At 51.1% G+C, this 105,093-nt stretch overlaps 10 protein-coding genes across 47 annotated transcripts; 3 read left to right on the forward strand and 7 right to left on the reverse strand.

Annotated features, from left to right (window-relative positions):
* Positions 1-4,686: 4,686 nt before the first annotated feature.
* Positions 4,687-10,514, reverse strand: IRF9 (interferon regulatory factor 9). 3 transcript variants are annotated; one of them, XM_033188449.1, is made up of 10 exons: positions 9,895-10,514; positions 8,911-9,091; positions 8,089-8,272; positions 7,727-7,857; positions 7,279-7,357; positions 7,104-7,175; positions 6,283-6,652; positions 6,055-6,181; positions 5,280-5,395; positions 4,687-5,121 (listed from the first exon to the last, which is right to left on the reverse strand). In XM_033188449.1, the coding sequence occupies exons 2-10, from the start codon at positions 8,997-8,999 to the stop codon at positions 4,988-4,990; spliced, it is 1,302 nt and encodes a 433-aa protein (XP_033044340.1). In that variant the 5' UTR covers positions 9,000-9,091; positions 9,895-10,514; the 3' UTR covers positions 4,687-4,987. The 3 variants fall into 3 exon arrangements, with proteins under 3 accessions (XP_033044340.1, XP_033044339.1, XP_033044341.1); XM_033188448.1 differs by having other exon boundaries at positions 6,283-6,624; positions 9,895-10,502; XM_033188450.1 differs by lacking the exon at positions 6,055-6,181 and having other exon boundaries at positions 6,283-6,624; positions 9,895-10,496.
* A 63-nt stretch (positions 10,515-10,577) lies between these two features.
* On the reverse strand, positions 10,578-24,081 carry RNF31 (ring finger protein 31). 3 transcript variants are annotated; one of them, XM_033188415.1, is made up of 21 exons: positions 23,689-24,081; positions 23,457-23,603; positions 23,154-23,309; positions 22,866-22,925; positions 22,691-22,766; positions 21,956-22,133; positions 21,091-21,478; positions 20,640-20,930; positions 20,139-20,387; positions 19,848-20,033; positions 19,526-19,732; positions 16,151-16,324; positions 15,969-16,067; positions 15,789-15,878; positions 14,095-14,209; positions 13,861-13,979; positions 13,488-13,601; positions 13,301-13,358; positions 11,277-11,373; positions 10,828-10,996; positions 10,579-10,718 (listed from the first exon to the last, which is right to left on the reverse strand). In XM_033188415.1, exons 1-21 carry the CDS (start codon positions 23,878-23,880, stop codon positions 10,665-10,667), a joined length of 3,219 nt encoding a protein of 1,072 aa, XP_033044306.1. In that variant the 5' UTR covers positions 23,881-24,081; the 3' UTR covers positions 10,579-10,664. The 3 variants fall into 3 exon arrangements, with proteins under 3 accessions (XP_033044307.1, XP_033044306.1, XP_033044305.1); XM_033188414.1 differs by having other exon boundaries at positions 13,488-13,667; positions 23,689-24,070; XM_033188416.1 differs by lacking the exon at positions 23,689-24,081 and having other exon boundaries at positions 10,578-10,718; positions 23,090-23,309.
* A 651-nt stretch (positions 24,082-24,732) lies between these two features.
* Positions 24,733-28,211, forward strand: PSME2 (proteasome activator subunit 2). 3 transcript variants are annotated; one of them, XM_033188477.1, is made up of 11 exons: positions 24,733-25,047; positions 25,342-25,374; positions 25,806-25,868; positions 26,113-26,199; positions 26,305-26,335; positions 26,423-26,520; positions 27,108-27,176; positions 27,317-27,384; positions 27,547-27,601; positions 27,905-27,991; positions 28,087-28,211. In XM_033188477.1, the coding sequence occupies exons 1-11, from the start codon at positions 25,000-25,002 to the stop codon at positions 28,165-28,167; spliced, it is 720 nt and encodes a 239-aa protein (XP_033044368.1). In that variant the 5' UTR covers positions 24,733-24,999; the 3' UTR covers positions 28,168-28,211. The 3 variants fall into 3 exon arrangements, with proteins under 3 accessions (XP_033044368.1, XP_033044369.1, XP_033044370.1); XM_033188478.1 differs by lacking the exon at positions 25,342-25,374 and having other exon boundaries at positions 24,896-25,047; XM_033188479.1 differs by lacking the exons at positions 26,305-26,335; positions 26,423-26,520 and having other exon boundaries at positions 24,896-25,047.
* A 2,091-nt stretch (positions 28,212-30,302) lies between these two features.
* On the forward strand, positions 30,303-32,983 carry EMC9 (ER membrane protein complex subunit 9). Of its 7 annotated transcripts, none has more exons than XM_033188471.1 (6): positions 30,303-30,515; positions 30,637-30,846; positions 30,988-31,064; positions 32,126-32,397; positions 32,488-32,582; positions 32,746-32,983. In XM_033188471.1, exons 2-6 carry the CDS (start codon positions 30,698-30,700, stop codon positions 32,930-32,932), a joined length of 780 nt encoding a protein of 259 aa, XP_033044362.1. In that variant the 5' UTR covers positions 30,303-30,515; positions 30,637-30,697; the 3' UTR covers positions 32,933-32,983. The 7 variants fall into 7 exon arrangements, with proteins under 7 accessions (XP_033044362.1, XP_033044365.1, XP_033044361.1 ...); XM_033188474.1 differs by having other exon boundaries at positions 32,153-32,397; XM_033188476.1 differs by having other exon boundaries at positions 30,305-30,515; positions 32,328-32,397.
* On the reverse strand, positions 31,509-35,823 carry PSME1 (proteasome activator subunit 1). Of its 4 annotated transcripts, XR_004431721.1 has the most exons (12): positions 35,630-35,823; positions 34,915-34,947; positions 34,730-34,792; positions 34,506-34,616; positions 34,374-34,419; positions 34,142-34,239; positions 33,822-33,890; positions 33,676-33,743; positions 33,535-33,589; positions 33,374-33,460; positions 32,466-32,566; positions 31,509-32,212 (listed from the first exon to the last, which is right to left on the reverse strand). XR_004431721.1 is itself a non-coding variant. In XM_033188468.1 (11 exons), exons 1-11 carry the CDS (start codon positions 35,666-35,668, stop codon positions 33,126-33,128), a joined length of 750 nt encoding a protein of 249 aa, XP_033044359.1. In that variant the 5' UTR covers positions 35,669-35,823; the 3' UTR covers positions 32,980-33,125. The 4 variants fall into 4 exon arrangements, 3 of the variants coding, with proteins under 3 accessions (XP_033044359.1, XP_033044360.1, XP_033044358.1); XM_033188468.1 differs by lacking the exons at positions 31,509-32,212; positions 32,466-32,566 and adding an exon at positions 32,980-33,206; XM_033188469.1 differs by lacking the exons at positions 31,509-32,212; positions 32,466-32,566; positions 33,822-33,890 and adding an exon at positions 32,980-33,206.
* A 3,779-nt stretch (positions 35,824-39,602) lies between these two features.
* On the reverse strand, positions 39,603-42,126 carry FITM1 (fat storage inducing transmembrane protein 1). The gene is made up of 2 exons (XM_033188466.1): positions 40,623-42,126; positions 39,603-40,241 (listed from the first exon to the last, which is right to left on the reverse strand). The coding sequence occupies exons 1-2, from the start codon at positions 40,886-40,888 to the stop codon at positions 39,629-39,631; spliced, it is 879 nt and encodes a 292-aa protein (XP_033044357.1). The 5' UTR covers positions 40,889-42,126; the 3' UTR covers positions 39,603-39,628.
* A 5,983-nt stretch (positions 42,127-48,109) lies between these two features.
* On the reverse strand, positions 48,110-57,470 carry DCAF11 (DDB1 and CUL4 associated factor 11). 10 transcript variants are annotated; one of them, XM_033188443.1, is made up of 15 exons: positions 57,179-57,470; positions 56,379-56,562; positions 55,038-55,165; positions 54,689-54,816; positions 54,350-54,414; positions 53,927-54,027; positions 53,553-53,699; positions 53,280-53,334; positions 52,869-52,937; positions 52,467-52,524; positions 52,187-52,372; positions 51,112-51,265; positions 50,586-50,738; positions 49,064-49,170; positions 48,110-48,965 (listed from the first exon to the last, which is right to left on the reverse strand). In XM_033188443.1, the coding sequence occupies exons 2-15, from the start codon at positions 56,399-56,401 to the stop codon at positions 48,831-48,833; spliced, it is 1,509 nt and encodes a 502-aa protein (XP_033044334.1). In that variant the 5' UTR covers positions 56,402-56,562; positions 57,179-57,470; the 3' UTR covers positions 48,110-48,830. The 10 variants fall into 10 exon arrangements, with proteins under 10 accessions (XP_033044334.1, XP_033044330.1, XP_033044331.1 ...); XM_033188439.1 differs by having other exon boundaries at positions 56,356-56,562; XM_033188440.1 differs by having other exon boundaries at positions 55,038-55,110; positions 56,379-56,723; positions 56,812-57,377.
* Positions 57,155-94,925, forward strand: NRL (neural retina leucine zipper). Of its 12 annotated transcripts, none has more exons than XM_033188481.1 (5): positions 79,691-80,751; positions 82,274-82,598; positions 91,040-91,265; positions 92,905-93,312; positions 94,196-94,925. In XM_033188481.1, exons 4-5 carry the CDS (start codon positions 92,932-92,934, stop codon positions 94,526-94,528), a joined length of 714 nt encoding a protein of 237 aa, XP_033044372.1. In that variant the 5' UTR covers positions 79,691-80,751; positions 82,274-82,598; positions 91,040-91,265; positions 92,905-92,931; the 3' UTR covers positions 94,529-94,925. The 12 variants fall into 12 exon arrangements, 11 of the variants coding, with proteins under 11 accessions (XP_033044378.1, XP_033044380.1, XP_033044381.1 ...); XM_033188480.1 differs by lacking the exon at positions 79,691-80,751 and adding an exon at positions 81,019-81,322; XM_033188483.1 differs by lacking the exon at positions 79,691-80,751 and adding an exon at positions 81,019-81,322 and having other exon boundaries at positions 82,274-82,459.
* PCK2 (phosphoenolpyruvate carboxykinase 2, mitochondrial) lies at positions 71,676-81,647 on the reverse strand. Of its 3 annotated transcripts, none has more exons than XM_033188435.1 (10): positions 81,356-81,647; positions 78,654-78,899; positions 77,409-77,593; positions 77,118-77,321; positions 76,560-76,747; positions 76,079-76,241; positions 75,597-75,815; positions 72,925-73,062; positions 72,550-72,645; positions 71,676-72,293 (listed from the first exon to the last, which is right to left on the reverse strand). In XM_033188435.1, the coding sequence occupies exons 1-10, from the start codon at positions 81,382-81,384 to the stop codon at positions 71,839-71,841; spliced, it is 1,923 nt and encodes a 640-aa protein (XP_033044326.1). In that variant the 5' UTR covers positions 81,385-81,647; the 3' UTR covers positions 71,676-71,838. The 3 variants fall into 3 exon arrangements, with proteins under 3 accessions (XP_033044326.1, XP_033044328.1, XP_033044327.1); XM_033188437.1 differs by having other exon boundaries at positions 81,537-81,607; XM_033188436.1 differs by lacking the exon at positions 81,356-81,647 and adding an exon at positions 80,945-81,024 and having other exon boundaries at positions 71,678-72,293.
* A 2,726-nt stretch (positions 94,926-97,651) lies between the features above and the next one.
* Positions 97,652-104,411, reverse strand: CPNE6 (copine 6). Its single transcript, XM_033188495.1, has 17 exons — positions 104,119-104,411; positions 102,638-102,809; positions 102,063-102,242; positions 101,616-101,690; positions 101,376-101,450; positions 101,127-101,210; positions 100,946-101,035; positions 100,481-100,585; positions 100,172-100,258; positions 99,864-99,923; positions 99,469-99,602; positions 99,337-99,391; positions 99,194-99,245; positions 98,739-98,872; positions 98,361-98,597; positions 97,984-98,158; positions 97,652-97,863 (listed from the first exon to the last, which is right to left on the reverse strand). The coding sequence occupies exons 2-16, from the start codon at positions 102,803-102,805 to the stop codon at positions 98,021-98,023; spliced, it is 1,674 nt and encodes a 557-aa protein (XP_033044386.1). The 5' UTR covers positions 102,806-102,809; positions 104,119-104,411; the 3' UTR covers positions 97,652-97,863; positions 97,984-98,020.
* Between the last annotated feature and the right edge of the window lie 682 nt (positions 104,412-105,093).

Here is a 105,093-nt window from a genome sequence, read left to right on the forward strand (position 1 = left end):
GGAGTTTCACTCTGTCACCCAGGCTGGAGTGCAATGGTGCGGTCTCAGCTCACTGCAACCTCTGCCTCCCCAGTGCAAGGGATTCTCCTGCCTCAGCCTCCCGAGTAGCTGGGATTACAGGCACCCACCACCACACCCAGCCAGATTTTGTATTTTTTAGTAGAGACAGGGGTTTCACCATATTGGTCAGGCTGGTCTCGAACTCCTGACCTCAGGTGATCCGCCCGCCTTGGCCTCCCAAAGTGTTGGGATTGCAGGTGTGAGCCACCGCCCCCAGCTGAAGAAGTCAATCTTACACGAAACTCCAAAAGGACTTACTGGGGTCACTTTCTAAATCTGAACAACTTAGGTTATGGGCACACCACGTGGTCCTTTCCCAGCTGCCAGTGTTCTCCCGGCTGAAATAGACTTTAGCTTTGTTGGATGCAGCACATACTTCCCAGCCTGGAAAAGCCATATTCTTAAACAATTATTTGTGTAAATTTAAGAGGTATGTTTGTAATAACTAATAACCCTTGTCCCTATGCCTCCTACCTTTGCACAGCCATTTCTTTGGCCTAGAATGCCCTTCTCTGCCTTGACTCCAGGGCATACTTCTTCCTAAGACTTATCTCTTACTGCAGCTGAGCTGACCTTATCTTCTTACAGTTCCCTTCAATTTGGGAGCTTTTTTTTTTTTTTCTGAGATGGAGTTTTGCTCTTGTCGCCCAGGCTGGAGTACAATGGACCACCTCAGCTCACTGCAATCTCTGCCTCCTGGGTTCAAGCAATTCTCCTACCTAAGCCTCCTGGGTAGCTGGGACTACAGGCGTGTGCCACTACGCCCAGCTAATTTTTTTGTATTTTTAGTAGAGATGGAGTTTCACCATGTTGGCCAGGCTGGTCTCGAACTCCTGACCTCAGGTGACACCCACCTCAGCCTCTCAAATTACATGCCTATACTCACAGCTACTTAGAAGGCTGAGATAGGAGGATCGATTGAGCTGAAGGTCAAGGCTGCAGTGAGCCATGATTGCACTACTGTGCGCTCCAGCATGGGTGATTATCTTAAAAAAAAAAAAAAGAAAGAAAGAAAGAAAGAAAAAAAGAAATACACGAGGTGGCCATAAGTGCTATGAAGAAAATGAGGCAGCATAGGAGGATAGAATAATGACGACTGCTATTTAGGGAGGGTATTTCAGGGAAGCCATGCCCCCTCTCTTAAGAGATACAATTTGAAGAAAGTGGGTAAGTCACATGCTTACTTGAAGGAAGAATAATTTAGACAAAAGAACCGGCAACTGCAAAGATCCTGAGGTAGAAATGTATTTGGTGGGTTCAAGGAGCCTGAAGCAAAGCGACAGGGGAAGAATGGCAAGGGGCGAGAGAAAGGCGGGGCAGGGTCACATCACAGGACCTCAGAGGTCGTTGTGGGGATTTGGGCTTTTACCCTGGGTGATTTGGGACCCAATGGAAGGTTCTGAGCCGAAAAGTGACATGATCAGAATTATGTGTGAAAAGGATCTCTACTGTGTTGAGAATAGCTTAAGGTAGACACGAGTGGAAACAGATGTGAAGGAAGTAGAGGAGAAGATATGAGAGATGGTGGTAATTTGTTCCAAAGTGTTGCTGATGGAAACAGAGAGAAGTGGTCAGACCCTGGATACATATTGAAGGAATAGCGACAGGATTTGCTGATGAATTGGATGTGGGGTATGATAGAAAATGGAAGGAGGCCAGGTATGGTAGCTCACACCTGTAATCCCAGCAGTTTGGGAGGTTGAGTGACTGGGAGTATAGGCGCACACCACCACACCTAGCTTTTTTTTTTTTCACTGTTTTTTTTTAGATGGAGTTTCGTTCTTGTTGCCCAGGCTTGGAATGCAATGGCACGATCTTGGCTCACTGCAACCTCTGCCTCCTGGGTTCAAGCGATTCTCCTACCTCAGCCTCCCAAGTAGCTGGGATTACAGGCATGTGCCACCATGCACAGCTAATTTTTAAAATATTTTTAGTAGAGACGGGGTTTCACCATGTTGGTCAGGCTGGTCTCGAACTTCTGACCCCAAGTGATCCACCCAACTCGGCCTTCCAAAGTGCAATGATTACAGGTGTGAGCCACCGTGCTTGGCCTCACCTGACTAATTTTTAAGAATTTTGGGGAGCCAGGCACAGTGGCTCACACCTGTAATCCCAACACTTTGGGAAGCTGAGGTGGGCAGATCACCTGAAGTCAGGAGTTCAAGACGAGCCTGGCCAACATGGTGAAACTCTGCCACTAAACATACAAAAAGTAGCCTGGCATCATGGCATGCACCTGTAATCCCAGATACTCGGGAGGCTGAGGCAGGAGAATCACTTGAACCCAGGAGGTAGAGGTTGCAGTGAGCCAAGATTGCACTACTGTACTCCAGCCCAGGCAACAGAGTGAGACTCTGTCTCAAAAAAAAAAAAAAAAAAAGAAAAAAAGAATTTTTTTGTAGAGGTAGGTTTCACTATGTCACCCAGGCTAGTCTCAAACTCCTGGGCTAAGGCAGTCTTCTCATTTCGATCTCCCAAAGTGCCAGGATTACAGGCGTAAACCACCGCGCCCAGCTGGAAAAGAATTTTTTTTTTCTTTGAGACGGAGTTTTGCTCTTGTTGCCCAGGCTCAAGTGCAGTGGTGCGATCTCAGCTCACTGCAACCTCCACCTCCTGGGTTTAAGCAATTCTCCTGCCTCAGGTTCCCAAGTAGCTGGGATTACAGGTGTCCACCACCACGCCTGGCTAATTTTTTGTATTTTTAGTAGAGACAGGGTTTCACCATGTTGGCCATCCTGGTCTCAAACTCCTGACCTCAGGTGATCCACCCACCTTGGCCTCTCAAATTACTGGGATTACAGGCGTGAGCCTCAATGGCCAATTTTTTTTTATTTAAAAGAATTAAAATAAAATGGAAGTCAAGGAGATAATTTAGACCTTGTACAAAGAAGGTCCAGGAGGGATTTCATCACATTGCATCACATTGAGGGCACAACAGGGATTGTACAACTCTGCACTCAGTACCTCATTTCTTCACTGCTAGTGCAGAGGCTGTCTAGGCACTTGGCTTCCCAGGGGGATGATGGACAAGACTGAAGGGAAGAAGGGAGGTCCATGGAGGCAGGGAGGCTCAAAGGCAGCACTGAAGCTTGCCAGATGAGGCAGCAAGAAGGTCCTAGGAGGACTTAGGCATCCAGATTTGATCATGTGTAGGAGCCATTGAGGGCTGAAGAGTGAAATGACAGGAGGAAGTCTGGAAAGCTAAGCTGGTGTCATATGCAGGAAGAAGGAAGCTGAAGGCTGTGGCCTGGGTTGGAACTAGTTTGCTGGAAGTGAGTGTACAAAAAAGTAGGTAGGTGACAAGTGGCCTTGTGGTAAAGGAAAAACTTCCAGTTTGGTAGTAAAATGAACAGGGGGGAAAGGGAAAGGAGTGTCAGCCAATTTGGAGCCCTCAAGTCTCATGAACAGCATGTTTGTGACATGGCAGTCTAGGCCGGAGTGCCTTTTTTTTATTGTTTTTTTCTTGAGACACAGTCTTGCTCATTGCCAAGGCTGGAGTACAATAGCACAATCTTGGCTCACTGCAACCTCTGCCTCCCAGGTTCAAGCGATTCTCCTGCCTCAGCCTCCCAAGTAGCTGAGATTACAGGTGCCCGCCACCATGCCTGGCTAATTTTTGTATTTTTAGAAGATGGGGTTTCACCATGTTGGCCAGGCTGGTCTCGAACTCCTGATCTCAAGTGATCCACCCACCTTGGCCTCCCAAAGTGCTGGGATTATAGGTGTGAGCCACCGCACCCAGCCAGCCAGAGTGTCTTTTATGGGGCTTAGATAGAGCAAGGAATCCAGTTTGGGAGTACCCTGCTGGGGTGACAGTGAAATTTGTGCTGGAGGAAGAGGTGCCAGTAACAACAGGTAAGGTTTAGCAACTCTTCTCTCTGACTCCTCTGTTCTCAGGCCTCAGGGCCTCTAGACCATAGTTTCAGGTCACCTTCAAGTGTCTCCTCTTCATTTAGACCTCCAGTCTAACCTCAGGCCCGATGTTGAGGCCTTCTAGCAAGAACTATGAAGCCCAGACTTTACCATGTGAAGTTGGTGGCTATAGTGCCTGGCTGAAGGCTTGGTGCCCCTTTCGATGGCCTATCCCAACCCACTCCCTAATCTTGTCTGCCCAGAGGGTACCTCTGTAGAGTGCCAGGCCCAGGACCCACAGGGCCCAGAGAGCATATTAGCCAGAACCTATGGGCAGAGGAGAGGAAAGAGGCTGGAGATGTCAGCAGGAAGAGAACCCCAATGCCCCACTCTTAAGTTTACATCTCTGTGACCACTGCTACCTTCTTCTCCCAGAAAATCAGATACTGATTCCTCTTTCAATAAAATTTTATTTTAAATCCTTTTTTTTTTTTGAGGCGGAGTCTCACTCTGTCGCCCGGACTGGAGTGCAGTGGCCTGATCTCAGCTCACTGCAAGCTCCGCCTCCCGGGTTTACGCCATTCTCCTGCCTCAGCCTCCCGAGTAGCTGGGACTACAGGCGCCTGCCACCTCGCCCGGCTAGTTTTTGTATTTTTAGTAGAGACGGGGTTTCACCGTGTTAGCCAGGATGGTCTTGATCTCCTGACCTCGTGATCCGCCCGTCTCGGCCTCCCAAAGTGCTGGGATTACAGGCTTGAGCCACCGCGCCCGGCCTTTAAATCCTTAGTGAATATCTAAGAGGAAAATATAAAGTGCTTGTCTTTAGAGTTGGGAAGTCAGGGAAGAAGGAGAGGGAGATGCCCCCTGGGTTCACACCATTTGGAATTTCCCAGTCCCTTACAGATGAAAGAGGGTGTATATGTCAAAATTTAAAAAAAAAAAAAAAAAAAGGATAAAAAATTAGCCTTGAGTGCTCCACCAGCCAGTGTGTGCGAGGATTTTCAGGATACAATTATCACAGACAACTGTTGAGAATTATCACAAAGAGGACAGGTCAATCGTGTGAAGAATGAGTCTATTTCAAAGGAGACAGGAAGAACAAAGAGGTGAGGTGGAAGATGGGTACCCCACGCTCTACAGCAGGGACAGAATGGCTGCCTGCTGCTCTGGAGTCTCCTCCAGCAAGTATCGGGCAAAGGCCTGCTCCATCTGTATTGGAAGAGATGGAGAAGAGTGTCTCAGTGAGTGCATCAGGGACAGACACCACCCCCAGGAGCTCCTTCCCCACTAGGAAACCCCCTTTGCCTCCTGGAGTACCACTGCCCCGCTCTCATTAGATGGGTACTCTGCCCCTGCTCTGAGCTCACCTTCACTGTGATAAGATTCTGTGGAGTATGGCTGGGGCCACGGCTCTCTTCCCAGAAATTCAGTGTTACCTGGAACTTCGGTGGGGGGCCTAGGCCCTGGAAGTACCTGGCCAAGTCTGAAAGAGAAAGGGTCAAGAATTGGAAGAACAAAAAGAAGAGAGGGCCCCAGGCAGGGGGGCAATAGTGAGAAACCCATGATGGAGAGAGGTAGGAGGGGGTCCTGCCACAGCAGGAGCTGCAAGGTCAGAAGTACTTGAAACTAAATGCTACTCACCCATGTGCAAATAGGGAAAGGGTGCCCCTGCCTTAAATAAGTGCTTAGAAGCAGATCACTGCACAACTGAAAAAGCTCTCTGCTGGGAGAGTTTAGAGTCCTCCCCGACAGCAGCCCTGGCTGCTAACACAGATGTGCCCAGAACTTCGCTGCTTGCTCACACCCTTCCAGTGCTAGGGTACCCATGGCGCTGGGAACACCCACACTCTGCACCCCGTGTACACCTGGTCCCACTCTTAAGGTCAGGTTTAGAATTGAGTAGGAGCTGGAATTGGATGGGAGAGAAGTGCAACCCTAAGGCATGCCTGGACTGTAGTAGAGACAGTGCAGCCAGGGCCAGAGTGTGTGCTGTGTGCCAGCTCTCCCAAATCTGTGTATGTAGGAGAAGGCCACGAAGCTCAAAATCTCTGTGCCAATTCTTCTGTGCACCTTCACATAGTGACTGCATGCTTCACTGTGATGGTATTCTTCAAGATACGACACTCTTGTGCTGGGCTCTACCTGAACCACCTCTTCCATTGTCTTGGCTGGAGGAGAGCTGCCAGGTAGCTGCCAGGCTGGGCATATGGCCACACAGGATGTGCACCACACAAGTGCAGAAGAGCCATGCATAGGCTACATGGAGGATCTGCTGGCAGATAGGGAGGTGGCAGGACCCACCAAGTTGGGCCCAGGGGGTACTAAGAGGTAGGGGGTGGGAGCTCAGGTGCCCAGAGAGAGCAGCCTCACCTCTGCGGAAGTAGGCGGTTCTGAAGAGCTCCACGCACTCGTTGCTGGGCAGCAGATGCGGGCCTGGCCCAGGGGGAGCCTGGGGTGCATTCCAGGAGATGGGAATGGGGCAAAGGCGCTGCACGAAGAGGCCTCGGGGGTTGCTGGCCACCAAGATGCCCCTCTCAAGCTGGCTCAGCAGGCGCTGCGTGGGCTCCAGTGGGCCAGGCTTGGGGAACAGCACCTGCTCCATGCTGCTCTCAGAGCCTGAGGGCTCAGCCACAAGGCGGCAATCCAGGCTTTGCACCTGGGCCTCGCCCACCACACGTCCATTGTAGATGAAGGTGAGCAGCAGTGAGTAGTCTGGGGAATAGAACAGCCCTACCTGGTGCTGGAGGAGCATGCAGGCTGGCAGCAGCACCTCCCCAGGGGAATAGTTCCACCTTCCCTCCCTGCACCAGCCAGGGGACTTCCTCTCAGGTTTTCCTGTCACTCAGGCAAGTAGCTAGTATGTGACTGACCATGAGGCCTCAGGGTTTAATGACCAGGGGCTTGTAGTTTACTAGAAAGTCCCTTGAGATTGGGCCTCTGTTTGGCCCAGTGAAATCAATGTCTCAATGTAGATTTCCATGAGAGTGTATAGGGTGATATTTTTGGGAAGCAAGCTTTTTGGAGTCTGGCTAGGCATGTGAAATTCTCGCCACCTAGAAACCAGTGCCTTGGGCTATGTTAATATGGGCACAGTTTGCTGTAAGCCCTGACCAACTAGATAATGCATGCACAGTCAAAGGTGGAAGACCTTGGGGCACAGGGCACAGGAGAAAGTCAGAAATGCCATGTACCTGACTCTGGAGGAAGCAGAAACTCCAGGGACCTCTGATCCCCTTGAAAGGGGGCCTCAGTTGTGTCTGTACCTGGAAGGGAAGCAAAGGCACTGGTCATTCAGAGTGGGACTGGGGAGTCTCGGGCCAGAGGGTGTGGCATGGGGGACGACACAAGAGGCAGGGCAGGTGATACCTTCCTGTGGCTCAGGGCTGCTGCTGCTGCTGCTCCCGATGTCTGAATGGACTGCTCCCCCACTGGCCCCCTCCTCCTCCTGCAGACACAGTGTCTTTTTTTTTTTTTTTCTTTTTTTGAGACAGAGTTTTGCTCTTGTTGCCCAGGCTGGAGTGCAATGGGGCAATCTCGGCTCACTGCAACCTCTGCCTCCTGGGTTCAAGGGATTCTCCTGCCTCGGCCTCCTGAGTAGCTGGGATTACAGGCAGATGCCACAACACCCAGCTAATTTTTGTATTTTTAGTAGAGACGGGGTTTCACCATGTTGGTCAAGGCTGGTTTCAAACTCCTGACCTCAGGTGATCTGCCCGCCTCCGCCTCCCAAGACACAGTGTCTTTCATTGGCCCACCTCTCCCTCTAGTTACTGTCCTGCCCTCAGGCCCACCCAGTTCCCTTTCCATCTCTTACATTATTGAGGGAGTCCTGGAGCACAGAAGGACTGAGTGTGCAGTTCTGTATGGCACCCGCTTCCTCCTTCCTCTCAGAGGACACAGAACTGTGCTGTCGCTTTGATGGTGATTTCTGAGTCCCTGGCTGGCCTGTGGAATTGTTGAGGGAGACAGAAAGGTCAGGGTCTTGAGCAGGGACAGAGGGTAAGGGAGAGGTCTGAAGCAGTGAAGAATGGGCAGGCCTAGGAAGGGAAACCTGGGTAGCAGCCCCGCAAGGGCACGGACAAGGCAGAGCTATGAGAAGCCTGGGGGAAGGCTGCACATCTATCCTTCCTCCCCAGTCTGCTGAGTCTAGGAGTGGTTGGGCAAGGGGAAACCCACCAGAGAAGGGTCCTGGTGGCAGCAGCCGATACACCTTGTAGGGCTCAGCAACATCCATGCGGCCCCTCTTAGGAACCTCCTCAAATTCAGTACTCTTGTTGAGTGCACAGCGCAGGCGAGTCTTCCAGACAGCGGGGCCTCCTGTGTCCCCTTCCTTATACTTTCCCTTAAATATTGCCCAGGCCTAGGAAAGAAAGCAAGGGAAAAAGAGGCAGTGTGTTACAGGCTCCAGGTGCCCCTCCAACAGGACTGGCTTTATGGGCGTACAGCTCTAAGCTCAGAAGGGATCATGCAGGGTCTGTGCTCTGCGTTGCCATCTTGAAATCCCCAGAATTTTTTTTTTTTTTTTTGAGACAGAGTCTCACTCTGTTGCCAGGCCGGAGTGCAGTGGTACGATCTCGGCTCACTACAACCTCTGCCTCCCTGGTTCAAGCAATTGTCCTGCCTCAGCCTCCTGAGTAGCTGGGACTACAGGCATGCGCCGCCAGGCCCAGGTAATTTTTGTATTTTTATTAGAGACGGGGTTTCACCATGTTGGCCAGGATGGTCTTGATCTCTTGACCTCGTGATCCACCCACCTCGGCCTCCCAAAGTGCTGGCGTTACAGGTGTGAGCCACTGCGCCTGGCCAAAATCCCTAGAATATTTGAACAAGGCCTCCACATTTTCATTTTGTACTGGACTCTGCAAATGATGCAGCTAGTTTTCCTCTCCAGTCTCTCCCTTGTCTGAAACCCAGGCAGACGCAAGTGCTCGAGGGTGAGTGTACCAGTGTATATACCATCTCTCACACAGAGGAACAGTGGTTTCCAAGCCCTTTCACCTTGAAGAAGGCAGCATCCTGGTCCTCTCGGAAGTCCTGCTTGCCTGCATGCTTCCAGGGAATCCGGAACATGGTCTTAGCTGTATCATCCCAGCACACTCCGGGGAACTGCCCGCTCTCCACTTGCTCCACCACCCAGTTCCGGAGTTTTCGGGTACAGCGTGCCCTGCCTGATGCCATCCTGGGGGATAAGAGGAGCAGGAAGCATCAGAACTGACACTTTGGGAGGGAACATCTCCTGAGACCCTGGCCATTGAGACTAGATTCTGGCAACAGGTCCCAGAGATCCCATCCATCTTCTTTTAGCTCTAGACACATTTCAACACTCTATGAGACAGAATTGTTTCCTTTCTGCCATCACTAGCAATGACAAAAAACAAAAACAAAACAAAAACCCAAACATTGTTTTTAGCATTCTAAGCTGTGATACCTGGAAGGAAACCTTGGGCATTGGTCTTAATTTTAGGACTTTTCAGAAATGTATTGTTTAGGAAATAATTCCTTTGGTGATCGTTCCTGGTGAGAGGCCCTGTCTAGATTCCCGAGCATCAGCAGAGGCAGGCTCTGCTGAGATGCATCAGGCCCTTCACCCACTGCCCCACAGCCTACACAACCTAGCCTCTGACCCCCACCCCTCTGCCAGCCCCAGGAGTAGGTGGGGCAGGAAGCAGGGGTGGGGGTGGAGCTGCAGCACAAGTGGGCAGGGCCAGACGGCAAGGAAACAAATGGTCCACTGAGGCTGGGGCAATGAGCCTTCTTCCCTGAACAATCCAGCAGTAGGTCCTTCTGACCTTTGCCTACAAGGGTCTGGGGTGCTGGCCCTTGTCAGTCTCATTCTCAGGCTGAATCTCCCACTTCCTGACTTAGAGGTCTTCTGTCTATCCTGCAGTCTAACAGAGGGACCCTTAGGACCCCCTACCCCCAATCTGGCTGGACTTTCTAGCCCTAGATCCCAGGCTGACTCCCATCCTTGGCTGATCTTACCTGAGTTGCTGTCCAGGCTGTTGCAGGGCTCAGACGACCTCAGCTTAAGTCCTGGCTGGGCGGCTGATCTCTCCACCCCTTTCTACAGTCCCCACCCTAAGTTTCGGTTCTCCTCTAGGGAGGGCCTTTTCCCAGAAATCACGTGGTCTCAGAGTTGCAGGGAACTGGTGGCCACCAGGGGGCAGCAGCAGCTGAGCATCTCACTATCAGGATGCCACTGTCGCAGCAGGTGGGCCCTGCTCTACCGGCTCAGCTCCAGCCTGGCTCATTCCCCTTCCTCCCTCAGACGCTCTTGCTTGTATCTGACCTTCTCTGGGTGACACTGCGGCTTCCCCAGGGAGGCCAGTTTCCTGGAGTCAGGCCTGGGACCTCTGGATTGCTGTGTACACCTGTGCATCTGTGTTCCCCTACAGTGCACACCTGATACATACTGGGTGACTTCAAATACCAGTCAAATTTGATGAAAGGAAGAAAGGAGGCAGGGAGGGAGGGAGCCCAGGCCAGGTGGCTAGATGGGGAGGGCCTCCCTTGACCATCCAGGGTGTCAACTCCTTCCTGGTCCTGAGTCCAGGGAGGGTCAGGCACTAGGTTGCAGGGGGCCCTTTTCAGCAAAGCTCTGTTCACCCCACTCTTTCCCTGGTGCCCCTAGATGGTGGCACCAGGAAGAAGGACCACCAAGAAGCCTGGGTGGTAAGATGCCTCTTTATTGGTGCTGGAGCTGTTCCTGAGGGAGTAGGCCATGGGACCCTCATCAGGACCCTTGCTCTCAGCTACTTCCTCCTGCGGGGGATACTCTGTCCCAAGGGTACCTCTTCTGTCAGCTTCTGCAGGAGAGAGAAGGTAATGATATTAGGAGCCTGGAGCTCAAACACAGCCTGCACCAGGTGACTTCTGTAGGGTGGGGTCAGAGGTGAGGCTGGGTGGAGGCTATACCTGTAACAAGCGGGCCTGGTAGGCAGGGGGATCCTCTCCAGCCAAAGGCTGGGGGCGTACGTGTAGGTAGCGCTCAGTGGCCGTCTCCAGCTCTTCCACCTCATACAGGGTGGCTGGGTCCAGCGAGTGGGCATTGATGAGGCTCACAAGATACTCTTTGTAGTGTGCCCTGGGGAGAAAAGGGAGCAGAATATTTGTTCTGTTGGCTAATATTAACTGAGTGTGTCTAACATAGCTGGGCTCTGAGACACTTGGACAAACAAGATTAACAACCCCTGCCTGTGCCCACATTGCCTGCTACTATCTATCCATGCCCTTGCCCAGAAAGCCTCCTCCCTTCCACCCATTGCGAGACCTACTGCTCCCAGGGACCCATTTTACTGCCTGGACATGCCCTCACCACTTCTACCCACCACCCAACACCATGCCCCTGTCCTGCTGACACTCACTGGCACAGGCCAGCATAGCCAGCTGGAGTTTCCTTGCCACAAGCTTCATCCCTGAGCCCATTGGGAACTTCCTTCTGCTCCATTACTCGGCAGCCACCTGAAGGTGAGGGAAGAAGGGAGCCTCTGTTGGGAGGCCAATAACCACAAAGCTCCAGAACTGGGATACTCACAAGGTAGGGAAGGCAGCCTCCAAGGAAGGGACTGAGCACAGCAACTCCCGCTTTCCCAGTGGCGCTGGTGGGTACTCAGAGGTGCCGTCAGCGGCAGACCATCTGACACAGAGGCAGGAACTTGTCCCTACTTTTATCCAAGCAGGCTTTTGGCTCATAAACACATAACCTCTTGAGATAGCTTTTTTTTTTTTTTGGTTGTTACTTATCTCTTGACTAGTTAACTTACTTATTCTGTGAAGGTCTTACCTCTTTTTTTTTTTTAAATAGAGACAGGGTCTCACTATGTTGTTCATGCTGGTCTTAAACTCCTGGGCTCAAGTAATCCTCTGGCCTTAGCCTCCCAAAGTGCTGGGATTACGGGTGTGAGCCACTACTCCTGGCTACCTCTGTTTTTTTTTTTTTTGAGATGGAGTTTCACCCTTGTTGCCCAGGCTGGACTGGAGTGCAATGGCGCAATCTTGGCTCACTGCAATTTCCGCCTCCTCCTGGGTTCAAGCGATTCTCCTGCCTCAGCCACCCGGGTAGCTGGGATTACAGGTGCCTGCCACCACACCTGGCTAATTTTTTTTGTATTTTTAGTACACACAGGGTTTCACCTTGTTGGCCAGGCTGGTCTCAAACTCCTGACCTCAGGTGATCCACCTGCCTTGGCCTCCCAAAGTGCTGGGATTATAGGCGTGAGCCACTGCGCTTGGCCACTTCTTTTGTTTTTTTTTTTTTTGAGACGGAGTCTCGCTCTGTCGCCCGGGCGGGAGTGCAGTGGCCAGATCTCAGCACACTGCAAGCTCCGCTTCCCGGGTTTATGCCATTCTCCTGCCTCAGCCTCCCGAGTAGCTGGGACTACAGGCGCCTGCCACCTCGCCCGGCTAGATTTTTGTACTTTTTAGTAGAGACAGGGTTTCACCGTGTTAGCCAGGATGGTCTCGATCTCCTGACCTCGTGATCCGCCCGTCTCGGCCTCCCAAAGTGCTGGGATTACAGGCTTGAGCCACTGCGCCCGGCCTTTTTTTTTTTTTTTGAGACGGAGTCTCACTGTTGCCCAGGCTGGAGTGTAGTGGTGTGATCTTGGCTCACTGCAAGCTCCGCCTCCCAGGTTCATGCCATTCTCCTGCCTCAGCCTCCCGAGCAGCTGGGACTACAGGCGCCTGCCACCACGCCTGGCTAATTTTTCCTATTTTTTAGTAGAGATGGGGTTTCACCGTGTTAGCCACGATGGTCTCGATCTCCTGACCTCATGATCTGCCCGCCTTGGCTTCCCAAAGTGTTGGGATTACAGACGTGAGCCACTGCACCTGGCAGGCCACCTCTATTTTTTTTTTTTTTTTAATTTAAAGCCTACAGCACCTGGTATTCCCAGCCAATCTCTCATCCAAATACTAACTAGGCCCGAACCTGCTTAGCCTCCAAGATCAGAAAAGATCAGTCACATTTAGGGTGGTATGGACTGTAGACTTACCTCTGTCTACACTGTAAGAAGTGAAAGCGGTTAGAACCACATGTAACACCTTTCTGTTACCCTCATGGAATCTAAAACAGTGCCCTGCAACTAGCAGGTCTCATTAAACACTCATTGAGTTAATTAATGAATTATGATCATTTGGGAATGGGAGAAGAAAATTAGTATTAATGCCTTCTTGGGTACCAGGTTCTTTAAAGATGTCTGACATAAAATGGCTTAGCTGCAAGGTAGATACTATCCCTATTTTACAGCGGAAGAAACAAGGCCTGGAGTCTCAACTTGCCAAAGGGCGTGCAACAAGTGGCCCCTGACCCATGCCTCCCCTTTAGCCATCATACAGTGGGAGCCCAGCACACCATCTCTTCTTCTCAAAGGCTTGTCCTAACACTCACCTCCAGGGACTGCCCGGGCCCCAGCTGGAGGCTCTGTATTAAACATGACGTTATTGTCCTGAGGAGGAGAGAGAGATGGGTGTTAAATTCCCCTTGATGCCAGTCCCTGTTGCATTTCCTAGCATGAAGTCTTTTCCATTCTTGCCCACCCTGGGCCCTGTCTTCTTCTCTCCTGACCACCTCTGACCTGTAGCAGCTTCTGAAGCCGGGGAGCAGTCCAGTCCCGCAGGTAGAAGAGACAGTCTCGAGGGTGGTGGCCGTGCAGCGACTTTTTCACCCTGCAGTTAGGGTCTGGACATTTCTGGCAGAAACCCAGATGGGAGAGAGGAAGTTGGAGACTGTTGGGGTCCTGGCCTCTCAGGAACCCCTGCGTGAGGGGTGTATGGGTGAGGGGAGATGGAGACATTGGAGGAGCAAGCAAAGGGTAAGGGGATGGAGAGTTGTGCTTTACATCCCATTGACCTCTTCTCTTCCCCAGGGCCACCCCTCAATGGCCTCTGCCTCTCAAACCCAGTGGAGCCCCCCACCCTTCCATCCCTTCGCCAACTCTCTGGGCTCACATTCTTGGCGTAAAAGGCATTGTAGCAGCCGCTGCAGAACTGGTGGCGGCACTGGGTACAGTGAAAGTGCATGCAGCCTCCTCGGGCCAGGGCATACGAGAACTTGCATTTGGGGCAGTCTGCAAAGGACAAGAGATCAGGGCTGGAGCTGCCGCTGCAACTCAAGGCCATCAAGAAGAGAGCTGCTGGCAATGACAGGCTTCTGAGCAAACAGGCCAAGTGGGGCAGCCTTACCAATGCCGTTTTCCTGAAGATACATTGCTAGGCCCTGGGCCTGGTATTCTGGGTCGTTCATGCGTTTCCAGTTCTGGAAGTCCTCACAGCTCCGACCTCGGTGCTGCTCCTCCCACTGCCGGAGGGAAAGTAGGCTTCACGTGGGAGCTCTATCCCATCCCCTGGCCCTTCTTCCTAGCCCCTCCACTCACATCCAGTGGTCCCCAGCTAGGTTTATGTCACTGCCACCTACCATTTGCTCAGATCTAAAAATGAGAGGCTATCCTTGGTTCTTTCATTTTCTCCTACTGCCTCATACTCCTTTTGCCTTGTTTCTACCCCACAGACCATCTCAACCATATCCCCTTTTCCTTCATCCCTACTGCTAGCACTTTACTCCAGGCCACCATCAGCCCTTGCCTCAATTGCTTGCCTTGGTTACTAGTCTGTTTCCCATTCCTGCACCCCTAGGATCAATTCTCCCCATGGCTGTCAAAAAGACTTCAAAATTGTAAGTCAGGTAGCTTCCACAGTATTGGTGGTGTTTTTGGTTCTGTGGTAGTCTCAGGTGTTCACTTTGTTTCAGACATGATGCAGATTTTTTTTTTTTTTTTTTTTGAGACGGAGTCTCGCTCTGTCACCCAGGCTGGAGTGCAATGGCGTGATCTCGGCTCACTGCAGCCTCCACCTCCTGGGTTCAAGTGATTCTCCTGCTCCAGCCTCCAGAGTAGCTGGGATTACAGGCACATGCCACCACACCTGGCTAATTTTCGTATTTTTAGTAGAGACAGGGTTTCACCATATTGGGCAGGCTGGTCTTGAACTCCCGACCTCAAGTGATCCACCCACCATGGCCTCCCAAAGTGATGGGATTACAGGCAGAAGCCACCGTGCCTAGCCAAATATTACACTTCTTAAAAGATAAATGTGGCTGGGCATAGTGGCTCATGTCTGTAATCCCAGTACTTTGGAAGGCTGAGGTGAGGGATCACTTGAGACCAGAAGTTGGAGGCTATAGTGAGCTGTGACTGCACCAGAGGACCCCAGTCTGGGTGTGAGTGAGTCCTTGGCTCTAAAAATAAATAAATAAATAAACGAAAGATAAATGAGATAAATGAGAAAGATAAATAAGATCACCCTTGCTTTTTCTCAGAATGAAGGCAGATGGATGCCTGCCTCACTTTGGCCTCCAGGGCTCTCCAGACCTGGCAGCTGGCTTCTCTCTGACCACCTGCCACTCCCACCTTGCTTTCCAGGCTCCACCCACACAACACTTTTTTCTGACTCTGGCCCTTTCCATGTGTTGTTTTTTCTCTCCCAAATGCTCTCTGTGTGGCTGGCTTCTTTTTAATGTTTAGGCCTGAGCTTAAACCATTTTAGAGAAGACTTGTCTGACCTCTCTACCCTAAGTAGGTCCACTCTGTTACCCTGATCTCAGATTCCTGTTTGTTTTCTTCATAGAACTTACGCCTATGTATAATTGAGTTCCTCTGGCTTACTTCCTTCCTCCTCCCCTTTCCTTTCTCTCCCGATTTCCTCCCTCCCTCTGCTGTCTTCCCTTTCTCCTTGTGCCTAGTCTTTCTGACTAGTCTGTAAGCTCTTTTGACCTCAGAGCTCATATCTATTTTGCTCTCCAGGATACAAACTCCCCTGAGTCTAACACAGTACCTGGCAGTAGCTCAGCAAGTATTTCTGAAATGATGAATGTGCCTCACCTGGCGCTTGCAGCGCACACAGAAGGTCTGGTGACACTGGGGACAAGTCGCCTCCAGCTGCTCACGCTCATATATGAAGCCAAAGGAGCACTGTAAGTAAAAGAACATAAAGTTATCAAAGGCCTGACCTGGAACCATCCCCTGTCCCTCCACAGTAGCTCTCCTGGGCAGGCCACTTACCTGGGCACACCACAAGAACTTGGGGTCCCGCATCAGCACACCCTCGGTCAGCTTCTTATGGAACAACGCATAGGCATCTGGCTCTAGGCTCTCTCGAAGCTGGGGACAGGATGCAGAGGTGGTGGGTGGGAGGGTTGCTATTCAAAGCTCAGGGTACCTGAGTCCTAGGGGGGCTGCAGTACCTGGATGTCAAGGGTAGAGAAGTAGCTGAGCAACTGTGTGTCATCGGTGAGGTCAGGGCGGCCACAGGCAGGGCACACCATGTCTGTGATGTGCTTCTCCTTCAAGGCGATGGTGAAGTGCTGGCGGAAGCAGTCAGGACAGATGGTGCACTCACAGGAAGTCAGGGCCTGCATCTGGAGGGTGAGGGGTTGGAGGGGAGGGGGTCAGAAGCCACAGCTGCCAGCCTAGGGAAGAGGCAGTGGCCAGGTGTCCACTAAGAAATCAGGCTCTAATGAACAACTAGGCAGGGTTAACAACCTCAAGTGCCAGCAGGGGCCAGGCAGGCAACCTAAACATCTGAAGACAGTCAGGTGGAGGAAAATAGACAATGGTGACACCTAAGGTAAAGACAAAAGTGCCTATAAAAACATTCATATTCCATTAAATATACAAGTAACATGCTTGAAATGACAAAACTATAGAAGTGGAGAACAGATTCATGGTTGCTGGGTGACTAGAAGTGGTGGCAGAAGGGTATAACTAAAGAGGTACATGAGGGAGTTCCTTTGTGGTGATGAAACAATCTGTATCTTGATTATGGTGGTGGTTATATGCATCTATACACGGGACAGAACTGCACAGAACCACACATACACACAGCAGCACACCCATGTGAAAAATGAACAAGACCTATAGTAAAGCTAACGTTGTAGCAATGTCTATTTCTTGGTCTTGATATTGTACTATAATTATATAAGAAATCACCACTGGGGGTCGGGCATGCTGGCTCACACCTGTAATCCCAGTACTTTGGGAAACCAAGGTGGGTGGATCACTTGAGGCCAGGAGTTCGAGACCAGCCTGGCCAACATTGTGAAACCTTGTCTCTACTAAAAATACAAAAATTGGGCCAGGCACCATGGCTCATGCCTGTAATCCCAGCACTTTAGGAGGTTGAGGCAGGCGGATCATCTGAGGTCGGGAGTTCCACACCAGCATGACCAACATTGAGAAACCCTGTCTCTACTAAAAATACAAAATTAGGCAGGTGTGGTGGCGCATGTCTGTAATCCCAGCTACTCGGGAGGCTGAGGGAGGAGAATCGCTTGAACCTGGGAGGCAGAGGCTGCAGTGAGCCGAGATCGCACCATTGCACTCCAGCCTGGGCAACAAGAGAAAAACTCTGTCTCAAAAAAAAAAAAAAAAAAAATTAGCCGGGCGTGGTAGAAGATGCCTGTAATCACAGCTATTCGGGAGGCTGAGACAGGGGAATCACTTGAACAGGGAGGTGGGGATTGCAGTGAGCCATAATTGTGCCACTGCGCTCCAGTCAGGGTGACAGAGTGAGACTCCGTCTCAAAAAAATAAAGTCATCACTGGGTGAAGGTGAGTGAAAAGTACACAGGACTCTATGTACTATTTTTGAAACTTCCTGTAGATTCTACAATTATTTATTTATTTAATTGATTTTGAGACAGTCTTACTCTGTCGCTCAGACTGGAGTGCCGTGGCACAATTCTGGCTCACTGCAACCTCTGTCTCCCAGGTTCAAGAGATTTTCCTGCCTCAGCCTCCCAAGTAGCTGGGATTACAGGCACCCACTACCACGCCCAGCTAATTTTTGTATTTTTTGTAGAGACAGGGTTTCACCATGTTGGTCAGGCTGGTTTCAAACTTCTGATCTCAGGTGATCCACCCGCCTTTGCCTCCCAAAGTGCTAGGATTACAGGTGTGAGCCACTGTGCCTGGCCAACTTTATTTATTTATTTATTTATTTTTAATTTCTTTTTTTTTTTTTTTGAGATGGAATCTCTTTCTGTTGCCCAGGCTGGAGTGCAGTGGCACAATCTCGGCTCACTGCAACCTCCACCTCCCAGGTTCAAGCGATTCTCCTGCCTCAGCCTCCCGAGTAGCTGGGATAACAGGCACACGCCACCATGCCTGGCTAATTTTTGTATTTTTAGTAGAGACGGGGTTTCACCATGTTGACCAGGATGGTCTAAATCTCTTGACCTCATGATCAACCCACTTGGTCTCCCAAAGTGCAGGGATTACAGGCATAAGCCACCACGCCCAGCCCTTTATTTATTTTTTTAGAGATGGGAGTCTTATTATGTTGCCCATGCTGGTCTCTAACTCCTGGCTTCAAGGAATTCTCCCACCTCAGCCTCCCAAAGCGCTAAGATTACAGGCATGAGGCATCATGCTCAGCAAAATTCTTTTTGGAAACATATCCACAGTAGTCACACACACACACACAAATGAACAGTAATTTTTTTTTTTTGAGACAAAGTCTCACTCTGTTGCCCAGGCTGGAGTGCAGTGGTGCAATCTCTGCTCACTGCAAGCTCCGCTTCCTGGGTTCATGCCATTCTCCTGCCTCAGCCTCCCGAGTAGCTGGGACTACAGGCGCCCGCCACCACACTCGGCTAATTTTTTATATTTTTAGTAGAGACAGGGTTTCACCGTGTCAGCCAGGATGGTTTCACCGTGTCAGCCAGGATGGTTTCCATCTCCTGACCTCGTGATATACCTGCCTTGGCCTCCCAAAGTGCTGGCATTACAGGCGTGAGCCACCGCGCCCAGCCTAGTAATTCTTTAGTATCAGCAAATATCCAGTTTATAGGAATAAGCCCTTCTTAGCTCCTAAGCCTCCACGTACTCTAGGTCAGAGCAGTTAGACTGGCTCTGTATGTGTTTTGTTTTGGTTTTACTCTGTATTTTTAAAATAATCGTAGAGGTCAAGAGTTCGAGACCAGCCTGGCCAATATGGCAAAACCCTGTCTCTACTAAAAATACAAAAATTAGCCGAGTGTGGTGGCGGGCGCCTGTAACCCCAGCTACTCAGGAGGCTGAGGTAGGAGAATTGCTTGGAGGAGGTGGAGGTTACAGTGAGCTGAGATTGCGCCACTGTACTCCAGCCTGGGGTCAAGGCTGAAATTCCAGCTCAAAAAAAAATAAATAAGTAAATAAATAAAGTTTTACATTTTAGAGATATATACTGAAGCATTTATAAGCTATATTATGCCTGATATTTGATATTAAAATAACCGTCTGTGTATATATGTGAACTAAAGACTGATCATGTTTGTTGACAATTGCTGAAGCTTGATGATGAATACACTGGGAGTGAAGGGGTTGCAGGGGGATATGGGAATTGGTTATACAGTGTAGTACAACTTTTCTACTATTGCATATTTGAAAATTTCCATAATAGAATATTTTTTTTCAAGGGAGGAGATAAGCCTATTCCTGACCTCCCCCTCCCAGAAGTCTTTAGGGGTACATGGGCAACTGAAGAGCAGAAGACAGGATCAGAGATGGGGACTGGGATAGGGTGGGGGTCCGAAAGAATAGAGTAATTCTTGGACCAGGTACTGTGGGGAGGGACTTACCCGGTTGTGGGGCAGGGCCCAGCCACACACAGCACACTCCTGGGCAAGCAAGCGGCGCAGGAAGGCCCGGTCCTGGCTGTGCCTTACAGCTTCTACCACGTCCCCCAACTCATAGTTCCTGGGTGTCTCCTGCAGCAGTGACAGTGCCAGCTCTGCCCGGCCCCAGCTGGGGAGTGCGTAGACTGCCAAAAGCCGCCTGACCAGGCTCTGCAATGTGATTCAGGTGGAGGGGGGAGGTGCTGTCAGACTCCAGGGACCCTTCCCCTCAGCTCCCTCTTGCTCCTCTAGGTGGACCCTTGGGTTTCTTGCCTCCTCCCAGCACCTGCTTGTCTGGCCCATCCCAGGAAGGGGTGGGCTCAGGGCCACTGTCCCAGAGGCGCTGGTGGAAGGGCTCTAGGCGTTGGCGCTGTAGCTCAGTCAGGGCCCGTGACACATCACCTCCATGCTGGAACAATGCCTGGAGAGACCCCTCCTCAGGCCCAAAGCCTAGAGACTGGAGCTCCTGCACCTGCAAGATGGGAGGGGTAAGAGGGAGTGAAGTGGGAAGGCAAGCAAGGGAGAGTGTGAGAGATGCAGACTCTCAACCCTATCCCATACCCAGCACAGCTGATACCTTCCTTCGCCTGGTCCTCACACACTCCTGTACAGCTTCATCAAGGTTGCCATGACGATCCAGCCAGGCTTTCCGGGCCTCCTGACAGGAAAAGGCACCCAGCCCAGGGTCCTGCTGTCCAGCCAGCTCAGCCACCATCTCCAGCACATAGGGCAGTTCTGAGCGCAACCACTGCAGAGGCACCTCAGTGCCCGAGTACTGCAGAGCCGAGAAGATCTCCTCTGGACAGGCACCTGCGGCTTCCCCTTCCTAAGGCACAGTCCTGCCCATCAGGCCCATCAGGCAGGGTACACCCTTCACCCACCCTCAGCCTGATCTAAGATGGTGACAGTGGCTCAGCTCACACATATGGATCATATCATCAGTGCACAGCATGGTAACTGCCTCAGTAACAGGGAGCTGCTGCTAACAATGACAAGATTCATAGAAACTATTAACCACCTGCAGCATCTCCTTTCCCACACCAGCTCAGCCCTACCTCATCCCAGGCCCAGTCCTTACCCGGATCATGCTCACTAGCTGGAGGCCTTCCTCCCGCATCTTGTCTTGGCGCTGCTTCTCAGGGTCTCCACAGGAACTGGGCAGGGAGGCACTAAGGCGTTGTGGGGGCCCAAGCTTAGGGGGACCCTTTTCCAAAGAGCTGGCATAGGGCCGGGGGGGATGTTGTACTGGAATGGGGCTACTAGTCCGGTTGCACATTACACACACCCAGCCAGGGCTCGAGTTGCAGAAGGTACAGTGAATACAGTACCAGACATGACTCTGGGCAGAGGCCAGCAAAGTATCCCCCTGCTGGGAAGGCAGAGAGAATTATCCCTTTGACTGGCTGGCTGAGGTTCACAACAGAAATACAGGGAGTTGGGAGGAACTGAAGGAAAACATGGGATAGAAAAGAAGAGAATGACTTGAGGTAACACACAATAAAGAGCTGGGAAGGCCAGGAACAGGTTACCTGAAGGGGTTGTAGGCAAATGCCAGCATCTCGGGAATCCACCACCAAGCTGGGAGGCTGGGCCAGCCGAGGTCGCTCACATATGGAACACAGCACAGCTGCTGCCTCATTCTCAAAGGTACAGCTCTGGCAGGCCCACCGACCCCTTGCAAGATCAGGTTCTAGGCCTCCAGTTCCTTGGGGACCCTCAGTTCCCAACCCCAACCCCTTACAGCCTCGGGGCCGATCACAGGCCACACAGAGCACTGCCCAAGGCTCATTTAGCATGGCACAGGCAGCACAGTGCCAGGGCAAACGAGCACTTGCAGGATTAGGGGAAGAAAGAGAGCTGTCTCCTAGTGCCAGCAGGGAGGTCAACTGGGGCCGTGGTTGGGCTGAGGCAGGTAAACTGTAATGGAAAAGCAGACACGGCCTACTGAAGTGGCACCTGGTGCCTGGATCCCTCACCTCTAAGCATTCCCCATTTGCTGGGTAACAACACGTCTCTGGCCTTTGCACACATTGTCCCTGTCTCGAACACTCCTATACCCATAGCCTATGCAACATTTAAATGACAGTTTAAAGCTCACTTCTTCCTAGTAGACACTGCTAATACACGGCCTGACCTACACTAGGTGTTTAAAATATTGCCACCTGATTCAGCTGACCCTTCAGACTAGGTTGCAAACCACCTACTACCATAAAAACCTGGGTTACTATAATTGTTACTTGCTTGATGTATATGTCTATTATCTCCTTCAGGGTTCTGACTGGCTACTTCTCCTCTATTAAACAGTCTTTAGCACAGAAACTGGCAGGTAGTCCATAACCAAGTGATCTTAAGTTTTCTAAATTTCACTCTCACCCAGAAGAGAAACTCTCTCACCTGGGGCTCAGGTGGGCACCCTGGAGGACCCCAGGCAGGGTCTGGCGGAGGTGATGAGCACGGGATGGGTGTCCATGGAACAGGTGGTCACAGGCTGGACACAGGGCCTGTTTACAGGATGGGCAGTGCAGTGTGCCTGGGGCAGAACCACAGAGGAAGCAGGGACCAGGAGTGGAGCCTGGAGAGCAGGAGAGATAGAACATCTTTCCAAAAAAGACCAGGTTACATCTGAATCTGCTGTGGATGGGGGCAAATCACAAGACTACTTTTTAACACATCTGGCCCAAGGAAACAATTTTAATCTCTTTTAAAAAACAAAGAGGCCGGACACGGTGGTTCACGCCAGTAATCCCAACACTTTGGGAGGCTGAGGCGGGTGGATCACCTGAGGTCGGGAGTTCCAGACCAGCCTGACCAACATGGAGAAACCCCGTATCTACCAAAAATACAAAATTAGCCGAGTGTGGTGGTGCATGCCTGTAATCCCAGCTACCTGGGAGGCTGAGGCAGGAGAATCCCTTGAACCCGGGAGGTGGAGGTTGCAGTGAGCGGAGACTGCACCATTGCACTCAGCGGAGACTGCACCATTGCACTCCAGCCTGGGCAACAAGAGCAAAACTCTGTCTCAAAACAAACAAGCAAACACAAAGGAAGATAACCAAGAAGACAGAGGAGCATCCCAAATTTCCATCAATATAGCTTCCTACTTGGTCCCCAATTTAGGACCAATAATACCTGGGGCAGAGGGTGTGGTGAGGGGGCCAGGAGCAATCTCTCTCAATAGGGGGTCAAATTCTGAAAGCTGTAGCATCTGAAAAAGAAAGGGCAGGGAATGAACAAGGGTTTAGGGATACAGAGTCCCACAATTCCTGTTCCCTTTGTACACCAGCCCCTTTCCTGCCTTCCTTACATCATCTTCAACCTTGTCTTCCAACAGCTGCTCCAGTGCCTTCTGTCTTGGATGAGTATTCTGCAATAATACAGATAAAAACAGTTTCCACCTAGACCCCTAGAACAAAGCCCACCCTCTAAACCCTGGTCCCTTAACATTCACAGAGGGAAAATCAGTACCCAGAGCTCCCAGAATGCTGAACTATGCCCATAGTTCAGCAGCACAGGGGTCCTCAGACTTACTTGAGTTAGGCTGGGCTCCCCAGCCCTGGTGCATAAGTCCATCAAGACTAGAGGAGCATCTCACCTGCAATAGCAGGCTGAGCTCTGTCCGAAGCAGCAGTACTTCCAGTGTGACTGTAGCAACCTGGTGCTCATTTGGCTCCTCTTGCCCTTCGGGGAAGCTCAACCCATCTGGCTGCTCCTCTGTATAGCCATATAATCGCAGCACATCTCGGCCCCCCTGCCACACATTCACAACCAGTCACCACCCAGGAGGTTTCCTGCCTAGTAGGGCTGGACCCCTCCCCATTCAGCACAATCTCAGGCCTTTTCTAGCCAAACCCCAGCCCAGGCCCAGCCCCCTCTCCCATAAGGCCAGGGGATTCACCTGCACAGCATCCACCGTGCTGCGAAAGACAGGGTTATTAAACTTGACGCCGCGCCAGTACCGGGGCCGCTGAGGGCTGAGAAGGTTGCGGCCATATTTCTCCAGGATGTTCAGGGCCGTGGACAGGGTACTGAGGTAGTTTCGGGGCTGGGAGCAATGAGAGCAGAGAGTTGTAAGCGTAGCCCGGGCCTCAGGCCCTGGTGTCCCCCTTCCAAGCGGGGCCGGGCCTCACCTCCCCATGGGCGTTGCAGCGGACCAGGCGTGCGGCGTCAAGCTGCAGGTAACGGGCGGTTGGCGGCAGAGAGCTGGCTAGTAGCGGCCGGAGCTGCTCCAGGGAAAACGCCTGCCCGGAATCCCTCCTCAGGGCGCTCGCCAGCTCCTCGCGGGCCACCAGGAAGGCCCGCTCCTCTTCCTCCCCCGGCATCCTGAGGCAGGAGTCAGCCCCAGCCTTGCCGCCCGCCGGGACCCGGCGCGGGCAGCGCGCGGCCCAAGCGCCGCCCCTCCCGTCTGGTGCCCGGCTTTGAGGCCCACCCCGGCCCGCACAGCCGCCCCAGGTCACTCAGACCACGGTCACTCTCCAACCCCCGGCCCAGCGCCAGGGTTGGCCGAGAACAGGAAGTACTAGGAAAGAGGGCGGGACAGCGACCCAATTTCAGAGGAACGGGCGGGGCTTAAGGTTAAGGTGGGAGCGGGTGTCCCGAAACCAGGGGGCGTGGCCAAGTGGGAGGGCCAGGTCCCAAGCAATGAGAAGGCAAATGGCTCCTGGCTCCTCCCTCAGCGCGCCCCAGCATCTTCCCTCAGTCAAGCGCTCTTCCCCGCCTTCCTCCAGTCTGGTTCCACCCCTTCCGGATAGCCCCAGGCGCGGGGTTATCCTATTCAGCTCAAAACCTTCCTTTTTCTAGCTGGACCAGTCCGCTACGCTCCGGGCCTCACCGGGGAAGTCCCACCCTGCAGGGGAACCGACTCTGGCCGGCCCTAGCCCCTCTCGAGCGAGTCCCGCCCCATCTCCGGTCTGTCCTGAAGGCTGAGGGAAGACCCTCACCCAGCCCCTGCCCTCTCCCTTCTAAGGGCGGCTAGCCCTTCTCCACCCCAGGCGCTCCCTCTGGCTGCCCCTCCCACTCGCTCTCATCTCTCTCCGTCCGCTGTTTGCGGTCGAGCCTTCTTGGGGGAGCCCCGCCACTGGATACCCCCTTTGCCATACTCCCACCTCTCTTACCCCGACCCTGGACTTCCCGTTGGCCCTAGCTATAAGCCCCGCCCCTCTCCAAGGGACAGCCCCCGCTCCAGTCTCCGCTGTCCCACTCACCCCAGCCCCTCCCTCGGGCAGCTCCTGTGCTTGTGACCCAGCCAGCACCGCCTCTCCTAGTGGCAACTGGCTGGGAATGGCTGAGGGGCTACCTACTGCTAGTGGCCTGCCAGGGGGAGGAGAGGGGCGGAAAGAAGAAAGGGGGCGGGGTTGAGGGGGGCGGGCCTGGACCTGGGGAGTGAAAGCGAAAGCCCGGGCGACTAGCCGGGAGACCAGAGATCTAGCTACTGAAGCAGCATGGCCAAGCCGTGTGGGGTGCGCCTGAGCGGGGAAGCCCGCAAACAGGTAATGGTGAATCGGAGGCCAGGAAGGGGTCATAGAGCCCTCTTGGGGGGAGGCCAAGCTGGGTGGTTCAGGGGACCAAAGCAGTGCCAGATAACTCCCCCAATCTCGCTAGTGCCTTCACTTCTCGGGGATTCCCAGATTCCTGCCCTCTGACTGCAGTGAGCAGGAGCTTCTAGGGGAAACTGGCTTGTGGTGAGAAAGGCCTGAGCCACAGTTGGAGGGCACCCTGTTGTGAGTGGAAGCTTTTGACAACCCAGACCCTTAACCAACATCCGGGTACTGCTCTCTGTGTAGGTGGAGGTCTTCAGGCAGAATCTTTTCCAGGAGGTAAGTCTCTGGATTTGAGCGATTTGACCCAGAATCTTAGACCAATACTTGAGGATAACAACCTCTCCTAATGACCCCCCAAGTCACCCTAGACTTAACCCTACTTCCCTTACCAAGCCTTCACCCAAAGTAACCCCGGAATTATTGATAGCTACCTTTAATCTGACCTTTCTTATGACTCTCCCCACTTCTGGTACTTCTCTCTTTTGGTGTAGAGGAAAAAATTCATGGCTCCCAAAGCAGGAATATCACAGTCCTAACCTTAGTTCTGCCACTTACCAGCTTGGGCAAGTCCTTTCATTTTCAGGTCTTCAGTTTCCTCATTTGCAAGTCTTGGACCCAGTGATTTCCAAAGGCCCTTCCAGTTCCATTTGTCAGACATCTCATTGAGCATATTCTGTGATTCCCCTCCCTTGCAATGTAACCCACAGGCTGAGGAATTCCTCTACAGATTCTTGCCACAGAAAATCATATACCTGAATCAGCTCTTGCAAGTGAGTAGTGTGGGCCCCTCCTGCCCCTTCCCATGTCCTCTCTCCCCTTTGCCCACCCTCTCTAGCTAACAACTGGATTCAGCATGCAGAGAATAGTTTCAAGTAGTGGATTGGGAATATTAGGATGGCATGAGGCATGAGCCTAGGTTGGGAGGCAGAGGGCAAGTGGGATGTATGGAGGGAAGGTTGTGACCTAGGATGAAGGGAAGAGACTGGGCAGCCCCTGACAGTGAGCTCTGTGCAGGAGGACTCCCTCAATGTGGCTGACCTGACTTCCCTCCGGGCCCCACTGGACATCCCCATCCCAGACCCTCCACCCAAGGATGATGAGGTGAGGCATTCAAGGTGCAGGACTTGGACTATAAACCCAATGGAGATGATAGCCCTTCAACCTCTGTGACTTTTCCAAAGCTAGTTTCCCCCTTTTTTGTCTTAGATGGAAACAGATAAGCAGGAGAAGAAAGAAGGTAAGAGAGATAAGAGGTGACTAGGGAAGGGGAGATGGCACATTGGCTGCTGGATGAGAAAGGGCCTGAATCCCCTCTTTCTCACAGTCCCTAAGTGTGGATTTCTCCCTGGGAATGAGAAAGTCCTGTCCCTGCTTGCCCTGGTTAAGCCAGAAGTCTGGACTCTCAAAGAGAAATGCATTCTGGTAAGCCTGGGAAATGGGGGAGGTGGAAAGAGAAGACACACAAAGTGAGGCCCTGGACTCCTCCATAGATACAAGTCCTTCATACAGAGACCTAGTCCTGAAAAAGAAAAATTCCTTCTGTGCCTTGGGCTTAGATCTCCTTTGTTCTCCTCATTCTGTTAGACCTCTTATCACAACGGTACCTCCAAAATTAGAGACTATGCAGTATCCACTCTGTAACCTCAGAACCTACTGCTGTATCCGGTTCATAGTAGAGGTGGTATGATATAGTGAGTGAATTGTTTTAAAAGATTGGACCCTAGAGAGAGACTGCTTAGGTTCAAATCATGATTCTATCAGTTACCTAGCTGGTAACCTTAAGTAAGTCACTTAGACATTCTGTGACTCAGTTTTTTCATCTGTTAAATGGATACAATAAATGTGTCTCTGACGGTTGCTGTCATGATTAAATGAAATAAATACATGACACAGCGTCTGGTATGTAATAAGTACCCAATTAAATATAACTATTTTTTTAGGAAGTGACAGTAATAGGAAGAACTCAGTATGTTTGTTGAATGATTCTTACATGATACCTCTTAACACAGGTGATTACATGGATCCAGCACCTGATACCCAAGATTGAAGATGGAAATGATTTTGGGGTAGCAATCCAGGTAAGAAAAGGGTAACTGAAGACACTTAGAGTGGGGAGAGCCTCGGAGGGTGAGCTAGACATGAACCAAGAGGAGGAGGAAGATAGTGTATGAAATGGGGAGGACATGAAGTGTTGTCTTTGCCTCCCGTGTCACCACAGGAGAAGGTGCTGGAGAGGGTGAATGCCGTCAAGACCAAAGTGGAAGCTTTCCAGACAACCATTTCCAAGTGAGGGCAGCTGGAAGACCAGCATTGGGGGCAGTAGCAGCATTTATTTGGGACCCCCAAAGCTAGGCAGCCCCATCAGGATGATGGGAGACTTTGGGAAGAGTCTGATGGAGTACATCTCCCTGAACACTCATTCCTGTGGTATTCCCTTGCTTCTGGCAGGTACTTCTCAGAACGTGGGGATGCTGTGGCCAAGGCCTCCAAGGAGACTCATGTAGTGAGTGGATAGTCCACCAGCCTTTTAGCTGGGGGTGGGACGAGGAGGTGTGGAGGAAGAGGTCCTCCTTGTCTTGTTTGTGACTTTCCCAATGTGTAGAATATTTAGCTAAAAGCATTGCCTAGAAAAACCGATGAGGGCTTCAACAACTTTAACCCTTTTCTCTGCTCAGTCCCTTGGGATCCTATTTCTTGGTGCTAAGAAGGGGTTCATTCTCAAGTTAACTTGTTTCCTATAAAAGGAAACCAGACTCATGTCCCAGCCTCCCATGGGACTGACACAGCTTTGCCTCCCACACTGCAGATGGATTACCGGGCCTTGGTGCATGAGCGAGATGAGGCAGCCTATGGGGAGCTGAGGGCCATGGTGCTGGACCTGAGGGCCTTCTATGTGAGTCTGGAGTAAGGCCTTAGGGGAGGTGGATGAGTAGGGGCGGGCAGGGGATTGGCTAAGAACCTGACTCTTGCACTCTGGCCTTCTCCCAGGCCGAGCTTTATCATATCATCAGCAGCAACCTGGAGAAAATTGTCAACCCAAAGGGTGAAGAGAAGCCATCTATGTACTGAACCCAGGACTAGAAGGAAAATAAATGATCTATATGTTGTATGGATTCCCTTCCTGCGTGTGTCATTCATTCAAAAAGCATTTATTGAGGTGGCACCCATGTCCAGACTGAAGATGAATGTGGTGGGAAGGGGTGGGTGTCATGACTTAGATGCCCACTGTAATCTTTTTTTTTTTTTTTTTTGAGATGGAGTCTCGCTTTGTCGCCCAGGCTGGAGTGCAGTGGCACGATCTCGGCTCACTGCAAGCTCTGCCTCCTGGGTTCACGCCATTCTCCTGCCTAAGCCTCCCGAGTAGCTGGAATTACAGGCGCCCGCCACCACGCCCGGCTAGTTTTTTGTATTTTTAGTAGAGATGGGGTTTCACCGTATTAGCCAGGATGATCTCGATCTCCTGACCTTGTGATCCGCCGTCTCAGCCTCCCAAAGTGCTGGAATTACAGGCGTGAGCCACTGTGCCCAGCCAGCCCACTGTAATCTTAAGAGGTCCTCCAAAGGAACAGGGTGGGGATTGTTACATGCCATGACAGCCATGCAGATAACCTAAGTATTTTGGAATGTAACAGTATTATTTTCATCCAGAGGTCTCAGGAATTAGTGGAAGAGATGGCATTTGCACAGAGCTCTTATGGGAATAATCAGGCTTTGGATAGACAAGGGGAAAGTTCTGTGGCCAACATCAGGAATGAAGAAAGAAAGAATCCTCATCAGTTTAGGAAAAGCCTAGAAGGAGAATGAGGTTTCACTGGGAGAACTATGGAGAACTACGGATGAATGATTGGACTCCTTTTTTTTTTTTTTTTTGAGATGGAGTCTTGCTCTGTCGCCGAAGTTGGAGTACAATGGCATGATCTTGGCTTACTGCAACCTCTGTCTCCCGGGTTCAAGCAATTCTCCTGCCTCAGCCTCTCGAGTAGCTGGGAGTACAGGCGTGTGCCACCACACCTGACTAAGTTTTTGTATTTTTAGTAGAGACGGGGTTTCGCCATGTTGGCCAGGCTGGTCTCGAACCCTTGACCTCAGGTGATCCACCCACCTCGGCCTCACAAAGTGCTGGCATTGCAAGGCGTGAACCACTGCTCCTGGCCTGGACTTCTTCTTAAGGGCTGGGAGGGAAAAAAATAATGTTTCCAAGGGCATTGTGGTGAAGGAAATACACCGCAGGACATTATGGGAATGATTAATCTGTAAGTTTTTCTTCCTGTCCTCCCCTACAGCCCCTTCAGCAAATCACTGTCTTTCTCTCTGCTTTTCAAGATTCAGCCCTGGGCTGAAGACAAGGGTTCCTTTGCTGTGATCTTGCTATAAACTCCATGGGATTGTTCTTTAATTCAGGGCCTTATCCTGTCATAAAATAAGAGATAAGAACGTGCTGCGCCTGTAATCCCAGCACTTTGGGAGGCCGAGACGGGCGGATCACGAGGTCAGGAGTTCGAGACCATCCTGGCTAACACGGTGAAACCCTGTCTCTACTAAAAAATACAAAAAAAACTAGCCGGGCAAGGTGGCGGGCGCCTGTAGTCCCAGCTACTTGGGAGGCTGAGGCAGGAGAATGGCGTAAACCCGGGAGGCAGAGCTTTCAGTGAGCTGAGATCCGGCCACTGCACTCCAGCCCGGGCGACAGAGCGAGACTCCGTCTCAAAAAAAAAAAAAAAAGAAGAACGTGCTGCGAAGCACTGGACAGGGTGGAAGCCTGCCCCCATACATATCTCATTAAAACCTTAAAGGAACATGGGCAAAAGATAAACCAAGGGCAAGAAAACCTACAGTCGCGAAGGTAACACGGATCATTAGTGACAGAGCCGATCTAGAGTACAGATCCACTCTTCCTATAATAGGCACAAGGCGGTCTGCTTTGCCCGCAGCCCTTCGGAACACCCGGCTACGGGCTAGTGCTCCATCCCCGGGGCTCGGCGGAGCAGGTGGTGGTGGGCAACACAGGTTAACAGGCAAAGCCAACCAGCAACCAGAGCGGAAGTCGGGGAACCTAGCCAATAAGAGTGCGGGCAATTTTCTTTGCTTCACAATGGTGGGTTCTTTCCAGTCCGCTGGAGACAAAGGCGGGGCAAGCTTGGGGAGCGGCCGCTGATTGGACAATTTGAAAGCCTTTAGCCGTATCAAGGAGCACAACGTGGGCGGGACCCCAGGTGCCAGTTCTACAGGGAACTGCAGCTTGCCCTGTCTCCCAGGCAGGCGCTGAGTCGCAGCCGCCCGCTAGGGGCTCGGGAAAGCGGGGCTCGGATGCAGTCGGGACCTCCTCCTTGGCTGGGCCGCGGGCGGACTCCCAGACCCCGGGCACCGGGAGCCGGCGGGCTACCTGCGAGTCGAGTTAGCGTTGTCGCCGAACCGAAGTGAGAGGGCACCGGGAAGGGTCAAAGAGGGTGCCGAAGCGCTGGAGGGAGCTTCACGGACGCGAGCTAGGCACTGGCTCGCCTAATTCGGCACAAATCCGGCTTGCTGCTTCCCGGCCAGGCCCCGCTCGCCATGGGGGAGGTGGAGATCTCGGCCCTGGCCTACGTGAAGATGTGCCTGCATGCTGCCCGGTACCCACACGCCGCAGTCAACGGGCTGTTTCTGGCGCCAGCGCCGCGGTCCGGAGAATGCCTGTGCCTCACCGACTGTGTGCCCCTCTTCCACAGCCACCTGGCCCTGTCCGTCATGTTGGAGGTCGCCCTCAACCAGGTGCCTCCGTTGGATGCCCATCCCCCACCACGAACCCACCCAACACCCCAGCCCAAGTTAATCCCCGGTCCCTTGGCAGCAGTGCGCATCCACAAAGCCAGCGGCACAATTTAATTACTGATGGCCCCTTTCCCACGACAGGTGGATGTGTGGGGAGCACAGGCCGGTCTGGTGGTGGCTGGTTACTACCATGCCAATGCAGCTGTGGACGACCAGAGGTGAGTGGCGTAGCCAGAGGAAGAAGGAAAGGATTATGGGGGGTTGCGGGTTGGAGGAATAGAGGGCGAGGATGCATGGGGCGGTGGGTGGAGGGAGGCGCACAAGATGAACCAAGGTCATTCCTTCTATCTTTCCTTCATCAAACGCTTAGGAGCAGGGTTTTTACACCAGGCATTATGCTGGGTACTGGAGTGAGGAAATATAAAGATGAATAGGACAGAGCCCTGCCCTGGAGTGCTGTTGGAGTGGGGAGGACAACTGTGTATCAACAGACTGAATTTTTTTTTTTTTTTGAGACGGAGTCTCGCTCTGTCGCCCAGGCTGGAGTGCAGTGGCGCAATCTCGGCTCACTGCAACCTCCACCTCCTGGATTCAGGATTCTTCTGCCTCAGCCTCTCGAGTAGCTGGGATCACAGATGAGAGCCACCATGCCTGGCTTTTTTTTTATTATTATTTTTATTTCTTTGTTTTTAGTAGAGAGGGGGTTTCGCCATGTTGACCAGGCTGGTCTAGAACCTGACCTCAGGTGATCCACGAGCTTCAGCCTCCCAAAGTGCTGGGATTACAGGCATGAGCCACCACTCCTGGCCAACAGACTGATCTTGCTTTAACTGAGGTGTCCCCCAGGTGCTGAAAGAACAGAGAAATCCCAACCAGCAACTTCAAAAATAAGGCAGTTTCCTTATATATATAGGAAAAGACAATTATATATATATAAAAATCATATACATGAAGCAGATTAGAGAGACTGTTTTGTAATTTGCGTTTCTCCCTCACTTAATAAATACTTGACATCATCCCATTTCCACAACAAGATCTACCTTTCCCTAACAGCTTATAGTCTGAATATGGATATACTATAATTTATTTAATGCTTCAAACATTGAAGTTGTTTCCAATGTTTTATTACAGACACTGTCCTATTATTACCATAAATTCTTTATAAGTAGAATTTCTGGGTTAGCATATGTATATTATTTAGTATGTATACAGTTTCAATTTGGATGGTTATGCCAAATTACCTTCCAAAAAGACCACCTTTGGTTTCCACTCTCACCAGCAGTATCTGAGCACCTGTTTCCCACAGCACTCAAGCATCAAGCAGTCGTACATCAAGCATCCAGCAGGCCCGATCCCCGCAGGCCACCTACAGGGAAAGGCCACAGCTGCGCCCACATCTGTGAGACCTGGGAGGCCCAGCTCAAACGGATGGGTTTTGTCCACAGTTGGCTCCTCACTCCTCTGATCTTCCCTCTACACAGCCCTGGGCCTCTGGCCTTGAAAATTGCTGGGCGAATTGCAGAATTCTTCCCTGATGCAGTACTTATTATGGTGAGACTTGGGTTTCTGGGTGGGGAGGTGAAAAGAAAGTAGGGTTGGGGGACCCTTGAAACTCTCACTTGCCCTTCTTTGTCCACTCAGTTGGATAATCAGAAACTGGTGCCTCAGCCTCGTGTGCCCCCGGTCATCGTCCTGGAGAACCAAGGTCTCCGCTGGGTCCCTAAGGATAAGAACTTGTGAGTACCCCACTCCCTCTCTCTCTTCTTAGAAGCCCAAGATTCCTGGGTCTCCTCTGTCCTCGGCCCTGCCCCAAGGGTCTCTCTCTAGACCCAATCTCTGTCAAGTCTGTGTCTGGCCCCACTACTTGCTGTTTGACCTCCATGGGGGTTGCTATTTCAGAGTGATGTGGAGGGACTGGGAAGAGTCACGGCAGATGGTGGGAGCGCTACTGGAAGATCGGGCCCACCAGCACCTTGTGGACTTTGACTGCCACCTTGACGACATCCGGCAGGACTGGACCAACCAGCGGCTCAACACTCAAATCACCCAGTGGGTTTGTCCCACTAATGGAAATGGAAATGCCTGAGCCAGGGCCGGCAGGGTCCACATCCAATAAAGAGACTTGGGCTGATGGGCAGTGGTATAACTATATTTATTGTGCCTGGGAGGCAAGGTGAGGGAAAAATCTCAACAGAAGCAAGTTTGGGGAAAATCTGGAGTCCCCAGTAAAAAGCAGGAAGGTCTCTGCTGTACCCATCCCAGAATGGGAGAGAGGGCTCTCAATAGATCATTCCCTTTGTTTCTCCCCTGGGCTTCTTGAGCTTCTCGAAGTTCTTCAGGATGATGTCATATAACACAGCCTACAGGGAGGAGTGGAGGTCAGTCAGAGGCCTCCAGTGGCTCTGTGCCCCATTTCTAGCCTTGTGGAGAAGCTGAGCTTTGTCACCCTTAACCCCCAGCCTGCAGGGTCAGGGAGTGCGTGGCCTGGGAAAGCTGCCTCTGCCCACCCCTGCCCTCGCCTCCTCACATAAGCATTGCGGATCTCCATGACCATCAGCCGGATGTCCCGGTATTCTGCCTCATCCAGCTCGTGCACCAGCTGCCGATAATCACCCTGTGGGAAGCTCAGGTCAGGCCTGACCTTACATGAGTCCTTACCTCATACACCCTGACCTGGGCCTCACCTACCACATGGGGCTGCTTGGCTGCTTTAGTCACTGCATCACCACGCTCAGAGAAATACCTGTGGAAGGAGAAGTGTGTATGGAGTAGAAGAAGAAGGAGGTCTCTGTCCCAAAACAGACAGTGTGTACATGGGTGGTCACTCACTTAGAGATTTGAGTGTGGAAGCCTTCTAGCTTGGTGTGGAGGCTGGTCATCAGCTCAAACACCTTCTCCTAGGGAAAAAAAGCAAGGGGGAAAGTGGAAGGAAGCATGGACTAGGAAAGAGCAGGGAAGTGGGGCAGCGCTCTCACCTGGACAGCCACTCCAAAATTGTTACCATCCTCAATCCGAGGTATCTGCAGCTGCAACCAGGTGGTGACCTGGGAAGAGGGAATGGCATAATGCCACATCAGCCCTCTACCCAATTCCCAGTTTCATATTCTCACTTGCTTCCCTCCCCACACTGGGTGGAGGCATGCCAGGTCTCTCCTGAGCCTCAGAGCCTGGACTTCTGGTTTCACTTGCTGTGCCCTCTCTTGCTAAAACCTGGCATGTGCCAAGCCCTAAATGGCAGGGACTAAGAGGACAATGGTTTGACTTAAAGCCTGAGAGTTGAAGGGGGAGGGCCTACCAGGTTGAGCTGCTCAATGACATCCTTGATCTCAGGCTTCAAGCGCTGCAGAAGGACCAAGATCTTTTCATTGCAGTTCACTGGGCCACAGGGAGGACCTAGAGAGTGAGCAATGGGTCAGTCACATGATTGAGCCTGTGTGAGGGTTGAAGGGGAGAGTGGAAAGAAATCCTTAGGAGGAGCTCCTGTGGGTGGGACTCAAGTCTCTTCCCACAATTGTGGTTTCAAGTACCTTTGTCTTCATCCTCCCCCTTCTTCTTTTCATCCTTGTCTTCCTTCTGCAGAAAGAGGGGCTCATGAGAGTCAGGACTAAGGTTGATTACCCCCATGGTTGGATCCCTTCTCCCAGGTCTTCCCAGCTTGCCTCCTGCTGTTTCTTCCGTTCCTCTTTCTCTTTCTCCTTGACTGGATCAGGCACTGGGATGTCCAACGGGGCCTTCAGATTGCTCAAGTTGGCTTCATTGAGAGCTGGCTCCTGGTGTAGGGTGGGAGGAGGGCTGGAGGTGAGGGGGTTCCTCTCACCTCACTCTCACAACCCCGACCCTTCTCTTGGCCTTTACTCCCTAGCTCCCTGCCCAGCCGCGGTACCTTTAAAAATGCATCCAGCTCAGAAATCTTCTTGGGGAAATAGCTCCCGAGCAGGTTCTCTGTCTGTGTGTGAGGTGGGATGGAGGAGGATGGGAGTCAGCATCAAAGGCCCATCCTAGGTGGTGAGGCAGGGTTGAGCAGTAGGAGTTGGGCAGGGGTGGGGCCACTGATGGGGCATGTCTTACCTTGGTACAGAGGTCTTCACGAAACACATCCACCTGTGGGGTACATGCATCCCTTCAGAAACTTGGCTTTAAGGCCAGTTCATTTGAGGACAGTTCCCTTAGGGTTATGTAGGGCCTGACCTGGGGAAGGGTGGAGGGGATCCCTCTAAGGCCAGACCTCAAGAAAGCGAGATGGATGCCTGTAGGGTGGGCTGGGGTGGTGGAGGAGTGGAACTCTGCAGACCTGGATCTACGGAGAGTGAAATGGGTATCCCTAGGGCTGGATATGGGGGATGAGAACATTCCCGGCGGTGAAGGGCCAGTGGTTCACGTGAGAACAGATCCCTGGGGTCGCCTGGCAGGTGTGAGGAGGGGTGCTGAGAGCTCTCTGCGAGCAGGACAGGACGGGGTGGGCCCCGGGACCCTCCCTGAGGGAAAGGCCAGGAGGTAGCTGGGGCAGTCCCGCATCCAGTCTGTGTGTGGCCCCGGCTCCAGGCCAGCGGATTTTCCCTCCACGCCAGCCCTCCGCTTCACCTCACCCCACAGAACCACGGCCGCCTCGCCTGTTCCCGCAGGCAGCAGTCACCGCCCTCCCCGGGGCGCAGGTGCTCCGGGAGCGCCAGCTCGGCGGACTGCCCCTGACTTGTGTGGGAGTCTGGGGGGCGGGTCGGGGATGCCCCCGGCCGCTAGAGCCACGCCTCCCCAGTGGGCCCTTTCTAGACCCCGCGGCGCTCACCTTGGCTTGGGCCTCGGGCTGGACCCTGAGCGTGGCCATGACCGGGACTGGGGGCCTAGCGCCGCACGAGGAGCGGAGTGGGCACCGCGAAGGGAAAGCGAAAGCGGCGCTCGCACCACTCACGGCCTTCCTGGGTAGTGGGGCGGGGAGGGCTGGAGGAGGCGGGGTCAGCCCTGCCAGGGAGAAGGGCAGTGCCGCAGAGGAGGGCTGCGGGTGCGGCTCCCCCTAGCGCGCACAGCCTGCCTCGCGAGGGCCAGTTTCCAGCCTCCCCACCCCCGCCGACTGGGTCCCCGCCTCCCCGCCCTCCTCTCGTCCCCGCCTCCCGCCTCCCGCCTCCCGCCTCCCGCCTCCCGCCACCCGCCGCCCGCCATCTGAGGACGCCGGGTCCTCCCATCGCCTAGTCTAAGCCAGTCTCTCCGCGCCCCGCCCTCCACCTCCCGCCTCCCAACTGGCTCCCCACCTGCTCTCTTCTTCCCCTGCTCCGCCTGGGACAGATAAGCCTTACTTAGGGCTCTTCTGTCTTTCCTCAGAGATGGAATAGGACCTGGCCTCTCTTTCCTAGCCTTGCTAGCGTGGGCCTCTGGCTCTGCCGACATCCTCCGCACCTGTAGCAACACCTGCACCAGAGCCGACAGCATCCCTATCCAAGCCCGGACCAGCTCTCTCCTGGACCACCGCGGCATATGCCATTCTACAACCCACTCTCACGGAGCAGCGGGTTCATGCCTCTGTCTGGCTTAAAACCCTTTCTCAGCTGCCTGTTGACCTTAGAATGAAATCCAAAAGGCTGTTGGACCTGTCTTCCCTTTAAGTTCACTTTCTACTGCTTGCCTCTTCATTCATTACACTTGCAAATACTCGGGCTATTTGTTTTTTGTTTTTGTTTTTTGTTTTTTTGAGACGGAGTCTGGCTCTGTCGCCCGGGCTGGAGTGCGGTGGCCGGATCTCAGCTCACTGCAAGCTCCGCCTCCCGGGTTCACGCCATTCTCCTGCCTCAGCTTCCCGAGTAGCTGGGACTACAGGCGCCCGCCTCGTCGCCCGGCTAGTTTTTTGTATTCTTTAGTAGAGACAGGGTTTCACCGTATTAGCCAGGGTGGTCTCGATCTCCTGACCTTGTGATCCGCCCGTCTCGGCCTCCCAAAGTGCTGGGATTACAGGCTTGAGCCACCGCGCCCGGCCAACTCGGGCTATTTGTTTCCCAAATGTGTCATGTTCATTCCTGCCTCAGGGCCTTTGCCCTTGCTAATAATCCCTTTGTCTAAAACACCCTTACCCTGGGTGTTGTCATTCGGTTCTCAGTTTAGATGTCACCTCTTCAGAGACAACTATTTTCATCATCCTCTATAAGGAACCTCCCTCCAAATGCATTACAAATCAGCCTGTTTTAGTACATTCATAGCATTTATCTCTGATATTAGCCCGGTTTTTTTTTTTTTCCCCAGGATAATTCACTGATTTAAACCAGGTTTTGGCAAACTGCGTGTGTGTGTGTGTGTGTGTGTGTGTGTTGGGGGACAGAGTCTCACTCTCTCGCCCAGGGTGGAGTGCAGTGGCACGATCTCAGCTTACTGCAACCTCCGCCTGCTGGGTTCAAGCAATTCTCCTGGTTCAGCCTTTGCAGTAGCTGGGACTACAGGCGCGTCCCACCACGCTTGGCTATTTTTGTATTTTTAGTGGAGATGGGGTTTCACCGTGTTAGCCAGGATGGACTCGATATGCTGACCTCGTGATCCGCCTGCCTCGGCCTCCCAAAGTGCTGGGATTACAGGCATGAGCCACTGCGTCTGGCCAGCTTTTTCTATAAAGAGCCAGAGAGTAAATTGTAGGCTTTATGGGCCTTACAGTGTCTGTCTACTCAACTCTGCCATTGTAGCAGGAAAGCTGCCATATGTAAATGAATTAGTATGGTGAGATCAATAAAACTTTACAGACACTGGACTTTGAATTTCATGGAATTTTTTCCTGTAATAAAATATTCTTTTCCTTTTGCTTTTCCAACCATTAAAAAATGTAAAAACGGCCAGGCACAGTGGCTCATGCCTGTAATCCCAGCACTTTGGGAGGCCAAAGTGGGCAGAATCACTTGAGGTCAGGAGTTCGAGACCAGCCTGGCCAACATGGTGAAACCCTGTCCCTACTAAAAATACAAACACTAGACAGGTGTGGTGGTGGGGGCCTGTAATCCCAGCAACTCGGGAGGTTGAGGCAGGAGATCACTTGAACCTGGGAAGTGGAGGTTGCAGTGAGCCAAAATTGCACTCCAGCCTGGGCAACAGAGTGAGACTCTGTCTCAAAATAATAATAATAAAAATGTAAACAACGTTTTACCTTTTTCTTTTTAAAAAATTTTTGTAGAGACAGGGTCTCACCATCTTGCCCAGGCTATTCTCAAACTCCTGGGCTCAAGTGATCCTCTTGCCTCAGCCTCCCAAAGTGCTGGGATTACACTGCTATTACCGCCAGGTCTCTGCCTTAAAAAAAAAAAAAAAAAAAAAATATATATATATATATAAAATTATTATTATTATTATTATTATTATTATTTTTTTTTTTTTTGAGGCAGACTCTCGCTCTGTCGCCCAGGCTGGAGTGCAGTGGCGCGATCTCGGCTCACTGCAAGCTCCGCCTCCCGGGTTCCCGCCATTCTCCTGCCTCAGCCTCCTGAGTAGCTGGGACTACAGGCGCCCGCCACCGCGCCCGGCTAATTTTTTTTGTATTTTTAGTAGAGACGGGGTTTCACCATAGTCTCGATCTCCTGACCTTGTGATCCGCCCGCCTCGGCCTCCCAAAGTGCTGGGATTACAGGCGTGAGCCACCGCGCCCGGCCTATATAAAATTATTTGAATTAGCCAAAGTTTGCTAATTCCTGGTTTAGAGGATAGATGATATACTCATATTGCCTAGCTTTGTAATCATGGCTCCTCTGTTTATTAGTTGTGAACAAGTTACTTAACCTCTGTGTCTCAGTGTTTGCAACTGCACAATGGGAACATTACTATCTCAATTTTTTTTTTTTCCAATCAAGATTAGTACAACCTACCTCATACTTTTATTGTTGTGTGGACCAAATGTGTTAACTTTTTTTTTTTTTTTTTGAGACAAGAGTTTTGCTCTTGTTGCCCAGGAGGGAGTGCAGTGGCGCGACCTCCGCCTCCCAGGTTCAAGCGATTCTCCTGACTCAGCCTCCCAAGTAGCTGGGATTACAGGCGCCTGCCATCACGCCTAATTTTTTTTTTGTATTTTTAGTAGAGATGGAGTTTCACCATGTTGGTCAGGCTGGTTTTGAACTCCTGACCTCAAGTGATCTGCCCACCTCGGCCTTCCAAAGTGCTAGGATTATAGGCGTGAGCCACCGCACCCGGCCATATGTGTTAATTTTTATGAAGAACTTACAGACACTTAGAAAAGTGCCTGGCACAGAGTAAACGCAGTGCAAGTGTTTTGCTATTATTTGTGTGTCTATTACCTGCCTTCTCCAGTTAGCGCATATGCCTCCAAACAGCAAAAATCTTGTCTTATTTACATGGCATAGAACTATGCTCAGCTCAATAAACATTTGTTAAATAGATGAGCACATACAGACCCCCTACGGGGAAGACAGGGTAGGAAGAGTCCCTGAGAGGAGTGCCCAGATAGGTAGGCCCCTGAAGAGGGAGAGTGGAGATTCAGTGGAGAAGGCAGGAAAAACAATCAAACAGGCTGGAGATGGAGCAACTACTCAGCAAGAATGATGCCCACACCTGAGGGCACCATTACCTGCGTTAGAAGCACCATTCCTGGATATCTCAGTCCCCAGATAGCTTGAAGTTTGCAAAAACTAGGAGACTGAAAGGACAGCTGGAGAGATGGAGGTCAAGCATAAGGAAGGACATTCAAGGTTGATGAGAGCAAGGAATGGCTGGGAAACCCTAGTGACTACCAGACCCTCTTCCTACCCTTTCAAGGACCCAACCAAATGATGAGAGGAGCCAGAGCCAGGCCCGATGGCTTTTATTTCTTTCAGTTATGCTTGCGGCTGGAGTGGGGACGGGGGAAGAGCCCGTGGCCTGGACTCCCTGGAGACCACGGCTGATGATACCAGCTGCCATAGGTGAGGTACCAGGCGAAGGTGCCCACTGCGGCACCCACCACCTTGTGAGTGTACTGGTGGAAATAGATGACGGTACAGAGCAGCAAGAAGTTCCAGAGGCCCAGTAGCAGCACGTTCAGCAGGAAGACAAGGCGCAGGGGGGCGCCAGCAGGCAGCCCATGGGCCAGGTACTTGGCGAACACAGCTGCTTCCTCTGCCATAAGCAGGCAGCAGAAGGTGAGCAGGAAGGTGTGGGAGGAGACTGTGTAGCCCCGCCACTGGTGGCCGGCCGCCAGGCAGCTGCGGCGGTCAGGCAGCTCGTGGAGCAGCAGACCCTGGGGCAGTGGCTCGAAGCAGGAGCCAGTCAGGTCCTCGATGAGCAGGAAGGCTCGGCCGGCTCCCCGCCACACGGCTGCTCCCACCACCAGTCGGCTCAGGTGTCTGGCAGTTACTGCCACGCGCCGTGTAGCCAGGAACACCACCAGCAACACAAAGCCCCCTAGGAAGGTGCATGTCCAGCCCCAGGCTGAATTCACAAATTTTCTGTGGGCAAAGAGGGGAGACTATTGAGACCCCAAGCGCCATCTCCCACCCTGGTCTGTGCTCCCATCACTACACTCTCCCCAACCCTACACATCACCACTGGTTCTCTCCTTGCCGTACCCTTTACAGCCCCCAGTCATTTAAACTTTGCCATCTCCTTGGAGGACCATTGAGCATTCCAGGGTACATATTTCCTCTTTAGTCCTGTTCCCGAGTTCCCCTATACCCCAGGGTTCTGTTCCCTTCCCCCTCCCGTGACCTTCTCCTCAACCTCTTAGCCTATTTTTAGTGTTCAGACTGGCAGGAGGACAGAAGCCTGGAGAAGGGAGCTAGGATCCCAGAGTGCAGGGACCCAGCTCCCACAGCCTTGAGTGGACTCACATGTTGAAGAAGTTGCCGTGGCTGGCGAAGATAGTCCGAGGGTTGACATGGAACTGCAGAAGGGGCCCAAAGATGACCACTGCTGCCAGCCAGGCATGGTAGAGGCGCCGTAAGCAGGGGCTGCCCAGAAGGCGGGCGGCCTGTTCGCTTCCAAAGTACAGCAAGGCAGAGGCCACCCAGAGAAGCACCTTGACCAGGCAGCCCAGCAGTGCCCGGATTCGGGCCCCGGCCCCCAGCCCTGCCCCCACCACCGGCCCCCGCTCCATGTTCCCTCCCCTCCCCACTAGCTGCTTGCTCTGCTGGGCAGCTGAGGAGGGGCTGATGGGGCCCCCCCGGACAAGGATAGGCAGTGACAGGTGTGGCAGACACAACGCAGAGCCCTGTTGGCAGCTGGCAGGCGGGGGAGAGGGGCGGGGGGCAGTAAGGGGCCGGGGTGGAGGTCTGCCACGTCAGCAGGGTCCTGGCCTCGGGTGTGTGGTAGCATGTGTCCTAACAGCAGTCTGTGTCCTTTCCTGTTAGTCCTGTGTCCTCGGCTCCAACCATGTTCCAGTTCATGTCTCAGGGCCAGCTGTTCAGGGCTGTCCTTGTCCACAGTCTGCCAGGGTCTGCCAAAGTCCCTCTCCACCCACCCCTACTTTACCATTTGCTCCACAGGGAAATCAGAGGTCATGAAGATAAAACTAACCAAACCTTGAAAGTCGTTTTTTAAAAAAAGCTATCAGTCTTATCATCAGTATGATCTAGCCCTTTTTCTGGGGTTCTGAGCACAAGAGCCTACCAACAGCAGGATGCCACAGGTGGCTGTGCACAGCACTGTGGCCACCTTAGGCCTTGGGAGGCAGATCAGCAGGGATATCCACTTCAGCGCTCTGTGACCCCAGCAGCTTGGCTCTGCCCTAGTTCCTGTCTGGATTGAGGGTCTCTAAGGGACTAGTTTGGCCCAGGGCTGCTGTGTAAACTGGCGGTTTCATCTGTTGATTACGTTGACCCTCAGATCTCTAAAGATTAGGTTTACTCCCAGGTGACAGGGGTAGAGGAGACCCTAAAAGGGCAATTGCCAGACAGGAGTCAGTTGAAACCTTAAGTTCCATCCTCCAACCAACTAGCCTGGACTTCAGGGCTCTCCATGCAAGCCTGCCCTCCCAGTCTGACTGCTGAGGCGGCAGCAGCAGGGTAGAGAGCCACCTATCCACAGAGAGTGCCTGTTAGTCAGTAACTATTTCGAGATCACTTTTTCTTTCTTCCTCATTCCTCAAAACCAGTGGTGGGATTTCAGAGCACAGCGGAAGTAGTGAAAAGAATGAGCAAGCAAGGACACCCGAATTCTGGACCCAACTGTGTGACTTCAGGAAAATCAATGAACCCTCTTCAGTCCTCAGGAAATCAATTTCCTTTATAAATTGGTCAAGACAGATTGGATAATCAATTAGATTCTTTCCAGATCCTAAAGCCCATACCTTGGAATAGTGACCTTCAATTAACCCTACAAAAGAATTTTGAACTAGGCCGGGCGCGGTGGCTCACAGCATTTTGGGAGGCTGAGGCAGGTAGATCGCCTGAGGTCAGGAGTTCGAGATCAGCCTGGCCAACATAGTGAAACCCCATCTCTACTAAACATAAAAAAATTAACTGGGCGCGGTGGTGGGCGCCTGTAATCCCAGCTACTCTGGAGGCTGAGGCAGGAGAATCACTTGAACCCAGGAGGCGGAAGTTGCAGTGAGCCGAGATTGTACCATTGCACTCCAGCCTGGGCAACAAGAGTGAGACTCCGTCTTAAAAAAAAAAAAAATTCCCTCCCCTCATTTTTATTTATTAAAGTTTTATTATATATTTTTTTGAGACAGTGTCTCATTCTTGCCCAGGCTGGAATGCAGTGTGCTATCATGGCTCACTGCAGCCTCAAACTCCTGGGCTCAAGTGATCATCTGCTCTAGCCTCCTGAGTAGCTAGAACTACAGGAATGCATCACCATGCTTGGTTAATATATTTTTTATTTTTTGGCCAGGTGTGGTAGCTCATGCCTGTAATCCCAGCATTTTGGGACCAGCCTGAGGAGCCATAGGAGCTCGGGACCACACTGAGCTGGTCTCACATAGTGAGACGCCATCTCTACAAAAACAAAAAAAATTAGCTGGGCACAGTGGCACGTGCCTGTAATTCCAGCTATTTGGGAGGCTGAAAGGGGAGGAACACTTGGGCCCAGAAGGTTGACACTGCAGTGAGTCGTGATGAAACCATTGCACTCCAAGCCTAAGCAACAGAGTGAGACCTTGTTTCAATATTTATTTTGTAGAGACAAAGTCTCACTAAGTTGACCAGGCTGGTCTTGACCTCCTGGCCTCAGGTGATCTTCCTACATTGGCCTCCCAAAGTGGTGGGATTACAGGCATAAGCCACTATGCCTGGTCTCATTGTGGTTTTAAATAGTTGCAAAGGACATAATTTCTAGTGTATTATATACTGACATTTCAAAATAAAACCATTATATCACTGTTTCAAATGTATCCAATGAAATCTAAATACTACAGTGATTAGATACTTCACCATTATCCATTAAAAGACATGACAAGATTTTACATCAGAAATTATATTTCCATTCTACTCCTTCATAGAATTTATCCTAATATGTTTTTATGCTTGAAAGTCTTTTATTGACCATTTATCACATTGCTCTGCAAGAAAAATAACTCAGAACATTTAATTTTTTGTTTGAGATGGAGTCTCACTCTGTCGTCCTGGCTGAAGTGCAGTGGCACGATCTCGGCTCACTGCAACATCCGCCTCCCGGGTTCAAGCAATTCTCCTGCCTCAGCCTTCTGAGTAGCTGGGATTACAGGCTCCCACCATCACACCCAGCTTTTTTTTTTTTTTTTTTTGTATTTTTAGTAAAGATGGGGTTTCACCATGTTGGCCAGGCTGGTCTCGAACTCCTGACCTAGTGATTCACCTGCCTCGGCCTCCCAAAGTGCTGGGATTACAGGCATGAGCCACCGTGCCCGGTCAAAGAATTTAATTTTTTATAATTTTTGGGCCCAGTGTGGTGGCTCACACCTGCAATTCCAGTCCTTTGGGAGACCATGGCAGGAGGATCACTTAAGCCCAGGAGTTCTAGACCAGCCTGAGCAACATGGTGAAACTTTGTCTACACAAAAATATAGACAAATTAGCCAAGCATGGTGGCACCCACCCAGCTACTCAGGAGGCTGAGATGGGAAGATCACTTGAGCCCAGGAATTTGAGGTTGCAGTGAGCAACGATCACACCACTGCACTCCAGCCTGGTCAACAGAGCAAGACTCTCTCAAAAAATAAAAATAAATAAAATAGAAATTTCCTGTGACCATAAATCCCTAAGAGTTAATTTTTTCCCCTATGGATTCTATTTTCATTATAACTGTTAGTAGTCTAAAATATATTATTAGTACATGAATACCTTAGTTTTTGGGGTTTTTTTGAGACAGGGTCACTTTCTGTCAGGAAAGTGAAACAGTCTTATTACTGACATGGAGAAAGTTTTAGCGGTCTGGGTAGAAGATTAAAGCAGTCACAACATTCTCTTAAACCAAAGCCTAGTCCAGTGGCGTGATCGCAGCTCACTGCAGCCTTGACCTCCCCGGTTCAAGTGATCCTCCTCTCGTGGAGCTGGGACTACAGGTGCAGGCCACCAAGTTTGGCTAATTTTTAAATTTTTTTTAGAGACAGCGGTCTCACTATGTTGCCCAGGCTGGTCTTAAACTCCTGGACTCAAGTGATCCTCCTGTCTTTGCCTTAAGTGCTGGGATTACAGAAGTGAGCCGCTGCACCTGTCCAGGAAAAGTTGTTGGAGGAAATTAAAAGGTACTACACTTCAGTGAACACATGAATGACACAAAAGTGAAATAGCCTTATTGCTGACATCAAGAAAGTTTTAGTGGTCTGGATAGAAGATCAAAGCAGCCACAACATTCCCTTAAACCAAAGCCTAATCAGAGCAAGGCCCCAACTCTCTCTCTCTCTTTTTTTTAAAGAGATAGGGTCTTGCTTAGTTGCCCAGCCTGGAGTGCAGTGGCATGATCATGTCTTACTGAAGTCTCAAACTCCTGAGCTCAAGCAATCCTCCTGCTCTGCCTCCTAAACAGCTGGGACTACATGTGCATGACAACACTCACTATGTTGCCCACACTGGTCTCCAACCCTTGGCCTCAAGTGATCCTTCAATCTTGGCCTCCCAAAGTGCTGGGATTATAGGTGTGAGCTACTGAGCCCAGCCTATTCTCTTCAATACTATAAAGACTGAGAGTGGTGAGGAAGCTAGCAGAGGCTGGTTCATAATGCTCAAGGAAAGAAGCCACCTCCATAACATAAAAATGCAAGGTGAAGCAGTGAGGGCTGATATAGAAGCTGCAGCAAATTATCCAGAAGATCTAGCTAAGATCATTGATGAAGGTGGCTACACCAAACAACAGATTTTCAAAGCAAACAAAACAGTCTTCTATTGGAAGAAGATGCCATATAGGAGTTTCACAGCAAGAGAGAAGTCAAGGCTTGGCTACAGAGCCTCAAAGGACAGACTAACTCTTTTATTAGGAGATAATGCACCTGGTGATTTTAGGTGGAAACCAATTCTCATTTACCATTCTGAAAATCCTAGGGCCTTAGGAATTATGCTAAATGTATTCTGCTGTGCTCTATAAATAAAACAAAACCTGCATGACAGCACATATGTCTGCAGCATGGGTTACAGAATATTTTAAGCTCACTGTTAAGATCTACTCCTCAGAAATAAAGATTCCTTTCAAAATATTACTGCTCATTGACAATGCACCTGGTCACCTACAAACTCTGGAGATGTACAGGGAGATTAATGTTTTCATGCCTGCTAACACAACATCCATTCTGCAGCCCATGGATCAAGGAGTAATTTTAACTTGCAAGTCTTACTCTTTAAGAAATACATTTCGAACCCCAGCTCTACAAAAAATAACAAAAACGAGCCGGGTGTGGTGGTGTGTGCTGGTAGTCCCAGCTACTTGGAGGCTGAGGTGGGAAGATCGCTTGAGTCTAGAGGGAAGCAGAGGTTGCAGTAAGCTGAGATCGCACCACTGCACACCAGCCCGAGCGACACGGCAAGACCCTGTGTCAAGAAAAAAAAATTAGATTTCATAAAACTGCAGCTGCCATAGTGATTCCTCTGATAGCTGTAGACAAAGTCAATTGGAAACCTTCTGGAAAGGATTCACCATTCCAGATGCCATTAAGAACACTCATGGCCAGGCACAGTGGCTTATGCCTATAATCCCAGCACTTTGGGAGGCTGAAGTGGGAGGATCGCTTGAGCCCAGGAGTTTGAGAGCAGCACGTGCAATAGGACGAAACCCCACCTCTACAAAAAACATAAAAATTAGCCAGGTGTAGTGGTGGGCACCTGTAGTCCCAGCTACTCAGGAGGCTGAGGTGGGAGGATTGCTTGAGCCAGGAGAGGTCCAGGCTGCAGTGAGCTGAGATCATGCCTTTGCACTCCAGCTTGGGTAACAGAGTGAGACCCTGTCTCAAAAAACAAAACAAAACAAAACAAAACAAAAAAAAACAAATACAAAAAACTTTTTTTTTTCAGATGGCGTCTCACTCTGTTGCCCAGGCTGGAGTGCAGTGGCATGATCTCAGCTCACTGCAACCTCCGCCTCCCGGGTTCAAGCGATTCTCCTGCCTTAGCCTCTGAGTAGCTGGGACTACAGGTACCTGCCACCACACCTGGCTAATTTTTGTATTTGTAGTAGAGATGAGGTTTCACCATGTTGGCCAGGCTGGTCTTGAACTCCTGACCTCAGGTGATCCACCTGCGTTGGCCTCCCAGAGTGCTGGGATTACAAGCGTCAGCCACCATGCCCAGCCTAAAAACAATATAACCTATATGCACTGGGAAACCAACAAAATTGACTCGCCTTATGCAATATTCACTTTATTGCAGTGGTCTGGAAATGAACTCATGGTATCTCCTAGGTGCCTGTACAACAAACATTTTACATTATTTCGCTAACATAAAATTGTATTGTGAATGCATCTCTTACTGAGAATGGATGGTCTATGGGGCTTTGATCTAATGAAGCTGTAAGGATACTAACAATTTGAATTTCTCTCTTAATTTGGTGCCCTGGAACTAACACAGGTTCTGGGTGAGATGGATAGCACCTTGGGTAACTTTTATCACTTGGCAGACAGGGACTGAAAAGGTGGGTGGGAAAGATCTGGCACGGGAGTTTCACACTAGGTAGATCAATTTGAGGAATGAGAACACAGAAGCCAAGGATCTGGACAATTTATTTATTTATTATTTATTTTTGAGACAGGGTCTCACTCTGTCACCTAGGCTGGAGTACAGTGGCACAATCACCGCTCACTGCAGCCTCGACCTCCTGGGCTCAGGTGATCCTCCCACCTCTGCCTCCTGAGTAGCTGGGACTACAGGCATGCGCCACATCTGGCTCATTTTTTTATTTTTTTGAGATGGAGTTTTGTTCTTGTTGCCCAAGCTGGAGTGCAATGGCATGATCTCGGCTCACTGCACTCGGCTCACCTCTGCTCTCAGGTTCAAGTGATTCTCCTGCCTCAGCCTCCTGAGTAGCTGAGATTACAGGTACCCGCCACCACGCCCGGCTAGTTTTTTTGTATTTTTAGTAGATATGGGGTTTCACCATGTTGGCCAGGCTGGTCTCAAACACCTGACTTCAGGTGATCCACATACCTCAGCCTCCCAAAATGCTAGGATTACAGGCGTAAGCCACTATGCCCAGCCTACTTTTTGTGCTTTTTGGAGAGATGGGGTTTTGCCATGTTGCCCAGGCTGGTCTCAAACTCCTGGGCTCAAGCGATCCATCAGCTTTGGCTTCCCAAAGTGCTAGGATTACAGGTGTGAGCCACCACGCCTAGCCTGTTTATTCTTTTAAAACTGCCTATTTTGCCATGAAATAGGTACCCTTGCTGGGAAAGCCTGTGAACATCCCTGGATATGTGTACTGTCATTTAAAAACTGCCTTAGAGGGCATGAAATGTCAGGCAAGATCTATTCAGAGCTGGGTGTGAGCTCTAGCCCTCTCCCTGACTCTCGGTTTGCTCTGGGGTATGAGGTTGAGTGTGAGGCGCCCACTGGGGCCTGGCGTCAGGGCCGACTTGCTTCTCTCGGGCTCTGCGTTCATGGGCTACCTCTTCCAAAGACTGCACAGCTCCAGGCCCGGCCTCAGAGCAAAGGTGATGTGGTATTATCAGGCTCTAATGGAAAGTGTGCTCGCTCGATATCTACTTGCAGGGAAGCTTCTGAAATTGGTGAGGGAGCACCTGTTGCAAGGCTCAGTGAACAAATGGTTTTGGTATTTCCCTTTTTCATGGGGCATCAGAAGGGTATTTTCTCCCACACAGGATCGCATCTGAAGACTCTGTTGAAACTGTGTTTTCCCGACGTGAGATGAAAGATCTCAGGAAAGAGATAGTGAGAGAGAGAGACAGACACTGAGCCAGGTTCCCACGCAGTTTATTGAGGGAGCCAAAGCCAGTGAGAGGACAAAGGAGTCCTACTTCATCCTACTTCCTTAAAGCTATGTGCCTTCAGCATGAAGGGACCTTCTCAGAGGGCAGGGCCTGCCCTATGAGGGGCCACATGGAGCCCTGTAGAGACTCCTACCTCTCATACTACAGCCTGTCCTACCCCAAAGACCCAGACATGAGAGAAGACATAATCCCCACCCCAGGAGGGTGCTGAGGAAACACGCTTACCCATGCCCCTCCCCTAGAGACCTCAGGAAGAAAGGCCAGGACACCTGTCTTGTATTTGGCCAGTCGAATCCTCAACGTGAAGACCTGGGCAACAGGCCTGGCTGACAGGTCTGTTCAGATGTGGCCTCAGGCATCTACCCTAGAATCCAACCCCTAACATTCAAACATGATTAAAAACACCCAGGACACTTCTCTTGCTGGCAGAGGCCACAACCTAGATAATGGCAGTCCTGCCAAACTCTGGCCAGAGATAGGGACCCAGGCTGACTGGGTGTGAGCATGTAAGACCACTCTGCCCCATGGGGAGGATCTTCCAGGGCTCAGCTGAGGCTCAGAGCCCAGGCTTCTGTTTCTCCCCATCCAATGCCAGTGATTCCTCCAAACATTCCCCACAAGGGAGAAAGGGAGGAGGAGGCAGAGAGCTTATCAAGAGGTTCACCCTGTATGGGGCTGGAGGTCGGATCTACTGGGGTGAGGAAAAGGCTGTAGAGGAGTGGGGCACTGGGGCAGGGGCGCTGGCACATTCCTCGGATTCTGGCATGTCATCCTGGAAGTACTCAGCCTGGCGGTACTGCCACAGACGCAGGTTCCCGTCCCACTGCAGGGCAGAGGGTGGCAAATAGTCAGGAGGTGCTGCCCCCACCCCAAGTCCAAGCCCCAGACATGTGCCAGCACCCCCAACCCTTGCAACCTCACCGAACTGCTGACAATCTTCTCTTCAAAGGGGTGCCAACTGACATCACGCACACAGGCCTTGTGGTTCGTCAGCTTCTTCACAATGTGGCCACTGAGAAGGTCGTACACTGTCCAGGACAGGAAAGAGTGGAGAGGGACCACCACAAGACCTCTAAACTATCCCTCACCTCCCTGTGAGTAGCACCACTGACCTCTCAGGCAACTTCCCATGTTCCCATGGGAGCAAAGCCCACACGAGCAGACTGTGTTATTTCTGCTTCTATCCCTGTTCCTTTCCCTAATTTGGGGTGAGGGTATGGTTTGTGTGGGTGTGGGTATTTCTGGTCCTTAGCTAAATTTCATAGGGGCTACAGTTAAGAAAATGCAGTGGCTTTAAAGATTTTAGTAAGATATGAAAGGCACCACAAAAGTGAATACCGAGCTGTCTGGGGGAGTGTGCACCTGCTGCACCTTGTCTGGACAGGGTGCATCTTTCTTTTGTTATGGCTCTGTGAGTGTCTCTTTGGGGACAGCACTGCCTTAGACTCCTTATATCTGCAGCTGTGCTTGTGGTTTTTTTCTTTCCTTTTCTTTTTTTTTTGAGACGGAGTCTCGCTCTTATTGCCCAGGCTGGAGTGCAGTGGCACGATCTCAGCTCACTGCAACCTCTGCCTCCCAGGTTCAAGTGATTCTCCTGCCTCAGCCTCCCAAGTAGCTTGTGATTACCGGCGCCTGCCATCACCCCTGGCTAATTTTTGTATTTTTAATAGAGACAGGGCTTCACCATGTTGGCCAGGCCGATCTCAAACCCCTAAGCTCAGGTGATCCACCTGCCTCGGCCTCCCAAAGTGCTGGGATTATAGGTGTGAGTCACTGTGCCCGACCTTTTTTTTTTTGAGATAGTTTCTCACTCTGTCACCCAGGCTGAAGTGCGGTGGCACAATCATGACTCACTGCAGGCTCGACCTCCTGGGCTCAGGTGATTCTCCCACCCTTGCTTCCCAAGTAGCTGGGACTACATGCCTGTGCCACTACGTCCAGCCATTTTTTGTAAAGAGGTTTCTCCATGTTTCCCTGGCTGGTCTCAAACTCCTGGGCTCAAGCGATCTGCCCTCATTGGCTTCCCAAAGCACTGGGATTATAGGCATGAGCCACTGTGCCCACCTTCTTTCTTTTTGTGCTTTTCTGCTTCAGCGACTGCATGTCCCTTTACTACTTGCTACCATCTTCCTGTGTCATTTTGTCTCTGTTCCCTCCTACCTTTCATCTGCAACCTCTTTCCTTGTCTGGCTGAAAAACAGAACCAGCTATATTTTTGGCAATCTATTATATTTACTGTCTAGAATTCTATGTTCCTTTTCTTAATTTAAAACACTGAAAAATAGAATGGTTTCTATTTCTCTGTTTAAGCCTCCAAGCTAAGTTAGATTTTACCTGTAGCTATCACTGGGTTTTTTTAAGGTGGTCACTGGTCATTATAGGTGGAAGGGCAAGGAGTCATTCCTGCCCTTCCTGAGGCCCCCTGTTCTGACACAGTCCTTACCAACCACTTTGCCAGTGGAGCAGCCACTGTAGATGAACTGCTGGCCAGTGCTGTGAATGGGGGAGAACCGGCAGCGGATGAGGGTGTGCAGCACTCCGTGGCCCCGGTAGGTCATCAAGGAGCTGTCCCCTGGGAGCTTCAGCTTCCGCCAGGCTGGGTAGGGATGCAGAGTAAGCCCTAGGTTAGGGAATCTGCTCTGGGATTGTTTCGTACCAGCAGTCCTGAGCAAGGATCGATGCCCAGAGACAAATGTCTTTCCAACTTTCAAGTGGTGGCTCTTTCTCCACCTAATAGTCAGTGGACAGTCTCCAATATGGCCCTGCTGGTTAATCATTATACTTAAATACTTCAGTATTGGTGGATTCTGAGTGACCCCCACCCAGGCCCCAATCCTAGGAACCTCTGGCCATTCCATCTGTGATTTAGCAAATAAAGAGTTAATGCCTGGTAAAGAGGGCTGAGGGGGAGATCCTCCAGGGCGCCAAGGCTACAGACAAATCCACTGTGCATGTACCTCCATTCTCACCTTTTTTGGGCACTTGCTGCCAGCGATAGTCCCAGTTTTGCTGTGTGGCAGCCTGGCGTGAGGCTTCCATGCCTTCCCGGCTGGAAAAGCGCCGGATATCCCAGAGTTTGATGGTCTGGTCTTTAGAGTTGGAGATAAGATATCGAGCATCACCCTATGAATTCAAAGGTGGATAGTGAAGCATCAGAGCTTGCAAATGTCGGCGCCTGTCAGTCTAGTTCCTGTTCTCTAGTTGAGCAGAACTCTGGCCTCTGGTTTTGCTTGCCTCTCTTCATCCCGGCGAACTCATTTTCAGTATTCTGCCTCAGATCCTACCACCTGGATAGGTTTTTCTTTCCTTGCCCAGGGTACTGGTTGGCTTTTCTATTCTAGCCTGAATCAGACTGTCTTTCATTTTTCCTTTTTTAATTTTTTTTTAAGAGACAGAGTCTTGCTCTAGCGTAACCCAGGCTGGAGTGCAGTGGCGCGATCTCGGCTCACTGCAAGCTCCGCCTCCCGGGTTCATGCCATTCTCCTGCCTCAGTCTCTCAGGTAAATGGGACTATAGGCGCCCGCCACCATGCCCAGCTAATGTTTTTGTATTTTCAGTAGAGATGGGGTTTCATCGTGTTAGCCAGGATGGTCTCGATCTCCTGACCTTGTGATCCGCCCGCCTCAGCCTCCCAAAGTGCTGGGATTACAGGCGTGAGCCACAGCGCTCAGCCTTAACTTTTTTTTTTTTTTTTAAATAAATAGAGACGAGGTCTTGCTAGGTTTCGCAGGCTGGTCCGGAACTCCTGAGCTCAAGTGATCCTTCCACCTTGGCCTCGCAAAGTGCTAGGATTACAGGTGTGAGCCACCATACCTGGCCGGTCTTCAATTTTTCTTGTATGAAAAGCCCTGCCTTGCTCCTTGAGGACTGGTGAGTACAGATGGAATTCATGTTCCCTGGCTTGAGCCCCTTCCCTAAACTCCAACTCTTACAAACCTTGGTCAACAAGGAGCTTGTTAAATTCCCACACCAGTCCACTTTCATGCCCTCCTGGGCAACCAGAACCTTAGTTGCCTGGCTGTGCAGTCCTGCCTTCTGGCCCACCTTGCTGTCAATGAAGGTGATGCCATCCTGGTGTCCAGCCAGTGCACCCACAGGCTTGGGGTCATCCTCCCGCATGGTGCGTCGATCCCACACTTTGCAGATGGCATCGTCTCCCCCAGAGAACAGGATTTGGGAGCTTATATCAGCAAAGGCCACTGCATTCACATCATCCTCATGGGACTCAATCTAGGCGAAAAGGAGGCCAGTATATAAGATCTCTTTCTACGTCTTATAATAAGCCAAAGACCAGGAAGCAGAGGCTCTCTCTCAGGAGCCATACCTGAAGGGTGCGCCGGTTCTGTTCTCGGTCAAAGACATACAGGCAGCCATCATTGGCCCTGAAAGGGAAGCGATAAAGGAGGGTCCTGGAGCCATGATCGAGAGGACCAATATGGTATATGCTCTAGAGAGTTCCACTGAGAAATCCTGTTCTGGGTCAAGTCCTTTGCTCTTTTTATACAGGAAGTGGGGGAAAAGTTAGCTGTGTTTCAAGGAGGCTTGACACCTCCCATCTTGTGCTAGGAAAATGGAGAGCAAGGGGTGAAGCAACTTGTAAATCCTGACCTTGGAGAAGGTCTGGTTGTTCTCTGCAGCTGCCAGTGCCATCTGTGTAACAGCAGAGCTCATCTCTGGCAGAACCCCCATCTTGTCATTGAGGGAAACATACCCCATAAGCACTCACCCTCCTAGTACTTCTCGTCCATCTGAGGAGACGGCAATGGAGAAGACAGCAAAGCGACGCTCATCTGGCCTGAAAGCAAAGAAGGAGCTGGGTTAAGTGGACTTCCCTTCAGCTTTTGTTAATTTACATAGAATCTGACAACGGTTGTAAGGCACATCCCCAGGGGAAAAAAGAAGTCTGGCTAACATGTACTACAATGCAGATCCTCAGTAAGAACCCAGAAATCATCCTGCAAGCATCTATTTTACCCAGTCCTCTGGCTGACAAGATGGTGCTTCCCTCCCAGGAACGCACACAGACCCATCAGTATACTTTTTCCCCTAAGCAGAACTTCCAACTCAAGAGGTTTGCTCCTGAAGAGCTTCCCTTGAGAAGTTTCTGATGAGTCTGACCAGAAAGGGAAGCCAGTACCTGAGATCCAGGGCAGTGTGTGTATCTCCCTCACCATAGATACTGCAGATATGAACTAAGAGAAGCAAAAAAAAAAACAAGAATCTTTCAGGGATGGGGGAAGGAGAGTGGAAGTGAAGCTAGGGAAGAGATCAAACAGAGGACAAGGGTACTGGAGCACTTTGGGAGTGATATTCCCAGGATAAAGTGAGGGATCCCGGCTCAGAGGGGACAGGTGCATGGAAACCTCAGGTCCCAGGCTGGAGAGTCAGTGGAAGCCTGGTGCATACTCACTGTAATCAGACCAGCTGGAGTAGAGGAAGTGGTTCCCATCAGGGGTGAAGGCCACATCCAAGACGCTCCAGCCTACATCACGGGCCTTGATGCTCTTGAATTTACGGAAACGGCCATACCGGCAGTCATACAGTCGGATTGTCTGGTCTGTATAAGTAGAGATCAGGCAGAATTATGGAACACTTTCCTTGTAACTTTCCTAGATTAGATGTCCCCCACTCAGTGTACCTGTGGAGTCTTCCCTTTATCATGGGAAACATGCTCTGGCTAAGCATCCTTAAGTCAGGTCTGAGCTCCCCGTCTGTGGCTTTCTAGCCTCAGTCAGGGGGAATGTTCCATGTTCCAGGAAAAGACAGTTTTTCAGGGTCTGGTACCTTGGCAAGCAGACATGAATATTTGACCATCTTTGCTGTAGATGCCACAGAAAGCCTTCTGAGAGTAGCTATCAGTGAAGCCCAGATCATTGGGCAAGAAGCTAGGGAAGGAGAGAGAAAGTGAGGGTAAGGGGTGTTCAGGATAAGGAGTGTCCCAATTAGCAGAATCCTAACAAAGCTGGAATATCAGAACAGTCATTCTTCTCTTTTGGCTGTGAGTGCAATCCCGTCTTTCAATCATTCCACCATCCTCTAAATGTCTACAATTTTCTACACTTTTCCACTTTGCTTACTCTCAAAGTTTCAACCCCATTTAACCTAACCTTTAATATCTCTGAGGCTCCTTTAACACCTACCCCTTCAAAGTTTAGGAGATAAGACCTATCTGGCCCTTAGAGTCTCTTCACCGAGCCCCATACTCACTGAGATATCACTCGAGACTGTTCTCCAAGGGAGAAGCTTCCCCGGTGGCAGAGGCCCCGTTCTCTCTAAATGGAAGGGATTGGGAATATTGCTAGCAGAAATAGAGGGCCACTTCAGCCATATCAAACCCCCTCCTCCAACGACATTGCTCTTGTTATAGAAATGGACACAACACATCGTAGTCTGTCCCACAGAACTCCAATGGAGGCTGGTTAACTCTCCAGCCCCAGCCCTTGAGGCTTCTTCCTTAGAAAGTTGACTTCCTTTTTCTCTGGGGCTGGCAGAGATTCTGGCTGCTTTGGCAGGCCTGCTGCCAGGCTGGGAGGTGGAGAGGCCTACCTGGTGCAACATTCGAGGAAAGCTGTGCTCCTGGGCGGCCCGCCTAAGCCCCAGCTGCCCTGTGGCCAGTTCCACTTGTGTCTTGATCTCATTGCATTCCAGCTCCCGGGTGTCAGGGGTAGCATCCACTGTGAGTACCAAGTAGAAGTTTCATCCTAGGTCTTCCAGCCTCAGAGGACAGTTAGCAGAACTGTACCCAAGCCCACCCCTGTGGCTGAATATACTGGGGCTGTAAGGACTCCTTATTCCTTAAATTATCGTACCTTCTTTCAATGTAACCTATCATTCAAAATATCACTAAAAGGTTTTCCAGTAAAAGTCTTCCAACATTAGGGACTTTTCCTCTTACCAGGTGGGTTGTATCGATCCCCAAGACGACCATCCCAAGCTCTGTCATTCTCTTCCTCTGAGTCCAAGAGGGCCTGAATGAATTGTAAATTTGCTGCACCTCCTCCCTGCACCAACCTCACTTGGCCTCTGTGGAGAGACCCCCATTATAAAGGAGGGGACTTCTTCCCCCAAACCAACCAAATTCAGAGTAAATGGCTATCTAGCTCTTAGACCACTTGATACTCATTTTGAGGTTGGAGGCTGACTAGACCTTGGCTGTTATTTTTTGGTCTCCTATAAAACACAGTAGGAAAGTGAGTCTTACTCTTACAGCAAGAGTAAGACCAACATGCTGTGGACGTGACCTACTAAGTTGACCTCCCAGAGAGCTAAACATTCTAACTGCATTTCCTTAGAGCAAGAGCAAGACTAATACGCTGTGGACATGACCTACTAAGTTGACCTCTCAACGAGCTAAACATTCTCACAGCATTTCCTTCTGAGCCTCTGCCTGAGAAGTCCACCACAGAAGACAGTATTCTAAGCTGGGTGCGGTGGTGTGTGTAACTGTAGTCTTAGCTACCTGGGAGGCAAGGATTGCTTGAGCCCAGGAGTTGCAGGCTGTGGTGTGCACTGTGATCACACCTGTGAATAGACTGTTCTCCAGACTGGGGAACACAGTGAGCCCTGTCTATGTCTACTAAAAACAACACAAAACATAAACAAAAAAGAATACAATATTCAGATGGGACCCCCAAGCTCATCTTCTCCTCAAAGAGCCATAATCAAAGAAAGCAAGCCAGCTGCACTCTTTTCCAGTCAATTCCAGGTGGTCTCTCCCTTCAAGGCATTCTTTCCTCAAGAACAGGTTAGAGTCAGGGCAAATTAAACTTGTTTTTCAAGTAAATCGAAGTGACCTCATTGAAGTGGCCTCATATCACGTGTCAACTGACTTACCAAAAAGTTCAACACTCTGTTTCCATCTCTTCACCCCTTACATCACTTCTTTCCCACCAGGAACCTCCCTCCACCCTTTTTTTTTTTCCAAACTTACTTGGAAAATAGATTATATTCGTGTAGTCACAGAGAGAGGCTCCCCTGAATAGCCTCTCAAACACATGAGCAGGTCCTCTTGGTGACCCTCCCTAGGTAAGAACCACTCTTACTGGGTAGGAAGCTGAGTGCCATGGGTGCCCAGCAGGGAAAGGCTGTTCCGCTCAAACAGAACAGCTGTCCTGAGCGAATCCTATTTCCTAACCTCTGTAATTTTCCTGCCTGGAGATGGGATCAAGGCATTGTGGTAGCACCTGGTAGGGTCACACCAGAGGGTAAGTTACCTGCGGAGGAGATAGGCCAGTACCTGGGCCAGATCCACATCTTCATCCTCTTCTTCCTCTTCCTCACTCCGACGCAGGCCAGCCCCTCTTCGGGACAAGCCCTCGGAGGGGTCTCCGGACCCGGATCCTGCACTGCTGCTGTTCCGTGATCCCATCTTCTGGTCACAGCATCCTTAGGTACTGTGCGAGGTCTCCGCCTGTCACCTCCTTGGGTTTGGTGAAAGCAAAGCGTGCTCTAGAAATACCAGGGTCTCCTGAGACGGGGTAGTAGCTATCTCTAGGAGGGTGACCCTTCCTCGGGGCCGAGATCCCTTTTCTTTAGCCTATGCCAACTACCAAGGCGTCGGGAACACAAACCTTCCCCAATCCTGTGAAGCAAAGAAAGCAACAGTGAACCGTAGTGCGCTACCCTAGCTCACCAACTGAAGAAAGATTTGTTTTCTACACCAAACTCACCTATCGCAGTCCCTAGACAAGGGAGCGGGAGGGTGTTGGGTGGTGTAGGATTCCCAGGTAACCTCTCTGACAGACCAATCGAAATCCCTCGCGGAAGAAAGCACTTCAGTAGCTTATCTCATCTAACCAATTAGAAACCTTACGACTCAAAGACCCTCGGCAACCCCCCTTACCGACCAATCAGAGCGCCTCCTTACGAAAGCCGGCAGCAATAACAGCCAATGAAAATAGAATTTGGCCTAACACCCCTCCTTCCGTGCCTCACGCCCACGTGGTGCGCCGGAGGTGTGTACGCCGAGAGGGGGAGGAAGCCGAGAAGCACCTCCCACTGAAGCCGGCGGTTACCGCCCCACGAGAGACGACCCACCAGCCAGGAGCGGTCGCAGGACCCGCAGCGGCGCGAGGCCTTGTTACACCGACTGCAGCCACTGGGTTGGCCAACCGCTGCTCCGTCACGCGCCTGGCTCGTCACGCATCTCGCGGCTTACCGGCCGGCGGGCTGCAAACGTCACACGACGGCCCCGCCCCCTTGGCCCGCCAACTGGACAGCGGAGCACGATGATTGATAGGTAGGCGGGAGAATGCGCGAGGGGCCTGAGGGGAGGAGAAAGTGCTCACCCTAAGAGGGCTGTTAGCTCTTGTTGGGGAGGAGTAAGTGAGAACTGACAACTTCCTGGATCAGAGACAGCCGAACTAGACGTAACGGCTGAGAGGCGGGGCTTAAAAAAGAAACGATTGGTGGTTCGCTACCGAGAGGTATTTTAGCAAGGGATACAATTTACTGTCGGTCCCTAAAGATCATTTGGCCTCGCACTTTTCAGACAGTGCCCAGGAGCCTCCTCTTTAAGCCCACTGCTTCCCCCGTCGAGCTGGAGCCGTTCTCCTGTCGCTGGCTGCAGCTCCAGTAGATCCTGCCCTAAGGAGTGCCCGGCGTCCCAGTAGGCCTCCACACCGTCCTTCCGGGCTTAGCTTTTCGAAGCCTTGCTCTTGAGACGGCCCCCTTTTAGACCTCCTTTTATCCGCTCGGCAATTTTTAAAGACAATCCCTGGCCTTCTGCCGCGGTCTTTGCAGACGTTCCCTAATACACGCATCTTTCTCTCAAAGCTTTTCCGGTTCCGCTGTCCATTTAGACGCTCCCTTGGCCCTCCGGGATTTGCAGACCTTCCCTAGACCCTCTGTCCTCACAGTGCCTTTCCCTCCCCGGCCGCGGGTCCAGGGTGCATGCGCGCCGCCTCTTGCCCCCTCCTGCCCCCTCCTGCCCCCTCCTGCCCTCTCCTGCCCTCTCTTGCGGGTTTATGAGTAACAAGCATGAGTCCAAGGCCGGGACTTGCCATATCTCTGAACCTCGGCCCGGCTGGGTGGGGAAGTGTGTGGGGTTGAATGACCTTGCTGTCTCCGGCTCAGAGGTCCAGGGTCCGAGCTGAACTTCAGTCCCCGCAGCCTGCACTCCCTTGGGAAAGCTGCGAGCTTCCCTCCGCCCGCTCCTGAGGGCAGCGATGGGAGCGAGGGCTCGTGGCCCTCTTGGGCCCTCCTGGGGCCTCTCCCAGTGAGGGCGAGGGTTTGGCCAGCTTTCGGGCGACGTCTCCTAGTCTCCAGACCCGGAGGCCTGAGCTTGTCACCAGGACTAGCTTTGATGGGCTCCGCGCTTAGAAGGGTCCTGAATGCTTGGTTTAATGTTCTACTGTTAACAGTCTTGAAATTATCAATAATTTCAAAGCAAGTGCCTGGCATTTTCAACTTGCACTGGACTCCACTGATTATGTAGGCGGTCTGTAGGCGGTATGCTGGGCGCCCATCCTCTATTGCCAGATTACTTACTATCTGTGCTTTAACGTTTATTGAGACTTTAAGATTCCGTAGTTTCTGGGTTATCCAGCCTGGAAAATCGGGATCGTTATTTATTTATTTATTTATTTATGAGACGGAGTCTGGCTCTGTCGCCCAAGCTGGAGTGCAGTGGCCGGATCTCAGCGCACTGCAAGCTCCGCCTCCCGGGTTTACGCCATTCTCCTGCCTCAGCCTCCCGAGTAGCTGGGACTACAGGCGCCGGCCACCTCGCTCGGCTAGTGTTTGGCATTTTTTTAGTAGAGACGGGGTTTCACCGTGTTAGCCAGGATGGTCTCGATCTCCTGACCTCGTGATCTGCCCGTCTCGGCCTCCCAAAGTGCTGGGATTACAGGCTTGAGCGGATCGTTATTTATTGATTGATTCTTACCTGCATTCTCTCAGAATGTGACCGAATCATTTTTTAAAACATTGGCCGGGCGTGGTGGCTCACGCCTGTAATCCCAGCACTTTGAGAGGCTGAGGCGGGTGGATCCACTGAGGTCAGGAGTTCGAGACCAGCCTGGCCAACACGGTGAAACCCTGTCACTACTTAAAAAAAAAGCCAGATGTGGTGGTGTGCGCCCGTAATCCCAGCTACTCAAGAGGCTGAGGCAGGAGAATCGCTTGAACCCGGGAGGCGGAGGTTGCAGTGAGCCGAGATCACACCACTGCACTCCAGCCTGGGCTACAAAAGCGAAACTCAAACAACAAACAACAACAACAAGAAAAAACCAACTAAACAAACAAAAAAAACCTATGTCTCTTCTGCCAGTTGATCTGTTAAGAATCCTCTAACAGCGTTTCGTGCTTAAGAACCCACAAGTGAGCCGAGTGGGGTGGCTCACGACTATAATTCCAGCACCATGGGAGGCCAAGGAGGAGGATCATTAGTGGCCGGGAGTTCCAGGCCAGCCTGGGCAACATAGTGAGACCCAGTCTACAAAAGGAAAAAAAATAGCCGGCCATCGTGGCGCGCGCCGGTGGTCCCAACTTACTTGGGAAGGCTGAAGGAGGGAATCTTGAGCCCATGAGGTGGAGGCTGCAGTGAGCCATGATTGCTCCACTGTACTCCAGCCTGGGCACAGAGCTAAAGCCTGTCTCTAAAAAAAGAAAACCAACAAATGGCTCACTATTGTTCGTTGTTTCAAATACAAACTTCCAAACCTGGTTGTCTATATTTAGTAACCTCATTTTTTGATAATTCTGCCAAGCAAATATGCCAATAAAACCTTGTTTATTTTTACCTCTGCACCTTCCCAGGAAAATTTCTTATCAGAGGGAAGCTCTCTCTACCCAACTCCCTTCCTCAGTCTTGCACTTTGACTCAGTAATACTGCTTCCAGAAATCTAGCCCCGACCTACATAAAAATGTATGTTCTACATAGCAATTCCTGATAAAAGTAGAACACTGGAAACAAAGATCTAAATATCTTGCAATATGGAATTGGTTACATGAATTATAGTCCATGTGGTATAGACACAGAAATACCAGGTAGCTATTAAAATGGTGTTGTAGTCTTCATTTTTTTTTTTTTAAGGTACTTATTCCTGGTACAGGTTTGTTGTAGCCTTCCATTTTTATACCATGGGAAATTGTGCAAACTACACTGTCAAGTTAAAAAAAAAAAGATAATCATTTCTTCTGGTGACATGTAATAGATGCAAAAACAATGTGGTTTCAGTTTTTCATTAAAAAGTATAATAGACGTGGTAGCTCACACCTGTAATCCCAGTACTTTGGGAGGCTGAGGCAGGTAGATCACTTGACCCCAGGAGTTTGAGACCAGCCTGGGCAACATGATGAAACCCTGTCTCTACAAAAAATACAAAAAAAAAAAAAAAAAATTGAGCTGGGCCTGTAGTCTTGGCTACCCAGGATGCTGAGGTGGAAGGATCAACTGAGTCTGGTCAAGGCTGCAGTGAGCCGTGATGGTGCCACTGCACTTCATCCAGCCTGGGCGAGAATGAGACCCTGTCTCAAAGAAAAAAAAAAAAGGATAATAATACCTAGCTCATTACATCATTAAACAAAGTGGAGAAGGCTTGCATGAACTGGTGACAAAGGTGTAGCTTCTACAAAGGGTTATGATTAATACAGCTATAGCACCTGAGGTCCAGAAAAACGAACAAAAAACTTCTGTTAAATTTATCCCCTTAACAATTCATTTTTTGATTCTCTTTTCTCTTCTTCTTACAAATTAGTTCAAACCTGAATAAAATCTTTTAATTCAAGCTTTTGTAATATGGAACTTGTACATTACTGAATAAAACATTTAAAAGTCATGGTAAATGTTAAAATAGCTGAGGTTTTATGACCAAAATGAATCCTCTTTCACATCAAATGGGAAAGAATATAAGATTAATCACTGGATTCATTGATTAATTTTTTTGCGTAGAAAAGATTTTTTTTTTTTTTTGAGATGGAGTCTTGCTCTGTCGCCCAGGCTGGAGTGCAGTGGCTTGTTATCGGCTCACTGCAAGCTCTGCCTCCCGGGTTCATGCCATTCTCCTGCCTCAGCCTCCCAAGTAGCTGGGACTACAGGCATCCGCCACCACACCTGGCTAATTTTTGTATTTTTAGTAGAGACGGGGTTTCACCTTGTAGCCAGGATGGTCATGATCTCCTGACCTGGTCATCTGCCCGCCTTGGCCTCCCACAGTGCTGGGATTATAGGCGTGAGCCACCACGCCCGGCCACGTGCAAAAGATTTTTAAGCCTATGCAACTTGATTATTTCACTATGACCTGTAATGTTTTTCAAAATGTGTAAGAGCGTTATATCTTAGGGTATACAATGTGTCTATTGAAATAAATAAAATGGCATATCTTTAAAAATAATTATGGTGAAGTTGTTTTGATATACTCAACTTTGCCTGCCCTCTCTTGATTTTGAAATTTGGTACGTTGCTTGGTTACAGTTTGTGAAGCACTTTTCATTTGAGTAACCTCTACTCTCTCCAGTTGCACTTAAAGTCACTTAAAGCCACAGAGAGGTTTTTCTACCTTCGGCACCCATTTTAGGACAATTTCTGGTAATTGCTAAGTAAATGTCAGCTAGTTGACTTCCTGCATGACCTGTTTTGGCCTGTTTCCTGCTCGTTAGCATCTCCACTAGAGGGCAGGCTGAGCTGGTGAGGAGAGAAAGAAAGGAGCGTTTTCATTCTCTAGCTAATCCTGTCCTCTTCTCTACTGCAGCCCCCAGCCTGGTGACCACACAGAGCTCCTGGGACAGTTCCATTTTTGGAAGTGACTGATGCTCATACAGGTGTTTAAACATTGCCTTGTAGCATTCTCTGTGTTGATGGAAATGGAGAGTGTGCTAATTTACCTAGGGACTTAAAATGTGTTGACTAGAAAGCCACTAAGTAATTATGGGATGTTCTAATACTCTCATGTCTTGTGTCTGTAAGAATCAGACTTTTCTGTGTGTAGGGTAGGAGCTACAGATGTAATATAAGTAAATACCCTTTGGTGGCCCGGGGTAGTGGCTCACACCTGTAATCCCAGCACTTTGGGAGGCTGAGGCAGGTGGATTGCTTGAAACCAGGGGTTCAAGACCAGCCTAGCCAATATAGTGAGACCCTATCTCTAAAAATAAATAAATAAATAAAAATTAGCCAGGTGTGGTGGCTTGCTGCTGTAGATACTTGGGAGGCTGAGGCAAGAGGATCATTTGAGCCCAGGAATCCGAGGCTGCAGTGAGCTGTGACCACACTACTGCATTACAGCCTGGGCAACAAAGCAAGACCGTGTCTCAGGAAAACACCAGAAACCCCTATAGCCCTGATTTTGAATAGAACGTATCAGTATGGGCCGGGCGCGGTGGCTCAAGCCTGTAATCCCAGCACTTTGGGAGGCCGAGACGGGCGGATCACGAGGTCAGGAGATCGAGACCATCCTGGCTAATACGGTGAAACCCCGTCTCTACTAAAAATACAAAAAAAACTAGCCGGGCGAGGTGGCGGGCGCCTGTAGTCCCAGCTACTCGGGAGGCTGAGGCAGGAGAATGGCGGAAACCCGGGAGGCGGAGCTTGCAGTGAGCTGAGATCTGGCCACTGTACTCCAGTCTGGGCGACAGAGCGAGACTCCGCCTCAAAAAAAAAAAAAAAAAAAAAAAAAAAAAAAAAAAGAACGTATCAGTATGAATTCATGAGGTTTTATCTTCTGTCGCTACCCACCAAAAAGATCTAGAAACAATGACCAATCCAATATCAATGAACACTCCTAGCATCCAGATTGTGGTCTTAAAATGCCATTTCCTCCTGAAAGAAGCCAGACCTTCTTAGAGAAATGGCTGATTCCAGGTTTGGGGAAGGAAATGAACACGATGAGCATGGAGCAACTTACACCATATAGCCGGGAAGCAAGGAGTATGTATCATGTCAAAAGGACTCAGCTGTTTTTGGCCTAGCTTCCATAGCCAAATGTGGGACAATTTGAACATTTAATAAGGTCAATTTAATAAACACTAAGTATGTTTAAATCCATGAGTTCATAATGTTTGTGTGTAACTAACTGGTTACCTTTTCGAAGGATGATAGGAAATCAAATCATTATTTTGAAGATGGCAAATAAAGATAAAGAATTAAGCAGTTATCTTACTGTTCCTGTATAAATGATACCACAGGGTGATGAAATATAAATGTCTATTTTATAAAATTATTGCAACTGTTATGACAACTCAAATATGGCTGTTTTGCAATCCCTAGTGAGTTAATGCATTTAGACACTGAACATCTGGGTCTGGATTCGTTAATGGATTAATTGAAGGAAAAGAAAGGAATGGAGGGGGAATCTGGAATCCATAGACTGATAGAGACTTGAAAGACATGTGAAATTTTTTTTTAAATGGGAGCAAAGCTAAACTATAGTGTCTAAGGATCTACATTTAGGTGATCAAACTATAAAAAAATGCAAAAACGTATTTATTACTCACCATAGTATCCCCTATGGCAGGAAGGGGTGGCTATGATAGAGATGGGCAACAGGGTCGAGGCGGGGCAGGGTTGGTGTCTGGCAAAGTTCTGTTTCTTTCCCTTGATGTTCCAAAGGTGTTCACTTAATGATAGTTTATTCAGCCCTACCTTTGTTTTAGATGGTTTTCTTTATCTGTGTTTTATTTTAAAATAAAAAGATTATAATGTGTTAACTATATCAGTTATCTGGAGCTGAAGGGCATGCAGCCCAATTTTATTCTAATTAATAAAAATCATTTTTAAGGCTAACACTTTCTTGTCCCTGTGCATTTAGATGCCAGAAAGGTGCCTGGAACTCCAGTTCCCTGCCTCTTAGCTGAAGGGATTTATTTTTAAATCTTTTTTCTTTCTCTCCTAGATTTTATTTACATTGCTCATGTTCCTTTTAAACTGTAGAGTCAGCAATATGTAATATACGCTTACAGGCCTACTCTAATCATTATAAAGTAGAAAGGTGATTATAGCTAACATGTATTAAATGGCTATTCAGTGCCAGGAATAGTTCTGAGTGCTTTATTCCATGGACTCTTTTAATCTTCCCAACAAGATTGTAAGGCGTAGGCATTTCCATTTTACAGATGAAGCAACTGAGAGGCACCTCTGGCTGGAGTCTACTATATGTTTAATACCTGTGCTATGCTGCTTCTGATGATATTCAGTTATATGCTATTTATGAAGCTAAGAATTTGGCTGTCTTTTATTATTTTTTAATTTTATTTATTTTATTTTATTTTTTTTGAGACAGAGTCTCACTCTGTTGCCCAGGCTGGAGCGCAGTGGTGTGATCTCAGCTCACTGCAACCTCCGCCTCCTGGGTTCAAGTGATTCTCCCTCCTCAGCCTCCTGAGTAGCTGGAATTACAGGTATGTGCTACCATGCCCGGCTAATTTTTGTATTTTTAGTAGAGATGGGGTTTCACCATGTTGTTCTGGCTGGTCTCAAACTCCTGACCTTAGGTGATCTGCCCACCTCGGCCTCCCAAAGTGTGAACCACCGCGCCTGGCCGGCTGTGTTTTAAAGTACAGTATACTCCATTGTTAACTTTGTTCTAACCTCTGTTCCACTCTGACCTTTAGATTTTTACACATTCTGGCTGGTTACTGGCATTTCCTATGAGAACACTTGGTGTTTCCTCTTCTAGGTTTTTCCTTTGAGGGAGTTCCCAATAATTCCATTTTATTTGTTGAAGTTTGTTCCCTTTTTCTGGGTAAAGACTCCCATACTACCCACCTTAGTTTATAATTCCCTCAGCCTGATCCAGATTGCACAGAAATTATCCTAAACTGATGCCCCTGACTCATGTGAGATCATTGCACCCTTTTCCTGATTACTCTCCAAAGTTGATTTCAGATGAATTTAGGCTAAGACCTTGATACTGAAAACTGTAGTCCCCAGACTGGCAGCATCAGCATTACCCAGGAGCTTGTAAGGAAAACAAAATCTTCAGGCTACTACACACTTGCCGAGTGACAATCTGCATTTTAACAAGATCTCCAGGTGATTCAAAGGCACTTTTAAGTTTGAGAAACACGGAATAGGTGACTTTTTATTTTTTATTTTACTATTACTTTTTGAGACGGAGTCTCGCTCTGTCCCCCAGGCTGGAGTGCAATGGCACGATCTCGGCTTGCTGCAACCTCTGCCTCCTGAGTTCAAGTGATTCTCCTGAATAGCTGGGATAACAGGCGCTTGCCATCATGCCCGGCTAATTTTTGTATTTTTGTAGAGAAGGGGTTTCACCGTGTTGGCCAGGCTGGTCTTTTTTTTTTTGAGACGGAGTCTCGCTGTCACCCAGGTTGGAGTACAGTGGCCGGATCTCAGCTTACTGCAAGCTCCGCCTCCCGGGTTCACGCCATTCTCCTGCCTCAGCCTCCCGAGTAGCTGGGACTACAGGCACCTGCCACCACGCCAGGCTAGTTTTTTTTTTTGTATTTTTTAGTAGAGACGGGGTTTCACCGTGTTAGCCAGGCTGGTCTCGAGCTCCTGACCTCGTGATCCGCCCGTCTCGGCCTCCCAAAGTGCTGGGATTACAGGCTTGAGCCACCGCGCCCGGCTTGCCAGGCTGGTCTTGAACTCCTGACCTCAGGTGATCCTCCCTCCTCAGCCTCCCAAAGTGCTGGGATTACAGGCATGAGCCACTGCGCCCAGCGGAATAGGTGACTTCTAAGGTCCTTACAGTTCTAGATGTCTATACTACTATGAAAGACATGTCTGTGCAGTTTTATCACTTTAACCCTTAGCTCTATTGTTTACTAATGGTGAAGGTTTGGACAAATTACTTGACCTCTCTGTGCCTTTGTTACTTCATCTGTAAAATGGTAATTCCCCCAAAGGGTTGTTATGTATGTGCTTAGAACAGTGCCTTGTTGGGAATAGGCCCCCAAAATCTGGCCATAAACTGGCCCCAAAACTGGCCATAAGCAAAATCTCTGCAGCACTGTGACATGTTTGTGATGACCATGTCGCCCACACTGGAAGGTTGTGGGTTTACCAGAATGAGGGCAAGGAAACCTCGCCCACCCAGGGTGGAAAACTGCTTAAAGGGGTTCTTAAACTATAAACAATAGCATGAATGATCTGTGCCTTAAGGACATGCTCCTGCTGCAGATAACTAGCCAGAGCCCATCCCTTTATTTTGGCCCATCCCTTTGTTTCCCATAAGGAATACTTTTAGTTAATCTATAATCTATAAAAGCAATGCTTATCACTGACTTGCTGTCAATAAATACGTGGGTAAATCTCTGTTCGAGGCTCTCAGCTCTGAAGGCTGTGAGACCCCTGATTTCCCACTCCACACTTCTATATTTCTGTGTGTGTGCCTTTAATTCCTCTGGTGCCACTGGGTTAGGGTCTCCCTGACCGAGCTGGTCTTGGCAAGTGGTGCCCGTATGTGAGGGCTCAAATTCAGGTCAAAGGGTCACCAGAGCAACAGTTGGAGAATGTGGAACTAAGGTGGAGGACACTTGAGTACTCTTAAAGCAGTCCCCGTGGTGAGTAAGAAGGGGAGCTCGGAAGCAGCAGGGTAACAGTGGGACAAGTGTGGGCTCTGGTTCATTCCACCTTGGAACCTTTTCACACTGATGAGGAGGAATGAGAGTATAATGAAGTAACAGAAGAAGTAACAGAGCAGGTTTGTTTGCCAGCTAAAGCTAAAGCGGCAAAGTAGGGAGAGGTTCATCCCTACCCTTCTGCACCCATCATTATTATTTTGAAGAAAAAGAGTGGCCTGACCCTCCAGATCTTTCTTTTCTGGAGGATCACTGGGCAAAAAGTAGTTGCCTCAGTGACTGTTCGAGCAGGGCCTTGAGCGACTGCTCTCAGTTCTATTCAGGCAGGAGTTCAGCAAGTTAGATGAGAGGGTGGTTTGGAGGCTTGGCAGTTGCCTGTTAGAATACACCCCCCAGATCAACAGGGAAATATTATAGCTACATTTGACTCTTTTCCTTTTAAATTACTCAAAGAATTTAACCAAGCTGTTAATCAGTATGGACCAGGTTCTCCTTTTGTAATGGGACTGTTAAAGAATGTTGCTGTTTCCAGTCAGATGATTCCTGCTGACTGGGATGCTCTTACTCGAGCTTGTCTAACTCCTGCTCAGTTCTTACAATTTAAAACTTGGTGGGCAGATGAAACTTCCATTCAGGCTGCTCGCAATGCCCAGGCCCAACCTCAAATTAATATAACTGCAGACCAACTTTTGGGGGTCGGCGGCTGGGCTGGTTTAGATGCACAAGTGGTCATGCAGGATGATGCCATAGAACAGCTTAGAGGAGTGTGCATTAGAGCTTGGGAAAAAATCACTTCAGGTGGAGAACAATACCCTTTCTTTAGTGCTGTAAAGCAGGGACCAAAAGAACTGTATGCAGATTTTATAGCTTGGTTACAGGAGTCTCTTAAACAGGTGATTGCAGATTCGGCTGCTCAGGATACAGTGTTACAGTTATTAGCTTTTGACAATGCTAGGCCTGATTGCCAGGCTGCTCTGCGACCTATTAGAGGGAAAGCACATTTGGTTGATTATATCAAGACCTGTGATGGTATCGGAGGTAATCTGCATAAAGCTACTTTGTTGGCACAGGCAATGGCAGGACCAAGAGTGGATAAAGGAAATACTCCGTTTCCTGGAGCTTGTTTTAACTGTGGAAAGCATGGTCATACTAAAAAAGAATGTAGAAAAAATCAGCAAGTCAGGCCACCAGATAGGGGAAAAAAGAAAACTGCTGAACCTGAAATATGTCCAAAATGTAAAAAAGGAAAACATTGGACTAAACAGTGTCACTCTAAGTTTGATAAAGATGGGAACCCGATTTCGGGAAACGCTATGGGGCCCATCCTGGGCGCCATTCCAAACTGGGGCATTTCTGGCTCAGGCCATTCCCTCACCCCTGTACAATGTCTGTCCCCTGCCCCAGCCGGTAGTGCTGCAGTAGATTTATGCTGCACAAAAGCTGTGAGCCTTCTGCCTGGGGAACCCCCACAAAAGGTCCCAGCAGGAGTCTGTGGACCCTTGCCAGCGGGGACAATAGGATTACTTCTAGGAAGGTCTAGTTTAAGTTTAAAAAGGGTACAAATATAAACAGGAGTCATTGATTCAGATTACAATGGGGAAATTCAAATTATTATATCTACTTCTGTTCCCTGGAAGGCAGAGCCAGGAGAGCGTATAGCACAGCTCCTGATTGTGCCATATGCGGGAATGGGGGAAAAGTGAAATTAAATAAACAGGAGGATTTGGAAGCACAAAAAAAAAGGCAAAGCAGCATATTGGGTAAATCAAATTACTGATAAACCTCCTACCTGTGAAATAACTATTCAGTGAAAGGAATTTAAAGGTTTGGTAGATACAGGAGCGGACATTTCAGTCATTTCTCTGCAGCACTGGCCGCCCACTTGGCCAATTCAACCTGCTCAATTTAACATAGTTGGAGTTGGTAAAGCCCCTGAAGTATATCAAAGTAGTTATGTTTTGCACTGTGAAGGGCCCAATGGACAACCTGGGACTATTCAACCAGTTATAACTTCTGTACCTATAAATTTATGGGGAAGAGATTTATTGCAACAATGGGGAGCACAACTTCTAATTCCAGAACAATTATATAGCCCTCAAAGTCAACATATGATGCATGAAATGGGGTATGTCCCTGGTATGGAACTAGACAAAATTTGCAAGGTTTAAAAAAACCGCTTCAAGCAAAAGGACAACAGTTCCCACCAAGGTTTAGAATATCATTTTTGATGGCAGCCATTGTTAAGCCTCCAGAACCTATACCTTTAAAATGGTTAACAGATAATGTCCCAGGCTATACTAGCCAATCTCTAGCTACATTTTTCTCTGTATGGAATATTAAACACATTACTGGTATCCCATATAATTCTCAAGGACAAGCCACAGTGGAAAGAATGAATCTCTCCCTAAAACGGCAGTTGCAAAAGCAAAGGGAGGAAAACAGGGAATATGGAACACTGCAGATGCAACTGAATTTGGCATTATTAACTTTAAATTTTTTGAGCCTGCCCAAAGGCCAGATGGTATCAGCAGCTGAACAGCATCTACAGAAACCAACTGCAAAGACGGAAGCCGAACAACTGGTTTGGTGGAGAGATCTGATAACAAAAAGTTGGGAAATAGGTAAAATAATAAACTTGGGGTAGAGGTTATGTTTGTGTTTTTCCAGGCCAAAATCAACAGCCAATTTTGATACTATCAAGACACCTGAAAGCTTATCATGAGTGAGATGCTGAGAAAGAGATTCCAGGAGGATCCCGAGAACCCCCCGGTTGCAGCCATGTTGAGACTGATGCTGAGAGAGGAGGACCCCAACTGTCACGAGTAACACCCGTCGAACACAGCCACCCACCTGGAGACAGATCAAGAAGCAGTCACAGATGGCGGAAGAAAACCTGAGCAAAGTGGGACAACCAGTCACAATGAGTAATTTAATGGTAGCTATGATAGCGGTGATCACCATTGCCATGAGTATTTCTTCACCAAGGGCTAACACAGAGAACAATTATACTTATTGGGCATATTTATCAATCTTGTCTGGCAATAATGTCTGGATGTAATCACTCTATGATCAGTTACACATGCTTTCTGATCTCAGTATTTACCATAATAAATCTGCTCCTATAATTGAGGCATACTGCCCTCAAAAACCTATTTGTAAACAGGATTGCCTCAGTTAGAAAAAATGAACATACTTGTTTAGGACGATTGCATTGCAGAACAGGCAGAAGTGCTGCTCTATGATTCCCATGGAGTCATTATTAATTGGTCCTCTAAGGGGATCTTTAGCTTGAATTGCACCTCTCAGTCTGCATACCATGGTCACACTATGTTCAGCTGGTCTGAACAAAGTGGTCAGATGGTAGAAATGATAAGAAGTACGGCAAGAGTTCCTATTATCTGGAACTGTGGTGGTATAGTGACATCTCAACCTCAAATGATGTGGCCTGTTGTAGGAGCTAAACAAGGATTTGTGGAAACTATTATTAAAAGAACAAACATTTGAGGCATTCCAGGCACACCTGACCTTAATGCCAGGAACTGGAGTGCTTGAAGGAGCTGCAGACAGATTAGCAGCTAGTAACCCATTAAAATGGATAAAAACACTTGGAAGCTCTGTGATGTCAATGATGATTGTGCTTCTAATCTGTGTCATTTGTCTTTGTATAGTCCGCAGATGTGGATCCTGACTCCTGCAACTCCTGCGAGAAGTAGCTCAGCTTGACAAAGCTGCCTTTGTTTTTATCACTTTGCAAATCAAATAAGGGGGACATGTTGGGAATAGGCCCCCAAAATCTGGCCATAAACCGGACCCAAAACTGGCCATAAACAAAATCTCTGCAGCACTGCAACATGTTCGTGATGGCCATGACACCCACGCTAGAAGGTTGTGGGTTTACCGGAATGAGGGCAAGGAACACTTGGCCCACCCAGGGTGGAAAACTGCTTAAAGGGGTTCTTAAACCACAAACAATAGCATGAGCGATCTGTGCCTTAAGGACATGCTCCTGCTGCAGATAACTAGCCAGAGCCCATCCCTTTATTTTGGCCCATCCGTTTGTTTTCCATAAGGAATACTTTTAGTTAATCTATAATCTATAAAAACAATGCTTATCACTGACTTGCTGTCAATAAATATGTGGGTAAATCTCTGTTCGAGGCTGTCAGCTCTCAAGGCTGTGAGACCACTGATTTCCTATTCCACACCTCTATATTTCTCTGTGTGTGTCTTTAATTCCTCTAGCACCACTGGGTTAGGGTCTCCCCGACCGAGATGGCCTCGGCAGTGCCTGGCACATAGAAGGTGCTACAGAAGTGTTGTTAGCTGTCCTAATATTGAATATGCTTCCATGAATACTATGTAACTCCCAGTGCCAGGTCAGGCGGGGGAAGAACAAATTTGAGAACTGACAATGAAGCCACTTCACTGGAGAATGGGGTTGTAGAGGCTTCTGCAATCTAAGTGGGAGATCAGGAATTTTAGGCCTGGGGGCTGTACTGAGCAGCTTGCTCAGGCCCTCACCATTTTTTTTTTTTTTTTTGAGATGGAGTCTTTCTCTGTCGCCCAGGCTGGAGTGTGCAGTGGCACGATTTAGGCTCACTGCAAGCTCTGCCTCCTGGGTTCACACCATTCTCCTGCCTCAGCCTCCCAAGCAGCTAGGACTACAGGCACCCGCCACCACGCCTGGCTAATTTTTTTTTTTGGTATTTTTAGTAGCTACAGGGTTTCACCGTGTTAGCCAAGATGGTCTCAATCCCCTGACCTTGTGATCCGCCCGCCTCAGCCTCCCAAAGTGTGCTGGGATTACAGGCGTGAGCCACCGCACCCAGCCTCACCTTTTTTTTTTTTTTTTTTTTTAAACTCGGGACATAGAGTGGATAGTGCCTTCTCCCAGCAATTCCTATGTCTGTGACCCAGTGCTAGAGCTGCCTGTAAAACAGATCTTTGATTGTGCTGGGCTGTGCTTCTTCCAGGGGCTGGAAGAAGATTGTGAGATTGGTGTTAGAGGGAAGCCTGTGAAGATAGGTGGGAAATGAAAACAGCACAATCTTGTGTAAAATAGATCAGCATCTCTTATTATTGGACAGTCTTTGTGGGAAGGTCTATGGCACATAGAAGATGTTAGTTAATATCAGATTGCTCGTATTTTCTGCAAGGTGACTTCCCTATTCCCAGATGAGGGTGCTATGTCCTCTTGCTAGACTACAGCCTCAGGTCACATTTTGTGCACACGTCTTTCCAGGGCTTCAAGCTCAGCCAACACCTCTTTGGGTAGATCCTGGTTGACCTGCTCTGTCAGGTAGCTCCGAATGTCACGAACCTCCTGTTCCCAGAAATCCTTGGGGAGGGATAACAGCTGAGTGGTGTCTATAGCTCCGAGGCCACTGAGATCCAAGGCTCCTTCCTTTGGCACCAGCCCAATGGGTGTCTCTCGGGCACTGTCCTCCCCCTCTAACCGCCGGCAGATCCAGTCTAGCACCCGAGCATTCTCCCCAAAGCCTGGCCACAGGAAGTGCCCTGCCTCGTCACGCCGGAACCAGTTGACATGGAAGATACGGGGCAGCTGAGCCCCCTTGCGCCCCTCCATGCTCAGCCAGTGTTCCAGGTAGTGCCCAAAGTTGTAGCCAAAAAAGGGCCGCATGGCAAATGGGTCGTGCATGATGATCTTCCCTAGGGAGGGGAGCAAGATGGGTAAGGAGTCTTCCTTCTCACTGGGGAAGGGAAGGGCACCCTGCACCCAGTTGGAAGAAGCTGTGAAAGGCTCATGGTTCTGGAATATCTTCAGGGATGGGGAAAAGATAGAAGTGGGAAGAGGTGGAGCCATATCAGACTCCAGGGGTGGACAAAAGGAAGGTCTGGCTCAGGAAGGGAGAGAGGAAGTGCTGTGTGCGCACAGAGGAGAGGGAGGAATGGCGAGGGTGCTCACCTTTGTGTTCTGCTGCAGCAGTGGACTCAGAGCGCATGGCACTGCCCACAAACACCCCATGACGCCAGTTGAAGGCCTCGTATACCAGGGGTACCCCTAGATCACCAATGAACAGAGTCACAGGCAGCCGTTTTCTTTGGACCCTCACTCCAGCCCTTCTTGTGAGCTTGACTGGTACTCTCTCTCCTAGGACCTTGGCTATCCCATTTTCAGACCCTTTGCCTCCTCCCAAGTTTGCATTCACCAGGGGAGAACTCTGGAGACAGACAGCTACAGGTAAGATGCAGGCCGAGGCTCTGGATCAGAGGGAAGGAGGTAGACCCTGATACAGACATAGCCCTTTTGCCAAGAACATGGAGCTCACATGTTGTTTACCTTTGGGTCTGCGGCCACCAAAGATGATGGCGTCAATGGGGACACCCTCTGGGGCCTCCCAGGCTGGGTCCATGATAGGGCACTGGCGAGCCGGGGCACAAAAGCGAGAGTTGGGATGTGCACAGGGCTCCTTGTCACCTGGCAGAGGAAATACAAACACTATTATTTCCAAGGTCATGTCGACTCCCAACACACACATACATGGGCACACATTCTTGCAGGGTTCTTTTTTTTTTTTTTTTTTTGTCTCATCAGCTGCCTAGAACTTTGTGTGATAAGGAGCAGAGAGAAGGGAGCCAGGGCATCTCCAAAAGCTCAGGTTATTTAGCCATGAAGGTGCTGCCAGCTGAGCTATGTGAGAAAAGAGTGGGAGAGGAATTGGGGTTTGGCAGCACACTAATGTTTGTGCCAAGCTACTGGCACTTGGCACTGACCAGGGCTCAAGGGAATGGAGTTAGATATGGGCATAAGGTTATAATAATTTTTCCCCCAGAAACTATTTCGTTATTTGCGAGATTATTATATAAATGCCCAAACCTAAAGCAAAAACTGAGAATGTCAGCTTAGTACCTCAGACAATTGACTTTCCATCAGCAAACTGGGGAAGACAGACTCTCCTAAGTTATCAAAATGCAAACAGGAATTTATTTTATCTTTTTATTTTTGAGGTGGAGTCTCACTCTGTTGCCCAGGCTGTAGCGAGCGCAGTGGCGCAATCTCAGCTTACTGCAACCTCCGCCTCCTGGGTTCGAGCAATTCTCCTGCCTCAGCCTCCCCAATAGCTGGGATTACAGGCACCCACCACTATGCCTGGCTGATTTTTTTGTATTTTTAATAGAGATGGTGTTTCACCATGTTGGCCAGGCTGGTTTCAAACTCGTGACCTTAGGTGATCTGCCCACCTCAGCCTCCCAAAGTGCTAGGATTACAGGCGTGAGCCACTGCGCCTGGCCTGATTTTATTTTATTAATTAATTAATTTATTTGTGAGACAGAGTTTCACTCTGTCACCAGGCTGGAGTGCAGTGGCACGATCTTGTCTCACTACAACCTCTGCCTCCTGGGATCAAGCGATTCTCCTGCCTCCTGAGTAGCTGGGATTACAGGCGTGAGCCATGATGCCCAGCTGATTTTTGTATTTTTAGTAGAGATGGGGTTTTGCCATGTTGCCAGCCTGGTCTCGAACTCCTGACCTCAGGTGATTCACCCGCCTCAGCCTCCCAAAGTGCTGGGATTATAGATGTCCACCCAGCAAGGAATTGATTTTAAAGCTAACAAAATGCTGGAGATTTCCCTGCCCTGCTTAGACCCTGATGAAGTGATAGGGCTTGAAGAATAGAGAGGGATATCACATGGGTAGGGATAACCTTAGGAGCCCAGGTCATACTTGGCACCTTCAGGTGTCCTGGAGAGGGATTGGGACTAAGTCAGTGGCACATGTATGAAGCACCACTGTGTGGCCCCTGAGTGGACACATCCCCTTCTCTGCTAGAGGTTGCTGGTTAGACCTGGGGGGTGAGGAAGCCATGGGGCCCAAATCCCCACTGTGTCCCATCCCCCAGCTTCTGCCTCCCATCGCAGATAAGAGCCATCCTTCATCAGCACCCAGTGCAGGACCCTAACACAGGGTATTGTTCTGGGAATTGAAGCTGGGGACAAGATGCCTTAGTTATACCCCCGAATCTGGAGATGATGAAAGGGTTGGGGAACTAGCCTGTGGGGAAAGATGAAAGTTTCTTGGATTTCTCAGTTGGGTGGGAAGGCTGAGAGGGGCTTAATGATGGTGCTAGTAAAAATAAAGGGTGATTAGATGAGGCAAGGAGGGTGACTGCTAGGCCAGCCTGGCAAACCTGAATATAGGCTTCAGTGACCACAAGGCCACTCTCCTCTCCCACGCTCTTCTTTGCCCCCACCTCGGTGTCTGGACTGCCTGACTGCAGAAGGCCATGGAAAGAATACTGAAGGTCCAGAGTGCAGGGCTGAGGGAGAGGTGGGACTCCCAGGCGCCCGGGGTAATGACAGGATTCAGAAACTAGCTTCTGGGAAAGACTCAAGCACTGACCTGATTTTGTTTATAGGAAGGACTGGGGTGAATGCTTTGGAGGGACAGGGGAAGGGTGAGGATAACACTACTGACCTTTAGACAGTGGTTATTATACAGGGGACAGTGGGAGCCAAGTGGCAGGAGGAGAGTCAGAGCAAAGGAGGCAGGTTTCCTGTTTTCCTAATGGGTCAAACTTTATGGATAGTGCTTGGAGCCCAATACCTTCTATAACAATGTTCAAAAGTCCTTCCTTTTCCTTTCATTAAAAAAATCCAGCCTGTATTTATTATTGAGAGTCTACTGTGTGTTTGTCAGTGTGCTAAACCCTTTTTATGCACTCTTTAATCCTCCAACAACCTCATGAGATAGGTACTATCACAACTACCTTCATTCAACTGATGTGGAAACTAAAGCTTAGGGGTTGAGCAACTTAGCCAGATCACAAAACCAGTGACTGGTGGAGTTGGGACATGAACTGAGATTTTGCCTGGGACTGGAAACTGCAGACGTTCATGACTTCTATGCCTCCTGGCAGTCTTAGAAGATGGCTGGAGGTCCTGGAGAAGGCTTTTCCACCATTAAGGTGCTGAGGCCTGGAGGCTGTGCCACACCTTCCCTACTGCACATACCAGGTTTCCAGGGTTTGCCCAGCCAGGAGGTCACAGAAACACCAGGTGGAAGAGGCTGGTCAATGCCCTCCCAGTACACGCCACCATCGCTGGTCTCAGCCACATTGGTAAAAATAGTGTTACTCTGGATTGTAGCCATGGCGTTCGGATTGGTGGTGGCAGAGGTACCAGGGGCAACCCCAAAGAAGCCGTTCTCAGGGTTGATGGCCCGGAGTCGACCTGTTAGAAGAAGTGAAAGAAAGGAAGGACCAAACAAGGAAAACTTGAGATGTAAGACCAAAGAAGGTCCTGCTCCACCCCACCCTGTCCTGAGATGGACTCAAGATCTGATGAGGAAAGGCTGTCTCTAAGGTGGCTGGGCTGCCAGCAGGGTTGGGTGTTCAGGAAACTTTCTCACTGACAAAGTCACTGTGAACACTAGAGAGGAGACCCCGAGGCTCTGACAAGAGCCAGAACCAAGAGTGTGATCTGAGGGTCCTCACCTTCACTGTCAAACCTCATCCAAGCAATGTCATCCCCCACACACTCCACTTTCCAGCCTGGCAGTGCGGGCCGCATCATGGCCAGGTTGGTCTTGCCACAGGCACTGGGGAAGGCGGCTGCCACATAGCGCTTCTTCCCTGCAGGGCTGGTGATGCCCAGGATCTGTGCGTTGGGGAGAGAGGGAATAAGAAAGAGGTCACCAAAGGTCAGGGCATGGTCTTCATGGGGAAGGACAGCTAGGGTTTAACAGGGAGGACCAATGTTTATTCACTATATAGGTGACTGCCCTGCCATTAGGCCTGGGTGAGTGGCAGGGGAAACCCCAACATTCAGCAGCCTAAGGCCAAAGTTTTGGCCCTTCAAGTAGAGTCCTTGCCCAACAGCCTGGCCCTGGCAGGAGGGAGGTGAGGCTGAGGCACTGGCCAGGCCCCACCCCTGCCCCGTCCCCGGCAGCTGCCCTGCTCCTCACCAGGCCCTCACCAGCATGTGCTCTGCCAGCCAGCCCTCATCCCGGGCCAACCGAGAGGCGATGCGCAGGGCAAAGCACTTCTTGCCCAGCAGGGAGTTGCCACCATAGCCGCTGCCGAACGAGACGATCTCCCGCTGGTCAGGCACGTGGCCAATCAGGGTTTTCTCTGGGTTGCACGGCCACTGGCTCACCGGCTCCCCTGGGGATAATGGGGTCATGGGGCTGCTGGCAGCAGCATCGCAAACTGGGGTGTCAGGGGCCAGAGGGATCAGGGGTTGGCAGGAGAGATACTTGGGAGCAGTAGCAGCACCAAGAGGTGGCTGAAGCCCCCACCTCATCATAACCATCAGCTTTTGTGCCCCTATTCTTGGACACGGACTTTTCTCAATCTTGTGCAAAGTGCTCTGCAAACACAGCCTCACACCTCCGCTGAGACTGTTGCTCTGGATCTTGGGAATTAGGTTGCCAGAGAGGACAGGTTCTTAGGGTCTGTGGAGAAGTAGGATTTGGGATTTCCTCCGAGTACAAGAAGGCCTCTGTGTCCCCCTTGGGGCAGAGCAGGTGCTTACCTTGTCCTGTCAGGGGCTGGCCCACGGAGTGCAGACACTTGACAAAGTCACCATCTCCCAGGGCCTGAAGCACAGGTGTCCCCAGTCGGGTCATAATACGCATGCTTGCCACCACGTAGGCTGAGTCAGTGAGCTGCACCCCAATGCGGGACAGCGGGGAGCCCACAGGACCCATGCTGAATGGAAGCACATACATGGTGCGGCCTGTGGAGGAAAGCATCCCCTGGATGAAGGGTTCCAAACCTGTTCATATCTTCCATGCCCCTGCCACTCTGTCCCTGCCCTGGTTACCCTGCATGCAGCCTGGAAACCTCTCATCCACAGCTCGCTGGAAATCAGCTGGGGACATCCAGTTGCCCAGCTGCCCACGGGCCCCACCAGCCGGGAGAGGTACCGTGTCCCGCTGAGAAGGAGTTACAATCACCGTCTTGCTTTCTACTCGTGCCACATCCTTGGGGTCTGTGCGGGCCAGCCAGCTGGGGGAGAGCGCATTGTCAGCAGGTTTCCCTTGTCCCTAGACCCACTTTTTCAAGTCCAGCTTTGACTCCAGGTCTTCTGTTGGCCTTATTTTTCCCCACCCAATCACATCTCAGGCCCTTCCTCCAGACTTTGTCCCATCTAAGGGGTGTTTCCCCAAGGTCTCAGCCCTCTGGGGGTCTCTGCCCCTGGCAAAAGCTCCCTGAACTGGTGAGAAAAAAAAAAAAAAAAAAAGCAAAGGATCTTATTTATATCAGCTTCTTCATTTAAACTACAAAGCAGGCCAGACACAGTGGCTGACGCCTGTAATCCCAGCACTTTGGGAGGCTGAGGTGGGTGGATCACTTGAGGTCAGGAGTTTGAGACCAACTTGGCCAACATGGTGAAACCCTGTCTCTACTAAAAATACGAAAATCAGCTGGGCGTGGTGGCGCATGCCTGTAATCCCAGCTACTTGGGAGGCTGAGGCAGGAGAATTGCTTGAACCTGGGAGGCAGAGGTTGCTGTGAGCTGAAATCATGCCACTGTACTCCAGCCTGGGTGATACAGCGAGACTCTGTCTCAAAAAACAAAACAAAACAAAAAAAACAAGTTTCTTTTTTTGTGACAGAGTTTCACTGTTATTGCCCAGGCTGGAGTGCAACGACGGGATCTCGGCTCACTGCAACCTCTGCCTCCTGGGTTTAAGTGATTCTCCTGCTTCAGCCTCCCAAGTAGCTGGGATTACAGGCATGTGCCACCACGCTGGGCTAATTTTTGTATGTGTGTGTGTGTGTGTGTGTGTGTGTATATATATATATTTTTTTTTAGTAGAGACGGGGTTTCTCTATGTTGGTCAGGCTGGTCTCAAACTCCCGACCTCTGGTGATCCACCCGCCTTGGCCTCCCAAAGTGCTGGGATTATAGGCATGAGCAAATCCCAGTTTCTGAGTCCGTTTACCCCAAAGCTCTCATTCTTGTTCATTCCATTAGGATGTTCTAGTTAAGTTGATTATGTCTTGGTGAACCCAAAGTGGCCTCAGTGCACCTATCTTGCAGGTTGTGGAGCCCAAGGCTTACCAGTTATTGTACTTGGGGACCTTTCGGATGAGGCCCTGCTGCTCCAGCAGGGTCAGTGTGGCAGTATTCTCAGCCTCTGTTCCATCACAGATGTGGATGCCCTCTGGTTGGCACAGGCGGGCACTGTGCTCTACAAAATCTTGAACGCCAGTGGGAAGCTGACCCAGATCTCCACTAAGCACTCGCAGGGTCTGGATGCTACGGCATGATGGCCAGCCTAAAGGGCTCAGCCCATGCCAGCTAAGCCTACAGGAGAAACAGGGAAACAATGAGCTAGCTGCTGTCATCAAGGGTGGACAAGGCGGGTGGTGGGGAGACAGAAAGCTTGGGCTGTTGCAGCCTGCTAAAACATGTCTGCATGCAGGGACCATGAAGAGCAGGTTGCAGTTGGTGTGTGGGATGTGTTCAGGACACATGTACCTTGTAGCCTTTATGAGGCTTGAGGAGGGTGTCTCCTAGTCAGTTAGGGACAGATATGGCCAAATGAGCAAAAAAGGCACATGCCTGGCTGTGTGGAAGTGTCCATGTAGGCATGCTGATGTTACTGCATGTGTAGCCCATGCCCATGTTTAACTGTTTAATCAATGTTTAGAAATGAGTAGGGGGATGGCTGGGCATGGTGGCTCATGCCTGTAATTCCAGCACTTTGGGAGGCTGAGGCAGGTGAATCACGAGGTCAGGAGATCAAGACCATACTGGCCAACATGGTGAAACCCCGTCTACTAAAAATACAAAAATTAGCCAGATGTGGTGGCGTGTGCCTGTAGTCCCAGCGACTCAGGAGGCTGAGGCAGGAGAATCACTTGAACCCGGGAGGTGGAGGTTGCAGTGAGCCGAGATTGTGACACTGCACTCCAGCCTGGGCAACAGAGCGAGACTCTGTCTCAAAAAAAAAAAAAAAAAAAAAGAGTAGGGGCCTTTGGCCCAAGTGTCAAGAAGCTGGGGCCAGGTGACAACTTCATATCTTCATATGTCTGATGTTTGAAGCCTCATCCATTTTATTTCCATTTCTGAGCATAGTTTTTTTATAAGTTAAAATGGCAACTGTTTTTATTCTTTCCTTCTGGTGTGTATGCTGTAAGACTATGAAAGCCCCAAGCAAAGGTCCCAGTCTTTCCAGTGCCAGGTTTCTAGATGAGGACTCTTGCACAGAGAATAGGTGACTGGATGCTGGGCTTCCAGGCCCTGATCTGCTGCTGCCCACTTGGACCAACAATGATTGCATAAAATGTTGCCCTCGGGTATTTCTGAACTGTGTGGAAGGTTGACCACTGGGGAATGAGTGTCACTGTCTGGAGTTCATGGGCTTAATTCTTAGGAGGTCAGCGTCCTGTTGTCTGTCCTCTCATGGCCCTGGGGGAGACAGAAGCAAGGTCTGCTCTGATTGGCCTGGACCCAAGGTGGAGTAAGCCTGAGAGAGCAAAGGCCATGAGAAGGATGTTACTCTCCTTCTCTACCAAGGCCTCGCCCATCAGAAACTGCCCCCACACCCAGGACCGCGTGACTCTGTGCTTCCCCTGGCTCTCCTTCCTAGAGGCCACATGCCTAGAGAGCTTTGGTGTTGGTGGGAGGGTGAAACAGCAGCCTGCTGGCAGCTGGGACTCAGAGGGTGTTAGCCTGGGGAAGGGAGAAAGCTCAGAGCATGGATGCGGGAGCTTGAGTCTGGCTGGGGTAGAAGCTGGGGTGGTTTCCGCTAAAGCAGGATAGATGATCAGTGTGGCCTCAGGGGCAGGGGAGGAGGGCTACTGGTACCGGGGTCTGTTCCTGCCTCAGAGGGAAGTTCTCTCTGAGCATTAACTTTCAAGACACACATCCTTGAGCAGAGCCTCTCTGCAGCTGGAGCCTCGCTCACGTTATCTCTTGTGAAGCCCCCACACCCTCCTACAGCCCCCTAAGTGGGACCTTTCCTTCAACGACTACCCACAAGGGCTGCCCAAGTGGAACGGGCTGTTCGAGAGATGTGGGTCACTTCCGACTCTGAGACAAAAGCTGAGAAGAGAGGCCTCAGAGAATAAATAGAAAGGAGACTAACAGGACGAGCAGACAAACAGGACGAGCCTGGGGGCTCCAGGCCTGGACAGAGGAGGAAGCCAGCTATGTAAGAAACGAAGGCAACTTGGCACCCTCCTCCCACCTTGCTTGCCTCCCTCTCCTGGCCCCAGGTCCCTGGGGCTGCCCTGGACTTCCCGCCAGGTTCCAGTCCTTCCAGTCCCTGAAAGGCCGGGAATGGATGTTTAACCTTCCCATCTTCTTTAAGGGGCTCTGAGCTCAGTCTCCCGGGGCTCACGTACCCTTGTCCCCAGGGCCCTGCTGCCTCTCGAAGTACCCTGGGGCGCTGGCTGGGAGCCCGGTAGAGGTCCGAGGGAGGTATCTGGGAAGGAAAGGAGGATATGCGGAGACCCGACTCAGCAGAGACGAGCGAGGAGGGAGAGGAAGTTCTGAGAGTGACGGATAGAGATCGCGCGATCAGAGGCGAGCGAGGCAGAGAAGGGGAGGTGCGGACGGAAACGAGGAGCACCGACCGGCTGCCCTCCCAAGAGACGCACGGCGCGGGAGGCTGGACCCACAGCAGTCGCCCCTGCCCGCCTCCGCCTAGGATGGGAAACCTGGTGGAGGCTGAGAGCAGGAGAGCGCCACTGGCAGCCCCGAGAGGGCGAGCGCAGCGGAAGGTGCGGGTGGGCCCCGGGCCGGGGGTCACTCACCGCAGGCCGGGGCGGTACAATGCGGCCATGGCACCTGGGCAGGGGCTGCGGGGTGGCCACGGAACCGAGCGGAGCCGGGGAGGTATGGAAGGCGGGGAAGGAGGGAGCGAGGCGAAGCGAGCCACAGCAGAGGCTGGCGGGAGGCGCTTAAAAAGGAGGGGGGCAGGCGCGGGGGCGGAACCTGGTAGGGCTGGCGCGAGCTTTCCTCCGCCCTGCCAGCAGGCTGGCTCCCTCGGCCTCGGGGCACCAGGCCCCAGGTCAGCCCAGCCGCCGCCCCAACCCCTGCTTCCCAACCGCCAAACCCACCTCTCCCATTGGAGGACTGGGTCCACCCTTCGGCCCCCGACTTCGAGGTCCCGCCCGCATCCGCCACCGCCCTACCCGCCGCACATGATGTAACTTTGAGGACTCTTGCTCCCAGGAGAGACACTAGGTGGCAAACAAGCTAGGAACGAGAGGCGAGGCCAGGGGCGGGAGGCCACAGGAGCCAGACGTCTAGAAGTTAGGGGGTTGGGCATTGCCTTTTCAGTTCCTCCTTCTGGGGACCCGACGCCCTGAGTCCTGGGCCTTTCTATAGTCCAAGTGCCCAATGCTAAGGTCTACTTAGTCCCCAACTCCTAAATCCCCGCTTCTCCTCCTGATCAAGGCTTCTTTCTATCTTACCGTGAAATGGTGGAGTCTCTCCACCCCTGGGTCTCTTCCTTGGTCCTCTGATCTGGTCATTCTCCTCCCCCGGCACACACCCCACCCCCGACGGAGTCTTACTCTGTCACCCAGGCTGGAGTGCAGTGGTGTGATCTCGGCTCACTGCACACTCCGCTTCCTGGGTTCAAGCAATTATCCTGCCTCAACCACCAGAGTAGTTGGGATTACAGGCGCCCGCCACCACACTCGGCTAATTTTTTGTATTTTTTGTAGAGACGGGGTTTCTCCATGTTGGCCAAGCTGGTCTCCAACTCCTGACCTCGTGATCCGCCCGCCTCAGCCTCCCAAAGTGCTGGGATTACTGGTGTGAGCCACCACGCCCGGCGTGGTCATTCTTTCTCTCCACAATCCAATGAGGAAATGCATCTGCCCACCCAGCTACCACCATAAGGTCTTCAGGTGATTTCTCAAGCTATATCTCCATTCAGACATCTCTCTCCAACCTGAGACCACTGGATATCACCCGCAATGCTATATAGCACCTCAAACTCAGTGTTCCTATGATGGGTGTCTGCTCAGCATCCACTCCTCCTTTCTGGTAATAGCACCCTGATTTTCTTCTGGGGAACCGTCTCCTCAGTCTGTATTGTATGTGGGTCTTATGTCACCCCTCTTGGGGGTAGGCTTGCAGTTTAGCCAACTTTTGTGTTCCTCACTCTGGCCACAGCAATCAGGGATGTTCAAGGATGGGCATGAGATCCCTCTCCGGGACTTTTTCTGAAAACTTTGGAAGTGAGCTCTGTTTCTGCTGAGTTGCTGAGCTGGTAGAATATAAACCTGGAGCTGCTGGGTATTAGCTTGGCACTGCAAAGCAGGAACCTGTCTAAGAAGCCAGCCTAGAGGAAGCAGACAGGGAGATGGTGAGCAATGGATTCCTGATTTCAGTTATAGGAATCGATGCATTTCTTTTCTTGCTCAAGCTAATTTTAATTGGAGTTCTGCCACTTGCAACAGAAACAATCTTGATTCTCAGATTTCTTGGTGTTTTATGCTGGAACATAGTGGGATAATGAGAGCTGGTCTCCAGCTATGGGCTTGCTGCTGGTCCCCGTCTTTTCTCCCTCAGGCTGTAGCCTATACTCAACCTCAGGTATATGTATTTGGATCTCTTTCTCCCCAGGCTGTAGATCCAAACTCTGTCCACACTTACCCAGCTGCAAACAGATGCCTCTTGGCCACCCTTTGGGCCGAAAGGTGTGCACACTGGTGGCAGCATGGTTGACCTGAAGGTCATCTTCTTCTCCATAATCCTGCACTTGCTCTCATGGTTTCCTACCTCAGCAAATGGCACCATCATCTGTCCAATTGCCCCAAAGGGAATCAGTCTAGACTATTCTTATCCTCCATAGCTAATCAGATGCCAGGACCTTTGGATTTGTACTTCTCAATTAGCTCTCAAGTCTGTAAATATCCCCATGGCCAGGGCCTTAGTTCAGGGCTTATCTCTCACCTGGCTTCAGGTGATAGCTTCTAAGGCACTTCTTGGACTCCTGCCTCTCCAAACACCAACCCCTCTCCCTACCAAGCCACTCCCCACACTGTGCATGCAAATCCACTTGGAGAGTTAAGAGAGAAGAATAATGTTTATGGTATGGACAGTAAGTGCCAGGCTTTGTGTCAGCAACTCTGCATGCATAATCTCATTCCGGTTCACAACTATATTTTACACATGTGGACACAGGCTTAAAGATTCATTTGCTCAAAGTCACACAACTGGTTAGCAGGAGAAATGGAATCTGAATCCAGATCTTTCTGACTAATTACCAAGTCCCCCTCTCCCTGTAAATCCTATACTGTCCCCTTGATTTACCATTAAAAATTAGATCATATCACTCTTAAACTTAAAATCTCTTCAAGGCTCTTTCCATCACATGGTATCTTATGTCCTTCATAATCTGACTCCTATTTATCTAATGTTGTCACCCCCACATCCCCACTTGCCTCCTTTTCTCCTACGTACTGAACTCTGAAGTTTCTAGAGCACTTTTGTGAATTTTTTCTGGACATCTGCACTCAAACACACACCATCCTAGCCAACATGGTGAAACCCCGTCTCTACTAAAAATAAAAAAATTAACTCAGTGTGGTGGCACACGCCTGTAGTCCCAGCTACTCAGGAGGCTGAGGCAGGAGAATTGCTTGAACCCAGGAGGCAGAGGTTGCAGTGAGCCAAGATCGCACCACTGCATTCCAGCCTGGGCGACAGAGCAAGACTCTGTCTCAAACACACACACACACACACACACAAAAGCCTTTTCTGTTCATCCCTTAGAATGAACATCTATTTCATCTGTGTCGCTTCTATCCCATGTATATGCCTATATTTTTGTACTTATCACACTTTACTATACTGTAGTTACTTTTATATCTCTGTAATCCTCACTAGAGTGATGATTTCAGTCTTGTTTTTTTCCTAGTTCCTAGCAGTACCTGGCCTATAATAGGCACTTAATAAAAGTTGGTTGAATAAAAGAATGAATGAGTGCCACGTTTCTGAATCATTCTTCTTCACCATTACCTTCTTCTCTAGCTTTAGGCAAATGGAGCAAGGGGCTCATGTGTGGATTTCCTTGCACTGCTCATTTCCCCTTATCTGCCACACACTTTAGTTCCCTGCCAGGTGAGCCTGGCCCACCAGCTGGCCCCATGTCCAAGGAGTACCACCAGGGGGCAGAGTGTGACCAGCCTTGCCCTGATCTGCATTGTCCTCCCTGGGGCCTCTGGGTTCATCCTTGAAGTCTCACAGCCCCCGAGTAGTGGATGCTGTGGTGTGCAGCCCAGATTCCCCCTTCAGGATCATGGTGCTCATTATTCCAGCTGCTGAGTGTTGGCTGCTGATGGCTCACAGCTGAGTACTTCCTTGAGCACTATCTGTGGCCAAAGGGAGCTGTCTCACCAAATGCAGTGCCTGCTTCCTGGGGGCAGAATGTATCCAATGAATGGTTGTTATAAAGTACAGAGGCCTAGCCCTTTGCCTCAGTTTGGGACAACTCTGAAGGTCCATCCCAGTCCCAGAGCTCTTTAGGCTCAGCTGATTACAACTGCAGTGCCATTCAACTGTTCCCTCTCTCGGGTCCTGCAACTCTCACTTTCTTCGAAAGGCTCCCTGCCCCCTGCCCAATAAACCACTTGCAAACAAGGTTCTGTCTCAGAGTGTGCTTCCAGTTGCAGATATTCCCCAGGGTCAACTTGGTTATGGCATTAGTCCTCTAATCTGACTCTTAGTTCATTGTTGCCTTCCTCCACAAAGTGCTGACATACGTGATCCTTTAGAACACAAATCTGATCACATCATGTCTCTACTGAAAACCCTCAGTAGCTTCTCCCTGCTCTTAGAATAAAGCCCAAATCCGTAATCCCAGCACTTTGGGAGGCCGAGACGGGCGGATCACGAGGTCAGGAGATCGAGACCATCCTGGCTAACACGGTGAAACCCCGTCTCTACTAAAAAAATACAAAAAAAAAAAAAAAAAAAACTAGCCGGGCGAGGTGGCGGGCACCTGTAGTCCCAGCTACTCGGGAGGCTGAGGCAGGAGAATGGCGTAAACCCGGGAGGCAGAGCTTGCAGTGGGCTGAGATCCGGCCACTGTGCTCCAGCCTGGGTGACAGAGCGAGACTCCGTCTCAAAAAAAAAAAAAAGCCCAAACCCTTAATGTGACCTCCCACGCTCTGTGTGATCTGGCCCCTGCTGACTTCTCCAGCTTCATCTATCACTGTTCTTCCCACCTTCCAGGCTTTCTACTCTTTGGCTACATGGATCTTTTCTCAGTTTTGTGAGCATGTCTACCTCTTTTCTGCCTCAGAGTCTTTGCATATGTTGTTTCTGCAGCCTGGAATTCCCACCCTGTCCACACCTCCAGGCAGTGTCACTTCTTATTCACCTGACTAGTCTTGGTTTAACATGACTTTCTTAGGCAACCTGTCCCTGTGATCCATCCCCTCTGGCCTTGTATTAGAGTATGTCTTCATGGAAGAAAATTTCATAGCACCCTGCCCTTCTTCATAGCACATTCATCTCTGTTTAAATGGTTTGTTGTTATGTAGACACATCTCTAACATATGTAGGACCTGCAGCAAGAGTACAAATAGAGGCCTTGAAACCTTGTGTTTAAATATTTAAAATGGGCTGGGTGTGGTGGCTCACACCTTGTAATCCCAGCGCTTTGGGAGGCAGAGGCTGGAGGATCACTTGAGCCTGAGAGTTTAAGACCAGCCTGAACAACATAGTGAGACTTCTTCTCTACAAAAAATAAAAAATTAGCCAGGCATGGTGGTGTGCGCCTGTAGTCCCAACTGCTTGGGAGACCAAGGTGGGAGATAGCTTGAGCCCAGGAGTTCAAGGCTGCAGTGAGCTGTGATTGCACCACTGTACTCCAGCCTGGGTGACAGAGCGAGATCCTGTCTCAAAAATAAATAAATAAATAAATAAAAATAAAAAAATTAAAATGTATAACTCAGGGTCAGGCGCAGTGGCTCATGCCTGTAATCCCAATGCTTTGGGAGGCTGAGGCGGGTGGATCACTTGAGGTCAGGAGTTCGAGACCAGCCTGGCCAAAATGAAACCCTGTCTCTACTAAAAGTACAAAAATTAGGGCAGGTGCAGTGGCTCACGCCTATAATCCCAGCACTTTGGGAGGCCAAGGCGGGCGGATCACGAGGTCAGGAGATCCAGACCATCTTGGCTAACACAGTGAAACCCCATCTCTACTAAAAATACAAAAAAAAATTAGCCGGGCATGATGGTGGGTGCCTGTAGTCCCAGCTACTCGGGAGGCTGAGGCAGGAGAATGGCGTGAACCCAGAGGCAGAGCTTGCAGTGAGCTGAGATCACACCACTGCACTCCAGCCTGGGGGACAGAGCAATACTCTGTGTCAAAAAAAAAAAAAAAATTAGCTGGGCATGGTGATGCATGTCTGCTACTAAGTAGGCTAAGCCAGGAGAATCACTTGAATCCAGGAGGCAGAAGTTGCAGTGAGCTGAGATCACACCACTGCATTCCAGCCACGGTGACAGAGCTGTCAAAAAAAAAAAAAAAAAAATGTATAACTCAGGCTAACAGACTGTTACAGAAAATATATTCTGTTCTACCTTGACAAATATATTGACAAATATATACTTCACAATGGCCTGGAAGGCCAGGTTCAGATTTGTATTTTATTTGGAATCCTCAGGGTTCTGCACCAGAATGTGGTGGTGTAGGGGAATGTAGTTTTGGCCACTGGCCCTCAGCTGGGCCCACTTTGCCTTCCACCCCTGACACCATCTTGGACTGCAAGGGGCCTTGTGTGGAACCATGTGGACCTCCCATCAGACCATCCCAAGTCTGTCCACAACCTCCTGCAAGCGGCTGCCCCTTGTCTACCCTTTGACCTTGAAATGTGTGAACCAGTCATGTGGCCCAGCTGTGGGAGAGTAAACTCAGGCAAGAGGTTCATGTGGGCCCTCGGAGTGGGCTCGGGCCTTTTGGACAGGGAATGCTTAGCTATCTGGAGTGTGGTCCTGAGAGAATTAAGGTATGGGCAGAGGAGAGTTGGACTTCTCACCCATGTGGTGGGACATAGTCAGAGGAGGGCCAGAGTGGAGCCTTCTAAAGCACAGGGCCCAGGGCAGGGGCCACTCCTGCCTGGGCCTAAGGACAATAATTTATTTATTATTATTTTTTGAGACGGGGTTTCTTTCTGTCTCCAAAGCTAGAGTGTAGTGGCGCCATCATGGCCCACTGCAGCCTCGACCTCCCTAGGCTCAGGTGATCCTCCCACCTCAGTTTTTGTATTTTTAGTAGAGACAGGGTTTTGCCATGTTGCCCAGGCTGGTGTCAAACTCCTGGGCTCAAGCGATCCACCCGTCTTGGCCTTCCAAAGTGCTAGGATTACAGGCGTGAGCCACTGCACCCAGCCAAAGGGCAATAATTTGATGTTTCTCTGTTTCATCAGTCTGTAAGTTTCTTGAAGTCAGGGCTGGTATCGGTCTAAGTTACTGAGGAGTTGCTAATGTCTTACTTAGGGTGTGGTACAGAATAGGTGTTTAATATGCATTTGTCAAATGAACGTAGGAGGTACACCAAGAAGAGGTTGAGGATTTGGATCTATTACTGAAGATCTAGATACCATGAGCCAGAACTAGGAATGAGAACCAGTCTTTCAGGGTTCCAAAAATGAGAGTGCAGGACGGAGGAGAGGAGGGTAGCATCCTGAAAGGCTGACTGTTTCATCTTCTCTCCTTCCTCTTCATTTTCTACCCCACTCCTGCAGGCCCTTTGCCTGCCTGCCCCTCTTTCCCCATGGTCCCATATCACTCCATCCATATCTTGCTACCTTTCTGTCCTTTGGCCACTGGTCTTCCTCTGTGGCCTATCTATGTGTCTGTTTCTTTGTATTGGTGTCTAGGTCTTGGTCCCCAAGAACTCTTACTGTTCTAGTCCTTGTTCCTCTCCACCCCTCCTGTTGTCCCCTACTGCCTTCTTGGTCCTCTCCTGGAAGACTTCCTCTCTTTACCCATCTCTTCCATGTGTCTACGTCTTTCTGTCTCCTTTAATCCAAATCCCCATGGAGCTCCTGACTTGTCCTGTCCTCTATCTCACATCTATACCTACTGCCTCCTTAGTCTCCTTCCTCTGTTCTATTATTCCTGGAGTCACGCTGGCTTCATCTTTTTCATTCCTATTTTCCTGTCTCCAGATGTCCTTGAGCCCGTCAGTCTCAGTATTCATTTCTCAGTCTCCAGTGGATATGGGAGATGGGCTCTGCTTTCTGGGTCCCCGTTGACTGCCACAGACTCTCCTCTCCATGCCCTTGGTCCTTTCCTCTGGCCCAGACTGGGCCCAACCCTCACTCCCCCAACTCCTTTCCCTGGTTTAGTGGTGCCTGGTCTGAGCCCCAAGCAGCTCAACTTGCCTGAGCTTGTTTAGTCTGACTCCCTTAGCCCATTAGCAGCTTAGCCCTCCCACCTCTCCTTTGAGCCCTCCAGTAAACAAGAGGATCAGTGCAGACCTGACAGCTGCTGGTTGGGGGCAAGTGTCTGGCCAGGCCAGAGCAGGCATGAAAAAACGGGCTGCACTCAACATTTCCCATTCCTTCTTCAACCAGGGAAATTGTAGAGTCTCTTTCTTTGGTGTCCACTTTAGAGAGCTACATTCCATGGGCATGGGTGTGGGGTCCTGCCTCTCCATGATCCTTATTCCCATTTTGTGGCTGGTTCCTAGGCCTTAGGCTTTTTTATTCTTTTGAGAAAGCAGCAGTAGATCCAGGCAGTCACACAGAGAAGCCTGAATGGTGAAGATGGTTTCTGCTCCTTAAAACAGACACCCAGGTGTGGGAAGAGAGTGATGTCATCTGATCTAGGTTTTCCAATATGTGTATGGAAAGCGTGGTAGGAGAGACCACATACACACGCACAGACATATACACATGCCTCCCCAGGGAAGCTGGGTAGACTGTAGGCATTCTGTGTGGTTCTCAAACTATCTTTCTTTTCTTTTCTTTTCTTTTTTGAGATGGAGTCTCTCTCTGTTGCCTAAGCTAGAGGGCAGTGGTGCGATCGCAGCTCACTGCAACCTCCACCTCCTAGGTTCAAGTGATTCTCCTGCCTCAGTAGGAGTAGCTGGCATTACAGGTGTCCGCCACCATGCCCAGCTAATTTTTGTATTTTTAGTAGAGAGGGGGGTTTCACCATGTTGGCCAGGCTGGTCTTGAACTCCTGACCTCAAGTGATCCACCCACCTTGGCCTCCCAAAATTCTGGGATTACAGGCCTGCACCACTGTGCCTGGCCTTTAAACTTTCAAGCATGTCAGACTTGCTGGAAGACAGATTTCTGGGCTCCATCCCCAGAGTTTCTGACTCAGTAGATTTAAGGTGAGACCAGATAACATGTATTTCTAGCAAGTTCCCAGGTGATATGGATGTTGCTGCTCTGGGGACCACACTTCAGAAACCACCATCTTAGATAATCTGTATCTGCCAGCTCTTCCCCAACATCTAAGGCTGGGACCAGGTTAAGTTTTATAAGTGATGACCTTTGGGATCTGATGGACACCCAGGCCTCTGTGTTGAGAAAGAGGACCTATTAACCCCATGGGAGTTTTGGGTGGCCTCAGAAGGTAGGGAGTGGCCTTTAACTCCATAGACCCTATTTAAACAGCTTCGGACAGGTTTAAACATCTCCTTGGATAATGCCTAGTATCCCTGTTCCCACTCCTACTCAGGGATGATAGCTCTAAGAGGTGTTAGGGGATTAGGCTGAAAATGTAGGTCACCCCCCAGCCATCTGGGAACTAGAATGAGTGAGAGAGGAGAGAGGGGCAGAGACACACACAGGGAAAAGGTGAGAGAAAGCAGAGGGCATGTGAGGCCAGTCACAAAAGTGTCTCCAATGGACTGGTGGTGATTAGATTTCAATGTCCCTTGAGGCCCAGAAGTAAGGAACAGAGTTCCCTGTTCTCCTTTCTCCTACTCCTTCTCCCAAGCTGGGCTGCATGTCCTGGGGCTGGTTCAGCAAGAATGGGAGAGACAAAATACGGGATGGTCAAGTCCTGGAGATCCCCTGTGGGAAAAGTTGCTTTCCTTTCTGATGCAACGGCTATGAGGGACATAAGACCAGTCAGCATGAAGGTGGGGCAGTGGCAGAAATGTGAGGATTCTTGAAAATAGGACACAGACCCAATAGGCCAGATGAGAGTGGGCCTGGGAGAGCTTATAGTCTCCAAAGACAGACGAGGGGCTGCAGGGTCTTGGAAGGTGGGGGTCCTGGGAGTTTGTCTGGTCCTCTTTTTCCAGTCCCAGGCTATGCATGGCTAGGGCTGAGGGATGTGTTCACATGGAGGGGTGGTGGTTGAGACCCATGTGGCTGTCCGAACTGGGAAACTGAGCACTTGGGAGTCGAATCATCAGTGAGGAGCTTTGTTGGGGAAGATGCCCTCTTTCCTTCTTTGAGAATAAACATACTTGTACTCTCCTCTCTCTCCATTTCCCCCAACCCCAGGCCAATAAGATATGCAAATGATCTCCTTACCTCATTGGTTGGAGGCCCCAGGACCACAGATGACCTCAGAGAGCTGGCCCTTTAAGAATGCCCTTTGGGCTCTGTGCCCACAACCCCCTGGAGCTGAGCAGAGGCACCAGGCCCTGCTCCATGGAGCCTTCAGTCTCCTGGGAAGCTGTGCCTGTCTGGCTCTGGCACTGACCACATCCTCTCTGCCATTTCTAAAGTGAGTATATCCAGGGCCTACCTGGGTGCCAGGCCACTCACCTAGAACCCCCTCTTTCAACACCTGCTCTTTGTTGTCTGTTTTCAAGAATCCTCACACTTTGGTACCCTACTCCATTGCCACCCTGACTGGCCTGTGTCCCTCACTGCTATCACATCAGAAAGACAAACAACCTTCCCCACTACTCCTTCTGTACATCCAATTCTTTCTGGATACCTCTCTCAGTGTCTCACCATCTCCTTTCTGCCAAGACCCAGTTCCTTTAATCTGTGTCTGTTTCCATCCCCTCTGTCCTCTCAAGGGTGACAGGTTCCATAGAGAGGGCAACAACCCTGCCCTGGAACAGGAAGAGAGAGGCCTGGGTCTTACTCTTGCCTCTCTGGGTAGAGCCTGGGGGTCAGAGATGTGCTTGGAAAGAGGGCTACCTAGGCTTGGGGAATCAAGAAGGAGCCGAAGTCTAAGCCCTGGGGATGAACACTCCCTGCTGCACACCTTCTGGGGATGGGGTGGGAGTTACTGGAATTGGGAGCTGGACTAGAGCTTGAACTTCAAGGCTGGGAAGGGTATCTGAGGTCACCCAGCCAGAAGTTCCTCAGGTGAACATGTGCCCCATGGTTGATAACAGACAGGAGAGTTCCTTGGTGACATAAGTTTAGGACACTTTTTGTTGAACTTGAACAGATGGTTTACTAAAGGATCGCTCAGGTTAATATGCTCTTGTGCTATGTGAATCTGTAAGAGGTGGGGATAGGAGGCAACATTTCTCAAAATTATCTGAGCAGAGACCTCTTCTTGGGTGTTCCAGAGTGTTCCAGAGAACACTCTTTGGTGTATGTTACAAAGTCTAACTGCCCTCATTGAACAGAAGGGAAAACAGGTCAGAAGGGTGAAGGTGATCTGCTCAAGTTCACACAACATAACAAGTTGTGAATAGAAGAAGGAAAATCAGTCTTGGTCGGTTCCCCTTGGAGACTGGCCTTGAGAAAAGATGGTGGCCAGGTGATCCTGATCTTTCTAGAACTAATTCTTGGACCTTTCTTTTTTCCATATAAAGACTCTTGCCCCTACAAAAGGATTCACTGATTGATTAATTCGTGGAACAAATGTACACTGAGGGTCTTCCATAGGCAAGACACTTCCCTGAGTGCTTTGAGAGACAGAGAGATATAACAACACATTATCCTTGTATTTTAAAATTCACAGCATACATGCCTTCCCACTGTCCTAAAATATACACTCACTCTGTCACAGTTAATTAAGCAATTTTAAAAAATGGCTTGGAAGTGGAACGATGCCTCTTGAGATGACAGACCTCTCGGCATGTCTCAGCACTAGGGTTGGGAGCACTGCCATACTGCTCTTGCTCTTCATAGATCCTGAGGCATCAGTGCGGTGAGAGGCTGTGCTGTCCTTTTCCTCCTTCAGGAATTCAGCTGCTTGTCCCCTACCAGGAGCCCCTGCCCTCTGAAAGGTTACTCCTCAGCCTGGCGGGGACTGTGCAATGAACAGAGCTGCACCATCCCTCTGGCTTTCCCAAACTCTTGCTCCAGGGCCCTTGGGCTTTGAGGGAAGAGGGACTTGGTGAAGAGGGGATGGCAGGTGGCCTCCAGGTGCTCCAGACCTCTCCTCCTCTTTGCAGGTGCACCCCTCTCAGTCCAGCTCCAGAATGGCCCTGCCCCCCAGTCCCCTGGCCATGGAATATGTCAATGACTTTGACTTGATGAAGTTTGAGGTAAAGCAGGAGCCCTCTGAGGGCCGACCTGGCCCCCCTACAGCCTCACTGGGCTCCACACCTTACAGCTCAGTGCCTCCTTCACCCACCTTCAGTGAACCAGGCATGGTGGGGGCGACCGAGGGCACCCGGCCAGGCCTGGAGGAGCTGTACTGGCTGGCTACCCTGCAGCAGCAGCTGGGGGCTGGGGAGGCACTGGGGCTGAGTCCTGAAGAGGCCATGGAGCTGCTGCAGGGTCAAGGCCCAGTCCCTGTTGATGGGCCTCACGGCTACTACCCAGGGAGTCCAGAGGAGACAGGAGCCCAGCACATCCAGGTGAGTGGTCAGCAAGCTGGCCTGAGGGGAGGCAGGGCAAGGAAGGAGGACTACCCAAGGGAGGAAGGTGAGCTCCCAGAGGGGGTTATGGACTGGGACAGGGGACAGAGGGCAGGAGAAGGGAAGAAGGTCCCTTGAAAGAAATCAGATCGAGAAAACTACATTCTGCTTCTCCCCCTTTTCTCAAAATGGAGAGAAATGAGTAGGCTGAACCAGGAGGAGCAGGGAGAAGATAAGATTAGCAGAAAATCCAAAGGGAAGAATTGAGCTGGGGAGTGGGCGATTCCAGGAGATAAACAGATACACGGTGTGTGGAAACCAGGGAAAGGGTTATGTGTGGAGTGGAGCCGGGTTAAGACTGGTTTAGATTGGCCTTTTCAAGACTTCGTGCTTCCCAGCCCCCAACCTTCTCAGGAAGGATTGGTACTCATCCTATTAATTACAGACACAGATGGGGGTGTTGAGGGCATTAGGATGTAATCCAAATCCTGTGAGGGTCACCGGGTTGCGGGCTTCAGGACAGGGAAACGCAGAGCGTTGGAGGGTTGGGGGCCGTGTGGGTGTGGGTCCACTGGACACACCCGGGCCTGGATCTGGATGCCGGGGACCCCAGAGACGAGCCCGGGGTTCAGGTGCGCGGTGGGCTCGCCTGACCGTGGCCGGCTTGCCTGACTCAAACAACGGTCAGCTGGGGGGGCCCGGAGAGCGTCGGGGCCTGGCCTAAAACAGACTGCGTGGAAGGGCGAGCCTTCGGGTGAAGGTGGAAGCCAGGGCGGGGCGGGGCTGTCTCCGGGCGGGGCCAGGTAGCGTCGGGCCCCCAGGGCTGAGCCGGGTGCGACCCTGGACCCTTCGCTGACCCGGTTTCTGCACTCTCCCTCCGCAGCTGGCCGAGCGGTTTTCCGACGCGGCGCTGGTCTCGATGTCTGTGCGGGAGCTAAACCGGCAGCTGCGGGGCTGCGGACGCGACGAGGCGCTGCGGCTGAAGCAGAGGCGCCGCACGCTGAAGAACCGCGGCTACGCGCAGGCCTGTCGCTCCAAGCGGCTGCAGCAGCGGCGCGGGCTGGAGGCCGAGCGCTCCCGCCTGGCCGCCCAGCTGGACGCGCTGCGGGCGGAGGTGGCCCGCTTGGCCCGGGAGCGCGATCTCTACAAGGCTCGCTGTGACCGGCTAACCTCGAGCGGCCCCGGGTCCGGGGAACTCTCCCACCTCTTTCTCTGAGCCATTCAGAGCACCTTGTGGTGTAGTGGGGGCTGGGTGGGGTGGCACCGCCCAGGAGGCGGCTGCACTGTTCTCTGCATCGTTACCAGAGCGCCTTCTGGTCCTAGCCACGCCCTGTGTGACCGCGCAAATATCCCCAAAGCTTTTGGGTCCTCAAGTCATGCCCGAATTTAGATGCTGGTCATTTTCTGGAGAGGGGTCCTCTCCCCTTACGAACACAGAAACCCAGCCCACATGACTAGCAGGCTGAGCTCTGCAGGGACCAGTGCCAGGCACTGGGGGGTGGAAGTGTGGTGACACAGTGAATGAGAGGTGGGGGAGGGTTGCAGCTCCCACCTCAGTTTAGTTTTTAATTCAAGGTTTTCAACCTGTAACACATTAAAGCTGTAATTAGCAATAAGGCTGTATTTTCATTCTGAAGCTTGTAACCTCCCCATTTTAGCACTACAGAATTTTCAAGGTTTCAACACCCAATAACTAGACAGACTAGGAACTCTATCCAAGATGCTTTTTCCCTGCCCAAACCTGTGGCCTTCAGGGCTCAGAGCAGCAAAGGCCTGAAGAGTGAGCTCTGGGGGTTGTTGGTGTGGATTGGGAGAGAGCTCTCTGCAGAAGTCTGGAAACCTGGGTCCTAGTCCCAGCTCTTCCATGGGATCCCCCTGTCACCTTGAGCAAATCGATTACTTCCTGGACTTGTGTTACTTCATCTAATTCTCATTTGGATTGGACGACTTCTGCTCCCTTTCCAGTTCTGGCATCTCCCCAGTGTGGAAGTCCCAGTGGTCTCCCCAAGAAGTCCCCAAGACAATCTCGCCAAGGGCACCTCGTATCCTGCTCCGGTTTCCCAGCTGCAGCCTAGGCAGGGGATGCACAGCCCAGGTGAGGAAGCCTGGCTTCTCTGTGAGCACATACATGGGTCCTCTGCAGCTCCCTCCAGGCTTCCTGGGCCTCCAGACCTGCACAGGGTGCTCCTGCCACCTCCCGCCTCTCTGAGGGCTGAGGCGAGACTTCTCCTGGGAGGACAAGGAGCTGAGAGAGTGTAGCTTTTGTGAATTAAACTTGAAGTCCAGGCAGAATTCTAATGCAATAGGCTAAATGCTCTTGCAATTTAAGAAGTGTTCATTCTTTATCCCTGCTTCAGGCTACTGTTTTGTGTGTCTGTGTGTGGGAGAGGGAGAGAGAGGGAGAGAGCGAAAGAGCAAGAAAAAGGGAAGTCCCCACCTGGAGCTGAGTGGTACGTCTGTTATGGGGAGCCAATGGAAATGGGGTGGAGGGGCAGGCATTGGAACAGATGGATCCTCCCCCTCTCACCACCACCACCAAACTCAGAAGCCTCAGTGGCCCAACTCAGCCTGTCTGTGGCTATCCAGGTCTCACAGTTTCCATGGTAACCCAGTCCTCCAGTTCAGCAGCCTAAGGGGAGGGCAGATGGGGCCTCTGGGCAGAGCACAGGCGTTGTGCTGGGAGCAGTCGCCTCACCAGTTACTGTCATCTGTCCTCTACTGGACATAATAAATGGGAGAAGCTTTCGGGCATGGGGGAAGAAGCTCTCATATGTCCCTCTTCCTTTCTACCCCCTCTCTCCACCCCCTCCCCAGCTGTCTCTTCTCTTCCCATCACAGTTCTTGCTCCCTCTTCCCCCTCCTCTATCCCAGCTCATCCCTCCTCCATGTAGGAGCCTGCAATGGGAGTCCTCTCCTCCATCGCTCTCAGAATTTCTCTCATCTCCTCTCCCTTCCCCACCAGTGGCCACTGGCTATCCTCTCTGGCTCTGGATTCTGTCTCCGAGGGGCTCACAGAACCTTTAGCTTCTCTTTCTTCATCCCTTTCCACACTCATTATTGAAGGGACAGGATGGGGCAGGGAGGGTTCTTCCAAGAGCCCAGCTCTTTTTCTCTCACTCTAAATTTCACCTGTGTCTATCCTTGCCTGCCCTGGAGCTGTAATTCAGACCCACTACTTTTCTTGTTCACTTTTCTCACCTGCGTGGCACACAAAGGCAGACAGAACCATCCACAGACACCTGAGCACACAACTAGGCCACATATACCTGGGTCTCAAAATGATACTCCTGGGTCACCTGAATATACTTAAAAAAAAATTGCACACTGCGGTGATTAAGAGTAGTGCTTTAGGTGGGGCGTAGTCATTCCTGCCTGTAATCCCAACACTTTGGGAGGCCAAGGAGGAAGTTTGAGACCAGCCTGGCCAACATAGCAAGAACCCTGTCACTACAAAAGTAAATAAATAAATAAAAAATTCAGATGTAATGGCATGCACCTGGAGTCCCACCTACTCAGGAGGCCAAGGTGGAAGGATAACTTGAGCCCAAGAGTTCAGGGCTGCAGTGAGCCGTAATTGTGCCACTGCACTCCAGCCTGCATGGCAGAGTGAGACCCTGTTTCAAGTTGTAGTTCTACCAGTTTTTTGACCATGGGTGAGTTAAAACGAAGCCTCACTTGATTGTCAGAAAAATGGTGAAAATAATGGTAACCACCTACTGAGAATAAATGCATTTAAATAAGCACTTAGCATAAAGTTGACACATGCTACATAATGATATTTGCTGTTGTTGCTGATGTGATCATTAAGCGTGTGAATCTGTGTATTCACACACTGCACATCCCTGAGTCCATGAGTGTGACCCATTAAGGCCATGAACAGACACACACATTGACACACCCAGGAAACCAGACTGTACAGGCCTTAGATGCTCCACTATGTTCCCAGTTCACTAGCAGACCTGCTGCCCTCCTTTTAGTACCCCCAGCACCTGTTCTTGGCCCGCCCCACAGCTGTGTGGGGGCTGGGGTTCAGCTCCTGGGGGACTCTGCGGGGCCTCTCTGGAGACAGCTATAAGAAAGCTTCAGCCCGCCCCCTTGACAGCCCCTAATTATCCCCGTATCTCCTGTAATTAACCTCCATGGTGTGTAGACCCCCTGGGGTTGGGAGGTGAGGGTGGGGGCTCCTCAGATCCCACTGGCACATAGTTGAGGTAAGACTGCAGAGACAGCAGCCTGCCTGGGGAGCTCTGTCTCAGATTTTGAAAGGTGCTGGTCCTCATTTCTTATGGTGTGTGTGGGTGTGCTGCAGGCTGCCCAGTGGGCATCTGAGGCATGATGGTTAGAGGCTGAGGTGCTAGGAGCAGGTCTCTTTATTAATGGCTAGAAAGTCAGGATCACCCAAGGAAGTCACTGAGGGGCCACAGCATTAAAGGTGTGGGATTTGGAGAGATAGGAGCAGGGCCCACCACTCACGTCCAGAACCCAGGGGGCACAGCTGGTCCAAGAGGTGGAGGCGTTGGTCACTGGAGTCACGAGGGTCAGGACAGGCACCTGGGAGTGGGGGGAAGAGTCATAAACACTCTCTTCTACACTACACCCAGCCTAGATGGGCTCTACCAAGCCCCACTTTGCACCCCCTGTGTCCACTCCTTTGGACCCCCCAGGACTCACTGAGAGGCTGAGGGAGTGTTGGTCCGGAGGGTAGCAGTCATGGGCTAGGGCTGGGAGTCGTGGCCAGTGTGCAGGGCCTGGGAGCCCCAGGGCTGATGCCCTGGCTGGCGTAGTACTCCACCACCTGCCGTGGCACCTCAGCCAGGACACACTTGGCGAGTGCAGAGGGGGCAGCCTAGGGTGGGGACAGTGATGTGGTTAGGGGTGGGAGGAAGAGTAGGGCAGGCAGGGTCAGCTGAGGGAGAAGTGGGGCTTCAGGGTAGCCAGTTAGGCTCCAGCGTCCTTAGCAGGACATCAAATGGTGGAAGACGAAGGTCAGATTTGGGGGGATGAGAAGCTGAGGAGTCCTTCAGCCGGAAGGGGCCCAGGGGACTCACATCCTTGAAGTCTCGAAAGGGCACAAACTGGACAATGTCTCGGGCTGCAGGCACCCCTCGGGGGCAGCGCAAGGGACCGTCGTCGCCATCCAGCAGCCGCATGTCAGAGAAGTCAGCATTGCCCACGCCCACAATGATGATGGACATGGGCAGGCGGGAGGCACGCACGATAGCAGTGCGAGTCTCAGCCATGTCGCTCACCACACCGTCAGTGAGCACCAGCAGCACTGAGTACTTCTGAGGGCGAGCAGAGAGGGTGGAAGGGTTGGCTTTGTGTGCAAGGGCATTGACACCGTTTCCACCCAGGTGCAGGCCCTGGCCCTGGCACCACTTGAAGACACATGGGGTAGCTCCTGTTTGCCCACCATGTCTTCCTACCGTGGCTTGGCCTGTGCTCTGCTCCCGCTGGGCCGGCTCAGCCACACGGTTGATGATGGGGGCCACGTTGGTGGGGCCGTAGAGCTGGATCTGGGGCAGGCAACGACGGTAGGAGGCGATGACCCCTGAGATCTCTGTGGGTGAAGAGAAGTTGAGAAGCTGGCAGAAATGAGCAGGGCCCCTTCCTGACACTCCTTAAAGCAAGGAAGTGCTTCCAGGTCTGAGGACTGCCCTCCCCTCGAGTTCCTTCATTAAGCAGTGGGAGAGTTGGACGGTCCCTTGGTGGGGAGAGTTGGGGGCAGATGCTGGGCCTCGGCCCTGGAAGCCTCACCCGATGAAGACAGGCCTGGGATGGGTGGAAGGGACAGGAAGCTGGGCTCTTGGGAATGGAGTCTATGCTCCTGTGTGGGGTGTGTCTGGGGAGAGGCGGGGCAGCTGAAAATCTCCCCTTTTACCTTCACATTCAGGATTTTCCGGGTCAAAGTTGATAGCAAAGTCATGGGACACCTGCAAGGGCAAGGCGGGAGCAGTGAGGGCCTGCCTCTTCTTCCTGACTGACACGCCCCCCATCTCCTTCCTTCCCTCACATCTAGCCTACCTCGAAGTTGGGGGGGATTCGAGCTCCAAAGCCAAAAGCTGGGAACCGCTTATCACTGGGGAGAAGAAAAGGCTGTGGAATCTGTCGGGCAAGGCCTCCCTGCCTGTTCCCTCCCGCCCCACTCCGTCCTACCTGTCATAGTCCTGGCAGATGCCTCCCACTGCACGCAGGGCCTGCAGGTAGTGGTTGGGCTGTCGGGGGCTGAGGCAGTGCAGGGACTGGCTGCTCCTCGGGTCCCCATTGGAGGCGGTGAAGTCGATGGCCACCTGGGTAGGGGTGGAAAAAAGGTCATGCTGCAGCCATGAGAGCCACCAGATTGCCTAGGCCAGAGCTGGGATCTGTAGGAAGGACTAAGATGAGTGAGGGGGAGGCTACAGGTAGCCACATAATGATGGGGGGTACATAAGCTGACAATGCAAAGGCTCATGAGCAGCCCAAGTGGGGGCAGTGGAGATTCTGGGCTCCTTCTATTCACTATGGACTCAGACCCTCCCTCTTGCCTGTGTGCCCTCCCTCTGAGTATTTACCGTGAAGCTGATCTGGCAGCCACCCATGATGTAATCCAGGAAGGTGTGTACCTTCTCCACCTGGAGGTAGGGAGAAGGGTAAGGCGAGGGGATGGGGTGGTCCTTTGAGGAGGGAGCGTGGGTAGGGCTTCTGTGGGGAACATGGGGAAGCCAGAGTTTTTTGGGTTGCAGTTAGGGGTGAGATAGGGCAAGGGTTCCCAGTTTCCAGAAGCAGAGAAACTGGTCTTTGAAACAAGGGAAGGGTTGAACCTGAGAGTGTGGTAGGGGCAGGGACTGGGGCAAGGCTTGAAGCAGGAAGTGAAATTTACCGTGCACTGGGCCAGCACTACCGTCCCTGAGCTCTTGTAATTCTTCTTCTTGTCCCGATACTTGGGGTTGATACAGTCCCACTGCATCTAGACCCCACCCCACAAGTTCAGGGTCACAAATCCATCAGGTGACCCCTCTTTCTCCCTTCCAGCAGAGCCTCCCAGAGCAAGACCCCCATGGCTTGGTCCTTCAGCTGAGCCCGGGTGCTTTCCACCCTCTCCACTTCCTATGGAGGTCTCTCCAGAATCACCCCCAGGATTCTCCCAGGGATCTGGGTGGGGATTCTGGGGGTGGGGTATTTGTGGCACCTCCTGCCCAGGGTTTGCCGTCCCTTCCTGCATCTCCTGGAAAGTGCTGGTGAACTCGCCGATGAAATCATGCTTCCCACTGGAGTCATAGTCATATACCAGGAACTGAGAAGGCAGGGGGAGGAGTAGGGTCAGGTTGGAGATGCTCTGCAGTGTTCACGGTGAGTAGGGGGACTCAGAGGCAGGGGCCTCACAGTCTTGAGGCCCAAACAGACATCCTCAACCTGCCCAGAGAGGCCACCTGCTGAACTTTGTTCTTTGGCTCAATCTGCCAGGGACTTTGGCCACTGATAAAAGGCACACATGTGGGAAGTTTAACATAGAGCTGTGACCTGTTATTTATCCCACAGTGGGATGTGCTTATCACATGGGGGAGAGGAAGGAGGCTTGCCACAAGCAGGGAAAAGGTCTTAGATAGCAGACTGGCTGCTCCAAGTAGGCGTGCTGGCTTGGCTGGGACTTCACCTTGAGAGGTCGGTGGACATCACAGCTGCACAGGGAATGCAGGGACAGGCGAAATGGCTCCCAGCTGGGGTTCAGGTTGTTCTTCACCACCTTGGAGAGGCACCAGGTGGCTGGTCAGCTCCTGTCTGGGTTTTCTTACTTTGCCCTCCCTCCCTTCATCCCCATAGCCCCAGGCACCAACCTCAGTTCTCCAGACCAGCTGATCACTTTGGTCCTCGTTGGTCTTATAGATTTCCATGAAAGGGTCAGACTTGCTGAATAGATCCTGAAGATACAGGAGAAAGGGCCCCTGAGGCTGGTGAGAGCTGCAAGGAGGGTAGGGGATGGGCTCACACTGGGAAAGGAGCAGGCCTGGGCTCCTGGGATCTGTCTTGAGTGGGAGGCCTAGGACTGACAGGGGAGTTGGGGGCCTGGACTCTGGGGTTCCAACCTTGTTGTCCAGCTTGTGGGCTCTGAAGGTGAGTTGCACATAGTCATTTGTGCCAGAAACCTCCTCAGCCACGATCTGCAAGGGGGATACAAGTGGCAGGACTCCTCTATACCTACCACAAGGGCCACCCCATCCCCTTTCCCTTAGGTGGGGGTGGTCCTGGGCATGATGTCACCATAGGTGTCCATTCAGGGGCATTGAATACCTGGACCAAGGGTGAGTACAGGTGATCTTGCCTACCGTGATGGTGGACTTGCCCGCAGTCTTCCCATTCTTCAGCAGTAATGGCTTAGTGATCTTGGTTTGTGACACAATCTGGGGATGGAGGTGGAGGGAGACCCAGCTGTGACATCCCCATCTGCCTTGGCCACGTACAAGGGATGGAATAATAAATGCTCTGAGTGTCCACAAGGGTTGGCGCTTTGACTTGGGCTAGGGTTGGGCTCGATTTTTACAGTAGTCTGAAGAGGGAAGCACTCTGACCACTCCCCCATTTTTTAGATAGGAAAAGTAAGACTCAGAGAGGTTAAGTATCTTTCCTGAGGCTGCACAGCTAGTGAATGGCAGAGATGGGAGCCAAGGATGGGTTGAACTAGCTCTAGAGCTCATGTTTTCTCTCATTTCGGTGTCCAGAGGCAAAGCTGATGGAGGTAGGGTAGGGTAGCCGGGGAGGCCAGGAATGCAGACCTGGCCCAAGGTGCACTCCGTAGAGCCGAGGAAGGTATCATTTCGGGGGCTGGTGGCTCCGTCCTCGGCATCGAACACATGGAACTGCAGGGGCTGCTTCTCCTCAAAAAAATACTCCAGGGCCAGCACCCGGGAGAAGACAGGGCTGGAACAGGAGCGAAGCACCTCCGTGCGCTCTACCTGTGGTAGCAGTTGAAGGGAGGCAAGGGTTCTCTGGGAACCAAGGATACTTTTCCCTGCCCTGGACTGCCCTAGTCACGCCAGCTCTTCTTGGGCCCCCACGTCCCCAGCAACCAGCTCTTCTCTTCCTAAGCTGATCCCTGAGCTTGGGGTGCTGCCTGCCCACTGGACCCTCAGTCCTCTGAGCTGTCATGAGGCCTTTGGGAGCAACCCCACTGCCTCTGGGGCAATCTCAGTCCCCTCCAGGACCCCATCTCCAAGGTTACACAAGCGGCCTCGAGAAGGCGCTGCAGAGTCCACACATTTCCCTGCAAGGCTTTCACTGCTCCCACCCAGCCTCCCTCCTTCCCAAGCTTAACCCAGGTTAGTTAAGGAGAAACCTGAGCTGCTCTCACCTCCACCCACTGCTCATCAGAGTAGAGCTTGAGCAGCACGCAGGGGTGGGGTTTGGTGAGTGTGTCCCGGTCCAGGAGGCCATGGCAGGACACCCGCAGCTCCACCCGAGAGGCCCCCAGCGTCATGGTTGGGGGCTCAGGCACCCATCCCATCTCAGGGTCCGACATGTCACTGTGGGGACAGAGCAGGTGGCCTGGACCCTGGAAAGGGAAAACCTGCCAGCAGAGGGGTCTATCCTCTGGGGTCCCTGGGCTCCACCCCCCTTAACCTCCTTCCCTAGACCCGGGGGGCCTCACGAACCTCCTGCTTCCCCTGCCTTCTGCTCAGCTTCACCAGAGCTCTGAGCAGGGGAGGGCAGTGGACCTGAGCCTCCCACTCCTGCACAGAAGCCCTGTGCTGCTGGCCTAGGTATGCATGGATGGGGCTGGAGAGGGCTGAAGGGTTGGGGTGGGGATGTTCCTGGCAGTCTTGGCTCCTAGGCCATCGATTGATCTACACTTTCTGCGGCCTCAGCACCTTCTGCTATTTCCCGACTGGTGTTGGAGCCAGCACTGCACTCAGTCTTGGCACGAGGGAGCTAAACTAGGGCAAGGGGGCGGGGCAGGGGGTGAAGAGGCCCCTGGAGGTCTGAAGAGGATGGGTCTCAGAAGTGGAGTCTGCAGTGGGCAGGAGACAGGTTGGAAAGTCCCCTGCTGGGTTATCCCTATCCACCCCCTGCCCCCATTCCCCTTCTGGCTAGCTGATGGAAAAGGAGGGGTGGTGGGCTGGGAGGCAGGACCAGGGCTCTGCTGAAAGCTCTTTCAGGCTCCTGGCAGGAGCTCCAACTATGACAAGCCTCACATCCCTCCCCACCTCCCCTGTTTTCACACTTCTTGGCAGCACTGGCACTGTCTCTTAGCGACAGGATTTTTGGGGAGTCGTGGCTCCCTCCATGCTGCCCGTGGGATGCACGCATGCCACCTTCCCCCAGCAGTGCTACCAAGCCTCGGGCTGAAGCAGGCAGGGGTATGCCGGCCCGAGTTCATGGCCGGTCAGTCCAGCTATCTGTGTCTGTACAGATCTCAGGGTGAGGCTGTCTGATCTCATGTCATGCTTCCCCGAGTGAGTGTGCATCGGTGTGTCTGAGTGCCCCACCTTCTGTGTCAGTCCCCCCATGTTGTGTGTCCGTTTCCAGGAGGGTGTGACAGTTCCTGTACCTCCCTCAGAACTGGGACCTTTCTCTGGCTGGGTATCTACCTCCCCACAATGTGTGCCTTTCTGGATATGTGAGGGAGGGTCTGGGCTGGGGGAGGGGGATCTCTGCTTTCCAGCCACAAGTCTCCCAGTTCTTGGGGGGGTCCCCGAGATAGGCAGGGGCTTGTGGTGGTGAAGGGATTGGGCAGGGCTGGGATCTCTCTGTGGGCTCCAGGAGATGTTGTTATGGAGACTGGGCCAAGCTAGGCTGGGCTGGGGCTGGGCTGGGGAGGAAGGGTGGGCTCACCTGGGCTCTCGGTCGGGGGCTCCTCTCTCCGGCTCTCTGGCCCTGGCCCTGACTCCCTTGCTGCTCCAGCCGCTGGCACTGGCTCCAACTCCGGCTCTGCTGCTATTTATGGGGCCTGGATGGGGAGGGGTGGGGGGGGCGCAGCACCAGCTCCCCCCGCATGGATGGATTGGGAGGGAGAAGAGGGAAGGGGCAGGGCCACAGCCTGGGAGGGAGCCACAGAACCAGGGGAGGAGGGCGGGCTAGGGGTGGCTTAGAGGCAGGACCCCTACAAACACAGTGACACACATCTTCCCCTTCACACCACACCCACACCCAGAATTACAGAGATGCGCACATTGCAGTGGTGCATGCATACACATTCACACAGAGAAATGATGGCGACACATGCACCCACGACTCACAGGCTCACACATATCTTGACACACACAGGCGCCAGTACATAAACTCACTGTGACACCATGACAGTTACAGCCCCCGGCCGATACACATTGGGAAACATACCCCTTCTCACATCACTTTCAACATTGTTATACTAGCTAAGGATATCTGCAGTCACATATACAGGAACACTGGGCTGTCCTTGTCGCACATGTACTCACTCACACTAACCCGGAATATAGCAGAATGTAGATCTTCCCGTGCTCCTTAAAAACCATCACGTACCTTGCTGAACGTCATAGCTTTGAGAATGATGTCCAGTTCCCTAGCCACCATTTTATAAGGAGATACAGGAAATGGACATAATTGCTTAAGGACACTCAACCTCATATCCTGGTCACATGAGGGCATGTGCTGAAGGACTGACTCCCAAGGCTTCTTCCCGGTGCCACAGTATACCCAACACCCCCGGAGATTCAACCTATGTGGCCTTACCCTTGTGGGAGGGGCTGCGCCATGCACAGATCTTAAGGAAACAAAACAAGTCATTACTGGTGAAATCAGTAATTAAGGGAAGTAAGCAGTTGCCTGGGG

This window comes from Trachypithecus francoisi, unplaced genomic scaffold (assembly GCF_009764315.1).
Source record: "Trachypithecus francoisi isolate TF-2019V2 unplaced genomic scaffold, Tfra_2.0 Lachesis_group3, whole genome shotgun sequence".
Classification (NCBI taxonomy): Eukaryota; Metazoa; Chordata; class Mammalia; order Primates; family Cercopithecidae; genus Trachypithecus; species Trachypithecus francoisi.

Excerpts from the sequence above, each read along its gene's own strand:
- IRF9 (XM_033188448.1), bottom strand. The coding sequence starts at position 9,090 with ATGGCATCAGGCAGGGCACGCTGTACCCGAAAACTCCGGAACTGGGTG. Across the intron at positions 8,273-8,910 it reads AGGATGCTGCCTTCTTCAAG|GCCTGGGCAATATTTAAGGG; the intron begins GTGAAAGGGCTT and ends TTTCTTTCCTAG. Across the intron at positions 7,176-7,278 it reads CAGCCCTGAGCCACAGGAAG|GTACAGACACAACTGAGGCC; the intron begins GTATCACCTGCC and ends CTTCCCTTCCAG.
- RNF31 (XM_033188414.1), bottom strand. The coding sequence starts at position 23,880 with ATGCCGGGGGAGGAAGAGGAGCGGGCCTTCCTGGTGGCCCGCGAGGAG. Across the intron at positions 14,210-15,788 it reads GTGTGCGCTGCAAGCGCCAG|TGGGAGGAGCAGCACCGAGG; the intron begins GTGAGGCACATT and ends TCCCTCCGGCAG. Across the intron at positions 10,719-10,827 it reads ACCAGGCCCGCTTGTTACAG|AAGCTGACAGAAGAGGTACC; the intron begins GTATAGCCTCCA and ends TCTCTCCTGCAG.
- PSME2 (XM_033188477.1), top strand. The coding sequence starts at position 25,000 with ATGGCCAAGCCGTGTGGGGTGCGCCTGAGCGGGGAAGCCCGCAAACAG. Across the intron at positions 26,521-27,107 it reads TCAAAGAGAAATGCATTCTG|GTGATTACATGGATCCAGCA; the intron begins GTAAGCCTGGGA and ends CTCTTAACACAG. Across the intron at positions 27,602-27,904 it reads CCTCCAAGGAGACTCATGTA|ATGGATTACCGGGCCTTGGT; the intron begins GTGAGTGGATAG and ends CCCACACTGCAG.
- EMC9 (XM_033188470.1), top strand. The coding sequence starts at position 30,698 with ATGCTGCCCGGTACCCACACGCCGCAGTCAACGGGCTGTTTCTGGCGC. Across the intron at positions 32,398-32,487 it reads CTGATGCAGTACTTATTATG|TTGGATAATCAGAAACTGGT; the intron begins GTGAGACTTGGG and ends TTGTCCACTCAG. Across the intron at positions 32,583-32,745 it reads GTCCCTAAGGATAAGAACTT|AGTGATGTGGAGGGACTGGG; the intron begins GTGAGTACCCCA and ends TTGCTATTTCAG.
- PSME1 (XM_033188467.1), bottom strand. The coding sequence starts at position 35,668 with ATGGCCACGCTCAGGGTCCAGCCCGAGGCCCAAGCCAAG. Across the intron at positions 34,793-34,914 it reads GTGAAGACCTCTGTACCAAG|ACAGAGAACCTGCTCGGGAG; the intron begins GTAAGACATGCC and ends CCTCACACACAG. Across the intron at positions 34,420-34,505 it reads AACGGAAGAAACAGCAGGAG|AAGGAAGACAAGGATGAAAA; the intron begins GCAAGCTGGGAA and ends CTCTTTCTGCAG.
- FITM1 (XM_033188466.1), bottom strand. The coding sequence starts at position 40,888 with ATGGAGCGGGGGCCGGTGGTGGGGGCAGGGCTGGGGGCCGGGGCCCGA. Across the intron at positions 40,242-40,622 it reads CACGGCAACTTCTTCAACAT|AAAATTTGTGAATTCAGCCT; the intron begins GTGAGTCCACTC and ends CTTTGCCCACAG.
- DCAF11 (XM_033188439.1), bottom strand. The coding sequence starts at position 56,510 with ATGGGATCACGGAACAGCAGCAGTGCAGGATCCGGGTCCGGAGACCCC. Across the intron at positions 52,938-53,279 it reads CACACTGCCCTGGATCTCAG|GCCAGATGAGCGTCGCTTTG; the intron begins GTACTGGCTTCC and ends CTTTGCTTTCAG. Across the intron at positions 52,373-52,466 it reads AGAACCGGCGCACCCTTCAG|ATTGAGTCCCATGAGGATGA; the intron begins GTATGGCTCCTG and ends CTTTTCGCCTAG.
- PCK2 (XM_033188435.1), bottom strand. The coding sequence starts at position 81,384 with ATGGCCGCATTGTACCGCCCCGGCCTGCG. Across the intron at positions 77,322-77,408 it reads GTTTCCAGGCTGCATGCAGG|GCCGCACCATGTATGTGCTT; the intron begins GTAACCAGGGCA and ends TTTCCTCCACAG. Across the intron at positions 72,294-72,549 it reads TGCTGCAGCAGAACACAAAG|GGAAGATCATCATGCACGAC; the intron begins GTGAGCACCCTC and ends TCCCCTCCCTAG.
- NRL (XM_033188487.1), top strand. The coding sequence starts at position 92,932 with ATGGCCCTGCCCCCCAGTCCCCTGGCCATGGAATATGTCAATGACTTT. Across the intron at positions 93,313-94,195 it reads CAGGAGCCCAGCACATCCAG|CTGGCCGAGCGGTTTTCCGA; the intron begins GTGAGTGGTCAG and ends CTCCCTCCGCAG.
- CPNE6 (XM_033188495.1), bottom strand. The coding sequence starts at position 102,805 with ATGTCGGACCCTGAGATGGGATGGGTGCCTGAGCCCCCAACCATGACG. Across the intron at positions 101,451-101,615 it reads CGGGCAAGTCCACCATCACG|ATCGTGGCTGAGGAGGTTTC; the intron begins GTAGGCAAGATC and ends TCCCCCTTGCAG. Across the intron at positions 99,392-99,468 it reads ATCTGCCAGGACTATGACAG|TGATAAGCGGTTCCCAGCTT; the intron begins GTAGGACGGAGT and ends TCTTCTCCCCAG.